Below are 144,179 nucleotides of genomic sequence, written 5' to 3'. Positions count from 1 at the left end.
CTCCGTGAAGTCCTGCCTGAAATACTCCTTGATGTAAAGACACCCCCTTTGTTGATTTTAGCTCCCTGAAGCCAACCCTGTAAGCCGTGTCCTCAGTCGCCCCTCCCTGCGTCAGAGCAACGGCAAACAATCATGCATCTGAGTTGAGAGTGCTGTCCAGAGCAGTCACAATGGAGCACTCTGATGGGGCTAAAACATTGTCGCGGGTGGTTCTGGGTACGTATCGTCAGGCCCCCGTTCCCTCCCTCCCTCCGTGAAAGCAAGGGCAGACAATCGTTTCGCGCCTTTTTTCCTGAGTTACCTGTGCAGACGCCATACCACGGCAAGCATGGAGCCCGCTCAGGTAACCGTCACCCTATGTCTCCTGGGTGCTGGCAGACGCGGTATGGCTTTGCTACACAGTAGCAGCAACCCATTGCCTTCTGGCAGCAGACGGTGCAATACGAGTGGTAGTCGTCCTCGTCATGTCCGAGGTGCTCCTGGCCACGTCGGCTGGGAGCGCCTGGGCAGACATGGGCACAGGGATTAAATTTGGAGTGACTTGACCAGGTCATTCTCTTTAGTCCTTCAGTCAGTCCTATTGAACCGTCTTATGGTGAGCAGGCAGGTGATACGGATTGCTAGCAGTCGTACTGTACCATCTTCTGCCAGGCAGGCAAGAGATGAGGATTGCTAGCAGTCGTATTGTACCATCTTCTGCCAGGCAGGCAAGAGATGAGGATGGCTAGCAGTCACACTGTACCATCTTCTGCCGAGCAGCCATGAGATGTGGATGGCATGCAGTCCTTCTGCACCGTCTGCTGCCAGCCAAAGATGTAAAAGATAGATGGAGTGGATCAAAACAAGAAATAGACCAGATTTGTTTTGTACTCATTTGCCTCCTCCCCTGTCTAGGGGACTCATTCCTCTAGGTCACACTGCAGTCACTCACAGAGAAGGTGCAGCGAGGTAAATCTAGCCATGTATCAATCAGAGGCCAGGCTAACCTCCTTGTTCCAATAAGAATGATAACTTAGGTGCACCATTTGTTATTGGAACCCTCCGTGAAGTCCTGCCTGAAATACTCCTTGATGTAAAGCCACCCCCTTTGTTGATTTTAGCTCCCTGAAGCCAACCCTGTAAGCTGTGTCCTCAGTCGCCCCTCCCTCCGTCAGAGCAACGGCAGACAATCGTTCCGTGCCTTTTTTCTGTGCGGACGCCATACCAAGGCAAGCATGGAGGCCGCTCAGCTCACTTTGGCAATTAGGAGCACATTAAACACCACACGCATTATCCAGCAGTATATGCAGCACCAGAACCTGGCAAAGCGATACCGGGCGAGGAGGCGACGTCAGCGCGGTCACATGAGTGATCAGGACATGGACACAGATTTCTCTGAAAGCATGGGCCCTGCCAATGCATGCATCATGGTGCTAATGGGGCAGGTTCATGCTGTGGAACGCCGATTCTGAGCTCGGGAAACAAGCACAGACTGGTGGGACCGCATAGTGTTGCAGGTCTGGGACGATTCCCAGTGGCTGCGAAACTTTTGCATGCGTAAGGGCACTTTCATGGAACTTTGTGACTTGCTTTCCCCTGCCCTGAGGTGCATGAATACCAAGATGAGAGCAGCCCTCACAGTTGAGAAGCGAGTGGCGATAGCCCTGTGGAAGCTTGCAACGCCAGACAGCTACCGGTCAGTTGGGAATCAATTTGGAGTGGGCAAATCTACTGTGGGGGCTGCTGTGATGCAAGTAGCCCACGCAATCAAAGATCTGCTGATATCAAGGGTAGTGACCCTGGGAAATGTGCAGGTCATAGTGGATGGCTTTGCTGCAATGGGATTCCCTAACTGTGGTGGGGCCATAGACGGAACCCATATCCCTATCTTGGCACCGGAGCACCAAGCCGCCGAGTACATAAACCGCAAGGGGTATTTTTCAATAGTGCTGCAAGCTCTGGTGGATCACAAGGGACGTTTCACCAACTTCAACGTGGGATGGCCGGGAAAGGTGCATGACGCTCGCATCTTCAGGAACTCTGGTCTGTTTCAAAAGCTGCAGGAAGGGACTTTATTCCCAGACCAGAAAATAACTGTTGGGGATGTTGAAATGCCTATATGTATCCTTGGGGACCCAGCCTACCCCTTAATGCCATGGCTCATGAAGCCGTACACAGGCAGCCTGGACAGTAGTCAGGAGCTGTTCAACTACAGGCTGAGCAAGTGCAGAATGGTGGTAGAATGTGCATTTGGACGTTTAAAGGCGCGCTGGCGCAGTTTACTCACTCGCTTAGACCTCAGCGAAACCAATATTCCCACTGTTATTGCTGCTTGCTGTGTGCTCCACAATATCTGTGAGAGTAAGGGGGAGACGTTTATGGCGGGGTGGGAGGTTGAGGCAAATCGCCTGGCTGCTGGTTACGCGCAGCCAGACACCAGGGCAGTTAGAAGAGCACAGGAGGGCGCGGTACGCATCAGAGAAGCTTTGAAAACCAGTTTCATGACTGGCCAGGCTACGGTGTGAAAGTTCTGTTTGTTTCTCTTTGATGAAACCCCCCGCCCCTTGGTTCACTCTACTTCCCTGTAAGCTAACCACCCTCCCCTCCTCCCTTCAATCACCGCTTGCAGAGGCAATAAAGTCATTGTTGCTTCACATTCATGCATTCTTTATTCATTCATCACACAAATAGGGGGACGACTACCAAGGTAGCCCAGGAGGGGTGGTGGAGCAGGGAAGGAAAATGCCGCACAGCACTTTAAGCACAGCACTTTAAAAGTTTACAACTTTAAAATTTATTGAATGACAGCCTTCTTTTTTTTGGGCAATCCTCTGTGGTGGAATGGCTGGTTGGCCAGAGGCCCCCCCACCGCGTTCTTGGGCGTCTGGGTGTGGAGGCTATGGAACTTGGGGAGGAGGGCGGTTGGTTACAGAGGGGCTGCAGTGGCAGTCTGTGCTCCAGCTGCCTTTGCTGCAGCTCAACCATACACTGGAGCATACTGGTTTGGTCCTGCAGCAGCCTCAGCATTGAATCCTGCCTCCTCTCATCACGCTGCCGCCACATTTGAGCTTCAGCCCTGTCTTCAGCCCACCACTTACTCTCTTCAGCCCGCCACCTCTCCTCCCGGTCATTTTGTGCTTTCCTGCACTCTGACATTATTTGCCTCCACGCATTCGTCAGTGTGGGAGGGCAGCATGAGCTCGGAGAACATTTCATCGCGATTGCGTTTTTTTTTCTTTCTAAGCTTCACTAGCCTCTGGGAAGGAGAAGATCCTGTGATCATTGAAACACATGCAGCTGGTGGAGAAAAAAAAAGGGACAGCGGTATTTAAAAAGACACATTTTTATAAAACAGTGGCTACACTCTTTCAGGGTAAACCTTGCTGTTAACATTACATACAGAGCACATGTGCTTTCGTTACAAGGTTGCATTTTGCCTCCCCCCACCGCGTGACTACCCCCTCAACCTTCCCCCCTCCCTGTGGCTAACAGCGGGGAACATTTCTGTTTAACCACAGACAAACAGCCCAGCAGGAATGGGCTCCTCTGACTGTCCCCTGAAGAAAAGCACTGTGTTTCAACCAGGTGACCATGAATTATATCTCACTCTCCTGAGGATAACACAGAGAGATAAAGAACGGATGTTGTTTGAATGCCAGCAAACATACACTGCAATGCTTTGTTGTACAATGATTCCCGAGTACGTGTTACTGGCCTGGAGTGGTAAAGTGTCCTACCATGAAGGACGCAATAAGGCTGCCCTCCCCAGAAACCTTTTGCAAAGGCTTTAGGACTACATCTAGGAGAACCGCGAATGCCAGGGCAAAGTAATCCTTTCACATGCTTGCTTTTAAACCATGTATAGTATTTTAAAAGGTACACTCACCAGAGGTCCCTTCTCCGCCTGCTGGGTCCAGGAGGCAGCCTTGGGTGGGTTTGGGGGGTACTGGCTCCAGGTCCAGGGTGAGAAACAGTTCCTGGCTGTCGGGAAAACCGGTTTCTCCGCTTGCTTGCTGTGAGCTATCTACAACCTCATCATCATCATCATCATCTTCGTCCCCAAAACCTGCTTCCGTATTGCCTCCATCGCCATTGAAGGAGTCAAACAACACGGCTGGGGTAGTGGTGGCTGAACCCCCTAAAATGGCATGCAGCTCATCATAGAAGCGGCATGTTTGGGGCTCTGACCCAGAGCGGCCGTTCGCCTCTCTGGTTTTCTGGTAGGCTTGCCTCAGCTCCTTCAGTTTCACGCGGCACTGCTTCGGGTCCCTGTTATGGCCTCTGTCCTTCATGCCCTGGGAGATTTTGACAAAGGTTTTGGCATTTCGAAAACTGGAACGGAGTTCTGATAGCACGGATTCCTCTCCCCAAACAGCGATCAGATCCCGTACCTCCCGTTCGGTCCATGCTGGAGCTCTTTTGCGATTCTGGGACTCCATCATGGTCACCTGTGCTGATGAGCTGTGCATGGTCACCTGCAGCTTGCCACGCTGGCCAAACAGGAAATGAGATTCAAAAGTTCGCGGTTCTTTTCCTGTCTACCTGGCCAGTGCATCTGAGTTGAGAGTGCTGTCCAGAGCGGTCACAATGGAGCACTCTGGGATAGCTCCTGGAGGCCAATACCATCGAATTGTGTCCACAGTACCCCAAATTCGAGCCAGCAAGGTCGATTTAAGCGCTAATCCACTTGTCAGGGGTGGAGTCAGGAAATCGATTTTAAGAGCCCTTTAAGTTGAAATAAAGGGCTTCATTGTGTGGACGGGTGCAGGTTTACATCGATTTAACGCTGCTAAATTTGACCTAAAGGCCTAGTGTAGACCAGGGCTAAGAGAGAGCAATGAATGAGTGAAAAGGCATATTCAAAAGCTGCTGCATTCTCCTCAACCCCATCGCCTCCCCTGTTAAATCTGACTCATGAACCTGCTATATTTGCTCAAGGTTTATGTTAAAATACACTTGATGTAGTGGAGGAGGAGGAGCAATGCTCAGAGGTTAAATGTATTTGTGTCCTCTTATGGTGTGTTAGCTAATGAAAGGAAGCAGTTGTGGCCAGATAATGTTGCTGCACTAATATGCTTTCCACTGTGCTTAATATGATGGCAAGACAGTTCCTTTCATAAGTAGGACAACACAGTACCAGGAGTTACCAGAACAAACGTAGGAGGACAAATAAGAGAATAAGCGTCAGTGTGTAGCTGACAAGCTCAGACAAAAGAAGTTTCAAAAATCATCAGCAGTGGCAAAGCAGAGAAAGCCATCCTAATCACTGTATAATCACTAAGAAAATTGCTTAGACAGTTGACAGCCCCCAGTGTTGCGTGATGACTATGGACAGAAAAATAATATACTACAAAATGGGACATTGCAGAAGAAATGCTGTCGATCCTGCCTGTTGTGAACTGAACTGTGGAATAATGTCAACAAACCCCATGGTTAGTGATAAGCGACAAGGCTGCGATGCACAGTTTATACAGAAACAGACTTTCCCCAAGGCTGAATTGTTTGGATCTGGGATTTGTTTTGATCCCATTTGTATAAGGAAAATATCTGTAGGAGCAGAGAGGCAAATAGTATAAAAGTCAAGATGTTTTGGAAGTAATTGACTGATCACTGAAATGTTCTTGCTGCTTTTGTTTGGGAGAAAAACATGACTCCTGCAGTTGCTTGGAACTAACTGCAGAAAGCAATTTGGAATGCCAAGGGCATTTAACCTAAGACTAGCTCCGGGGGCAATATAGTTGGGATGTTATATAAAAATCCTTATTAGCAGAAAATAATGATTGCATGGTATTAGGGCACTTGGCTGTGCTGCCAAGTTCCTGATCAAATGAGGTCATTAAAATCCCCTGGTGGTTTTTTACAAGAAGAAAACTGTTATCCCCTGGAATTCTGGCCAAATTCCAATTTGTCTACTAAATTATTGTTGCCAAATATTGTGATTTTTATCTTAAATCTTATGATATTTGGTGCTTTTCTTAAACCCCTAGCTTCTGGAGTCATGTGATTGTATGAGACTCTCAGCTTACATTTTTTTTTTAAAAAAATGTAAGTTTCCAGCCCTCATAGTTGTGGAGAAAAGCATGAAATCGTGACTTCTAAAGGTTCCAAAACAAGAAGGCAAATAAAATAATCCAAATTTTAAAAAAAATCTCATTATTATGCCAAATATTATGATTTTTTAGGTTCTGACTTATGATTTTTGAGTGCTTTGGGGTTGGCAATACTGAAATTATCTCTGCAATTTTAGCTGCATGTAACAAATATAATTCTCTGTTTAATAGCTGTAGTGTTCCACCCCAAAGGCAGCTGCATTCCTGTAGCATTCAGCATTCTTTTTGTACCTATTATATATAAAATTACAAACAGACTGCTGAAAATGCGTGTGTGTGTATATACACACACCCACCCCAACAGTGCATTTAGACTAAGGGCCAGATCTGTAAAGGTATATAGGTGCCAAAAGATATAGAAAAGGAGGACTTGTGGCACATTAGGGACTAACAAATTTATTTGAACATAAGCTTTCGTGAGCTGTAGCTATAGCTCACGAAAGCTTATGCTCAAATAAATGTGTTGGTCTCTAAGGTGCCACAAGTCCTCCTTTTCTTTTAGCGGATACAGACTAACACGGCTGCTACTCTGAAACCTAAAGATATAGAGACACCTAGTGGGATTTTCAAAAATGCCCCTGCTTCTAACTGTCTTTGGGCACCCAGGTACTTTGGAAGATCCCCCTAGGTGCTTCTTTGTATCTTTAGGTGCCTAAACACCTTCTCAAGGCTGCTAGGGACAGATATTCAGATATTTAGTCCCATTCACCTAAACAGGCATGTCCACTGAAGTCAGAACATAGGTAATAATTTTAGGTGGTTGGTGAAATGTTTCTCATGTATGTTATGCAGCTAAAATAGCACTGCCCCTTTGGCCCAAGGAGATAGCGAATATTTGGTGCCTTACAGAGTTGTTTCCACTAGGATGAGAAATTAATGATCCAAGTCATATATCTTCTTGGTGTAATCTTGTTTATTTACAAAGCAGCAGCAGACAGTTTCCTTGCTCGGGAATCCCCAGATCTGCCCCCTCAGCACTTGCCGCTGTCTCTGCCCCCTCACAGACACAACTGCTTCTCGGGACTTTCTGGTGGATTTTTCCTGGCTTTAAGCCACAGGCTGCATCAAATGCAGTGCCTGTGTTTGCAATCAGGAAAACCCCTCAGCCCAAGTGTTCCAGCTCTGATCTGCCATTTGCCTTGGAAAGTCCCTCCAAGCTTTCTCTACTGCAGAAAAGGGCTGAACTGCACTTTCCATTGTGGCTGAAAGAGAGCTTGCACATCAATTGATTTGACCTATGTCTACAATTTTCTTTGGATCAGAGACTCACCTCATAGCAGCCATCAGCATAACAGTTTAGTTACTGTTCTGTTAGCTTGTCAGGAGATATCAGTTAAAAAAACCCATTAACCAACTAGCTATTGGCCAAACCAGAAATCCAAGAGACTCTCAGCAACTCCTTGTATCTGTGAGCTACAGTAGAAACCTGGCTTCTGACTGGCTGTCTCAGTATTCCTCCAGTACCACTCACCATCGTATTATATGTAGGCACATGAAAGCCACTGCCTATAGGCTAAGACATACACTAACATCGTCTCTGCCAATGGCTATTGCTGTTGCTGCCAACAAAGAGAATGCTGGGAAACACTGCAGTATCAAATAGTATTCACCGTGCCTGCTTTCAAATGTTGTGTGAACTAGAAACGAGAACACTGAGGGATATCTTTGCCATGGAGGTGTCAATAGAGGGGTACTCATTTGAATATTTACACAAATGCTAGCGCACAGTAAAGTCCTGATGATGCAGTGGCTATCAACTTGGCCGAAAAATTACCTCCTGCTGCAATTGACACACGACAGGGCGAGTGACAATATGTCAGACCCTTAAAAAACCAGATTGGCATGGAAAGAAGAGAGTAAACAATTGCTAAGAGAAGGATATTGCTCATCTCCTTTCACCATTGTTTCTGAAAGAGCATGCAGCAATATGTTTTCAATTACTTCTTTAGATTTATATTAAAAATGTCTGTCCCCTGAAAAAGTGAAAAATATTGCGCTCAATCTAACCCTGAGCATCCTATTCTAGTGTCAGTCATTTTTTCCACCTGAAGAGCAATGATTTTGCACAATAACCTTGAACTTGAGTCAGTATATTATCTGAGTTAAACAAGATAGCATTTGATCCATACCGCTTCTTGAACTACTGTAATATATTTAGTACACAGGTGAACCATTTGTGCTTGTATTCCCCTGGCTTTCCAGGGAAATATGGCATAGCAACACCAAACATCATACCAAGCTCTTTGTGTGCCTGTCTGCCTGCTGCTTGTTTACAACTTTTTTATTGAACCAAATAATGCCCTGACTTTCCTTTGTCAATATAACAATGACTGTTAATATTTGAGTTACTTCCATTCTTACATAATTTGTCTTCATAACTTCATGTACTTTCTGCATATCTATGTGCATCATTTGTCTGTATATTCTTAGCCATACCTTGCAACTATTCATTTGAATTAAAATTGAATGGGTTTAAGAAAAGACATGTGGACATTAAATTGGTGAATGAACCCATTGATTCTAAGTATGGGTATTTGCTGATACACACTGTGAGTGCTGGCACGTGTGACACTGGGATGTGCGTACAAACCCTCAAAATACAGTGAAACATGGAGACCAATGAAATTCAGTTGTTTAAGGGAAATTTCTAATACGGGGGTAGCAGAGTTGCACTCCCTGTCCCTAGAAACCCTTTCAGGTCTTAAGACAGGACTTTGCATAATACAAATGCTTGTACAGGCTTCATTGGTCAACAGCTACAATAACAATGCAAACTTAAAATATAAAAAAGAACATTTAAAACGGAGATTGAAACCCCATATTGAAGTACTACAGTGTTTGGTCTATAGCTTGTACAGTATACCGTGGTTCACACGCCATTTCAGAGTGTGGCGGGGAATGGACTGGCAACGTTATTATCTATCAGTAAGGCTACGATTTTGGCACAGATATTTTTATTAAAAGGCATGGACTAGGATGCAGGCAATAAAAAGTATCTCCTGGATTTATTGAAGCCAGAGCCGGAGCCCCTGAAGCTGTGCTGCTGGAGCCCTTCAGTGTAGACACTGAAGCCTGAGCCCCACCACCCGGGACTGACTTATTGGAATTTTCAAGCCGTCACGGAGGTCTTGTAAAATCACAGACTCTGTGACCTCCATGACAGAGTCATAGCCTGAGCTATTCGTTGCCTTCCAACACGCCTCTATGAGCAATGGGTCTCATCCAAACGCCAGTGAAGTCAATTGAAAGAGTTTCCATTGGGACAATCTGCATTGGCTTCAATAGACTTTAGCTCAGACCCAATACCATTCTCAAGCTTTCACCAGCTACAGGTGCTATGTCACCAGGACCTGCACAGAGGGTGGATTTAGATAAACACAGGCCCTGATCCAAAATCCAGTGATTTCAGTGAGCTTTGGGTCAGGTCCATAATTGGAGAAATTAATTCCCGGTAGTCTATTGAAATCAATGGAGTTACCCCAGGAATTAGTTTGGTCCATCGACTAATATAATTTTTTTTTCTTCAGTAATCAAGCGGCATCAAGTCAATTACTTAGGCTCCAGAGGGCATTCCATGCCAAACTTTTTTTTTTACGGTATGGCAACTTTTTACGGTTTTACGGTATGGCAACTTTTGTCTTTTCCACAATTTCCCTTTAAAATAATAAAGCTATAGATCAGCTGGTGTAAAACCGTTTGGTTGCATCTGATTTTACACCAAAGGAGGATCTGTCTTTACCTGTAAAAAAATGACAGAGTATACCAGGGTTTATCTTTTATTATATCTCATATAACAAGATTTCTAATTCTGTATGAATTGCTGACACACAATAGTGAGTTATATCTGTGAAAATAAAAAAAAAACAGGCTACAATGTGTCCAGAAAATATGCCCAAATACCGAAGCCACAATTGTACATCCAGTGTTGACTGGTTGTAAATGGAAAAGATGATACAAAATCACAAAGGAGCAAACTAACACATAACAGCTGCTAAGTACAGTACAGAAGAGAGACTGTTGCATACAGAAAGAATTCCCTTATTGAATAATTAAGTAGGTTTTGATCAGAGCCTTGAAAACTTGACAAGCAAATGCATATTAAATGCTGTTATACTGAGAAAATCTCTGGTTATGAACTCACTTTAAAAAAGGGTAGTGCACAGCATACTGATGAACCAAATATTTCTTTTGCTATTAACATATCTAAATTCATTTTTGTTTGATTTCAGATATGATTCTAATATAAATTGAATGTATCATTTGATTATAACAACATTTCTTCACCTTGTTTTAGATTCTGTATATTATACATTGGAATTTCCTACTCAGACTTGAGTATTTTCTTCCAGACATCTTTATCTAGTCATTTTTCCATAAAGTTAGTGTTCTGGCATTATTGTGCAGACTGACATGCCTGTTTTACATTATAATGATTGTAAAGAAATACCTGGTGTGATTTGGAGCAGCAGGTAGTAGTACGACACGTTTCAAATTGCTTACATCCCTCTGCTTTTGGAATTAAGATTTCAAATTTAAATGCGTTATTACTGCATAATACGAATGGAGTGCATGACACTTTGCATATATATATATAATGACAGGTTTCAGAGTAGCAGCCATGTTAATCTGTATCCACAAAAAGAGCAGAATTTGTAGTAATAATCAAGATGGCCTATTTAGACAGTTGACAAGAAGGTGTGAGTCTATTGAATCTATTTCCCTAAGTTACGTATTCTCACACCTTCTTGTCAGCTGTCTAAATGGGCCATCTTGATTATCACTACAAAAGTTTTTTTCTCCTGCTGATAATAGCTCATCTTAACTAATTAGCCTCTCACAGTTTGTATGGCAACTTCCACCTTCTCTGTAGGTATATATGTATATCATCTTACTATTTGTTCCATTCTATGCATCCCATGAAGTGAGCTGTAGCCCACAAAAGCTTATGCTTTAATACATTTGTTAGTCTCTGAGGTGCCCCAAGTACTCCTGTTCTTTTTGCATACATATAGGGTGACAAAGTCCCTGTTCTGAGGAGTTTGTAATCGAAGGAAATAGTTTTCAATGGGACTCCTCACTGAGTAACTTTATTCATACAGGTAATTGTTAACGGCTCAAGTCTGCTATCTTTTAGCCTGTTTTGAAGTGTCCTAACACCTGGTACGCAGCCTTTTTATAAGCCTGGTTATTTAAACAAATCTACCACTGCTATGTGGGAGGCTGTGTTGAATTAATTTGCACTTAACTAGAAATGTCTATAGCAATTCTCAAAGGTCTATAGAAATAATTAAATCACAATGTTTAGATGCCACAGCTAGAGAACCCAGCGCTATCATTAGATTCCAGGATTGTCACCGTTCTGTGTGTGCCACTCTGAAGCCTGGAATGTCTGTTGAGTCACATGAAGTGATGGAAACTGCTACAAGCGTGGCTGAGAGCTCATTTTGGTCTGAATGTCACCCAGTTGACTCTTCACTGGGTTTCGCTGGGTGTTATGAGCCAATTTTAAAGTGCGTAAATCATTTTTGGCTTTTTCTTACACACCCGTGAGAGCATGGGCACAACTACAAGTATTAGCTGCTGAGCTAGACGTTTAGCTCCCTGGCTAATGTGCCCCCTGAGCATGGAAGGATTTCTTTCTTGTGTATTACCAATGGCAATTATTAATCCTTATGATAGGCCACAGCTGGTTTTGAGGTGCTCATTGCTGCTGCACATACACAATGTGTAGGGGACTGTCCCCTGCAGGGCTCTGTATGAATCTAAAGCTTCTTTGGCCCCTGGGTGCAATGTGTGGGGTGAAGCGATATGGCTGTTTCTATGGGGTGCAGGGCCATTGCCCCTCTGCCCTGTGTGGTGGTGGGGAGGGAGAAGGGGAGTCAGGTGGCTCAGGGCCATTGCCCTCTACATGGTGTGAGATGTTTGGGGTGCAGGGCCATTACCACTCTGTGGTGTGTGAGGACAGGTGGGGTATAGGGCCATCGCGGCTGGGTGTGGGATGAGGGGGTGAAGGGCCAGTGCCATCCAGCATGATGTGGGGAGGGGGAAGTGCAGTGTGATGGGTATGGGGCACAGCATCTATGCCTCAGGGTCAGGGTAAGCAGTTGGGGCCATTGCCCCAAGTGTGGTGTGAGGAGTCAGGGCCATGGCCCCTGGCAGGGTGAGGGGATGCTTGGAGCAGGGCCATTGCCTCAGGGGTGCTGTGCTGCGCATATCCCAGCTGACTGGTGACCCGGGGGCACTGTGTTGGGGAGAGGCGCTGACTGAACTGCTGCAGGGGCATATGGCCTGGGGTCCAGGCCAGCCCTGTCCATGTCGTGCTGTCTCCTGAGCCCCCCCTCTTGTCCATTCCCTGCAGGTGGAAAAGCTGCACTGCGTCCACCCCTCTCCAGCTGCCACCTGCCAACATGGTGCTGTCGGCCTGCCGGAGGGTGCTGCCCCTGGCCGCCCTAGCACTGCTCCTGCTCGTCTGCCTGGCTCCCGGTGAGTACGCGGCGTATCTGGTGCAGCAAGCAACACGCAGTGCCATGCAGGTGGGAACCAAGGGGAGAGGGAGGTGAGTGGGGATGTTGGGAAGATCCCCGGACACTCAGCAATGGGCGCCCATGCCCAGAGAACGGCTGCTCAGTGGGGAAGGGAGCTAGAGGGAGACCCAGTAACCCCACTCCTTTGAATTTTCCTGTAATTAAAGCCTCTCTCTGGGGCTAAAGGATTCCCTTTGTATATTGCAGTGTCACACACAGGGGTCTGCCCTGAATCCTGACCTCAAACTGTGGGGGAGTTCATGATTCAGCGAGCATGGACCAAGCCCACTTCTCAGTTACCATCTCAGTGGGAAAGAATAACTGACAACTCTCGTTCCAGTTGCTCAGGGCCCACAGGGAAGCAAATGGTTTTATAGATAATGCACACTTTATAGACTCAGAGACTTTAAGACCAGAAGCGACCATCATGATCATCATGTCTGACCTCCTGCACATGGCAGGCCACAGAATCTCACCTACCCACTCCTGTAATAGACTGCTAACCACTGACTGAGTTACTGAAGTCCTCAAATCATGGTTTAAAGACTTCAAGTTACAGACAATCCACCATTTACACTAGTTTAAACCTCCAAGTGACCCGTGCCCCATGCTGCAGAGGAAGGCAAAAAAACCCCAGGGTCTCTGACAATCTGACCCAGGGGAAAATGCCTCTCATTTTGCAATATTCAGCATTAAAAAATTATGAAATCTAGAAGAGCTCTGCTGTAATTGAAACTAAAAGGAGAATTAAAAATGGGAGGGTATTTTTTTTCTCTTTCACTTTTCTAGTTCCACCCACACTTGTTCATGGGCATAACCATTTGCTCCAAGCCTTTCATTTTCTTTAAAAAATTGTCCTTATGTTCAGTGAGATATGTTAGATGACAAGCACATTATTCATTTTAGCAAAATTGTACAGTAAAAGCTTTGTTATCTGGCATGTTGGGGGAATGGGGGGTGCCGGTTAGTCAAAAATTCCGGTTAACTAAGAGTTATACTTACCAATGGAGGGAGGGAGTTTGGGTGTGGGAGGGGATGCAGAACACAGGCTCTGGGAGGGAGTTTGGGTGCAGGAGGGGGCTTGGAGCAGGGGGTTGGGGCATAGGAGGGCTTTTGGGGTGCCGGATCCGGGCGGCGCTCAACTTGGGTGACTCCTCACAAGCGGCGACATGTCCCTGCTTCTCCAAGGCGGAGGTGTGGCCAGGTGGTTCTGCATGTTGCCTCCACTCGCAGGTGCCACCCCCATAGCTCCCATTGGCCGTGGTTCCTGGCCAATAGGAGCTGCGGAGCCAGCGCTTGGGGCAGGGGCAGCGAACAGAGCCCCCGTGGCCATTCCTCCACCTAGAAGCAAGAGGGATATGTCACCGCTTCTGGGGAGCCACATGGAGCCAGGTAGGGAGCCTGCCGGCTCATGCCAACTGGACTTTTAATTTGTATTGGGAGATATGAGAAAGGCCATTTTCTAGAGCTTTGGTAAAGTGCCGGATAACACAGCTTTTGCTGCGCTAAAGGAGTCTAAAGTTCCAAGGATCAAGACTGGGTCTGTTTGTAGATTTTTTCCTATCATCTTATTTAAAATTAACAAGTTTGGGAGCTGGGCATTCCAGTTATGCAAGCTGAGAATCAGATATGCTAAAGGAAACATGTAAAATTACTCAGACCCATAAGCTTGCTAAATGTTCTCTTTGTTCTGCCAAGCTAGTTAATAAAAAAAATGAATAGTGCAGCTGCTTGATGAGTTTTGCTGTGCTGAATTGCCACTGGATTATGGAGAGTTCAAAAGTCTTAGTTAAAATGTGGACAAAAATAGACTAGTCAATGGATTTTGTTGTCATATTTACATACTGCCTGCCAACTCTCCTAAATATTAGGGCCAATTCTGAGCTTTTACCCAGCCTGTTGCAGTCAATGGGAACTCTGATTGAGTGGGGACTGCAGGATCAAGTCCGTAAGATATAATTAAAAAAAATGCTTAGAAAAAATGACCCAATAAGTACATGGACTAACATTTTCCAATATTACAACTGTATTTGCATAAAGTAAATACTGCAGCCTGTTTCATTTTTGCTTTTAAACAGAGAAGGTGTTTCCAGAACAATTACCCCATTATGGGCAGGCTTTAAAACAGTGGTGAATGCCACTGGGTATTAAAAGGCAGGATATTAAAATACGCTGGTGTGTAAATGTAAACACCTGATATTTTTGACTAAGATGTTTACAATTCCTACAGAGAAATTGTTTTAGCGAGATTAAGTTCTGAAATGTTTAAAGACTTGCTAAGAGGAAAATTGTACCAAGTCTGCTTGCTAATATGCTTTTTATTCTGTGACAGAATTTTTCATGATTATGACAGCAACATGGACGTTACGTCCTGGTTCTGAAACCATGAAGAAGTCTTGATCTGCTAAAAAATAGAGCAGTTGCATGAAATAAGGTGATATCAGGTTTCAGTGTCGAGCACCCTTGTGAAAAGACGTTAGAATCATAAAGGCCTTCTCATAGCGTGTGTTCTACTTGAGTGTCAGTCCTGGAGCTAGGACAGATACTAATGGGACCTTGCTTTGTTAGCACACTATCCAGGAGTTATGCCTTTCATATTTTTTTTCAAGTTACTATTTTTTGTCCAAGGTGCATAGTTAAAGAGTGTACTTAATCTTTATTTTTATTCTTCTAGATGGTTCAAGAGGGAATATACTTAAGCTGATGCTTCAAAAACGTGAAGGTAAAACCTCCTTAACAAACTGCAAAATTGTTATCTCAGCTTTTTAAGCAGGTTTAAATGCAGTTGCAACAGATGAAAATGCTAACGGATAAAAAATATTAGCTCACTCACCCATCTTTCCAATGAAAGCTAAGGCGCATGGGCAGAAACACCTGTCAGAGACACTTCTATGTACTAAAGTACAACACATGTATTATTGATTTTAGGGTTGTTAGGTGTTGTTAGGAAAGCCCGGTCGAAAAGTGACCCTGGTGGCTAAGGTCATCACCACTGATCGGGCCATTAAAAGTCTGGTCAGCAGCAAAACGGCGCAGGCAGGCAGGCTCCCTACCCAGCTCTGTGCATCTCCCGGAAGCAGTGACATGTACCTCCTGCTGCTAGATGTAGGGGCGGGCAGGGAGGCTCCATGAGCGCCGGCTCTGCAGCTCCCATTGGCCAGGAACCCTAGCCAATGGGAGCAGCATGGGCAGCTCTGGGCGGGGGCAACACACAGAGCTGCCTGACTGTGCTTCCGCCTAGGAGCCAGAGGGCCATGTTGCCGCTTCCTGGGAGCCGCCTGAGGTAAGTGCTACCCGGAGCCTTCACCCCGCATACTTTCCCACACCCCAACCCCCTGCCCCAGCCCAGAGCCCCCTCCCACACCCAAACTCCTTCCTGGTGCTCACACCCCTCCTCCACCCCAACCTCCTATCCCAGCTCAGAGCCCCTTCCTGCATCCCAAACCCCACATCCTCAGCCCCCACCTCAGAGCCCACTGTGATGGGTTCGGTCACAGAGTCCCCTCCTCCCCCTTGGCACTGCCAGCTGATGTGCTGAAACTACCTCTGAGCCTATTTTCCCTGATGGCTTGGGACTCCAGAGCCCTAACTTGTTGAGCCAGACACTCCATTCTGCTGCAACACAGATCCAGTCTGAACCATGCCCCCAAAGCTGCAGGCTTTAACTGAAAACCACTCAGCAGGTTACCTATCTCCGACACCCAGCTCCCAGCGGGATCCAAACTCCAAATAAATTTGTTTTACTCTGTATAAAGTTTATACAGGGTAAACTCATGAATTGTCCACCCTCTATAACACTGATAGAGAGGTATGCACAGCTGTTTGCTCCCCCAGGTATTAATCACTTACTCTGGGTTTACTAATAAACAAAAGTATAAAAAGTAGGATTTAAGTGGTTTCAAGTAATAACAGACAGAACAAAGTAAGTTACCCAGCAAAATAAAACAAAACACGCAAGTCTAAGCCTAATACTTTAAGAAACTGAATACAGATAAATCTCACCCACAGAGATGTCCAATAAGCTTTTTTCACAGACTAGACTTCTTCCTAGTCTGGGCCCAATCCTTTTCCCTGGTGCAGTCCTTGTTAGCTCCAGCTCAGGTCATAACTAGGGGATTTCTCATGACTGGCAGCCCCCTTTGTTCTGTCCCCCCCCGCCTTTTATAACTTTGGCACAAGGCAGGAATCGTGTGTCTCTCTGGATCCACACCTATCCTTCTAAATGGGAAAAGTACCAGGTTTAAGATGGATTCCAGTTCAGGTGACATGATCACATGTCACTGTAAGACCTCCTTCTTCATTACCTAGGAGCTGGAAGACACCAACACAGGAAGGCTTGCAGATAAACAAACCCATTCACCGGTCATTGATTCTGAAGCACCCTTAATGGCTTCCATTTAACATGTTTACAGCAGTAATACAAATTTTATATCTAACTCCAGACATAGAAATAATACATGCAAACAAATAGGATGAAAAAAGAAAAGGAGTACTTGTGGCACCTTAGAGACTAACCAATTTATTTGAGCATGAGCTTTCGTGAGCTAACTAAATTGGTTAGTCTCTAAGGTGCCACAAGTACTCCTTTTCTTTTTGCGAATACAGACTAACAGGGCTGTTACTCTGAAATAGGATGAACACACTCAGTAGATCATAAGCGTTGTAATGATACCTTACAAGAGACCTTTTGCATGAAGCATATTTTAGTTACATCATATTCACACTTATAAACATATTTCCATAAAACATATGGAGTGCAACGTCGCACCCAACCCCCCTGCCCTGCCTGGAGCCCCCTCTCATGACCTGAACCCCTCATTTCTTGCCCCACTCCGGAGCCTGCACTCCCAGCCCAGAGCCTGTACACCCTCCCACCCGCAGAACCCCTTGGCAGCACCCCCCAGCACAGAGCCCCCTTCTGCACCCCAAAGACCACACCCCCAGGTGGAGCCTCACTCCCCTCCTGTACCCCAACCTGCTCCCTCAGCCCAGAGCCCGCATCCGCACCCTGTACCCCTCATTTCTGGTCCCACCCAAGCCGGAGCCCCCACCCGCTCTTGCACTCCAACCCCCCCTGCCCAATCCCGGTGAAAATGAGTTAGTGAACAAGGGTGGGGGAGGATGAGTGGGATGACGTGAGTGTGGGGCAGGGCCTCGTCAAAGCAGTGGGGCAGGGCCTCAAGGAGTAGGACAAGGGTGTTCAGTTTTCTGCTATTAGACCTTTGGCAACCCTAGTTGTGCCTACACATGCCTGTCAGCTCTGAAACTGATATACATCTTGTTAATACAACGTATGGATTACAGTCATCACACTGAAGCAAGAAGGGATCATCTCCGTAACAGATAGATAGTAAACCAACAGAGAAAAAAGATCTTGGGCCCAACGTACCTACATTCTGTTCTACACACCTGAACGTCAAAGTGCCATGCATGCAGGCACTGAGAGATGCATCCATATCACAGAGCAGTCACAAGTTACATTAATTCCAGCCTGTAGGTACAGATGTAACCCATACACCTCCTGGGTGTGCTGTTCTGTCCCATCTAGCGGCATGGAGACCACTTAGAGAGAGAGAAATTAACGAGTCTGCTCGACAGCCTTCGCTAACAGCCAGTTGGCTTTTAGCTCATGCAGTAGAAGCTCATGCATTTAGCTCCAGCAGTCCCAGGTTTGCTCCTGCCCGCCAATGACCGGGGTCTGTCAGTGGCACACTGAGATTCCCCAAGGAGCAGTGATTCAGCACCAATCTCTGCTGTGATGGCAAGTGCAGAGCAGAAAAGGAACAAGTTAAAGCTGCTTGGGACACTTTTTTCTCCTTTGTCTCCACTCCTGGTAAAGGTGAACACACTGATTTGGCCCTGACTGTGCCTCCTTCCCGCCCCCGCCAAGGCACATTTTTTAAAAAAGGGCCTAATGTGCAAATGACCTGAAGTGGGCCAACATTAGGAGCCAAGGTGATGGCTGGGGGAGCTGGAGTGGGGAGAAGCAGGGCTGTACCAGATGGAGAGGCCAGTTGAAACACATGCAAAGCTGCAGCCCCTGCCCCTTACCAGCTGCCAACCTGCTCTGTGATTGAACCATAGACCGCCCCCACCTCCCCCCATTCAGATAGGACTCTGATGCCTGCTACTCCCAGATTCTGGGGAATCTTCCTATCTTCTTCTGGGTTTCTCAGTATCTTTGTACACTACTCCTGCTAGCAGCGGTGATGCCTCCCCGCCCCACTGCCCTGCACTAAGGGTCTGAGATCCTCTTTCCAGGTGCTCTCTAGCTCCGGTCTCAGCACTGGCTGCAAGCTAGGACAGTGCAGAAGAGGCAGTTTCTGGCCTTCCTTGCCACAGCATCCCCTGTAGCAGATGAAGCAGTGCAGCAACAGCTGTGCTTGCTTGGCCGGTCACTGTGCAGTAGGAGGGATTTGGAGTGGCGTGGCTGTGGGAGGAGCTTTAGTAGCCAGCCCAAGGGGAGTGGTGTGGAGAATAAGAAGGTGTTGCAGAGACCATGAAGACATGTATGGCCAGTTATAGTTCTCACCAGCAAGGGGACCCCCACTGACTATGTCCCTGGTTCCAAAACATTTGAGTACTGCAGCCTCCCTACAGATATTTTAAAACTTGGTAGGTCCCCACAGCCAAATACCATTTTCTGTTTTTTTTTTAACCAACTCAGGACACTAGAGTTTTGATGGTTTTGTGACTTTATTAAACTACATACAAGTTAATTGTATAATATGGTCTAATCCAGGATTTTAAAAATTGTAATTTGAAAATATGGATTTCTTGGCATGTTCGGCCACAGCCTCAGATTTTAATGAGAAGAATGGGCCTGTTTCAGACGCAGCATTTGGTTGTATCTCTGATAGCATCATACATAAATTGTTTTCCAAATGTAAACGATTTCTGTATTTAGTTTACACAGAAATCACTGCTGAAAACACAGACTCATGGAGATAACTTGAAGTGAATGGAAGTAGCCATTTCATAGCTTTATCTCTGAGTTCTCTGTACTCTCCTTTAAAAGAAATCCAGAGTTCCTGATTGGTTAGATTTGAAAACATGGCCTTCAGAATGTGATCACTTAATAATTTGAAAAAAGTTTGAGCCAAGCTACTTAAAATTGGAGTGGAGTCAACTGTTACCAGGTTTCAAATCCAAGTGGTGTCTGGAGACTTATGGGGCTGAGGGAGAGAGATGGGCAAAATCCAGAATGAAGTAAACTGACAATGTCTATTCTATTTGATTGATTGTGTGGGTTATTGTTACTACTCTGTTACTATTGCGTGCATAGTACAGCCAAGCACGAAGGTGGTGACTTATTGCTAAAGGCATTATTAGGCTCATACATTTTGGGCTGATTAAAAAAATTACTGGCATGTCATTTGGGGACTTCATTTCAGCTCCTGCGCCTGCTAAAACAGAGGTGTTAGTGAAAGAACACACGGCCAAGGAGTTCTTAGGCAGCCTGAAACGCCAGAGGCGCCAGCTGTGGGACAGGACTCAACCTGACGTACAGCAGTGGTATCAGCAATTCCTCTACCTGGGATTTGATGAAGCGGTGAGTACTAGTCTTACCCGTAGCAATGGGGACTTTGTGTATGTGCAAACATAGTGATACTAAGAATACATATCAATGAAAAAGTGGCTTATTCCTTTTTTTTCCCCACACATTTGACACTCTCGCACCTTTTGAAAATAGAGAATAATAAATTGTGACGGATAAATGCAAACCCAGTAGTTACTTTTGATAGCTTGATTTAAAACCCTGTTCATAAAAAATTATCAAGAAAACATGTTCCAAAATTTTGAATCACGTTGGGCTTCAATTTAATGAAATTGTCATCTGGTTTATATGGAAGAGTGTGTATGCAAGAGAGACATACACCAAACAAAGTTACAAGTGTTGAAATGAGCATTGTGGTCTCAGTATATTACTTTTGGGTGTTTGGACAAATCACAAATCCACTCATAGTTTGGCATGATTGGCATTCTTCTGAGAAGAGGCAAGGAATTTGAATACCGGCTAGAGCATTGGCAGTTGTGGGTAGAGGCTTTTAAATCACGTAACTTTGATCAGTGCTGTAACTTTCTAATTTGCATGAGCACTAAAGGTACCTAGGCACCTCACTTCTGTAGAACTCAAGGGAAGTTAGACCGCTAAATAGCTACATTTTAAGTTAATTAGAACGTTTAAAGTGTATACTATTTGAAGGCATTTGACAAGCCTCCTTTCAAATGACAGTATCCAGAAAAATAGTTAATTTGTAGGAATGTTGGGGTGAAACAGAGTTCCAGTTCCTATGCATATTGCACAAAGCTGTAACTGAGAGATCACTGAAAGTGCAGAATAGACATATTTATAGCCACACAGTCCCAGCTCTAATATAAAGAAGAGGTAAAAAATAAAAAGAAAAGGAGGACTTGTGGCACCTTAGAGACTAACCAATTTATTTGAGCATAAGCTTTCGTGAGCTACAGCTCACTTCATCGGATGCCTACTGTGGAAAGTGTAGAAGATCTTTTTATACACACAAAGCATGAAAAAATACCTCCTCCCACCCCACTCTCCTGCTGGTAATAGCTTATCTAAAGTGATCACTCTCCTTACAATGTGTATGATAATCAAGGTGGGCCATTTCCAGCACAAATCCAGGGTTTAACAAGAACATCTGAGGAGGGGGGGGAGGAAAAACCAAGGGGAAATAGGATACCTTGCATAATGACTTAGCCACTCCCAGTCTCTATTCAAGCCTAAGTTAATTGTATCCAATTTGCAAATGAATTCCAATTCAGCAGTCTCTCGCTGGAGTCCGGATCCTGGATTTGTGCTGGAATCTGTTTACTGCAATCATTTTGGAAGGCCCAATGATTTTTTTAAAAAAACCTACCTTTTTTCAAAGCAGCAAAGGCTTAACATTCCTAAAACAAACCAGAAGAACCCATTACTTTATTTTCCCTTGTTTTTTGCAAAAATGATTGTGGCTTTAGAATACAAATGCATTCTCTCTCACCTTTTGTCTGCAGAAATTTGAAGACGACATCTCCTACTGGACAAACTTGGGACGTGGTGGCAATGAATATTATGGCGGCTACTACCAGCACCATTACGATGAAGATGCACCTATTGGGCCCCGAAACCCACACACCTTCAGGCATGGAGCAAGTGTCAACTACGACGATTATTAACCTAATTTATTCTACTGTAACTAAGAATTGTAGGTCTGTATCGGATTGAGTGGAGCCCTAGCCTCACTCACTCGCATCCTCTCTCTCCCCCTTCCCCCCCTCTTTTTTTTTTTTTTTTTTTAATAGTAGCTTTTTCTTATAAACAAAGAGAAGAAAGAAACTGCCTAGCACAGAAGCCTATTTGGAATGGGCTTCTATAATTACTTAATAGTACACTATGTAGAAGTGTTAGAATTAAAGTCTTTTGGTAAAATAAGCATTTTTCTATTGCTTGGGTAGACAAAGATTGCAATAGCTGAGTTCATTTCAAAGCACTGCATTATTAGAGATTACATTTTCAAGGGCTTTTTACTCATTCTTAAAAACTGATTGCCTGATTTCACCCAGTTTTGGTGGATTTTATAAGACAATGCGTTTCAATGTGCTCAGTTATTTTGGTCTGTTGTCAGTACAGTAAATAAACCCCACACTCTTAGAGAAAGATATGTTTCCTCAAATTTAAACATCTTCCAGGGTCCTTTCCCTACATTTCCATTTTCAGCACCCTCTAATGCATAATATATGTTAAATACTATAGCACTTTTATAGTTCATGTTGCGTCCTTTACAGCTTGGCTGTAGAAGTTTAACCTGGGCTGAAACTTGGCATAAAATTATCAAAGGAGCTATTTTAAAGTTGTGAGTGTAAAAATAACAGATGTTTAAAGTGTCTCTCCATCGCTATATAATCAGGTATAAAAATATATTGTCCCATGAAATTAATAGTGATGAAATAGCACCAGACAGTGCCCTCTGCCGTGGTCATGGGAAGTACACCTTGGATACGATCACATTATGCTCTTAAAAGGGAACAGAAAGCTATGATCAAAAAATTGTGTCTGAATGAAAATGGTAGCAAATTAATGAAGAAAAACATCCAGGATAGGAACTTATGGCACACTGGGGCTTGAAGTAAATAAGAATTTCCAACACCGTGCATAAGTATAATGTCTTTATGCCAGCCATCAAGTCGCCTAAGCCTTACCCATTACTGATCTTCTGTCTACAGCCCACCTCAGCAGATGTAGTGTGATGGAGAACCACCCAGCAGCCCAAGCAGTACACTAGTGCAGGGATGCGCTCCAGAGGCAGATGCTTGGAGATTAAAACAGATTTTTAAAAATACTAGTTAGTTTTCCTTTGCACCTGGCCCCACCTATCAAGTGTTTTTATGCAGATGAAAACTGGCTAAATTTATACACAGAAAATATTTCCTTTTATGTTTTTGGATCATTTGCACATAGGCTCCCAGTCAGTTAAACTAAATTTAGTTAAATTGGTGTAACTTTCTCATGTAGACAAGGCCTCAGCTACCTTTTTACACTGCATTAAGTAAGCTTCTCTTGACACCATGTCTTACATGAGTGAAAAATGCTAGTTTTGGAAGCTTTTCTCACCCTTCTGTGTCCCTGCTAAAAATCAGCAGGGTTTTAGAACACTCAACTGAAGTTGGTGATTCCCCCCGCAAAATTTCAGACCTCAACATCCCGTGAAAGGAAACATCATGAACAATTACAAGAATATTACATGGTCTTTCTGAACGTCCTTTGACACAAATTTAAACCAAAAAGGAACTATACTGCCCCATTTTTGGTCCTGAGATAAAGCTTTGGTTTTTAGAACAGATTTTAAACTACATATAGTATTAAAATAAGTTATTATACAAGTCTATGGAAATCCTCAACGTTACTTATTTAAACTTCTCCAAAATGGTTCTGGCCAGAAAAAACAGCTAACAGGAGGCCACGTTTTCCTCTTCTCATATGCAGACAATATAGATAGCCCATTGGTGAATCATAGAAATGTAGGCCTGAAAGTGACCGTGATAGGTCAACTACTCCAGCCGCCTGCACTGAGGCGGGACTAAGTGTGATGGGTTTGTTCACAGAGACCCCCTTGGGACTGTCACTTGGTGTGCTGGAATTACCTTTGAGCCCGTTTTCCACTGCCAGCCTGGGACTCCAGAACCCTGCCTTGTTGAGCCAGACACGCTAGCCTGCTGCAACACAGACCCAGGTCTGGCCCATGCCCCCAAAGCTGCAGACTTTAACCAAAAACTGCTCAGCAAGTCACCTATCTCCAGCACCCAGACACCCAGTTCCCAATGGGATCCAAACCCCAAATAAATCCATTTTACTCGGTATAAAGTTTATACAGGGTAAACTCATGAATTGTCCACTCTCTATAACACTGATAGAGAGATATGCACAGCTGTTTGCTCCCCCAGGTATTAATCACTTACTCTGGGTTTACTAATAAACAAAAGTGATTTTTTTAAGTATAAAATGTAGGATTTAAGTGGTTTCAAGTAATAAGAGACAGAACAAAGTAAGTTACCCAGCAAAATAAAACAAAACACACAAGTCTAAGCCTAATACATTAAGAAACCGAATACAGGTAAATCTCACCCACAGAGATGTTCCGATAAGCCTTTTTTCACAGACTAGACTTCTTCCTAGTCTGGGCCCAATCTTTTCCCTGGTGCAGTCCTTGTTAGTTCCAGCTCAGGTCGTAACTAGGGGATTTCTCATGACTGGCAGCCCCCTTTGTTCTGTTCCCCCCCTTTAATAGCTTTGGCACAAGGCAGGAATCTTGTGTCTCTCTGGATCCACACCTCTCCTTCTAAATGGGAAAAGCACCAGGTTTAAGATGGATTCCAGTTCAGGTGACATGATCACATGTCACTGTAAGACCTCCTTCTTCATTACCTAGGAGCTGGAAGACACCCAACACAGGAAGGCTTGCAGGTAAACAAACCCATTCACAGGTCATTGATTCTGAAGCACCCTTAATGGCTTGCATTTAACATGTTTACAGCAGTAATACACATTTTATATCTTATTCTCCTAACTCCAGACATAGAAATAATACATGCAAACAAATAGGATGAACACACTCAGTAGATCATAAACTTTGTAATGATACCTTACAAGAGACCTTTTGCATGAAGCATATTTTAGTTACATCATATTCACACTTATAAACATATTTCCACAAAACCTATGGAGTGCAACGTCACACTAAGTACCTAGCTCAGCCTTGACAGGTGTTTGGCTAACCTGTTCTTAAAAACCTCTAGTGATGGAGCTTCCACAACCTCCCTAGGTAATTTGTTCCAGTGCTTAGCTAACTTAATAGTTAGGAAGTTTTTCATAATGTCTCACCTAAATCGCCCTTGCTGCAATTTAAGCCCATTACTTCTTGTGCTGTCCTCAGCAGTTAAGGAGAAAACTTTATCAATCACCCTACAGAAGAAAATAAAACAGCCATATTGGTCCAGGCCAATGGCCCATCTAGCCCTGTATCCTGTCTTTCAACAGTGGCCAATGCCAGGTGCTTCAGAGGTAATGAACAGAACATGCAATCATCGAATGATCCTGTTGTCCACTCAAGCTTCTGACAACAGAGGCTAGCGATACTCAGAGCAAGGTGTTCCATCTCTGACCATTTGGCTAGTATCCATTGATGGACCTATCCTCCATGATCTTTTCTAGTTCTTTTTTGAATCCTGTTACAGGTTTGGCCTTCACAACATCCCCAGCAACAAGTTCCACAGGTTGACTGGGCATTGTATGAAGAAGTACTTCCTTTTGTTTTAAACCTGCTTCCTATTAATTTCATTGGGTGACTCCTGGTTCTTGTATTATGCGAAGGAGTAAATAACGTTTCCTTATTCACTTTCTCCACGCCATCATGATTTTTATAGATCTCTATCATATCCCCCCTTAGTCGTCTCTTTTCCAAGCTGAAATGTCCCAGTCTTTTTAATCTCTCCTCCTATGGAAGCTGTTCTATGCCCCAATCCTTTTTGTTGCCCTTCTCTGTAATCCTGTCCTCGAAAGCGCTTGCAACTCCTCCCATCTTGGTATAACGGGCAAACTTTGTGTATGTATTCACTATGCTATTATCTAAATCATTTATGAAGAAATTGATTAGAACTAGACCCAGGATAAATTCCTGCCAGAGCATAATTCATATACCTTTCCAGCTTGATTGTGAACCATTGATGATTACTCTCAGTGTATGCTTTTCTAACCAGTTGTGCACCCATTTCCTAGTAGGTTCATCTAGGCTTTATTTCACTAGTTTCCTTATCAGAAGGTCAAGTGAGGCAGTATCGACTGCCTCACTAAGATATATCACATCATCTGCTTCCCCACAATGCTTGTTACCCTGTCAAAGGATATTAGATTATTTGACATAATTTGTTCTTGACAAATCCATGTTGACTGCTCTTTATCGCCTTCTTTTCTTCGAGTTGCTTTGCTCCATTATCTTTCTAACTAGCAGAGTTAAGCTGATTGGTCTATAATTCTCCGAGTTGTACTTGTTCCCCTTTTGACAGAGAGGTACTATGTTTTCTCTTTGCCAGTCTTCTGGGATTGCTCCCATCCTCCATGAGGTCGCAAAGATAATTGCTAAAGGCTCAGAGATCTCTTCAGGCAGTTCCTTAAGTGTTCTAGAAAACAACATGCCTGGTCATCATGGTTGTTGAAATCATGTAGCTATCCTTATAAAATGGAAAAGCGGTCAATGTTCAGAGAGAGCTCCTAAAGAATATGAACAGTTTGGCTCTGAGCCAGCTTTTAATGTTTCAAGACCTGACAAGGTCACATTCCTCCTGCATGCTGAATCAGTAATTCAGACCAAGCGGTGGTCCTACCAATTTTCTGAGAAAGTGTACAAAATGCCTGCGGGATCTCACTTCTTTTTCAAAGGACACCGCTAATAATGGACATGCCTACAGTGACAGAGAAACATTTTCAACAACTGTCTGTCCACTTCTCCCTCACACAAGAGGCAGGCTCCCAGCTACAGCTGGGCAACATTATTTAAAAAAAAAACAAAATGTAATTTTGGGTCAACTAAAACTGTTTGCAAATTCAGGATAAGACATTTTGGCCAAAAGTAAAAAGGGGTGAGGGTAGAGGAGAATGAAAATAAAACAAAACAGAATGAAACACTGATATTTTTGTTTTGAATTTAGCTAGAATTAGCTTTAAAATTTTTTTTTTTTAAAAAACCCAACTCAACTAAAGCCATTTTTTGTTGTTTTGGCAAGAACCAACACCAAATTGTCATTTCAGGGTGACCCAGCTCAAAATGTGTTTCAGATGTTTCTGTTTTGCCACTGACCTGAAGAGGGGGAAAAAAAACAAACAGTTATTCCCCTAGCTCTACTCCTAACCTCCTCTTCACACACACCTGGGTTAGCCCATGCCGCTCAGCTTCCTTTCCTCTCTGTGGCTCTCTGGGCCTCCCAGGTGCAGAAAGATGTTACAGAGAGCCCCCCCTGCACCCACAGATCCCAGTGGCCAAGGACAAGGGGACTCCTGAGCAGCAGCAACTGCCAGCAGATCAAACCATTCCACCTGGGCTCATGCTCCCCTCTTCCAGGCTAGGTACCCTTCTCAGACCCAATACACCTTCCCCTTTTCCCCAGGAAAGTCCCAGTTTCAGACACTTTCTCATGGGCTCCTGAGCAGCAACGTGAATTTCCAGGGAAAGACAGAGACCCCAGCAAATGGGAGGTTAGACACTCAACAGTCCTAGCCTCTATGGTGTTGCTGAAGTTGCACAATGTGTGGTCCTGCACGAACTCATTTATACCTTCGCGATCTTCCCACGTAGGTGCAGTGCGCCCCTCCCCCATCCCTGTCCACGCCCCGCAGTGCTGGGGCCAGGAGCAGGGCGGTGGCTCCAGGAGGGCGGTGGATGCAGACAGGGCTAAGGGGGCTGAGGCTGGGACCGGAGCCTGCAACATAACCCGGGACCCCGCATAAAACCATGATTTTAATCCCATCACATTTATTACCTTTCTTCTATCTGTTCACCTTTGGGAGGAATTGTTCCACTCCCAATTTGTGTGCAATCATTTTGGATTCAAAATTCAGCTGTAAAATTAGGCTTTAAAAAAAGAACAAAAAAACATGTTAATGAAATGCTCATGCAGCCTTCCTGAATGAATTCCTGTTTATCTACAGCACACATAGTAGGCGGTAAGACTCCCCCCACCCCGACCAGCCAGCACTTCTGAGCCCTGAGAAGAAGGGAGGGAGAAGAGACCCCACACACTTTCTGTAGGGATAAGAGAGGTAGTTTAGTTTCTGGGGCTAATGCCAGTTTTGGTCTCCTTGCGGAGTCTGCCAATTAAAGCAAAGCGTGGTGGTGTTTTTAAGATGTGCAAACCGAAATGGAGACATGAAGTCCCCTAGTAATTGCTCATATTTACACCTTCACGAGTGAAGTTTTCTGTGAAGATGTGTTTATTTAATAAAGTTCCAACCTTTTTGGAACTCATTGTGGCAGGACCTTCCACCCTGCACACACAAGTATCCTCTCTTCCACCCTACTTAATCATGTTCAAACAAACCTCATCCTAAATGCTGCATCCTATTCGTAAAGGGACAGTTCCCACTAATCAAAATGTAACAAATATTAATACATTGTACAAATATAGTTCACATTAAAGTATATTTAAATTATCCCAGGTTCCTCACACTAATTCCTCCCCGCCCATGGGTCATGCACGAATAATGTTTGATCTACAACATTGAGACGCAGCACAGAGCTCTTCCTGTTTTGCTATAGTAGCAGCTGGTGAAGAAACACGTTATCCTCCCTGAGGAAAGGTCGGTCCATAGATGTAAAGTATTAACAGGGAATGTACTCAGATCTCTGGCTCTAAAAGCATGAACCTCTCCTATGTGAGCTAGAAGGTGCAGAAAGTAGACTCAAGTCTCTATGTGATCTAGCCACTACAGAGTTCTACTTCTGACTGTGCCCGCAGTGACCATATCCAGCCTCTCTGTTATCTTAGCTGTACATCATTACACCTTCCCTCGGGTAGGGTATATGGAAGCTTTGGGTAAGAATAGTTGTGAAGCACACAAATAGTCATAGCAGTCATTGGAAGAGCTGGGTTTAGAACTCATGGGCTGATGGCTTATATCTCAGTGCACCTTCCCCTAGATTGCAGGAGTCTCTTTCTGAAAATGCATGATATTTTACCAGGTATATGGGAATGACACTTGACAGGTCTGAATTTATTGTCCTGTTTCCGAACATCCATCCTTTTCTGCTGCCCCTTCCCAAATTCATGCCCTGCATCATCACATTCCTCTATACCCAGTCAGGTTCTCATGTGATGAATATAGGACCATCATTTTTACTGAGAGCAGCCTATCTTCAGCCCCATTGCAAATAGTGTGAGAAACTAGCCATCTTTGCTGGGGGCAGCCCCACTTTCACTAGCAAAGCCTGTCGGGAAATGACTGCCATCTTGTTGAAGGTAGCCTGTGACTTAGTCCCATTAACAGTGTTGGGAAATGGTGGCCATTTTAGAAAAGGGCAAAATGCTTCAAGACTGAAGGCAGAAATCAGAAAGCTGTGAGAACCCTTAAAAAGCTCAAATATGACATTCACACTAAAAATCATGAGTTCTCAATAACCCCGTTGGTGAGTGCTGGGACAGAGTGGCTCACACTCAGTGTGTGCTGCGGGGGAGTTTCAAAATGGGAGCCACAGCTGTGAGGAAAGGAGGAGCAGAGTAGACAGCAGTGGCAGAGCAAGGCCTCAGGACAGCCCCTCTGATCCTAGTTATTGGAGAGCTGAGCAGCTGGATCTGAAATAACCCTGTAAAGATTCTCTCCTGGAAGGAAGCAGGAGCAGCTGGGCTCCTTCTGCCTGGAGCCTTCTGGAAAAGCAACATGGAATTTTTCTTGGTTTGGCTGAGGGCATGCTCATTTCTCACCCTCACTGTGGTGTCTGGGCTCCTCACTCCTTTCCTTAGTGGCTATGGGAGTCTGACACCAGAAATCCCATCAGACTGTCAGCGAATGATACTTGAAAATAACCAACCGTTTTATTTCAGTTTGGAGGTTTCAGTTTCACTTAGGACTTAAAGGCACCTCAAGCCTGGCAACATGGACCTTTATGGCATGCCTCTGCTTGGTGCACCTGACACTGTAGTGAGAGCTGGGAGTAGGAATAGAAAACAAAGAACTTCAGCAAATAACACAACATGAGGTCATCCATATTGAGATATGCAAAGTAGGGCATGCCTTCATTTACCTATAATGTCCAGATTTCCCAACCTCCAATCTGATTAGGTCTGGCATCTTCCTTCCACTGGTGACGCTTCGGGGCAGCAGCAGCAGCTAGCTCAGGCTTCTCTCTGACAGCTCCCCCCATTCCACCTACTGAGGATGTGTATAACGTTACATAAGTAATGGGGATCACATGCAGCCCCATGTCCTCTATCTCACAGGCGCCAGCTCTGTCAAGTCCTAAGTAGACAGCCTGAAGTTACACCTGAATTTCAGTATTAACCATAAGCTACGCTGAACACTACAATGCTGATTTGAAACCACCATAAAGCCACTAACGGTTTTCAAATCTATGCTACTGCTACAATCTCAGATTTTGTTTTCGAGCAAGTTGAAGGATGTCATTTTGGCAGAGACAGGGGATTGAACCAGGGACCTCCAGAGCTAAAAGCAAGAGTTTACAGCTTGAGCTAGAGTTTGGCTCTGAAACTCAGAGCTGTAATACACTTATCTTCTCTGCAGATCAAGCACTGAGGACAATACATAACACACATGAACCACTGAGTTACAAAAGCACAAGACAGACCTCCTCTAATTCTCATCCCCTTATGAAGACAGACCAGGTAGTGAGCAAACCTAAACAGCATCTTTAATAGCAAACCATTGAGACGTCCATTGGACTTTTATCATTATTTCTTCTTTTATTCTAGACCATCAAGAAGCATGCGTGGTGGTTCACAGTACCGATAGAATGTTAGCTCTTGAGGGTCGGACCATAGCCCTGATTTTTAAAGGTTTTCGGGCATTCCCCTGTTCAGTGTTGCAAAGCCCACGGGATTTAGACGGCTAAATCCCATTTTCAAAATGGATTTAGGCACTTATGCACTTAAGTCCCACTGACTTTCAATGAGACCTAGGTTTTGCAACTCTGAGCAGAGGAATGCCTCAATATCTCTAAAAAAATCTATCCTCATGCTTCCCAGTACCAGACAGTTGCAGTAAGTGCAGATATCCAACAAGTGGGAGATGATGGGATTTAGGTTCCTGTGATGAGATCACAGTTAGTCAGTACAGCGGTGTGTATTTCCTGATAAAATCAATAGTAAGTTTTGTTTTCAAGTAAAATACATGATTTCTCTCATGTTGGGGATGCTAAAGTTCTATTTTGTGTTTTAAAGGCATCGTATACTTTTGCACTGTGACAATCTAGGCCTAATGCAAACAATGACAAACTTTAATTATACTAACCTGAGGGTTTTTTGTTTTTTTTGACATGAACATCTTTGAGCCCAAGAATCAGTTAAGAAATAAATATCATTTGAAAAGTGAAAAAAATATTATTGACCTTCAAACAGGATGACTTGTTTTTATAACAGATTATGGATTTTTTTAAAAAATTAACATTTGAGATATGTACAGATAAAACACAAACTATAGAACTATTTTAACTGAAAAACTGAAACCCGTAAGGAGAACTTTTCATATTTTATTAAAATAGCATATTCAACCACTGGTAACCAATAATACATTAACTTTTTTTCCCAGAGTACGCACAACACAGTAGTGATTTAAAATATTCTTATCCATGATATTCAATGAAAACAGTCCAAATTCAAGTGTGCAACTAAAACTAAACCTCTGAAAAAACTCTGATTTAAAGAATACATAAAGCTCTCATACAGAATTCTTTTATACCCCTATATACTAAATGCCAGTGTTTCACTCACCTGACAATACTGCTAGCTTTTTCTCGTATGCATAGTATAACTTCTCATTTATAGTACCCATTTTATAAATAAATTGGTATATCCCATCCCGTTTATATTCATCTTCAGCTTCACAAAGAAACCAGTAAATAAAACTGTCAAAGACAGTCACAACAAATGATCTCACAGCAAGATATAAAACTTGAAGATACTCAAAAGATTTTTCTACTCTATTTTACATAAAAAGATAGATTTAAAAAGTGCAAGGCAAGATTTGCAGTATTTTTAAATTTTTAGGCACATCCACTTCTTTAAAGCAAGCTTCCGAATGAAATTCCAGTTTGTTCTTCATGATACCTGTTAAGTCTTTCTTTTTAAAAAAAGAAAAAAAATTACATCCTGTCAAACGTAAAGTAGGGAATCTCCTGTCCAATGTAACAGTTTTCAATTATGTCTTGTTCTTCCTTTTTTTATCCTTGCAGGTTTCGGTTTGGGGATATATTGATTGTTTGCCTGATATTCGAGTTCTTTACGAAAGTAGTGAATTGCTTTATTTAAACCTTCTTCCAAGGGGACCTGTTTAAAGAAAGAAGAGATGGTCATATCAGCCTAAAATTCCGGCTACTCTCATAACAGTGTATTATTATGGCTATCTTCTAAGTTATGAAAACACTGCTCTGAAATTCTTTATCAATAAAAACACAGAGCACCACCCACTGGTTACAGTATGTCTATGCACTTCTAATGCACCCATCACTGTTATATCTAACGATCATTTACTAAATTAGAAACCATCAATTCAGTCGGTAAATACCACATTTAGTACCAGACAGTAACACTTAACCCAGTTTATGCCCAAATACAAACTTGGAGAATCCCTTATATGCTTGTAAGAAACAAAAGAGGAAAAAGAATGTTTTTTGGCTTGTTTTGAATTATATTAAGAGAACATCCTCTAGATAAGCTGTGTAAATGGTGAGGCCTAATGAGGTTTAAATTAAAATACTTCTTTAAATTGGTCCACTAAGAAATAGCAATGGGGATATCAACCACGACGCAAAACTGACAGTTATAACAGTATCCCATTAGGAACTGATCATCTTGCTTTCTTTAAAAGAGTTAATTAGATTCTAATAATTTTGTGTGTAGTTAAGAGGAAGAATATTTTCCTCTTCTGTTTCCAGTTTTAAACAGTGTATTTTATACTCATGGGCACACAAAACCAGAAATATTTAACTCCTTTTCCAAGTATTGTAATCTCTGTTCTTGCTTATGTCACCAACATGAATTGATACAGTGATGGCACTTTAGAAATGCATACATTAACTACCAATGCACTTCTCCAATTCACTACCAATCCTCGTTCACCATTGGATAAGAGTACAAATTCTGGCATCCCATTAAAGTTGATAGAACATGATCTACTGCCACTGTGCCACTTTTTAAAAACGAATTAGGTTCTGAATGCCCCAGGCACACTGGGGAAGAGGAATCTCATTACATCAACAGGTTTTTTTTTTTTTTCTTTTTAAAAGGACAGGCTTCCGACCTGCTCATGCCCCACATGAACCATTTCACACTGATGGAGGGGAAGCTGGCCTAAAAGCAATAAACTAAACCCCTTACCCCAGTTTTAGATGGGGAAGAGTTCTCTTTGTAATAGTCAAGCTCTTGCTTTCAGCTATGCTCAATGGCACCTGTGTGAGTGAAACATAACCAGGAAGGTTTGGGTGTTTCATCATTAGGATCATTATCAATCACAGACATACTTTATGCTGGTATCACCCGAGTATTGGCCAATTTCCAGGGTTTATTGGAATTCCATGTGGGGGTGAGGGGAGGAAGGCTGGGTCATGAAAGGTTGAAGGGTTTGTAGTCATTAATGGTGCACCCACCCTAGAACCAGTATCTGTTTTCCAGCAGCACGATTGTTTTTAAAACAGTTATCCAGCAAAGTTCTCTAGTAAAATCAAGGCTTAAGAATCAAGGCCAGGTGGCAACACTTGTGCTGGCTATTTGAGTGGCTCTGTGTAGTGTGGCCAGTTAGCCTCAAGGTAATGTAGTGAGAAAAGACGTTGTAATGCCAGCTTGGAAGGCCTTTCTTAAGAAAGGGCGATGAGTCGGTGTGTGTAGAAGGAGGTATTCAGGAAAGAGTACACATCACTGAGTGATACAATGGTATTACCATACTATCTGTGTTATTCCTGGCCTCTTAATGCAGCCCAGGTATTTAATAGCTTTTTTGGACAGCGACTGTATATTAAGCAAATTTCACTGCTGCCTACAATAAATCCCAGATCTCCCCTACCTTTACGAAAGAGCATATATAACTAATTCTGAACCACAGTGAACAAGTAGCTTAATTAATTAGTCCAATATGTATTAACTTAGTTTTGTCTATGGCAAAGTCAGGGTGGAATTTCAAAAGCTTTAAATCTGTTCTCGCTGAAGTCAATGATAAAACTCCCATTAACTTAAGTGGGAGCAGAGGTAGGCCAACCTGAGTGGGTTCTCAAAATCCCACTGTTAGTATACTACCGCTTTGTCCAACTACCTAATTTTTATTGGGTTCTTCTGCTACTCCTCTCAAGCCTCCCTTGTGACTAGATTAAGCCTGATGAGTGCAGTAACATTTGCATATCTTTAAAAGGATCTTAAAAACCTCAACCCTTAAATATTTTTTATTTCATTTTGTATTGATCATCATCCACATCATAAAAGCAAATTTCTCTTTTAATAACAGGATAAGTGGAGGGCTAATTCATTATGTACCACACATTCCAAGGTATACAACAGGCATATGAGGGACTATTGCCTTAGTCAGAGCTGTTATACAAATTAGGTTAATTTTTATTACAATACTTTGTCACGTATTTCATAGGTTGATAGATTTTAAGGCCAGGGACCTGTGATCATCTAGTCTAACCTCCTGCACAACACAGGTCGTAGAACTTCCCCTGTACACATTTATTGAGTGTCCATGTAAGACTCAAGGCACTTTATAACCTTTACAATAATTGCCCTTGGAATACTTTCCTCCACTTCCCCCAATTCTTTAAGATGCTCTAATAACTGCAGAATATCTTCTTTTATAAAGGCAAGACAATCATCAAAAAAACAACAGGTTTATACACATGACACTATTAATCTAGCTTTACATACCACAGGTTCCCAACCAAGCAATAACTTGGCTTTCTTGATGTCAGGCCTTCTTTTCTGGGGGTCATCTTGAGCTTCTGAGAGAAACTGGATTTCACTGCCACTACCTGTTGAATGAAATATTGCATTTTATTATCCTTTCTTTGCTATGCTTTCAACTTACACATTTCCCCAGGGGTGGCATGATGTCCCTCTCAAGCCTATTTAGATTATTCCCAATTCTCCCCATCCTCCAAAACGCCTTACACTGACATGACTGTCCTTCTAGCAAAGGTAGGATGAACCATCCAGGACTGGTACTGCAAAGTGACTCAAACACTTCCTCCTCCCCAGTACTATCCTTTCCTTATTGTCTGTGGAGCGAAGAACCATGTGTGAGTCTTGTACTCAGATCCTTCATGGTAGAACATTAAGAACTTACTACGCAAGCCCAAAACATTCTGCATTATTGCATATAAATGTTTATTTGAGTTTAAAAATTTGTGGCCAGAGCAAAACAGAGCTAGTTAGTTAGTGAGCAGCAAATGGAGAGAGAACTTATTTTGTCTACCAGGTAGTCAGGTGGCACCATAGTGTTCTACCACAGAAGCAAGCTATGTCCAAGACTGGAGCGTTAAGGGGCTGAGCAAAATCTCAGAGGATTAAGAACATAAGAACGACCATACTGGATCAGACCAAAGGTCCATCTAGCCCAGTATCCTGTCTTCCGACAGTGGCCAATGCCAGGTGCTCCAGAGGGAATGAACAGAACAGGTGATCATCAAGTGATCCATCCCATTGCCCATTCCCAGCTTCTGGCAAACAAGAGGCTAGGGACACCATCCCTGACCATCCTGGCTAATAGCCATTGATGGACCTATCCTCCATGAATTTATCAGTTCTTTTTTGATCCCTGTTATAGTCTTGGCCTTCACAACATCTTCTGGCAAGGAGTTTCACAGGCTGACTGTGCATTGTGTGAAAAAATACTTCTTTTTGATTGTTTTAAACCTGCTGCCTAATCATTTCATTTGGTGACGCTGAGTTCTTGTGTTATGAGAAGGAGTAAATAACACTTCCTTATTTACTTTCTCCACACCAGTCATGATTTTATAGACCTCAATCATATCCCTCCTTAGTCATCTCTTTTCCAAGCTGAAAAGTCCCAGTTTTATTAATCTCTCCTCATATTAATCTCTCCGTTTCATAACCCTAATAATTTTTGTTGCCCTTTTCTGAACCTTTTCCAATTCCAATATATCTTTTTTGAGATGCAGCGACCACATCTGCATGCAGTATTCAAGATGTGGGTGTACCATGGATTTAGAGGCAATATGATATTTTCCGTCTTATTATCTATCCCTTTCTTAATGATTCCCAACATTCTGTTCGCTCTTTTGACTGCCGCTGCACACTGAGTAGATCTTTTCAGAGAACTATCCACAATGACACCAAGATCTATTTCTTGAGTGGTAACAGCTAATTTAGACCCCATCATTTTATATGTATAGTTGGGATTATATTTTCCAATGTGCATTACTTTGCATTTATCAACATTGAATTTCATCTGCCATTTTGTTGTCCAGTCACTCAGTTCTGAAAGATCCTCTTGTACCTCTTTGCAGTCTGCCTGGGACTTAACTATCCTGAGTAGTTTTGTATTATCTGCAAATTTTGCCACCTTGCTGTTTACCCCTTTTTCCAGATCATTTATTGATATATTGAATAGGACTGGGCCCAGTACAGACCACTGGGGGACACCACTATTTACCTCTCTCCATTCTGAAAACTGACCATTTATTCCTACCCTTTGTTTCCTATCTTTTAACCAGTTACCAATCCATGAGAGGACCTTCCCTCTTATCCCATGACAGCTTATGAGCCTTTGGTGAGGGACCTTGTCAAAGGCTTTCTGAAAATCTAAATACACTGGATCCCCCTGGTCCACAAGCTTGTTGACCCCCTTACAGAATTCTAGTAGATTGGTGAGGCATGATTTCCCTTTACAAAAACCATGTTGACTCTTCCAACAAATCTGTGTGTCTGACAATTTTGTTCTTTAGTATAGTTTCAACCAGTTTGCCCGGTACTGAAATCAGGCTTACCAGCCTGTAATTGCAGGGTTACCTCTGGAGACCTTTTTAAAAATTGGCATCACATTAGCTATCCTCCAGTCATTTGGTACAGAAGCGGATTTAAATGATAGGTTACGGACTACACTTAGTAGTCCTGCAATTTCACATTTGAGTTCTTTCAGAACTCTTGGGTGAATTCCATCTGGTCCTGGTGACTTATTACTGTGTACATTCTCAATTTGTTCCAAAACCTCCTCTAATGACACCTCAGTCTGGGACAGTTCCTCAGATTTGTCACCTAAAAAGAATGGCTCAGGTTTGGGAATCTCCCTCACATCCTCAACCGTGAAGACTGATGCAAAGAATTCATTTAGTTTCTCTGCAATGGCCTTATCGTCCTTGAATGCTCCTTTAGCAACTGATCATCCAAGGTGGCCCCACTAGTTGTTTAGCAGGTTTCCTGCTTCTGATTTACTTAAACATTTTTTTTTTGCTATTACTTTTTGAGTCTGGCTAGCTGTTCTTCATATTCTTTTTGGCCTTCCTAATTATATTTTTATACTTCATCTGTCAGAGTTTACGCTCCTTTCTATTTTCCTCACTAAGATTTAACTTCCACTTTTTAAAGAATGTCTTTTTGCCTCTCACTGCTTCTCTTACTTTGTTGTTTAACAATGGTAGCACTTTTTTGGTTCTCTTACTATGTTTTTTAATTTGGGATATACATTTAAGTTGAACCTCTATTATGGTGTCTTTAAAAAGTTTCCATGCAGCTTGTCAGGATTTTACTTATGGTGCTGTATCTTTTAATTTCTGTTTAACTACTATCCTCATTTTTGTGTAGTTCCCCTTTCTGAAATTAAATGTTGGGCTGCTGTGGTGTTTTCCCCGCCACAGGGATGTTAAATTTTATTATACTATGGTCACTATTACCAAGCGGTCCAGCTATATTCATCTCTTGGACCTGATCCTGTGCTCCATTTAGGAATAAATCAAGAATTCCCCCTCCTCTTGTTGGTTCCAGGACTAGCTGCTCCAAGAAACAGTCATTTAAGGTGTAAAGAAACTTTATCTCTGCATCCTGTCCTGAGGTGATATATACTCAGTCAATATGGGAGTAGTTGAAATCAACCATTATTATTGAGTTTTTTATCTTAATAGCCCCTCTAAGCTCCCTGAGCATTTCACAGTCATCCTGGTCAGGTGGTCGATAATATATTCCTACTGCTATATCCTTATTAATCGAGCATGGAATTACTATCCATAGAGATTCTATGGTACAGTTTGGTTCATTTAAGATTTTTACTTCATTCGATTCTACGCTTTCTTTCACATATAGTGCCATTCCCCCACCAGCACCACCTGTGCTGTCCTTCCGATATATTTTGCACCCTGGTATTACTGTGTCCCATTGATTAGCCTCATTCCACCAACTTTCTGTGATGCCTCTTATATCAATATCCTCATTTAATACGAGGCACTCTAGTTCACCCATCTTATTATTTAGACTTCTAGCATTGATATATAAGCACTTTAAAAACTTGTCACTTTTTAGCTTCTCCCATTACATGATGTAATTGAATAAGACTTTTTTTTTCATTTGACTGTTTCTCATCAGATCCTATTTGTATTTTATGATCTTCCATACTCTCCTGCTTACTAGGACATAGAGAATCTCCATTAGCAGATCCTCCTATAAGGGATGTCTTTGTCTGAACCACATGCTCCTCCGCACCTGTCAGCTTTCCCCCAGCCCTTAGTTTAAAAACTGCTCTACGACCTTTTTAATGTTAAGTGCCAGCAATCTGGTTTCATTTTGGTTTAGGTGGAGCCCACCCATCCTGTATAGGATCCCCCTTTCCCAAAAGGTTTCCCAGGTCCTAATAAATCTAAACCCCGCCTCCCTACACCATCATCTCATCCACGCATTGAGACCCCGCAGTTCTGCCTAACTGGCCCTGTGCATGGAGCTGGAAGCATTTCAGAGAATGCTACCATGGAGGTCCTGGATCTCTTACCTAACAGCCTAAATTTGGGAAAATTTGGGATTCAATAATGCTCTAAAGGCAGCACACTCAACAGCAGGAACACAGGGTGAGAGGTAGGGACTGCCAAATATTCTCCAGCATCCCCTCCAGCCAAGTGAAAGGGAGACTTTGATGGGCGCTGGAATGAATCACTTCTAGCCTCCAGTGGCCAGGTCAGTATAGGGGGGAAAAATGGTCATCACAGCATGAGGCTTTTGAGGGTGGTAGAGATAGAAAAACTCAGAAAATCTGAGGAGGATTCCTGGACAAATCTACCCAAACAGTATTTGTATTTTAGTTCAGGATATGATATATTTCATTCACATTCAGCTCAGTTTCTCAGTGATTGCATTTACAGCAGGAGTTGATGTGTGGGTCTTGTACTGAACTTTTAGCTAAAATAGTCAGAGCATCTCTCCTTTCTATTGCTGCCAGCATTTAGTGTCGTACACCTGAAAGGGATCATCTTACATTTTCTTTTCTTTCTTGAAAGAAGAAAACCCATGCATAGAGAAGTCTACCTGGGGTCAGACCAGAATGGAGAGCAATATTCAGAAACAGCTGGTAGTCCCTCTGAGAATGGGCACGAATTGCCCTTCCTATCCCTATTTCTTAGTGCTCTTTGTTAAGTTCGCTGTTGGGAGGAAAAGATATACATTCGCCTCTCCCTTGAAGAAAATGCAACATGTAATGAGGAAGAATAGAAAAGGCTCTTCATTCGTCCACAACGAACCCATTAACTTGCATAAACTATATATAAGTAAACAGTACATGACAAACTGCCACATGAAAATAAATATTCATTCTTTTCTTCATATAGTATTTTATGTATAATTGAAAATCTGAACTAAATTCTAAATTTTTAATCTAATATTTAATTATAGAATCAGTAGACAATTAAATGTCCTTGGTACAACTGCTGTTTTGAATCTGTTTCTTTTCATTTCTATTAGCCTTATGTATTATACATACTTTAATGAAGTAATCATCATCTGATAATATAAGCCCTCTATGAATTTCACCCAAGATTTACTTGTCATACTTACCAACAAGTTTTTTAATTAACTGGGCAAATTCTAGGATACTGTGCTCTTCTGGGTTCCCCTAAGAAGGAAGTGGATACAGGTTACAAGAGAAATTACAAAGCAACTCTAAAAATGCGTATTTTGTGATTTGCCAAGAGTCACTATGAGGATAGTAACCAAATACGTGAATGAACTAAAATTCATAGATTACAAGGCCAGAAGGGTCTGATCTCCTGTATAAGAGGCCAGAAAACTGCCCCAATAAAATTCCTGCTTGAACGAGAGCAGCTCTTTGAAGAGACATCCAGACTTGATTTAAAAATTGCGAGTGATGGAAAATGCACCACCAAATTTGGTAAATTGTTCCGATGGTTAATTATCCTCAAAGGGTCACTACATCTCAATTCTACTTTGAAAAGTGACCAGAACCATTTATAAACAAAAATTTTCTGGTCCCCCACATCTTTTAAAACAACATGGTATGTAATGTGTCTTCAAAGACACCCTAGAAAATGCATTTTGTTATGTGAGATTTTGAAAAGCATTCATTGGTGGCCTAACTCTGGCTCCCAATGAAGTCAATGGAAATTTTACCATTTCAATAGCAGCAGAGTTAAGCTAAGAGAGTGCTTTTGAAAACCCGGCTCCCAAGTTTAATCTATTTAGTCATCCAAAAAAGAAACTGCAGGTTTTCAAAGGTTTTCAGGTGTTTAATTGTGCATGTCCCCCTTTTTTCCATACGCTTAGCCTCATGAGATGCACATTTTGCTTTCCATGAGAATCCCAAAGAAAAATCATCACACTTTTTCAAGAGCTGACCTCAGCAGTATGCCATATGTTCCTAAATATTGTAATTTCAAGCTGTGACTACATAAACCACGGATCTGTTATAATTGCTTTGGAAATAGCCATCCATATTTAATCTCTATTACCGATGATACCTCAGAACAATTGCCATAAAAGGGGGGCATGGGGCACGTATCACAACAACAATAAAAAATGAAGCTTCTGGAGCAGAAACAGGTTAATAAATTACAATAGTGTCACCAATGGTTTCAGATCGCACTTTTGATGTATAGAAACGAGGGTGGTCTTCAACTGCATTTCTGAAGTGTCTTAAAATAATTTACTCCATCCCCCCCCTTTCTAATACAGTAGAACCCTATTTATTTGACTCTCCATTATCCAGCTCTCTGTGTTAACTGGACAACCAGCACACCCAGATCTAGAGGGAAGTGACCTCTCCTGTGGCCACTAGATGGTGCTGCAGCATTGGACTTTCCCATTCTCTGTTTTTTCTGGATTTTTGATTATCTAATCTGCCCCCAGTCCCAATTAGATCAGATAAACTGGTTCTGCTGCATTGCATATTGAGCAAAAAGTTTAAATCAATTAAAACTCAAAACGTATTGCAAAATTCTCTTATTCTTGAGACAGTGATCAGATCTAAGGTCTAGGAGCCTGGCAAGTACTATGCCAAATCTCTCATTTGTAGAGTGAGCATCGGGTTTTTTGTGCATGATGGAAAGTATTTTTGCTGCATTTAATTCTTGTAAAAGTTAACACCAATGATAAGTAAGAAAGCAAAAACCAGACTGTGAAGTAAATGTAGCAGAACAACAAAACTGTATGCTCACCAAGTTGACAGGACTGCTGACGTTGCTGTTCATTAAGGCCACCAACCCATTCACAAGATCACTGCAAAAGGGAAAGCAGGGATTGAGTAGATATCCATTTCTCTTTAAACAGTCATACTTTATTCAAAGAGATCCATATTGCTAGAACCCCACTGAAGCAAAAGAATTCGATGATGAATGCAGAAATCAAATCCTGCAATTAAAATGGATTTTATGCATTTTGTACATTTCAAGTGGAAGTCCACATTTCATACCCACTGGTAATTTGCTGGCTGGTTAGCTCCATAGTTATTAATTTCAATAAATCAAAAACAGTGGAGGACTTGCTGTTCGTTTTAGAGGATAATTTGCTGTAGTGAGAGCCTTTACATTGGGGAGGCACAAGCTGCAGTTCCTCCACAGTTATATGAAAAAACAACCAAGAAACATTAACGGATTACTGCTAAACAATTAATACTTTATTATTTCCTCTGGCCTCTAAGCCTTCCACTCATTTAAAATGAGGCAATTGCCAATTTTTCAGATGGATTGTAATAGATTGGCTCAAGATAGTGAAAAGAAGCAAGGACACTGCTGCTTACCAAGTTTTGTCCTTATTTTCAGAAGCTTTAAAAAGACTCTGTTAAAATAAGTTTACGTTGGAAAAAATGATATCTCGGTGTTACGCACTAAATCCTCCTTCTCGGTCCTAGGTCCAGAGTATCAATATGAACAAAAACATCAGCTCTTCTCTTTATTACATGTTCAAACTAGGTGTGCCAAATCAAAATGCTACAAATTTCTATACCATTTACTACTAATATTACTGCAGAAGGCAGGGGGAGAAGAGATTTTTTAAAGGAGTTTGTCAACCTCCCCCCCGCAAAAAACCCAACCAAACAAAAAAACCCAACAACCCTGGCACTCTGGTTTATCTGGCGAGTAAGTCAGGAGATATGGACATGCTGTTCAATAAATATAGGTCACAACCTTGAATCTGATCTGCACAGACAGACTCCTGTGTCTGTACAAGTCGCAGCAATTTTGCATGGGTGTAAGGGTCTGGCCATCAGGACCAGAGTGTGGGACCTCTGATGTAAGCTCTCTGAAGCCAAGGAAGAGCCTACTACTTTCTTAAGTGCCATGCATTTTTATGGCACTATATAAATAATTATAATGTGGATTTGTGTCGATTAGACAGTAATGTTTCATCAACTGTAATAAACTGAATAAAAGCTCATTTTGAAGTGTATTGTTAACAGTAATTTTGAGGATTTTGGATAATTAACTCATACTGGAGTAAAGGTACAAAGTCCCTTCCACTCCATAGTAGGCTGCATTGCATCACAGCAATGACAACACAACCATGTGCTTTGCTATAAATGCACTGTAATACTACCACGGTCAGTCCCGACCGTCAATTGCAAACAATAAGTTATCATGCTGCACTATCTGTTAGGTAATTACATATAGCAAACAGTGTTGTGCAACGTGCTCTCAACCATAAACTCGCATTGTTTATATTAAACCTGTATGTGAAATATATTTATACTGTATCTCGTGCATGAAGTGTTTTTAAAGTGATTTAAAAATGAATGACAGCAGTAAAGATTATTCAAGGGGGCTACTCCTACAGCCTTTACTCATGTGAATGCTCCAATTGAGGACAATAGGATTTTACATTTAAATGAGAGCTATAGGATCAGACCCTACGTTATTAGAGCCCTCAGCTTTAGAAGAGGTGGTCTGTATTTTTGGATTGTTGAGGCCATTTATATAGTGAAGCAGACTTCAAGATGTGTGCGAGGGAATGGGGGGATAAAAGGGGAATTGTCCTAGATATAAAAAATAGTATGATACAGATAAAATAAATAATACATGAAAACCAGACATGCTGTGCCCTTTAAAATTAGTAGTTTTAAATGACTGCTTAAGGTGTATTTTTAGTAAACTGAAGATTTGCCTTATTAGACACGATCCAGTTCTGATCACACTGGTTTTCAATACCAAAGAAGTCTAATCTTAACATGCAATGAGTAATTATAATACATGAAATAAAGCACTTTTGTCACTTTAAAATAAGGGAGGATTTTGTCTCAGCACTAAATGAGATAAAAAAATAGTTCTCCTCTAATATTATGGGACAGCACTTTGAATTGTACAAGCCATGGGAAATGCTGATGGACAAGATTATAGCATGAATGTCATAATATAAATACACATTAAATCATTACTTGCCATGTCTGATATTACCCTAAACTGTTCAGAGGAAAGCATGAAGGTGTGAAGTCAAATTTTGGCAGGCAGCTTTAGAGAGAAGCTGCCAAGATAATAACCAACAGAATTCCTTGTATTACTAACACAGGCTATCAAAACCAAAGGCTTTCAAAAGTGTTAACTCTATTTGCATCCCTTATGCTTTATTTAGGGCACATCACTCCATTTGTGAAATTAAACTAGACTGGACGGTGGTTCTCAATGCTGTTTAGAACAAATATGCAGGAGAATTGTATTTTCTATTGAAATATGACATTTTAAAATTTGAAGGAAGGAAGGAAGGCATATTACTGTATTTCCAATAACTTTAAAATTCTAACTGTAAAACTGTATTTTAAAAATTATTTTCAAAGGTTAGGAGTAATTTTTAAGAGATTCTTTAAGTCTTGCGAAAAGGCAGTCTTAATATAGATCTGTTTGTTTGGACCGAAGGGGGATCAAGTCAGTGCATTGCAAATCAGGTTTACACAAAATAGCCAGACTTTTGGAGTCTACAGTTTTACAATAGTATCGTGTTTTTGATTTTAGATGCTTTCTATACTTTTTACAAAGAGGTGTTATTCTTGTAAAAAACAAAAAACAACCATATTTCCCTGTTTACTTGCAACAAAGATGTTTCAGGAGTCTGTGCAATTAAACTGGGCACTAGGAAGTAAGAGTCACAACTAGATCAGAATTCAAAGTCTGATGTATAAGTGTATGAGGACAGAGTAGGGATTAACCTGCCACTATCTGGAGGTTACTGGAAATTCCCTTAGCCATCAGTCCTGATCAGACTTCTGCATGTGCTTAACTTGAAGCCCATGAGTAGTCTCATTGATTTCAGTGGGACTACTCAATGTTGAGCTTCAGGCCTTAGTCACTAAAATATTCAAGTGATGCCTGAAGGGGGAAAAAAAAAGTCACCACAAATTCCCAAGGGAATTCTAATCTGTGCTGCAAGAAAACCCTACCATAGTGTTATATGAACAGTTAATAAAGAGTTGCAAATTTCAAATGAAGATGAAATATGGTTAGACTCTATTCATGGTTACATGCAACTAAAAACATTTTCTTTTACTGAGTTCTGAAATACAATCAATGTCTGAAATGAGATTTAAATTGGAAACACAGACGACATGCCTGAGCTGAAGTTATGATTTTATTTCTGCTAGACACAAAACATAGAAATCAAAATTAAAAGCCCCTGAATCTTACTGCTCTGATATGAATGTTTCCTAATAAAGATGGTGAAGGACAAACTTAGATCTTGTCTACAAGGGAGATCTTAACCAGTGAAAACTCCTTAGTGTAGCCACAGCACACTGTGGCTTGCAAGGTGCTACTTCCACACTAAGCAACACACTGCACTAAATTTAATCTAAACTTGGGCTTTACCACAAAGCAGCTCCATGTTGTAGTTTCATCAGTGGCTAAAACCTCATTGTATAAGCCTATTTCTAGAAATCAAATTAAAAGCTACATAGCCCCCTATGAACACAAGGTGGCAGCAGTGCATTCAGATACAAAGACATGAAACTTGAGTTTTCATGAAGCAGAAAAACAACAGAACCACTTGCGTCCACTGATGGGGATAACCACAAATTTCTAGCTATGTCTGAATTTAAAGTTCTCACCTGGCTAGGGACTATTTATATATTCAACTTCTCTGTGAAAGTAGAATTTGTGTTCTAGAACACCACTTCTTTTTTGCTTTACATTTTACTGGCTTGATCCTGTCTGTAGAATGTCTCAGACTATCATAATATGATGACAGGTATCAGACTCCGTAGAAAAGTGCTAGAGAGAACAAGCAAGCCTTACCTGACATACTGGAATGCTCTCGTTTGAGTTCCAGGCCCATATACCTAAAAAACAATGAAAATCAAAGTTACAAGAACATGAAAACATATGGCATGTGTCAACACCACCATAAATAGGCTGTCAGGACCACCTGAGGCATGGATTTGGGACACAACATCAAGTTACAGACTGAGCTGGCTGCCAGACTGTGCGTCATGAGTGCCAGGCCAAATCCTAATCTTGGCAATTCTTCACACACTACTCTTCTAAGATTCAACCCCTTTTCACTGTCTACAGGTAGAACTCTCCTTATCTTTTGTCTTGAGGATTATAGCCTACTTCTCTCTGGTCTTCCCAGGACCCACCAGTGTCCCTCCTCTGTACTCCATAGAAAATGCAGCTGCTAATATCACCTTCCGGGCCTGGCCATGACACTCGGCTGCCTGACTCTCTACACCGACTGTGCGGTGAATATCTGAGATAGATCTATTTTTCATGCAACCACTACCAAAACCAAAAAACCCCTCTCACATTAAGTGGAAATAACTAAGGCATTGCAATGGCTCCACCACAGTACAGATACCTTCAGTTTTTACACAAGTTGGCTGTGATGTTAAGGCAATAAATCAGCATACTTTTGAAAGTTCCAGTATAAATCAATAAACATATTTGAAAGCTATAAATAGGCATGTTTAAGGATAAAAATGTGGATACTCCTCTTGACACGGGCACACACTGAATTAGAAAAACTTTTCGGAAGAAGTAGATATAATATTTGTTTTGCTCAGAAAATAGGGACACAACTGATGTACATGCTAACATCTGTCTCTGGTTAAGCCTGCTTTAAGGGTCTGACCCAAACTCCACTAATCTCAAAGGGAGTCTTCAGTTCAATGGGCTTTGGATGAAGCCCTAAACATTTAGAGGTCTAATAGAGTTTACTTAATATCTTACTCTGAAAGAAATGTGGGAGAGTGCACTGGTGCCTCAACAGTATGCCCCACACAGCTTTCCAGCCTCTGTTTTAATATAAAAACAAAAGGAGGACTTATGTCACCTTAGAGACTAACAAATTTATTTGAGCATAAGCTTTCGTGAGCTACAGCTCACTTCATCGGATTCATTCCCACTGAATGCATCCGATGAAGTGGGCTGTAGCTCAGGAAAGCTTATGCTCAAATAAATTTATTAGTCTCTAAGGTGCCACAAGTCCTCCTTTTCTTTTTGTGAATACAGACTAATACGGCTGCTACTCCGAAACCTGTTTTAATATATTTAATTTTATCTATATGTGGAAAGAAAGAGAAATACTCACTTTGTGCATGTTTTCTACACAGTGATCTTCATTGCCACATGTTTTAAAGGCAGTCTGAGAATACACTGTGTTCCCTCCCTCTCCCCCCACAACTTCTCATATAAATACTTTAACAATAAAAACAAGCTGACTGTTTGCATGGGACAAAAACATTTGACTCTAATGAGGAATAATTAAGAGAGATGTTCCATTTTGTATAATTAATTCCCACATTTGAACTTCTCTTTTAAACGAGTGCTTTTATCCATTTATTTGTGGGGGGTTTTTTGGATAAAAAATGAACACACTTATGTTTTAAAATAGTTAATGATTTTAATTTTAAGATTTTAATTTTAACAGCAAAAGTTGTAAAAAAATTAAGTTTTTGATTTCTGATTCACTTTCCAGTCTTTTTCTGCTGGCTGTTGATTTATTTTACTGAGGTTGGCCAATTCAATAAAACTTCAGTCTCACTCTTATGCCTAATCAATTTTGCTTTTTGATACTCATGCACCAGTAGTACAGTGACCTTGGGTCAAATTTTTATTTATTATTATTTTATCTATGGTAAGAGACTTTTACAAATTATACCTAAGAAGTCTACCACAAGGCCTTCTTCAAAGTTTTCCTTGTAATGCTCCTCTGCTGTGATGGCTGCAAAACATCCAGCAATGATTACATAACTGATGGGTGCAGTGATTGCTACTTGTTACACTGAACTGTTCCACTGTTACCATGTGCTCCCTTTGCCTGCTGCATCCACCTGTTGTCTCATTTTATACTTGGATAGTGAACACTTTTGGGTAGGGGCTGTCTTTTTGACATGTCCGTGCTTAGCACAATGGAGACCTGATCCTTGGTTGGGCCTCTAGGTGTCACTGTAATATAAACAATAGCAATAACTTGTGACATACTTTAAAAATCTGACCGCCTATTCATCCAAATGGAGAGCTGCATTTCTTGTGCTTCAGTTAACCAATGTCCACCACCTAGTCAGGATGCTGAAGCATCACTAGTACCCTCATCCTCTTCCCTAGTGACTTTTCAGACTCCAAAGAATTAAAGGGAGTCATTATTCGACTGGCTGTGCTCACACCAACTTATTTGCTTAAAATTTCCCCGTTGCTCCACAGGTGCAGCTGCAACAGCAGGAGTTCAACTGTAGATTGGCTGTTGGGAGTTAAAAAAAATTGAACATAGACAAGCCTTCAACTCTCCTCCCAGAGGACAGTACTACTCCAAGCTTTTCTTGATGACACTTCGAAATATCCTGAACTATGAATTGTTTTAAATCTAGATAAATAGTCCGCATAAACAACTTTTAGGAATTTCGTGTCTCTGCAATGATTACATTCTCACAGTTTGTAGTTATAAAAAAAAGTCAAGGCTCTGCTGGATAAGTCTGAGAAGCTCAGAACTACTACGTATTCAGATGCCAAGCTGGCATATCAACCACTTGACCAGCATGGTATAAGCAACAGGAGAATGGTCAGATAAAACACACAGCAACATCTGACCTCTGATGCTCTATGCAAAACTTCTAAATGCCACCTAGAGAGAGATACTTTGTGCCCCTTGAATATCACCCCAGGAGCATAGAGTACACAGGGCGTAATCAGAAAGTACTGGCAAGTCATTGCTTTATTGTGTTTGTATATTCTGATGCAATCAAAAACCCCACTAGGATCAAAACTCTCCATCTGAAATAAGAACTCCACCCACCCTGTTTTGGCCACATATTCTCTTCTATGCAGCCAGTCCCAGCTAACCAACTGCAGCTTTTAGGGGTGAAGGACGGGGTGGATAGGAGGGTGAAGGCCCTTTCAAAAGAATTTACAGAAGTCCTTTGAAAACCCATATGTTAAATTAATTCTTGGGTGGAGGTCGCTGTCTTTTGTGCTACTTTTTCTTTGGTTTAACCCCATGTGATAGATGTACTGCCCCATGAGCATGCCCACAACAGGAATGACTCACCACAGCCATGTAAAATCAGAAGGATTGTACCAAGGAACGACTGGTTTTGGAACATGCCATTGCATAGATTTCTTCTATCCCCAGCCCCAAAACACCGCAACCCTTTCCCAGCGCAACTGTATGAAGAACTGAAAGAATAAGCAGTGCTTGGACACTTAGCAACCTTGCCCTAGGCCAGTCTAGTCATTTTTGAAGGTTTTCTCACAAGGGCAACTCATCCCTCTATCATTATAAATTGGTATTTTTGTTTGTTTTAGTGGAAGAGGGGAAAAAGAGGAACTAATAATATTGTGTTAAAGTATGAGAAAGAATGCTGGCCCCCAGCATCTTTCCTGACTGTTAGATACCCTGAAAAAATTGACTTCAGCTCCCCTCTCCTTACTGACTAGGCACATTTATTGCCTGAGCAACACTTCTTTCCAAACAAACAGGAGCTCTGCTAGCATGCAGACCACACATAAATTATTACTGTCCATAAACAACGCACTTCAATCTTGGGGTTGTCTACCCAGTGCAGCAAAGCCCTCTACAAGTGTGTGCTTTGTAGAGTACTCAAACATGTTGCGCTCTAACTGTCCCATATACACCCTGTGGCACACTTTAAAAAGATACCTAATTCAAACAATAAAATCCTAGAAAGCACTTGAGTGATTTCCTAGTACCATTTCTCCTCATTCTTTGCTCCAGACATTGTCTCCAAATTTTATATGTGAAATCTAAAAAGTTGCCATGTGTATGAAATTATATATCTCATGATCTCATCCTTTACCTCAAATACCCCTCCACCACCCATTTTGTGGAGATATATGATTAATTTAGGATGTATGCTTCTATCTATATCTTTGGCACTTATAAGGCCCCTATTATCTTATCGCCTCACAATCCTCAACGTATTTCTCCTCACAACACCCGTGCAAGGCAAGGCAGTGCTATTATCCCCATTTTACAGATGGGGAACTGAGGCAGAGACACCTTGCTCAAGGTCACCAAAAAAGGCTGTGGTACAGTACCGTAATGTGCACACCCATAAAGTTTTTTAAATACAGGCCAACATTTTCAAGAATGACTAGTTATTTTTTGACACACAGGTTGAGACGTCTAGAGGCCTGATTTTCAGAGAGTGGAAGCTCAGCACTTTCTAAAAATCTAACCTCTTTCAAGTGTTTCAGGTTGTGCACCCAAAAGCTAGGGAATTGAAAAAAATCATCAGTCACTTTTGAAAATCTTGGCCATAGCATTCGTTAAGTGGTTTTGTTCTAAGCCCAGGACCACGTGCCAACTACTTACCGTTAGAGGTTCTCCCTGAAGAGCCTGTAAGATAAAGTTACTGACAACTCTGCCATCGTTCATGTGCATCCGAGGACCAAAGGTATTGAATATTCTAGCAACTCGCACCTCAACCCCTTCCTGTAAGCAAAAGAAAACAGCAAAACTTGTACTTAATGAAGATTCCACAACCCTGCCTCCCCCAACGCCAATCCCTTCAAAGTGCAGACTTCCACATTTAGTAGGTGTTTTTTTCAAAAAGGGAGATATTTCCGTAAGTATAAGAATGCTAACATACACTTTTTAAACACATGCTGCTTTCTCATCTTGAGACTCCTGTAACTTCACATAAACCACAGAGCATATGGTAGGAGAATTTACCCTAATTATCTACATTCATAATGCAATATGAACCACTGATGGACCATCTGAAGACTGTTCTTTACCCTAATGAATTTTTCTTTTAAGAAATACTTTAACATAATAATACTTTGCAATTCAATAGGGTCTTCCATCAGAGGCTCTAAGAATTTAGCAATGAGACACCAGAAAAGTATTTTCACAGATTGGAGAACATCAGTCAAGCGACTTTGCCAAGGCCACAGAATAATCCGTGACTAAGCACAGTGAGAAATTTTTATAAACTGATTAGAGATTTTTGGGTGCCCATTGTGAGCTCTCTTAAAGGAGCCTGATTTTCAGGGTGCTGAACTGATGCTTATAATAAAGTGATCGCTTAACCATAGCCATAACATTACTGTTTCACATTAGCCTACATGAAGTTTACGGGCTAGTTTATTTCTCAGATCCCCATTGTTTATTTACACAACTTTAATACTACAGAAATTTTATTTGAATCTGAGAAATGTTTCCATTATACCCAGTAATGCTTTGTGTGGATGCTATGTAAATCCATCTTCAGATAATCAGTGCAGTCAACTGAGTTTCAGCAAGCAAAACCAAATGTGGTCTATAGAGGGAACTGTGACCTTGTGAAATTGCAGGACTGGAACCCGTCAGTGAGAACAAACTGTGTTTCACCTAAATTCTGCGAGAGCCAAATCCTCAGCCTTCATGGCAAGGAGAACACTCAGCCATGGTGAACTAATGCACAAGGTTGGCTTTTGATGCACGCGACAGTTCATTGTGACAACATGTAGAAACTTCACCTCTAAAAGTAAACTTCTTACCACTAATTCAAAGGCAGCAGAAGTCACAAGCACATACTCCTAGGGTTACACAAATCATGTAATCTGTTACAATATTCTTGAGTCTTTCAATGAAAACATGGAACTTTAAGTTTTCAAACAGTTTGCCAACAGACTGTGGCTGGTTGCCACTTCCTGGAAAAAGGGACTTGAAGACATGGAGAAACTATGCTTGTGGATTTTCCCATTATAAGGGGATACACAGTGTGCTGCACACATTTTCAACTTCTCTTCAGAAAACTGCAGCCTGTGCTCACACATCCCTCACTTGAGAGACATCCAAAGACAATGATTTTCTTGGAAACAGGTTAGCCTGAAAGTAGCTTCAGTTATAACAATATTTAACGGCCTGCCCCAGGAACCCAGAATCATTTATAAATAAACAAATTCATCCTTACAGCAGCCTTGTGAAAAAGGCGGGTATTTATTTCACAGACAGGATAAAAGGATTAGAGAGGCTAACAACTTGGCAACATTATAAAAACATTATAAAAATTATCCATTGCTGACAGTACGTGTCACCAAGGGATGCAGGTGCCCATGGTTCAACTGCAAGAACAAATAAGAACAAACAGTGTTCTGCACCATTTCAGAAACCGTGGGTAAGGTTTAAACAGTGCTGAGCACAGTTTGCCCTTGTTTAAACTTGCAGATAACCTGTGTTGAGCTGGCACTCGCTATCAATAATGGGAAATTTTTGTAACACAGAAAAGATTGCTGTCTCTTGCCCAAGCTTGTAACAGCAAGTTAGTGTCAGGACTATAAACACAACACAGCTCTCCTGACTTCCAATCCTGTGCTTTACCCCGAAGACCATACTGACACTATCTGCTAGCATGTCCCCTATCCACACCAAGGGTGTGGCAATCAGCCAAGTGTGCTTTATTGGAAGCACAGTTGTCAACTTTCACGTGGCAAATAAGCACCTCGACTTTCACAATAAGCCAAAAATCAAGCTAATCCATTTCAAAACAAGGCCAAAACAAGCCAACCCCTAAGAACACCAACACTCTATGTGACTAGATCCCCTTGGTGTGCAGTCTGGGACTGTGGTGGACTTCGTAATGCAACGTGTTAAGCTTTATACTTCTAACAGTAGCTTACAGAGTACATTACACCATGTTTACGAATGCCTCCACTGCATTTGCAAACAGCCCTATGTGGTTTCTCGTCCCTTCATGGTCCCCACTCCCATTATTCGTAATAGACAAGAGTCTCCAACTGTGGACTATATTTCACGCAGTACTGCACACGCTGGGTCAACTGGCTTCTGTTATCCAATATAGGTTGCAAAATGGCAGTGTGTGCATGACAGAGAAATACACACAGGAGATAGTGCCTGTCAGCAAGAGCTCATACTACAAGTGGGAGAGGGTACCTAATGGTCAAGATTCAAGACATATTAGGGAAAACCACCATCCCCCTCTCTGCTGGGAGGTTTTTCAAGCTACACAACTGATTCAAGTAGCTAGCACAGAAGCCAGAGATAGAATAGATCATCTAGTTCCACCCACATCCCAATGGAGTACTATTCCTAAAGTTTATTTTATAGTGTTTTATGCAGCCTCATTTTGAAGTCTCACAAGAAAATCAGGCCTCCGCCCATTCCCTTGGGAAACTATTCCACAAACTAGTAGATCTCAGTGTTGGGAATCTTATCCCAAATATTCAGCCTAAATTTCCCCTCTCATTTTCAGCCCATTACTTTTAGTAACCCCCCTCCATATTCTTCTGGAATAATTTATCTGAGGCTTCAAATATTTATAGAATGTTATACTCCTAGCCATGCCCCATCATTAGTTTGAACACCTCCAAGCCCATTTTACATTGCTGTGACCTCCCTCCTCCTCCCAGGACAGCACACCAACATCTAGGGACTGGACAGTTATTTCATGTGTGCTGCTAACTCATAATACGAAACTCATAATACTAAATGTATTTATTTGCTGAAGCGGGAAGGGGAGAAGGAAGATTCAATCCAGATAGATCCAGCTGTGAGTTGTAAGTTTCCCAGAGCAAAGAAGGTGGTGGGATGAGTCAATAAGGAGGCTATAAGTTCACTGTTCAAACCAAACACTTAAGTTGAAGGCATCTTGATCTGGGCGGCATCCAGAGCCACCTGCAGTGTTGGACAGTTAATGACAGGAGCTGCCTGCTGTCCTTTATTTAAACGGAACAGTGAATGTCACTGCAATTTCCCTGTCTCTTTTAGGGTATGTCTACACTGTGTTATAGAACTAGTGGCAGCGAATCTCAGAGCCCAGGTCCACAGATTCAAGTTCATGGGGCCCACACTACAGCGCTAAACACTGCAGCGTAAACATTGCGTCTCAGGCTGGAGCTTGGGCTCTGAAGCCCACCCCAGTCCCCAGGTTCCCAGCCTGAGCTCCAGCTCAGCACCCACACTGCTGTTTTTAGCATCCTAGTGCATGCCCAAGTCTGCAGACCTGGGATCTGAGACTCGCTGCTGTGGGTTTACAGCCCAATGTAGACGCACCCTTCGACTAACTCTCACTCTTTACCAGGTGAGCCACACCCCATAGCTGTACAAAGCAGACAACTTGCGCTAATCTTTCAGTTTTAAATCATGTCTCTGATCTCATTCCTGCCTCCTACAAATCTTAAACCTTTCCCGTTGTCTGTATATTTAGACCTGTTTTTCAAATCCTTTAAAATGCCTTCGGTGCTTTTACAAAACTTGAAAAGCACATTGTATATACACTTTTACATATGTATAAAACAGAACAATAGGTAAGTGAACAGATTCCAGCTTCAGATTTCCAAGGGATGTGTACACAAAGGCATTTATTTTAGGTCAGTTCTACACTGGAAACTTTTGCTGGTACAGCAATATTGGTTAGGGCTGTGACTTTTTTTTTTTTTTTAAACACTATTTCAAATCACAAATGTGTTATACTGACACAGAAATGCTTTTGCTGGTATAGTTTATTTTGCTCATGTGACTGAACCAGTGTAAGTTGTCCAGCAAAAGCACTTTGTTGATGGCATAAAAACTGCATCTACATTATGGAGTGTTTTCCAGTATAGCTATATTGGTATATCTATATCAGAAAACCTTTTCTACTGTAGACTAGACCTAAGTTATGAAAAATTATACTAACATCTAAAATTTTTGGTGATTTTTTTATTCTTTTTATTTGTCTGTCTTTTTTTTTTTTTAAAACAAAAATCTGTTTAAGGGGAAAATTAATGACAGACAAAGCGTAGCATGTACTATCCAACAGATATTGTCAGGGCTCCTATGAAATTATTACCCTGAGCCAAAATTTTCAAAACTACGTGACTAAGGTTAGGCTAATAAATCAGTGGCTTCATTTTCCAAGGCGAGGGTACTCACCTCACCTCACCGAGAGATACAGGGTACACAGCACCTTTGAAAGTTAGGCCACTAATTTAGGCACCTAAATATGGAGTGAGGAACTCTAGCTGTAGGTACTTATTTTTGAACGTCTTGGCTCCAATAACGTCTACAACAAGACATGGCAGGATGAAATCAATGTATATTTTTCTTAAAAGAATAAACATGCCATATTTTACATTAATAAATCTACTTTTGGTGAAAGATGCTTTGGTCTGCAAGTTTCAGAAAACAGATCAACACAGAATGCAACCTAGGAGTGTAAAGGTTTCCAATGATGGTTTTAACTGAAACAGCTTCACCATACACTAAGGCTGCAATGCAGAAGCAGGATAACAGGTGAATTAGTCTTATTAATTAACTTTAATGCTCACAATTTGCAAATTCATCTACTATGAATCACCAGCCAGTAAGCAAAGGATTAGTAAGGAAGAGGAAGAACTACTTGCATGAAACCAGGACATAAGGAGCTTCAAAGTGACTCTGGCATGTGGGGACTCTCTGGCATCAGAAATCCTTACAACAAAATGCGTAAATAACCTGCAGAGAAACCCCAGAAACCTGCAGAGCTATCAAAGTGAGCAAAACTAGGCTAATTACTCTCTTTCAAATAAAGTTACTAAAATTGCTGCCTGCATCCCTTGAAATTCTTTTGACTAGCGTGTGTTATGTGTGAAAATCTTGACTAGCAGTCAACTACAAAGGATATAATTGTTGATGTCTAAAATACACACATTTTAAAAATTATACCACCTACAATTTTGAACAGTAATAACAGTGCAATTATTTGCAGGCAGTTCATTTTAGAAAATGTCACCAATGGGTCCTACAAATACAAAATCCAATCCTGAGTATACAAATATACACACAGACTTGACTTAATGGCCATGACATTAGCAAACTGGATTCACCCTTGCATGTTACTAACATTTAAGATTGTTTTACACTATGATTTACACTGCCTGGAACGAAGAGTTCAGAGATTTTAAGGCTAGCAGGGATCATTACAATCATCTAGTCTGAACTCCTATATAATACAGGCCTCAGAATTTCACTTGGTGAAACCTGCATTTATCCCAACTTGTGGTTGAACTAGATTATATCTTTTATAGACACCTACTCTTGATTTAGAACAAGGGGTGTAAAATTTCATCTCATCATTTGAAGGACCCTTCCAATGGCTAATTCCCCACACCTAAAATTTTGCCTCAGTGTCTACTTTAAACTTTGCTGACTTCAACTTCAAGCCATTAAAACCTTGTTATGCCTTTATATGATACATTAAGGGAACCTTTAGTATTATATCTTCTTTTTTGCATTGGTAATTATAGATTGTGATCAAGTAGCCTCTTACCCTTCTCTTCAATAAAATAAACTGATTGAATTTTTAGTTTCTTATCATAAGGTTGGTTGGTTTCCAAACCAAAAATCATTCTCTGAACTCTCTTCACTTTTTTAACATCCTTTAAAAAATTTGGACACCAGAACTGCACACAATATTCCAGCAGTGGTTCACTCATGTCATATTCCAAAGTAATATCACCTCTCTAATTCTGCTCAACATTCCCTTGTTAACACAACCAAGAATTAGCTCTTTTATGACACAGTATCACACTGGGAGCTCATGCTCTGGCTACCTTGTTTGTTGATTACAGAACTAAAATGAAAACGGTCATCAATAATTACAAGGTTTCTATGGATGGACTGAACTGCATATACACAGACACAAAGTGGGAGCTTTGGAGATGAGTAATGAAGATGCACACGTGAGTGGATAAAGCCACAATTACAGGAGAGAGTTTGCTTAATAATTTCCTTTTACAGATTCCTCTGATATGGACTATTTCTTCCCATTATCACCACTCTCCTCCTTTCCTTACCTTTTGAAAAGCATCTCCTGAAATACCTCCTTCTGAGAGAATAAGAAAAAACCCTCAGTCATCCCTGAGTCTGGTGACATGATGGTGATTTGTAATATACATCACGCCATTACTGGAACTCAATCTAAATTTTACTCCCCACATCACTGCCTTGATAATCAGTAGTAATTTTACAGCACCCAAGCCTGCTATGCACTTTACAGAACAAAAAACTAGGGGGGGAGGGGGAATCCTGGCTCTACTGAAGTCTGAGAGAGTTTGCCATTGACTTCAGTGGGGCCAGGATTTGATCTAAGGTTCTTGTCCTAAATAGCTTAATCGAATTTTTGACGTGAGTGAGAGTTCTAGACAGTATTATACTTACTCATTAACTGATGTGGTTAGAGCAATTATGGATACATGATTAGGCCCTGCCTGTGGTAATGTAAGGAGAGATTTTAACAGCCTAGCAAAGTGCCAAAGCCATGGCCAGTAACTGGAATAATAGACTGCAACGCTTATTGCCAAAAGCAGTTAAACTAGTAGGCCTTTGCAGCAACCTTAGCATAACTAGGCAGGCCAGGTGGGGAGCAGAAGTTACCATGAGAATTGAGCATGACCCTGCACCATCCTGCTGGGCTTTCTTTTAAACTGCTGAAGTATGCAGTTTTGAAAGACAGGAAGTCTATCTATATTTGACTTCTGGTGTGCGTTTGTGTTGGGGCCCATGAGACTGCAAACTCTGCAGAAACAGCTGTACAACTAATGGCTTCAAAATTCTTACTTCAGCTGCTTGCTCAGCAGTTATTGGTGACTGACAAGCAGTGAGACACTTAAAAACATAAAAAGGGGAAAAGGTCTGTGGCATTAAGCTGCATGGCCAGAGATTTGTTATGTGAGCTGCCTGCCCAGACTGGTGAGCAGTATCCAGTGATCAAGCATACCAACGCTAGAGTCAATGTGCACCTTCATAGATCATAAAGCCTCAAAGGATCTGTGATGGGGTACCTGCCTCACACTAGGCTCTAAGGGGTTAATAGAGCCCTAGGGAGGCTGTGCAGGAGGCAGCCAATGAGAGAAAGGCTGAAGGGAGCAGCCAATCAGGGGCCAGCAGGCCCATAATAAAAGGGAGCTGCAGGACAGAGGAGGGCAGCTCTCTGCTGGGAGTCCAGGGAGGAAGGACAGTATCTGGAGGGCTGAGAGAACTGCCAGCACCCTGGACAGAGTAGTGCTGCGAGCAGGAACCAGGGGAGCGAGAGACAGCTCCTGGCTGCTGGGGTTTGCAGGCTGAGGCTCCAAGGCAAAGGCAAAGAGGAAGTAGCCAGACAATTCGCTGAAGCAGCCACTAAGGGGAGTGGCTGGACAGAAGGGAGGAGCACAGAGTGCAGCACAGCCAGAGGGCTATGTCGCTGAAGAGGACGCTGCGGTCCTTAGAGAGACGTGGGTCCTAGAGCAGGAGTGATGGAAGTGAGGCACCACCCAAAGAAGGCGCACTATCATGCAGAGCTAATTCCCAGAACAGCCAGCAGGAGGCGCCAGAGTGCTGAGCGAACCCTGTTACAGGACCACTCTGATCTTCTAGTCTGATTTCCTCCATATCACTGGGCTGATGTAGGACTTCCCTGAATTAATTCCTTTTTGATTTACAGTATATTTGTTAGGGAAACACCCAGTCTTGATTTAAAAATTGCTCATGAAGAATGCACCACAACTCTTGGTAAGTAGTTCCAGCAGATAGACAGTAATGCACCCAACATTGGGCTCTTACAACCCAGAGATTAAGAGACTCATGCACTACTGACTGAGCCAGCTGGGCACCTTCAGGTCCAGTGTTGAGTATGGCAGAGCCGTACAAAGGCTTTCAGAAAAACTTTTGATCTGAGCCAATGCATCACCACCTTCTCTCCTGTATCAGGATCAATAATTAGGATGGCTAACTGCCTGCTCTAAGGCGAAGGCATGTTTCCTGTAGCACAGCCATCTCACTTGGCCTGTGACCCACCTAGCCCGCCCTTGGAAATTAAACTCATTTTCACTGCTAATATGAATTAAATGTGATCCTTCGCATTACTTTGACAATTTTCAGCATTTGTTAGTACTTACTTTTGACCTGATCCATAATCCACAATAATTCTTCTCTGGAATCCTAACAAAGTGTAATTTTACGGCAATGAAACTTGCTGAGCTCAGGGGGGTGTTTTTTCACACCCCCTGAGCAAGAAAGTTGCAGCGCTGTGCAGTGTCAGTGTAGACAAGCCCTAATTTTGATAATTACTGAGCAATTATACTTAGTGTTACTAATTACAATGTAGTTCTGTTAGCAATTTAATCAACAATTTTTGTTCTCAAATTTTATATCTCGGCTGCCTATGAATACTGAAACCAACTCAATTTGTGCATTAACAAACAAGGATTACAGAAACAAGTGCAATGAATAAAAACAAAACAGGAAGCGCATTACAAAAAAGCTGTGTTCACAATATAATTATTCAACGTTTGCTTTTCTGTTTAAAACCCATGCTCTTTAATCTTTATTTTGTAAACCTCATCTTTTCCATTTAGTTGTCTCTATCTTTCCACCCACTATTTAGTTTTTGCACATTGAGTAGGTCTGATAAAACTTAAGCAATATGCAATTATTCTTTGGGGCTAGACACAAACCTTCTAGATATATTTAAGGATGACAAAATTCTGTAATAATAAATATCTTGATACGATAATCATTACGTCCAATCTCTTCCAATATATTTGTAGGGAAGTTAGGAATACAAAAATTGTAGATTTTTAATTAGAGAATGGAGGTATCCTGAGGCAATTTGGAAGCTATCGCTTCACAAAAAATAAGGGAAGACTGGATGATTACTTATTAGCACTGCACTTGTGAAACTCTGCAGAGTTTTAATCTGGCACCCACAAGTAATACTGCTCTGCCAATTAAACAGAACCACAAGTAGAAAGGACAATTTAATTGGTATGAAAATGTGGGTTTAAAAAGGAAGATTAATGATCTAGAAATTCACAAGGTCTGGAACAAGACTTCAGGTCACCAAGCAGTACAGTTTATTTTTTAATTGTAAAAAGAAGAAATCAGACGCTAACCACACTACATCTTTCAAACAGTGTCAAGGAAAGTGCAAAACTAAGTATTTAACCTAGTTTACATTAACAAAACAATCATTTAGTATAGTTTCACAACTGTACAGAAGAATATATTTGGTTCATGTTATGTGGGATAATGGAAAACGAATTCCGAACAGTTGTCAGCTTAAACTGGTGTAGTTGGGATGTGCATAATCATATTAGTGTGAGAGATGGCAGGGCTCAAACCCTGGCCCATAGGTCTGCAGGCAGTGCTCAGGCTGTGCTTGCCACACAGCAGCTCACCCAAACCAGAGAAGAAGGGGGCTAGCGAAGCTCTAGCTCACATGAAGCTCCTGACTGGGGGACACATCCAGTTCCACTGATTGGCTGGGACCCAGTTCTTAAACCAGAAAGAGGCACAGAAAGTTGGTCCAAGCAACTAGGTGAATCCCGAGCTAGCTGCTACTGCAGACCCTGCCTATATGGCCTGACTCCTGCCTTCCTTATTCCCGACACCTGTCTGTGCCCAGTTCCTGCTTTGCTCCAAGTTCCTGCTCCTATGACCTACCTCTGATGCGGATTCAGGCTGTGACCCCTGGCTTGACTTGTGACTCTACCTCCAGCTCTGACCTTTGGCTTGGCACCTGACCCTATCTCTGAGCCCTGGCTTGATTCCTGACTTCAGCTCTAGCACCTGACTAACCATTAGGCATGACTGCCCACACCTCGCTTCCTATAATTAGTGGGGTGTCCTACACAACCTCACAGTTTCCCATCATAATTCAAGAGACTGAGCACAGGCCGAGTGGCAATTTCCAAACAAACCAGGCAGTGAACAATGCATTCCAGTGTACATGTAGCGGAAAAAAGTCAGAAAGGATATTTTCCACCTGTCCTGAGAAGTGGATAAAAAACATGCTTGCTGAGATTCTGGGAAGTGCAGATGTCACTGAACCTCATAAATTAGAGTCTCAGATTACTGCTGTAAATAGGGATACCAAGTAGTTGTGAACACATGTTAAAAAACTGATTGGACACATTACAAAAGTGCCATTTTTATTAGAATGGCACATTTGAACATATGATTTTAAACAGTAAGACATACCTATATGCATGTAACTGTGCTTAAGAATTTGACTCTGCATGGTTTGAATATCTGCAGATACTCCAGTGCAGTTACAAACATTTGTAACACACCAGCAGCGTGTCTGTTTATATTTCTGAGTTTCTTAACCAATAAGTGTTTCTCCTGCCCCATTACAAAAAGAGCAGAAAACATTAAAAAATTACTACAAAAGTGAATCACCTCTGTGCAAGAATAATAGTCACAGCAGTAGGCAGTCATTGCAGGGCCGAGAGCTCATTCTTATCACATTGTGAACTTTATCTAACATGCTCTAAAACAAAAGTCGCCTTCACACAATCCTAAGTCATATAAAATGCTCAGAAAAACTTCCAGTGAGTAAGGTGCAACAGTAAAAAAGCCATCTGTACAGAGTAGCATCTGTTTTTCCTCTGAGAGCATATCATGCAAGATTTCATGTGCTCAGTTACCAAATTCTTGCTTTTGTGCAATATCAAATGGCATCAAAGCTTTCTGCTTTTAAAGTGAGGATGCTTGGGCAGTGATAAGGCAGGGAGAAATCAGTGCCTTTTTACAGATTCCTTTGCGCTACCAGAAGATAAGTGTTAGCTGCCACTGTCCGTTACCCAGAAACGGATCACCAAATTGGTATTTAATATTAATGTTATATTAACTCCAAGGGGCCTAGACAGCAACCAAGACCCCCTTGTGCAAACAGAGAAAGACAGTATATGTCCTAAAGAGTTTACAGTTTAAAAAAACATATGAAGGATAGGGAGAATTAAACTAACACTTGAATATGTATTAGAAACAAAAGATGACATTTAGTGACAGTTGATCTGTGAAGGTCAGACCACATCCAACCCAAACCCTAAAAATATGGAAACAAACGAAACATGGAAGCTAAAAGGAAAAAGCTTGTGTGTTCTTTCCACCTTCACATTGCCTATAACACTTTCAATAACCAACTCCATTACAATACCTAGCTGTTATATAACACTTTTCATCTGTGGCTCCATAATGCTTTCACTTCTAGCTCCAACAGATACCCAAAAGCAGTGTGTACCCCAACTTCACCAAACTGGCTCTAAGACAAAACCTTAATATTGACTTCTTATGCTTCTATATCAATAGCAGACCGATACATCTAATTGTGATACATTCCATGCATTTGAAGAGTTATTCTGCCCTTGCACTGCTAAGGTCACTTAAGACTGTGCTGCCTCTTTCCTAGCTAACCATCTTTCTCCTGGGCCCCAGAGGTATTTGGTAATCTCTCTTGTTGCCCCAAAAGTGATTGATAGCTCTCACACTGCACCAGATTTGTCATCAAATGGAAATCTGATGGGTTTAAGGATTCAATATTTTCCACTGTGACCAAGAAATTATAAAAAGATCTAGAAAGAAACACTGATGCTTTATTAATACTTGAGCAATCAACACATGACCAGCATCAATGTCCCCTGAGTGTTTTACATTCTTGCAAAAGGAATGCAAGAAAAAAGACAATCCAGTGGGAAAATGGCCAAAAGAAGCAATTTCTGACCTTACTGTTCTCTTTCTATCAATCCACTTTTCATTAAACCACCACAAAAAATTCAAATAATGCTCAAAATTTATATTTTACGTATTGCTTTTTGCTATTTCAATGAAATTACTACTAAACAAAGGTTTAAAGCTCCTGCTAAAACTACACTCTCTAACACAACCTTAGCTAGGGAGCAGCTACCACTGCACCATAGTATTAGCTTTCTTTTAATTTTATAGTTACAGACTTTCTCCAACCACCCAATCACTAAACATTGCCTGGTTTCTTATAGATGCCCCCATCAGAGATGATTCAGTGATTTTAGGTAGAGAAGCTAGTAGCGTTACTATTAGGCCAGGGAACCTGTTCTATGCATAAAGCACAAGATGTTTGCTTAAGAAGCAGATAAACAGAAGGTTGAGACCATTGCCATCGACAGAGTGGAGGGGGAGGTGTGATAAAGAGTGCGGACCAGACCTCAGTAGTTCAGGAGTCAAATTAGCAATCAACCTTAACCAAAAGAGCCACTGTAGTGTGAATTCATTGTTTCATTTATTATAGTACTATATACACATACATACATACACACACACACACACTTTAACAGCAAAATGACCAAGTATTATTATTTTATCAACTACAATTATCGACATAGTAAAAGCCTCCTGACTGGTTAAGAATTAAACCACAGTGTTTTAATATCATGTGTTGCAAAGAGCTGCAGGAGACGTATTAAAGAGCCACTTGCAGCTCATGAGCCTAAGTCTGTGTATTGCTGATATATACTGACCGGAGGGATTCCCCCAAGAGGTGGTAGCTAGGTTGATGGAAGTATTCTTCTGACAATCTAGCACTGTCTACACAGGGATTTAGCTCATCTTAACTACAGTGCTTGGGGTGTGGATTTTTCACACCCCTGACTGACGTCGTTAAAATGACCTAATTTTCTAGCATACATCAGACCTTGGTAAGTAGGGAGAAGAGAGAATTGTGAAGGGCCCTATGGATAAGAAAATGGAGCTTAAGCTTTAGATGGAGGAAGAGTCAGCAGAGAGATTCAAAGGAAGGTATGATATAGTCAGATGATCTTTCGTTGAGTTGCAATTCTAAAGGAACAAAGGAAAAGGATGCAATAGCTTTAAAAGAATATCTACAATAAGCAATGAGAATTTCCTCAACACCACACACACGATGGAAAATGAAATATCAAAGCAGAGAAAAAATAAAAGAGTTTTTTGAAAAGTGAGGCTGACACCACTCTGGAGAGATTACAGTCTAGGTGTAACCAATTAAATCTCACATTTGTACCTGCTGCACAAGAGAGACATCTCAAGGCTAGCCACGTCGAGTGAGCATCCTCAAAGGCACAATACCTTTATTTAAGGGGAAATGTCAGACTTGTCCACACCAGCAAAAAGTAAACCTGTTTTTTACAGTACTAGTAAAACATCCACACTGGTCCTCAGGAAGCCAGTCCAATTAGGCTTCAGAAAGCATGAAATCATGGGACAAGGCTAGGCAGTATTCCTTGAGCCTTCACTGACCAGGAATAGGCTACAGTAAGGATCTAATATACCAACTCCAAAGACAGATTGCGGATTAGGAGTTTTCATTTAATGCATGTGTACACAGCACAGAGTCCTGCAAACCTTTACTACCAAACGTAGTGCTTACTACCATGTATAGTCCTATTATGTTAAAAAAACAGTAATAGCTTGCAGATTCGGTCATAGGTAGGGCCCTACCAAATTCACAGTCCATTTTGGTCAATTTCACGGTCAGAGGATTTAAAAAAAAAAATCTTAAATGTCATGATTTCAGCTATTTAAATCTGAAATTTCATTGTGTTGTAACAGTATGGGTCCTGAGCCAAAAGGGAATGGGGGGGGGGGGTGGTTTGCAAGTTTATTGTAGAGGGGTTGCGGTACTGAAGGCAGAGCCACCGCCAGCAGCACGGCAGAAGTAAGGATGGCCTGGTATGGCATTGCCACCCTTACTTCTGCCCTGCTGCTGGCGGGGCGCTGCTTTCAGAGATGGGCACCTGGCTAACAGCTTCCGCTCTCTGGCTGCCCAGCTCTGAAGTCAGCGCAGAAGTAAGGGTGGCAATTCCACGACCCCCCTAAATAACCTAGTGACCGCCCCCTTTGGGTCAGGACCCCCAATTTGAGAAATGCTGGTCTCCCCCATAAAAATCCGTATAGTATAGGGTAAAAGCGCACAAAAGACCAAATTTCAATGAGGGGTTAGACGGAGAAGACCAGATTTCACAGTCTGAGACATGTTTTTCATGGCCATGAATTAGGTAGGGCCCTAGTCATAGGACTGCAGCGCTACAAGTATATTACTGTATGTACCATTTAATTGCGGAGGATTCAACATGTTACATGTGCAAGACCTCATAGCAGGATAAAACCTGTTCACAGGTAGATATAACAGTTTGCAAGCCATCATGGAAAGAGCTGCTGTGCTAAAGATAATTATAAAACACACTCATCACCTCAATTGCTACTGCTATCTTCATTTTATAGCTTACAACAGAGATTGGCAACCTTTGGCCCATGAGGGAAAGCCGCTGCTGGGCTGAGATGGTTTATCTGCAGTGTCCACAGGTTCGGCCAATCGCAGCTCCCACTGGCTGCGGTTTGCCGCTCCAGTCCAATGGGGTCTGCGGGAAACAGCATGGGCTGGACCACCTCTTCCCGCAGCCCTGATTGGCATAGAACAGTGAACCGCAGCTACTGGGAGCTGCAATTGGCCAAACCTGCGGAAGCTGCAGGTAAACAAACCGTCCCGGCCCGCCAGCAGCTTTCCCTGATGGGCCACATGCTAAAGGTTGCCAATCCCTGGCTTACAAGATAAACTTGTGGAGCAAATCAGACAAGATCCTTTAGATTTATTCTCTTTCTGATCCATAACATGACTGGCTTATGCTATACCATATTGGATCACAGAGGTAAGTTAAAATGTCATTAATGTTTTTACTATTTTTAAGTCACAGCTATATGTTTTAAAATAATGTTAAGAATTTACTCATTGCAAGGGTTTGAAATATTTTGTATAATGCATTAACACTGGTTTCCTCTGCCACTTTAATATAAAAATGCCAAACAAAACAAAAACAAAATAATAATAAAAAATCAGACATTAGAGAGCTCCATGCACTACAAATTAAAGGACATTATATAGCTTTTCAGCTTCAAACACTATTTGAACTAAATAAGAAAAGATTAATGCATATAAAAGTTAATACTGATTCATGAAGAAAAACGCACCCTTAACCATCATCTTTTTCCTTTATAAAAAGGTAAGCTAATAAATTATGTTACAAATACCTCATAAAATTCATCTTTATTCTAGTGCTAAGTTACTGATTTAATTTGTTTGAAATAAATGATCAACCATGCAAATCTTTCATAGAGGCTATAATTATAGCAGCATATTTTCAGTTTTGTTCTGCATTTGTACTCAGCCTGTACGGCAAGCCCACTGAATTTGACAACCAAATACCTGCTTCATATAGGCATAGCACATTGTTTCTGCAACTCTCTTTCCTTCATCGTAGCAGGCCCTAGGTCCTATGGGGTTCACGTGGCCCCAGTAATCTTCATTTTGAGGGTGAACCTCAGGATCTATGGAGAGAAACAACACTTGAATGACTTTCTCTTTCTAGTAACAGGAAGAGGGAATATAACTCATTTTATATAGGGCTCTTTTGATAGAGCTTGTTTTAGTATGTACAGTGTTAAACAATTCTTCTTGAAATTATTTATCTAATTTTTAAATATTAAACTCCAACATCTTTCACTCCAATAGATTCATCGAATAGAATCCCGAAGGTGTAACTATTAAGGACAATCTGAGAATCTATAAAATCCCCAAATTGAGCATATTAAACAGAGCAGCCTCCTCGCTGGATGTGTCTCCTCATAAGAGCCATTACTCACAGCAGTCTGAGTTGAACGTTTGTCTGGAAATGAACCTTAAAGATGGAATAACTCTAGACGCAAAAACAAGGTTCTGATCTAAGATCATTTAATAAAGAGGTTATTACAGGTTATTTAGAGTTCTTTGCTAATTTCTACTTAGTTTGTAAAAGGAGCTAAGACATCTTGGAATTTAAAAAAGAGCTGGGGGGAAAAGGAGGCAGAAGGTGGAAATCTAGACATGCCATAAATAATCTGGTTTGGTGAAGGTGCAGGACAGCCCCGCAAACAAAAATGGTGTGTGCGTGCCTTGTTCTTCTCTCAGCTGGATACTCTGGGACCAGCAAGTATCTCTTTTTACAACACTTTGACTAGCATTCCAGCCTGGACGAAAGGTATGCCCGCTCTGGAAGCATCTTTTTCTTTTTTACTGTTACTATTTGTATTGAGTATTAAACACACACTTTAGATTGCCTTCCCCTAGTTTCTTTGGTGACCTGTGAAAAGATACCTATAAATCCCAGAATGTTTAGCACTGCTCAGCAGTGAGAGGTATAACCAAGGAAGAAAAACAGGAATGTTACAGATCACAATTCTTATTCTGATCTTCAAGTACAAATAGATCACAACATCATCATCAGTTGTGCCCAGTTCTCTCCAGATTCTTATTACCCCTATCGAGCAGCATGACTGAAAGTGGAAACAATTCCATTTGGATAGGTAATATGCTTGTTTATGTATGCAGAGACTGAAAATTACAGTTCTGTCCAAGACTTATTGCTTTCTGGACGCCACTGTTGAGGATAAAAAAGGAAAAAAGAGAGAGACCTGCTAGAGCACAGACCTGCACAGACCCTGAGGCTTTTACTGTCTAATATAAAAGGTCCTAAGAGTTTTACAGACCAATATCCAATTCATTCATTTTAAATAACCAGGAGGTGGAGATCTAGACATGCCATAAAGAATCTGGTTTGGTGAAGGTGGGGAAAAGCCCCACAAACAAAAATGGTGTGTGTGTGCCTTGCTCTTCTCTGAGCCAGATACTCTGAGGTCAGCAAGTGGCACAGAGAGGTTACTTTTTCAGCCAAGATTAATTCAATTTAAAAATGAATGTTAGTAATATTTGAAAGTTAGTGTTCAAATGGCATTAATCATTACTCTCTAGAGCTGGCTGGCAGACAGTGAGATTGAACTGTAGCTCCTCGGAAGAAATCTGGTCAGTTCCAGATTTGCTGTAAGCATTCAAGAAAACCATGCTCTGGGACATCACATACACCAAAAACAAATAGTTCCACTGACAGAGGAGTATCATTTTCTCCCCCCTCCCCCATTTGTGGCCTGGATTTCAAGCTTTCCTTTTTTTAAAAATGTTAAGACACTACCAAATAATGGCTTATAATTAGAATGCCTCCTCTGCCAGGAGCTACAGCTTTGTCTTTGTCATGCTACAACTTTTCGATGCTTTTTTATAAAGGACACTGTATAAAAAGAAATTTTGCATTTCATTTATAGTTCCAGACTAAGGTTCTAACTGATTAAAACTGTCCTCTATGGCCCAATCTCATGGGAAATTTAATTTTTTTTCATAACCTCACTGAAGGCAGATACTGATGTCAAATATACTCAGCCATAATTCATAGAGCACATCAAAAGACAATGGTTCACGAATCTTTGTATATTATAGACTAAGGCAGGATTTTCAAAAGTTTCAAAGTGACTTAGGAGAAAATGCCCCATTGAAAGTCAATGAAACTTGTGGTCCTAAGTCATTTCATTACTTTTAAAATTGAGCCCACAGCATGGATTACTTTCTCCTCTCCTCCCTTCTCAAGGTCCAAGCCCAGTTCCACACCATCCCTGCTTCAACAATAGAGCTCGATTTCATAAAGAAAAATAATTAGGACAGGATAAAATAGACATGATACAGTTGTTTTTATTACAACACCCATTTTATCTGTGCTGTGTTTTTCTCCTCTCTGGGTTTAAAGTTGCATATATTACCACATTCTTATTGTTATCCTGCTGCCCCACTGCTCTACTTTTTCTAGGCCACTGAGTTTTAGTTCTGTATGTTTCCTGCCACTCTAATTTTTAAGCTGTTGTCAGATTTTATCATGGTTAAATTCATGCCAAATGAAACATGTGACAGTGAAAAGATATCAGATATTTTAATTGATCAGAAAAGCCTGTGGAAACCCTAAGGTTGTCCTGGACTGTGTTCAAGTTACAGTGCAGCTTTAATTCATGCAGATGCTTCAATACTCTGACAGAAGCAACTCTGCCAATCACCTGGAAGCACCCTGGAGAACAGTTTGAGAACCACTGTAGGAAGTGGAAACAGCTAAAGGGCATTTTCAAGGGGTTTATCCTGCCAAGAACTCAAAAATAATAACTTTTCCATTTAGTTAAACCTACTATATGAAGGCGGTAAAGCCCTTTGCCTGACTGGATTTTATACATAACGAAGTCTGACAATCTGTGTTTCTTTAAGTTGTCCCCTGCAGCAATCAGGTTGCTGGGGAGAGATGCTGCTCCAGAACTGGTATGCTTGGTCTGCCTGTAGCAATGTTCCATCTTCCGGAAGAGATAATATGGTTTCCTGTTCAGTTAGGAAGTGTCTCCTGGCCCAGTGCTTTCCCGCTGTAGGAACTGACCCTGGCATAACAGAAATAGGGAGGCAGGAATGTGGGATGAGACACAGTCATGCCATTTGCAGTGACTGCCTCGTCGTTGGAGGAGTTCTGGCTTGTTATATTTGTGGTGCAGCTGCTGCCTAAAGTTATTTCATCCAAAAAGTAAACATGAGGGGAATAAAAAGAGCACATCTCATTCTTTTTGTCTAGAGGAAGAGGGGAGAAGTTAAGAACTTTTTAATGAAAAGGTCTTTAGAGCGCTCAGCTATTAGCAACATCCTGCTGCTTGCTGTGTTAGTTAGATCAGCTCAGTGTTGAAAATGCCTGTACTAACTGGTAACCCAGCTACACTAATGTTCCATTAATGCTAGTACTCGTGGAGTAGAAGTGGTGTTCACAACACATGGAAATTTTTATAAAGGTTATCTAGCACCAACAAGGCCAATCATGGTCCCTGATGTTACCAAAGAGCATTTTGCTGCATCTGCACTCGTTAAATAATTCTCAGCAAGATTTAAAGAGGGGAAGGCAGGAAGTAGCCAGGGGCTCATTGCTGATAGTGATGTTGTCAGTAGGTCATTCTCCAAGGTAGACAGACCTTTGTATGCCCTTTTAGAGCAGGGCCTGTGGCTTGTTCAGCACTGGACACACCACTGTTGCTGCTTAATCATCATAATAATCCAGATTCCAAACAGTCTGGGGAACAAGAATCAAACCTGCTGCCTGTTTTCCTCCAATTTATTCCCACTATGGCCTCTGGAGTCAAAGAGTTCAACATTTAGAAACTGCCACTAAGACCCCTTTATTACAAAGAATGCTGACATTCTTATAGGTCAACTCTTACACACAGCACTTAGGGCCTGATTTTCATTTACACTTGGGCTGCTGTATTCCACTCTGGCAGCGTAAAAGGGCCTTAAAGTAAAGATTACCAGCTACATTTTAAACATTAAGATGAAAGCTCTAACAAGTCCAAGTATGACAACTACACAAATACTTGATGCTGCCATGCCCCATCCACAGAAGTTATTATAAATCTTTCTTGATTAGTCACACTATAGATACTCCATCTATGCTCATGTCTTACCTCCATAGACTTCGGAGGTGGAGGCCAGCAGAAGCCGTGCTCCAACACGTTTTGCTAATCCTAAACATTGAGAAAAAGTAAACAGTGAATTTTAGTAAATACAAAAGACTTTCAGTTAAGTTTATTGCTTTATTTAGACCCGACTTTGTCTAAGAAAGACGAGAATTCAGGGCTTCCCTAATCAGTTTCTTTCAGATCTAGCCTCTCTTCTTCCAAGTCTCCAGTACCCACCTTCAAGCTGGAAGGAACACGACTGAGCTTTTCTGCAGCTACTCACATCGCGCACCTGGCTAATTGTCAAATCTTACGTACACTTATTTCATGGATTGAAAGTTACATTGAACTAAAGTGCAGGACTTTTTTCCATAGATCACAAGGTCAGAAGGGACAATCGTGATCATCTAGTCTGACCTCCTGCATAACACAAGGCCATTAATTAATTAATTCCTGTTTGAACTAAAGAATATCTTTTAGGACAACAACCAGTCTTGATTTAAAAACGGTCAGCGATGGAGAATCCACCACAGCCCTCGGTACATTGTTCTAATGGGTAACCACTCTCCTATTAAAAATTTGCTATATTAAGTCTGGGATTGGGGCCAAAAAAATACTGCTAGACTGAAGGAATAGCTACTGTTTTACGGTCTGATATCCTGTAAACCAAAAGGGCTAGAAACATCAATAGGAACCTGGGTGGGAGCTAAGTGGAGCTATGTGGTTTAGGAGAAAAGTGTGTTACATTCCCCATGCAAGTTCATTAGACCTTTGTAGCTCCTCCTGAAACTTAATGCAGTGGGCCTGATTCTGCCCAGCATAAGGGAGGCGGGAGGCTTTGCACTGCTCTGCTGGCACCCTGACCCTCAAGATGGCCGAGCTAGTGATAGAAATTTCTCCCCTGGCTAGGGGGACAATTTGATGGCACAGAACTGCGACAATAGCTTTTAAGTCATCGACTTCCCTGAACTGTGCCCAGTGCAGCATTTCCTGGTTGGGGAAAAGAAGTGGGGCCAGAGGATCCCCATGTCTCAGCAAACACCCACTACTTCAAAAATCCCAGGGGTCACTGGCAACCAGTGCAAGCTAAAGCAGTGACAACTGGATCGAGACTAGAATGTAAAGGGATAACAAAAGAGGCTTGAAGCCACTTTGCTGCCTGACTCTTAACTGCACTAAATACAAATTAATATAGCTGAGAATTTGTCCTTGACACTGTATTGAACCTCAGCAGCAGCATAGGACTCTCAGAATTGGCTGGGGGAGAGACCACCACAATGGGAAGTACCAATACTATGGAGCTATTGCAATTCTACACACAAACACTCATTATACTGAAATGGAGTCAGCTGTCACTCTGAACACAGGGATGCTCCACAGTCATTGAGACACGACAGCAGACTTTCCCCCCAAGTTGCACTCTGGTTGTGTGCCTGATTTGCATAATTGCTTCATAGATATTACTCAATAACTGGGACATGAATATGGAAATCCTTGTACTCTGGTTGGCTCCTATGCTCAAGATGGCTCCTATGCTGTTTGTAGCTGGCCTCAGCTGAAATACTGAAATGTTCACATGAAGAGGTAAACATCCTAGAAGAAAATGGGGCTTTCAAGGAAAATGAATATTTTTCTTCGATTTTTGACTCATTCCCCCTGCCTCCCGTCCATCGCTGAACTCTTCCTTCTCTTGTGCCGGACAAGCAAGACTCTTTCTTGGTCCTAGAATAGCTGTCAGTATGTGTGTTTACGTTAGGAAAATATTAGCTCTTCCTTTCCAATTCTGTTTTTAATCCAACATGAACAAAGACATATAGGAGTTATTCTGAGACAGAGAATGAAGGGCAGAAAAGCATACCTTTTTTACCCTAAAACCACTTTCTTTCAATACTAACAAGAGTTCGGTTTGCAGATTTAACACTCATTAAATACTGAATTTAAAATTTTAGCGTAACAGCAATTTGAACCTTCTTGCTAGCTTGCTAGTAAACAAACTGGGCTAATGAATTCAGTCTCACATGGCACAATAGACACAATGACCTCAGTACAGATGGCTGTGCTCCAGATTCAGCCAGGTACTTAAACATGTGCGTCACTATAAAAATGCAAATAGTCCCTCTGATTTTTCATAATCCACTTTAATGGAACTACTCATGTGCTTATCATTAAGCCTCTGCTTAAGTACCTTGATGGGCCTTAAAGTTTAAGTGGAACACAATTGTGAGCCCAACAGTTGTTAGCAGTTCTGTGTATTTCAAGCAAAATGAATGAAGTTAGGGGGGAAAAAAAAAGTTTTCAACTCACCCAACATGTTTAATGTCCCAATAGTGTTGGTCTTTAATGTCTTGATAGGATTATACATGTAATTTGGAGGGGAAGCAGGAGATGCTAGATGATAGATCTGGTCCACTGTGAGATAATGGAGAAAAAAAATCCCAGTATAATAAACTAAATGAAAAAGCAGCAGGGCTGCAGGAAGCTACCACTGCAACAAATGCCTTATGATCAAACTCTTCACCTTCCGTATCTGTCTCCTAACTTCAAACCCTAGTTCTTAATACATTGTTCTCTCCAGAGATCATACATGCAAATCCATAGTAAAAACACAGCAAAATAAATTTAGAATTAAACAAATTAAGATTTTGAATCATAGCAACACTGTTAGCACTTGTTAACACAGATATATAGATGCTCCCAGTGTGTTTGCAGAATGCATAGCCTACAAGTAAAACATTTTACTTCTGCCAGCACAGTACAGCCAATGCACAACAGCTGCAGAAGAGCAAGCTGTTCTTTATTCTGCCTCTTATGCCATCAAGTTTTCAAGATAACTTACAGTTTCAGACTGTTTTTGATGATATAACAAGCAAAAATAGTAGCTCAACTTTCAGATACTAGGAGGAGCCTTTGGTTTTACTGGTTAGAACAGAAGAAAAATACCTGTTTTGACTTGTAAACAGTTTAAATTTCATAGTGGTGCATCAATAGTCATTAACATCATGTTTCTATTCTGATAACCACACTGTGAGAAAACTGTCAATGTTTGCCTTTGCTTCATTAGGGTCAAAATTACATTAAGCTTCCTTATTGTACCTAGGAAGTCCACTTCACCTGGGACAGTACAATCCTTTATAAACTCCATTTCCAAAACATGTAGCGTTAGTTGTTTCTGGTAAGGTGGGTCAAGAGACTTACACAGATTAGATAAAAGATGCAATCATGCATGCTTCTGCTCATCTTAGGTTTCCTGTTAGTGCCCTGATAGGCTATATGACCAAGGTACTGAATAGTGAAGAGTGAAAGTGATGCAGCTGGATTCCACACAGCCTGTACATATTCATATTTTTTTGGGATGGGTATTGGAATCCTTCTGTATCAGAGAAGTCGGTACCTGTTCATTTCAGAAATTGTAAGAGACTAGCCAGCTCAGCAGAGGAAGTATAATAGAAGCACAAGTCAAAGGAATTGAAGGAAACCTATAACTAGTTGTGCAATACAGCAAAATCTGTCATACGTGACCATTCAAGGGACCAACACAGACTGCTTTTTAATAAAGGTAAGTGATTTTCCTACTGAAATGGAACAAGGATACTTTGGGTGATTTCTTAAGACAAGATGTTGCCTAGTAAGGTTACAGGTTTCACTGAGTGAAACAGGAGTTTGAAGACTGGAGCTGATGGAAAAAATGGTTTGTTAGCAATAAAACAAAGAATGTTGAGCCTTAACTGAAGATGCCTATGAAACCCAACGAGAATGATTCAACGAAATCACGTGCACAAGCTATTCATAATGTAGCACAGTAACGAAGGGTACGTAGAGAGCAGAAAGAGAGTTTTCTCTTGTCTCTCACCACAGTATGTCCAGAGCACCCTGTATCCTTTTCTCGTTTAAAAAGAGAGACTGTGTGTACCAGAAGATGCCAAAAATTAAACGGGAAGAGTTCAATTTGGATGAAAAAACAGATCTCTTACACAGATACCTAAGAAAACACTTAAAAGTTATTTATGGAGGGATAAAACAAAGGGTGCCATGTCTTTTTTGCTTCTTCATGATGTGTAAAGCAAAGCTTAATTTTTTAAAAGCCTGCTTGTTTTTAAACCTTAAAATATCAGAAGGATCCAGTCCGGTCCCTGTTTTGCTGATGATCTAGTGGTGTGATGCTATGATGTAAAACTCTCAATCTTTACCTGAAGGTTAAGGATGTTAAAGCTCTAACTACAGGGCTCTTCTTTAAACTGTTTGTTCAGGTGTCTATACTAGACAGGTGATAGCAAAAAATACCACTTCAAAACAAAATGTACTCTTTGCACAGTGAATAAATCTCACTCCCTGCTCATTCAGGTTTAACCTGTAGCTCACGAAAGCTTATGCTCAAATAAATTTGTTAGTCTCTAAGGTGCCTCAAGTACTCCTTTTCTTTTTGTGAATACAGACCAACAAGGCTGCTACTCTGAAACCTGACATCACTGACTTAGTTCTCCATTGAATCTTCAAGCAAAAATAGGGAAGACAAACACTGATTCTCAATTAAATTAATAAAAAAAGCAGAACACACCTTTCTGGGCATTCTTCATACGTCATAAACAACAAAAGATGGCGCACACCCATTTCATTACCCCTTCCCTTCAAAAAGACAAAGATGCAAACTTTGAGCCAGTTCACAACCCCTTTTCAATCCATAGTACTGCTGTGTCTCACAGGCACCTCACATTGGAAGTCTGACCATAGGCAATGTTTCACAAGAACCAGGGTTCACTCAGTGAAATTAATAGGCAGCAGTTTTGAAACAAACATAAGAAAGTACTTCTTCACACAACACAGTCAACCTGCGGAACACATTGCCAGGGGATGTTGTGAAGGCCAAAAGTAGAACTGTGTTAAAAAAAATTAGGTACGTTCATGGAAGATAGGTCCATCAATGGCTATTAGCCAAGATGGTCGGGAATGCAATCCTATGCTTTGCATGTCCCTAAACCTCTGATTGCCAAAATCTGGTGCTGAACAACAAGGGATGGATCAGTCAATAATTGTCTTGCTCTGTTCATTCCCTCTGAAGCATCAGGCACTGGCCACTGCTGGAAGACAGGCTACTAGACTAGGTGGACCATTGGTATGACTTGGTATGGCAGTTATGTCAAATAACCAACTCAAGCCCAACAATTCTAGTATAGAATTAGCCATTTTACTGCCATATGAATGGATAAAAGGTCTCATTTAAATATAGCTACCAGTTTAAAGAGTATAAGTTGCATAGCTAATCTTGTTCTACCACTGCATGACTGATGTCAAACAAGCTTACAAACTAAACGGTCAGCATATAAAATCTGCTAGCTGAGGTTGAGAGAGACAATGTCAAAATGGGGGACAAGGTGAGTGAGGCAGTATCTTTTATTAGACCAACTTCTGTTGGTGAGAGAGACCTGCTTTCGAACTACACAGAGCTCTTCTTAAGACCACAAGCCCTCTAGAAATGGGATACTTTTATTTTTTCCATGACAGCAGCACAAAAGGATGTTCTGATAAGTTCCTCTGGGAGCTACTGTACTATAAATTGTTTATTAATCACATATACAAAATATTAAGGGAAATGTACATTCTTTTATTTCTAACACACAAATCAATTCCAAAAACAACCCTGCAACAAGTTAGTGCATTTCCATGGTGCAGGAAAAAATTCAGAGGGAAAACAGGTATAAGGTTTAAGTTTCACTTACTACTTTAAAACACTGTTAAAAATGATGCATAATTATTTTAAGCCAAATTTAACTAAATCACAATGATTTTGCTGATTTTTTTTTTTTGTGGCAGACAGGACACAAATTTTAAGAGGATTTGCAAGACCCCTATTATCAGGACTTTAGACACATAAACTCCCCTCATTCCTTACAACCCAGAGGCTGGTTTTGTCATTTCATTCTAAGAATATTTTGTGATATTTTAGTGAATTATCTGCCACAATGACATTTTTGAAGGCATTTTTGTCATCCAGATAAATGTTGCTACTACTTAATGATATTCTGTTGGATGACCAATATGTATGTTTCTGAAAAGACCTCGCTGGAATTTCCTATATGTAACAGCTAGTACAAGTTTAACATTATAATGGCACACTGATGTTCAGAACAGTGGACCACTAAGAGTGAACATTCCTTCCTTGGCATGAGTGAATGAAGATATATTTGAGCAGATACTTATCCATAACTGTGATATAAATGCTAACAAGAAAAGTAACCATATGCAAGAATCAAAAAAACTCCTTTCAATTACTCAATCTCATTCCAGATAGAAAACAAGTGCAACAGACGCACACACGGAGATGGATCTGTGAAAGCTACATCTCCTCCATTTTTTAATCCCTTCTTCTCGGATTCTTTTTCTCCAGTTGTTAGCTGCTGCAGCACCACAGGAAAATGTGCACTGGAAGAAGAAACTCAGCCCTGAATGGTTTGTCCTATCAACTGCTTAACTTGCCAGAGAAGAGGAAATGTTTCAGCACCTGGGTACAACGTACAGTACTGCTTCTTTGGCAGATGGACACTGACAATATTATGCAAAAGACTTAGCAGGGCCACGGCTAGCAGGTAGGAGGGTGATGGGGTATTTGCCATGAGACAGATGGATGGGAAAGCAGCTAGCTTATCAGGCTCTCTCCCCCCGCTCCAAAACACTTAAAGATGAAGACAACTGAACCATTTTGGAAGGGAAAGGGCAAAAGCAATTTGTGGATGCCACCCACATATTGTAATGCAAGAGACCCAACAGGCCTGCAATCTCAGCATCGTAGGACAAGTAAGGCTGCCTCTCTAGCTCCACTTTCCTTCTTTCAAGCACTTCTGTTTTTAAACATGTTTCTATCCTTTCCCTCAGATGCTCGTTTTCCATGACTTCAAGCTGGACCTAGACTACAGTCACAGGAGTACATATTACAAATGCAGCAAACACTCTGCATTTGTCATGCTCTTATATGACAAGCTCGACACTGCAGGTCAATGACGCAATATACCAATCGAAGCTGGTAATTGTGGTACCATAAGCAGATGCAACATTAAAGCGTGTATGCTCATGTATATGCAATCACAGAAGTATCCAAGTAAGAGCGATAAAAGAACAACAGTGAAAGAGCTATCCAAATGAATGGCAGGTGTTTGACACTGACTCACTCTTAGCAGGTGTGGGAACCTGGCTGGGTACCCTGAACATGAAAGATGGAAGTGGACCACCAGCCAGAAGAAACTAGGGACAGATTGGTCATAAGGCAGGAAATCTAGGCAGTCAACTCTGGGAAAAGGGCTTAGGCTAGAGTTTACATGTTTACTATCTATGGATTACTTTGGGAAATTAATTTTGGTAATTTATGGTGATTATTAAACAAACATTATGAAAACTGAAAGGGCATGTCATTTCAGATGTCCAAGGTTTCTTCACATGCATACAGGAGAGTCTTTTGAAGAATGAAATAAGGATAAATGATCAAAAGTTATAAACCTGTCAAGCTGATTTTAAAAATAGCAGCTAAATTTAATGCAAACTTAAACTTCACACAAAAGTTACACCTGATTAACCAAAATCATTTTTCAAATCAATACAAGCCAGGTATAATCAATTTAAGTAAGTTTTTTTGTTTGGTTGGTTTTTTTAAACAGCTGTAGTTGAAACGGTGCAACTTGTGTGTTTAGACAACACCTTTGTTTAAGAACAGCCAAAATACCCCCAAAGCCCAACAGGCCACAAAAAGTGTGAAGTTCTGTAACATCTTTGAAAACAAAAAGGAAATAGTAGTTCAAATCTGATTCTTAAAAGGCCACCTTCTCAACCTGGAAGTTGGTCAATTTAAAAAGTAAGTCAGAAGAAGTTTGAGGTAGCTACAGGTGCCTATATGCCCTTGTCAAGTTAGTAGTTTTAATGATTAAATACTTTCATTTGCCTCTCCTCCTGCTGCAGTGTTAAAGACCCACACAAAGAACAGTGGAACTGATTAAACAGAGCAAACAGTGAAACTGACTACACAAAGTGCTGTCAAAGGCACAATGTGAACAAACAAATCTTTTTCAGTCATTGTGATCTTAAGTGTCATTTGCAACAATAGCAGGTAAAAAAATTCCAGAAGAAAGTTTGTCAACTTAAAAAAAAAAATCAATGTCCCTTTAAAACAAGTGCCCAGCATCAGCAATAGCTTTTGTCTTTGATCTTCACAGAACAACAATAACTAGAGTGAAACTTCAGTTGTGCCAATTTTTAAGAATTACGTATTGAAAAGCCTAGTATTCTAGATTTTAATTAAAACATGAACAAGTGAGGAACATTAAAACCAAATGCCCATTATTTAGTCTTCAGTTATGTCTTTAATGCTGAATGAACATAATCAACCTCTCTACTTGGGATGTAGGTCAACTAGATGTTGCGACTTAGAAAAACCTTCCTTGGATGATGGAAGTCTTTGGTAATTAAATGCTATCCACTTTTCCCGCACTTATCACTATGGTATCCGAGTGCCTTCCAAAAAAAGGCAGAGTTGGGAGAGTCTAACAATTTATCTGCAATAACCAATGGCTTGTGTCTTCTGGTCCTGCCTTCAACACATCTCAACATTACAAATACAATAAACATTTTTATATAAATTACAGCCAACAAATATTAAGCAAAAACACAGAAACTCCTTGCATCTTAGGTAGATGGGATTCCCCATAAGGCAGCATCTATACTGAGAATTTTAGCAGTTCTCCCACTGCTGGTCTACTACAGAAATCGCTCAGACAGGGGAAGCCCCAGGTTAGATTGGGTGCAGGTGCAGTTTGTATAGCGTGAGGTGGTAAAACCGCAAGCTACAGGTTATTTTTTCATTCAAGTTTAATACTATACTGAAATCAAAACCTTTTACGTTTCAGCAGAATCACTTATACAGTTGGTAAAGCCCTACCAATACCAACCCATAAAATGAAAATTTTTTCACTTTAGTGCTTTTTTGTGTGTGTGTTTAATAAAATGAGACTGACATCACCAATTAGAGCCATGCATCATCTGAACACAAAGTGTGACGTTATCCACACTGGTCTCATCTTGATGCCTGGCTTGCACCAATCACTATTCCACTACTAGATTCTCCAGAGCAGAAGATTGCTACCTGCCCTGAATCTGACCTGGGCCAAAACTCACTAGGAATGAGGCTATCCCCATAACATTTTCACAGCAAGATCCTTAGAGTTGATCCACAGTGCCTCAGGAGCAAGAACTTCTCAAAACACAGAATTTATTGTACCTGTGACCTATAAAGCAAGACGGAATGACAGTTCCTAGAACTGAGAGATTAAGAAATATTTCTACTGCAGTAGTACCGAGGAGCCCATCACGCTAGGCAATGTACAAACAGAACAAAGACTGCTTTTGTCCTATTGTACTGCCTGCTCCCTATTAAGCAGAATAAAATAATTATTTGGAAGATGGGGGGAAAACAATGGGATAAAACTGAATAAGGATGCAACTACTGAAGCATTGATAACTCTGCTGTATTTGACAAACTGGCCTGAGAAATTCCAGAGCATTCAACAGATCTTATACCAGCACAATGGCATGTCAGTTGTATTTGGTACAGCCTGTTCTAGGAAAATATCTAAGGAAAGGAATAAACATGCACTACGAATTTATCTGGTATTTCTCATTCATGAAGTTAACTGCTCAAACTTCTGCAAAAAGATAACAATTCTCAGCTACTGAAGACACCAGCTTAAAGAATTAACATCCTTATGTAAAAGGGTCAGCCAACCTAAGCCTTGATCGTGCAAAGCACTTAAGAACATTATTAACTTTAAGAACATGTTTAAATTCCATTTGAGTCAATATTTTAAAAGTACATTGCAAATAAATGCATTTACCTATGCTATTAACAATTTTTATAGTAAAGTGAAAAAACTGAAAAGCCATGTACTTGTTACTATACCCTATTTATGCTGTTTATTTTTGGCATTTCCCCTAGCGTTCTCCACTTTCAGGTTCTTAGTGCTACAATAACCCCACCTACCTAAATTCTTATGCCATCATTCAAGCACTTCTATGGTACACTTCAGCGAGGGATACATATTTATTGATTATTTTTAAAAAGCTTGTTTTAATTTTGAGCCAAATTTAAGCTGATAATGTCTTTTAAATGAAAAAAAACCTACCCTTCATATATGCCTACAGAAAATAGATGTGAAATTAATAATTGACCTGCCATGAGTTATATTCCCATTCTGAAATCATGAAAAATGGCTAGACTGAAAGACTTGTACAGATTTGTAATTAACTCAGAGCACGCCTTCCAATAACTCTGGGAATACAAATGATTAATTAGTCAGGGTATAAGGTTTCAAACCAACTTCGATGGGATCTTCTCCATGCAGGAACTCTGCCTCCGTCAGCTACTTCATGTTATGTAGTGCAGGCAGACACGGACTAGATTTTGAAGAGAGTCTCCTTATCTTTGAGAGTCATTCTGGAATTGCCTTTCATCACATGCTGCAAATAGACCGTATTTCACATCCAGCCAAGACACAATATTCACACTAAAACAGATTACAACTTTAACTATGTCCCACTGGTATTGTTTTACTGAAAGCACCTAACTGTACAGCGAAATGCTGGAGGCCATTAGCAAAATTCCTACTGTGCAACCATGCTCCCATAGTATTATGTGCTTGTTGTAATGACAAAGCGTTCACTGAGTACTCTGCACTTGTGATTGTGGTAATGAAAACTGTATAATCCACTCATTGTTTGGAAAGTGCTGAAGAGGATTGTAATGGATGCTTTTTGTATGGTAGCCCTTGACTATATACAGAAGGGTCACATTTCACATGTGTTAATGGACTGCCGATTCATGCTGAACTCCCTGATGTAGTACTGGGATAATATTTATCTGCCTCACAAGAATTCTGTGGGGCTTAATAAATATTGCAAATCCACTGAAATCCTTGGATGCTCAAAGATTTACTAGTATTAAACACCATACTGTATCTAAATACTGCAGAGCACCATTTATTTCAGTTTCTATTGCTTTATGGTAGTTTTCCTCATGGCCATCACGTGCACCACAAAAAAACCAACACAACCCACCTTGGGGGGTTTTATACTTCAAGGTCACTTTTTTGTCATCCTTACCCACAGCCATCTTGCTCGAGAGGCTGTATTTGCTGGGCATGGAATAGAGAGAAAGGAGGGGGAGAAAACATGTGCACATCGTCCTGCTCAGGAGCACATCTGAAGCCTTCCCAGGATACTATTTAGGGAAGATGGAAGAGTGATGGGGCTGTTCTCACAGCTGCCCTCAAAGCAATCCATTTCTTCCAATGGGGTAGACAAGCCAAATGCAGCAACTACCTGAGAAAACATTTACCTCCCTGTGTGCACACATGCGACAGGAGGAGCAGTCTGAAAGCAGCAGCCCTGAACATTGACAGAGGCTAACCAGTTTTTAAGAATCCAAATTAGAGTATGATGGTCATCTCCTGACCCTACCCTGCAATTTACAAAGTTTGGCTGTGACTCAGCGTCATTATTCCACAAATTAAACCTACTGTTGTAATAATGTTGCATCATATAAGCAAAATTTGTATAGGTCAAACTTATTTAAAAAAATAAGTTGAAGTGCCTTCTATAGTTACATTGGAATCTGATATATAATCATTACTAATTAGTCTGGGGTCTTGACAAAGACAGTACTAGATCTTAATGCAATTATGAAAAAGTCACGTTATTTTCTCCCCACATAGGTTTATACTGGAATTCCACTCAATCACTTCCTATACAATTTAGATCTATTAGTATGGTTTTGTTTAGATCCCAAGGACACAGGTGCTAACCCACCCTCTCACAAGTAATATATGGGGTCTTTATTAGCCATGCAGAGCAGGCAGGATTGCCATTTTTTCTTCCTAAATACCAGCCGTATTAGGATCTTGACAGCAGCATTCTGAAGAGAGTAAACATCTATAAAATTTTAAAGCGGTGACTCAATTACCATAAAATCAGGTTTGCCCTCCCAGTTTTGTAAGAGTACTGTGCATTTCCAGACATCATTCTCTGGACTGTTTCAATAATTTGCAAAATTATTTGTTCTAATTTAATTAAAGAAGTAACTGGCCTTAGTTTCCACTTAGACAGAAAACCTTAAATGAAAGCTTTACAATTCTGTAAATCTTCTGTTGGTGTTATAGTCAATGAATTTGAAAGTGAAGGCAATTCCTGTCTGAAATGATAACCCTGAGCCAAGAAGTTCACAGAACAGAGAACAAAACTAGTGCTTTTAGGCCATCTGCTAGTATCTCTGCATCAGTCAAGGACAGATGCATCCCGAAAAGCTGGGTGTTGCTTCATACTTATGAGAAAATGCTGGTTACCTCTTGGGAATCAAAGAGCTGGACTTCAACACAGCCTTCCCCTAGAAGCTTCTGCAAAGCTAATTCCCACTGAGACTCATTTAAACATACATGGAGGATATATATCTGGGAACGAAATTCAAAATCAAATGCAATCAAGAACATATCCTTCTTTCTAGATAAGGAATTAAGTCTCCTGATTAAATAATCACTATACCACAGAAAAGCTATCATGTTAAACATTCTAGAAATGGTCTAGTGTCTTGGAAGGCAGCAAATAAATGACTGCTGCTCCCTATGCATGGATCATCCTCCCATACTTCTCTTCACCAAACCTGCACTCAAATTCCTTCTTAAAAACCCAACGTTATGCAAAATTATCCTAATTTTTAGGGTTCCACCCGGAGATGAAATGTGCCCAAGACAAAAAACCAGGAGACCTTACTACAGTAACTTCTCTTTCCGGGCTTCACCACACCACCTAGTTTATTACTTACACTTACTGTGGCACATCTGATGTTGACTGTAAGCTCTTCATGGCAGGGATTATTTTTAATGTATCCTCTAAACACATCCTAGGTGTATCATAAATAATATCAAAGCAAAATAGTGGAATCTTTTCTTAAAAACTTTACTTTGCCTGTCTGAATTGATAGGATTGGAACGCAGAAGAGATCTGGTAAACTGCTCACTGAATACCACACTAAAATGCATGAAACCGCTGGCTGATGTCGTAATTATTCGCAGCATAGGAGAGTCAGTAGAAACTTTTCAGTATTCCCATTCATTAGTGCTTAGTAATTTGTCCACAGTATTAGCAAAACTGCTAAGCCTCTGTAAATATACCAAGTATAATCAGTAAAATGAAGGTAATACTGGGGGAAGAGATAAGGAAAGCTGACAAGAGTGAACTGGCTGAGGTATAAGCTACTAGTACCTGCAGTAAACACATCCAGTTAATCAGATCCTAGTCCCATTAGCCTTCAGTGGAAGCACAGGCTGAAGTAAAACAAGTAACTGAACCAATGCATTGTCAGAACAGAGAAAGAGTGTGCATCTGCAAAACTATTTTAGCATAACATGCTTTGATATAGTCAGTCGCCCATCACAAGACTTCTACGGAGATGGATTTACAAGAAATTTTTCTGCAAAGTTCCATCCATTAGAAATACAGCAAAAGGAGAGCAAACAAGGCTTCCACTACCATTCTTCTTTTAAATATATAACTATTATATAGCTGCACAGTTTCAAATTACAAAAGAAATGAAAAAAACGCCACTGTAACTAAAATAAAGTTCTCATCACCACACCACATGCTGCTTTATTCCAAAGGAAGTCTGTAATAACACATACATCTTGAGCAATGTCCAGTAATTAACTAAAACATCAGTTTGTTTACAATACAGAACAATGTTCTGCTGCTTATGGTAATTTAGGTGTAGGATTGCTTACACTTTTTATAACAAGAGTGGGTTTTTTTGGATAGGTGGGGAATTCAGTGACATCATGTCCCTACCTCACAGGGGGCTTGCAACAAAATGATTAGGAAATGTGCATATATCAGAACCGGGGATTTCCATAACATGAACTCATGGTACAACAAAATATAACTGGGTTCAAAAAAGAAATAGGTAAGTTCATAGAGGGTATGTCTATCAATGGCTACAAGAAAAGATGGTCAGGGATGCAACCCCATGCTCTGAGTGAACCTAAACCTGTGACTGCCAGAGCTGGGACTGGATTACAGGGTCACTTAATAATTGCTCTGTTTTGTTCATTCCCTCTGAAGCATCTGGCACTAGCCACCGTTGGAAGACAGTCTACTGGACTACATGGACCCTTCGTCTGACTCAGTATGGTCATTCTCATGTTATGTGATAATAAATGTTTTTGGAATCCACCTCCCATCTAGTCAGGAAGAGAGAGGGCATTCACAACATGACAACCTCTTTGAACCTCTCTGCGACCCCTTAGAGGTCATGACAACTAGGTTGACAGAGCAGGGTGGACCACACCAACATAGATCAAGCCACAAAACTGCATATAAATCCAATTTCTAAATGCATTTCTGCTGGGAAAGTGTGATTACGTGCAGAAAACAAAGCATATCAATGTTTAAGCAGGCTACTCACCTTCAACGTACAGGGGTTCAACGACATCATGATTAATCAGTTCAAAGTTCTCGTGACCAATCCAGTGTTCCACATTTCTTTTCCTGCCCGTAAAGAAGTTGTCCACAACTGTAACCTCATGGCCATCCATCATTAGTTTGTCAGTAAGATGAGAACCCACAAACCCTGCTCCTCCAGTTATCTGCATTAGGACAGTGGGTATGAATTTTTTTTTCTTTTTACAGAAACACCAGACAAAGTCCACAAACATGAAGACAGAAGAACATTCAGCAGCTTTCAAAACTTTGCTTACCACTTGGAGGGGGTGGGGGGAGGGGGAGGAGAACCACTCGGGGTGGGGAGAGGAGAACACAACTCCATTTCCATTTTAATTTTTTTTTTTTTTTAATTTCAGGCCCAATATTAGGTAGCACAACATTTCAAGAGAAATACTTCACCTGGTCTGAAAATGTTAAACAAAGACCATTGTGGAGAATATTAAATGATTCAATTTTTTTCTTTCCTGTCTGACACCCCCACTGCCCCTTTAAATTGGGCTTGTGCCCTTCATGCACAAGAAAAAACACACAACATTCCTGATATTACTACAATTAAGCCTGGTCTTCTCCTGGTTTTGATGGAGGATATGGTGGGGAGGGGTGGGCTTAAAGAAATATTCTAAGTGCTCTCATCTTATTCAAAGGAGTTGAATCTCTTTTCTTCCATATGGCTGTTAAGTGTGAGTGTGAAAAAAAATCCTCCAAACTGTCTTCTATCTCTTTCCCACTGTATTGCTCAGTTTTCAGCTTATATTTCAATCTAGCTAGTAACTCTATGGATGACAGAAGAATAGTATAGACAAGCTCTGAAACACTATTGTAAAGAAACAAGAAAAAACCTTTGGAAGTTAACTTTCACACCCTTTCCATAAAGTGCTTAAAAGTACAAAAAGCCTTAGCTTTTGCAGCTCACCCTTAAAGACCAGTGAATCACTGAACACAGTAACTGTATGACTGCTTCAACAAAGAGGTTCAAGTCCCACGTTGTGCGAAGTGTTCGAAGGGACATGTCTATGGAAGCAGTTATTTTCTCTAGGCTTCACAAGCAGTTTTAATGAATGTATAAGGAAACAGAAGTTGGCCACTGCCAAAGACAGTTAACCAAAATAAATTGACCTGATTCAGTATGACATCTCATATGAAATGTACTATTATGTGACTTTATGATCAAGACCAGGTTTAACAAGGTGATCTAACTATACAGTCACTGTATCATCAGCGCACTTCAACGATTACCAGTGCCCTGCAAACTACACAGTGAAAGGATTTCCTGTAATTGTCAAGAAATGAATCCAACTACTGGATAATGTGACAATTTGATAAAATGTCATCAGAAGGATCATACAGATTACTGAAATCCTTTTACTTCTGTTAATAAAAGCCAAAATATTCATTTCCCCCCCAAACACTGAATAAAAAAAGACTGTCATGCAAATTTAAAAGAAAAAAAGATAGGGAAAATAATTTTCTATTTGCCTGTGTTATTTGCCTGACAGGTGACCTACAAAGGGAAAATTGTTTCTACTCCTATTTTCTTCCATAAAAGGCCTGAAAGTTCCCCTCCCATTCTCTCACACTTGTTTTACTTCACATTAGAAATTCAGAATTACTGATATAATGGCACAGTAAATAAAAACAACAACAGTGAAATCTGAACAAGTGAGGAGGAAATTTTAGTTATTTAAATTTCTTTTTTCTTCTGTTGCTGGCAACTACTGGGGGCAGGTAATCATTCAATAAGGGAGCCAGTTCCCAGATAAGCTGGAACTGAAAGCAGATTAGGAAAAGGTATCTGTACAAGAAGGTGGGGAATGGGGTTAGGGCTTCTCATGTCTGGTACAGCAAGGAGAGGGTGGTGGGGTCCCAGCAATGGTACTGGGACTGACAGCAAACCTCCACCAGGTAGAATGAACAACAAAAGGAGGATGAAGTCTAGTTAAACCACATACCAGGTGTCTTGCCTTTCTGCACTGTGTGTGACAAAAATCTGTTTCTGTAGAAGAAGCCACAACTCACCTCCTTTGACTAAGCTGCAAGAAACCCCTGGTACCACTTCTATGCAACAATCCAGAGAAGGCTTGACCCAAAATTGCTGATATTTCTTAGGTACAGTGAGAAAACAAAATTTTGAAAAAACAGGCAAGTGTTTAGGCTCTCTTAACGTCGTAAGCAAGCAAAATAGGGCACAAACCCAATTTTTTTTTTAAACTTTGCAGTCATCTTGAAATGTTACCAAGGGCTGTTATGATAAATCTAGATTATCTTGATTAATGTATGGCTTCTATAAAGATTAGATGAAGATTATTTGGAAAAGGAGCTGAATATTTCCCCAGAAAAGTAAACAGTTGTTGAATTAATTTAACATAATTTTAATTCACTTCAGGCTTCATCAAAAGGAAGGAAAGGATGATTTTAGCACCCAAATTGTCTATATATAATCTTCCAGCAATCACAGTAGTTCAGAAAGACAGGGTGGACACACTTCATTTCAAAACACAGCTGCTTACAAATCACAACAGACCACAAATTCATTATGTTGCAGATCAACAACTGTCACTTCAAACCTGCAGACCCAATACCTAGTGCTTGAGGAGGATACACTAGCACCATCTGGGTAGAATAAATTTACTTTAATAGTATTATAAAATGGTTGATGACTTCAACATTTACTAAAATGCATTAAAAATAGCATATAATTCATCTCTATCTGGAACACTTATAAGTTTGTATATTTGCCATGCAGGTTCATTTCCTTCTCGTTGCAGTCATATCTGGTGCTTTCAGTCAGATTCAGGCATCTAATATCCCTTTCAGACATTTAATATCCCATGTCGAAATTACACTATATTTTCATTTTATAATTTCATAGGTACATCACGTAAGATTTAGAGAGCACATGGTACTGATCCTAAATTGACATCAACCATATTAAGAAATTTTCCAAAAAAGAAAGCAGCCTACTACCTACCCATCTTCTCAGGAAAAGCATGGGTAAACAAACAGGCCCAGCAGCAAGGAATAGAGTTTAACAGACTTGGGCTCTATTGGACCAGTGTGGTAGTGGAAATGAACTCAGTGAGGAACCCTCTACTGAGACTAAATCGAGTTCTAAATGGACACATCTAGGAGTTGTCAGCTTGAGTATGCTCAACTGATGGGCAAGAGTATGAGCAGAAAGGCGGTCTCTAAAGCACCCAGGACCCAAACCATAAAGAACTTCTTAGGTTTAACACACCTTCAATTGCCTCTGGAGTCAAACTGTGAACATGAGCAGACTCCAGAGTACAGTGGGCATATACAGTCACTGTAAACACCTCACCTCCTTGCTTTTCTTTCTGCACTTGCTCCCCAAAGAATTCAATGCCTAGTTGAAGATTTGGGCTCGGATACCCAAAGCAATCCCTATATTGACCTCAGCTGCCTGAAAATACACTTTTTCCTCTGTGACCATGTCCCTTCTTGACCGCTACATTCTACCAACACAATGAAACTGTCAGACAACAGATAGCCTGGTGAGCACAGAAGACCCGACTTTCACAGGAGCTGGACTTACATAATGGAGTTCACTTCCACAAATGCTCAAAACTGACTGGAGCTCAGGTTTTTCACTTGGCTTTCCCTTTCAGTGATTTCTTCTGCCATGCACAATCAAGCTATTCAGCTATTTCTCCTACAGGCGAGAGAGAAAGACACTATTCTGCCTACTTTAATTCAGAATTGAACGAAACATCCAACCATTTTTCTTAGTTATTCCGTTATCCAATTTTTAAAGACTGCATCTAAAAAGCCCAAGCACAACAACTTGAACTGTCTTGACATAGCAACACACACAAAAACTACATAAAAATTAAGGTTGCAAAATCCCACAAATTGGGAAATGCCTGTGCAGTCTCATGTCAGTCTCACTGTGCAAATGGATTATGAGACAATCTAATTTTTTCAAAGGACCCCATCTCATTCAGTGCGCAGAGTGCATTGCACTCACTTGTTCAGCTATTCAGTATATTATTTCTCCTCAATGTGTGGCTCCATGCCTTATTTACTGTAGACTCTTCAAACTCTGCCCTGAAGACAGAATTACTACTTTCTTCACAGGCTTTTCTAAGGTGCTCATAGCTATCCGAGGGTTGCGCAAACGTTCTTGATCACCAATTTTCACTTCAAAGAAGTGAATTAATTTTCATAGCACCTCTGTGAGATAAGACACTGGTATTATCCCCATTTTGCGGATGGGAAACCAAGGCACAGAGATTAAGGTCAAAAGTATCCATTAATTGTGTGTGTCCAGTCTGTGCACTAAATGAGGAAGAGGCCCTGAGGGAAAAATAGTATGTGGTCATTTAATTAAGGCCGGCATCACAATTACATATGCCCCAGGGAGCAAAACTGTTTGTACAGACTTTGCAACCTTAATGTTCTTTTAATGTAGAACTCCTCGTGTGGTTTCCTAAGTTTTTCAAAAAGCAAAATGGAAAAACAAATTCCATCCTATGGTATCATATAGACAACCTTCATCAACAGGGTTGAAACCTGGAGATCCACGGCACAGCTCTCTGCCACCTGAGCTAATGGAGTACCTGATATAGTTGTAGGCGGTTATCCTGTATGTGAAGCAGAACCACAGGGGGATGAGACACTTTGTCAGTGGGTTCCACAGATACTTGCTGACAGCAGAGGAATGGTGACACTCAGGACTTCGAGTGCCATTCCAGGCTCTAGAGGGCAGATTCTTCTCTGCCCATTCTCTCCCAACAATGACCCTTCTGCCCAATCCCCTCCAACCTGTCTCTGTCCTATTCTCCTCCCCAACCCCTACAAGCTCCTTGCCCCAGTCCTATTCTCTTCACCTAGAGTCTCCAAGTCTCCACTTCTCAGGCTTCCCATCCCAGTCTCCTTGCCCAAACCCTCCAGATTCCAAGTTCTCTTCTATTAACAGACAGCAGATTTAAAACAAACAAAATTGGGTATTTCTTCACTCAACGCACAGTCAACCTGTGGAACTCTTTGCCAGAGGATGTTGTGAAGGCCAAGCCTATAACAGGCTTTAAAAAAAACTAGATAAATTCATGGAGGATAGGATCCACCAATGGCTATTATCCAGGATGGGCAGTGATGCTGTTCCTAGTCTGTTTGCCAGAAGCTGGAAAGGGCGACGGGATGGATCACTAGATGGTTGCCCCGTTCTGTTCATTCCCTCTGGGACACCTGGCATTGGCCACTGTTGGAAGATGGCTAGATGGACTTTCATTTTACTCAGTATGGCCGTTTTTATGTTCTGTCCCTCACAGCCTCCTTGGCCAGTCTCCTTACCCAGCCAGTCCCAGTTTCCTCCCCTTCCCATCTTCTCAATTGATCATTCTCTTCCCTTCCATGCCCTCTAGTCACCTCCACATCCATGCTCCCAGTCCCAATCTGCCTTCTTGGGCTCCTCATCTAATCTCAGCGTCCCCACCGCCTTGCCCCAGTTTCTTCGTTCAGCCAGTCCCAGTTCTCTCCCCCAACCCCTGCACCCTGACTCCTTGTCGGATCAGTCTTTCTTCCCTCTTCACTTTCTTTCTCCAGCCCCCACTGGTTCTCAACTCCAGTCTGTTTGCCCATCCAGCACCACCTGTCTCTCCAGGCTCCTTCTCCCGAGCTACTCCATCCTCCTGCACCTCGGCAGGTCTGGATTTTGCCCCCACTGCATTCAAATCAGACACTTTCTCCTCCATGCTGCCTGTGCCCAGCAGGACAGCATAAAGAGGACAGAAGAGACAGGTTCCCTGCTCTCAGTTCAAGTGTCTGGACCTGGATCCAGCACAGCCCACAGCAGCGCAGATCTGCAATTTCAGGAAAAGTCCTGCTTATTTACAGGTTGGAGCATGGCCACCACGGACAGAATCTTCAAGAAATGTAGCTGTTAAAGTCTACTAAATCTGTACATGCAAACTGATTTTTCAAAGGCTTATAACTCGGCCAGATTTGAGTAGATTTTCACAGGGATGGCCAAAGGCACATCCCTGACATAGAGGCCAAATTTCAGTCTCTATCACAAAGTTACGTTATAACTTCTCAAATAAAAGGTTGCCAGACTTTTTTAAAACTTTTTTCCTAGCCTTGTTCTCAGAAAAGGCAACCATTTTGGTGAAAATTTTCTTTAAAAAAAAAAAAAAAAATCAGCTTCAGTCAGAAAGCATGGAGAAGTTTGCCAAATGTTAACCATTTGGGCGAACGTTATAAGTAACTGAAAACAGGATTTTCCAACAGGAACTGTTGGGAAACCTTAATAAGTGGCATTACCAGTCCCACCTATAAGTGACAAACATACTACATGACTGCTTACATTCCAAGATTCTGAGCCCACTCCCACTGAAGCTAATGAGAGTTTTGCCATGACCAGACAATTTGCAAGAGGACCAGACAGTATCAGGCCCTGTGCTTTTTTTTTTCTTCAATGTTACTGGTTTTAATGAGTGCTGCTTATATACTGTGAAGATTTAGAATACATATAATGTATTCTGCAGCCTCAGAATGTGCTGTGGAATTTACCCCTTGCCAAAGAACTATTCTCTAGAAATTAAAATTTTGCTTTAAAGTAAAAGTTACATTTCTAGCCCTTGCTATTGTGAAGATGCAAACCACACAAACTAGTGCACTGATATCTGAGTTTGCAGTCACCTGAAACAACAGCTCTGAGAGCTGCTAACTTTCCCCTTCCTTGTCTATGGGGCATGGACACAAACTTGATGAAATTTTGACCATTATTGTTAGCTATTATACTACTGATTATTTAGCAGAACCATCCTGCTAGGGTGCTATCCACAATTTCAAACTGCCTCTAGTGCTTTCTGCAGGGGCCAAAAGCCTCAAGTGACATCTACATCCGAGTCACTGATGATTTCCATGGTGCAGCTATGCATTATCCGAAAACTCGAGAATTGAAAATGCAGAGACAGTACAGCATAAAGGTAATTTATTGTCAAAATAAACGGATGCTACTTTACTGGCTGTATTTGTTTTTATATCTAATTCTTTAGAACTTCCTATAAAAAACTGAAATGAAGCAGCTACAGAATTTCCTGCATTATGCACAAGAATCCAAGGATCTTGATGCAAAGCTGAAATCTAGTTTCATGCAGAGTACACTGGGCTTGCAATATAATACTGACAACGTTTGGAAGAGATGTTTGCAATAAGGCTGCAGTATCAGCAATGCACTCTTGTTAGCAGACTTGATTACAAAGATCTAAAGACAAGTACTGCAGGCCTTGGCCATTCTGTCCAAAGTCAAGTCAGTTTCTATCAGCCTGATCCAAAGCTGATTAAAGTCAACTGTAGCCATTCCATTTACTGTCACTGAGCTTTAGAGTGGGCCTTGATAATACAGCCCTCAAACCTTTCTCAACTACAGACAGATAACTATCAAAAGGTATTGGTTTCAGATCACTGGCCTTTTTCTTTGCACAGGCTTTTCTTAACTATTGTTCACTTCTTTATTAAACTTCGCATATACTGAAAAAAGAATACAGAAGAATTTCTGTTCATATGTAAGCTATTACCCATGCTCGGGGAACTTCATTTTTAATAGCGAAAACAAGCCTCTTGTTTTCATTCCACTGAATTTTCTAAAAGGCAAGGAGTTGAGATCAAAATGAACATTAGACAAGTTAAGCATAAGAGCACTACACAGAGATCTGTACTACTCTCCGCTCCCTACCAGGGAGGCAAAAACTTGGACCACGTACTTGCACACGATACAGAATCCGTTTGTTCTATAACTTCTTAGAATCCACAGGCAAGTTCATCCCTGCCCCGCAGCAAGGGCCACCACAGGGAACCGAAGAATCTAAGGACGGAGCTCACCTCCACCTTGTTTCAATGGCATCTATGGGCCATGACAGCAGCAGAGATGCCCTGGAGCATCAGAATGCCCTGTCATAACATGGCCTCTTCTTCCTGTGATGCACCCTGGAATGTCTTCTATGCTCTCTAGGATTTCCCAGGTTCTTTGGGTCTGGCGTATTCCTCTATCTTTATGTTTGTCTGTCTCATGTCTGCTCTATGGCAGTGCAAAAGGGACCACAGGGCATCAAGGAATCTGACCCCACGTTAGACTCTCTCTCCAAGCCTTGGTCGGACAGGTTTTTCCAACACTTTGCACTTTCTAAACCATTGCCCCTCTTCAGAAGAATCCCAATGTCAGAAAATTTCCAGCAGCTGGGAACATGGACAAGCACCCTTCTGAAAAACACACCTTAGAGCCCAGCCAATGTAGTTCCAAGACAGCAGAAACCCTATTAATGAGTCACACCGCCAATCCAGAGCCCAAGGCTATTATCCACATGCTGTCACTGAGCACCTCACCACCACAGGGTGAAAGGAATTAGAGTAGTTGCTCCTGAACCTATGTAGGAGGTATCAAGCTGCACAACAAAATTATAAAAATCTTCTTTTAATTAATCCTGTGACCCTAATTGAGTTTTACACAATTCTAAACCAATGCCTCGTATTTCCACAACATGAGCCCTGACGAAATACTGACTTACCAAAATTCTTTTACGGTCCTTTTCTGATAGAAATTTCACTGGTGGATACTTCTGGGTGAAACTACAGAACATTTCAAAACAGGAAGAAGAAAAACTAAATTAAGATTTATTTAGGTGACTGATGACAACTTTTCCTTCGTGTATCTACTTTGTGAAATCTGTCACAAAAATTAACATTTCATCTCATAGGAGAGAACATAAGGCACTGAAAATTCTCAAAAAGTGTGTTTACTTAGATTTTTAACTTTGTGGCAACATTGCTTTCAAATTGCTATCACCCTCCTAAAGAAAAAAAACTGAGCCGCCACAAGAAACTGTTCTGCATTTAGTAAAAATAAGGTAAAGAGGACTGAATTATCAAATAATAAAATAAATAAATAAAGTTGCAAATAAAAAAATCTGTGGCCCCTTATTTTCTGCTTTATGGTGCACAGATTCTTTTTTAAAAAGTGTTTCTTTTCTTGCTTGATTTTGCACTAAAACCTTCAGGGTTTGGGCCTATGGACAGCTGGAGAACTGGTGCTGATGATGACATCACAGGAGTCTGAAACCAGAACTGCTGCTGAGTGGCAAGTATTTTCAGATGGTTGGTTTTGAATTTGTTTTTAAATCAAAACTCCTGAAAACCACTTGAGACGAAAAAAAGAGTTTTGTTAACTACTCAGCACCCTCAACCTCTCACTCTTTTCTTTTACATTTCATTTATGTAAAATTTAAAACCAGAAAGTCAAGGAAATTGTTTTTAAATTAGGATAGCCTTCACAGAGCTACATAATGTGAGAGTTAAGGATGACTCAGAAGACTACCACTGCTTTGGAGGGGTGTGTGTTACCATTTCACATACCATTTTTTGCACCCTTAATCCATATACACAAAAGGTAGATGTTCCTGGGGTGGGGATGTGAGAACTAAAATAAAACACATTAGCCAGCAATTCTCATTTTCTGCAAAACTACTAGGCCTGAAAATAGTAAGCGTACAATTGATGCTCAAGAGCATAAAGAATTACGGACACTGAACTATCACCCCTCAATGATTTTTTTCACTTGTTTGTGTGCTGTATTATGGGAATAACAAGTAAGGCTGTGCTGAGATTCAGTAAAGCAGCATTTTAGTCTTGCCAGTATTTCAGTAACTCAGGTCATTCTTAAGTAAGTGTCATAAAAAGTAACTCAAATATTCATCACCCCTCCTCTCCAGTTAGTTTGCATGCTGCAACACCTCTAGCTCTTGTGAAAACTGCCTTTAAAAAGATTAAAAGTCTAGTGGATGAGATGAATCAGTAGAGCGAATGGAACTGCATATATGCCAAGAATTCTCCTTGAGAGATTACTTTTTCATCCATACACAAACAGAATCCCACTGGATTGCCTCCATGCCCCTGGGTCTGAAGCACCATGCCTCAACTATCTCTCATCCACAACCTTGTCTCAATGGGGATCTCCAAGAGGGAGAGCACAGATGCTGTGTACTTGAATGGCATCATCAACCCTTCACCCTGAGAGTGCTTGTGATACTATCTTCAGCTTCCTGTGTGTGGAAACCAGGCAGCAGCAGAAACCTCAAATGTTCCCATGCCTGGAGGTTGGTTGCAGACTCTCCTCCACACACACATACCACTGGAGAACACCTTGATGGTGAGGTAACAGAACTTCTTTGATCCAAACAGGGGGATCAAATAAGGTGGGGAAAAAAATGGAATCCATTCCTTCCTTGACCACAAGGATGTCTCCATATGTTTGTCCTCAGGTCCTCACTACAGGGAACACAGTTCCGGTTGTCTGGATCCTTTAACTGGACATTTTTATGCTTTGAATTAATTGGTTCTTTTTAGGTTTAACTCTGATTTTCCTGATTTCTAGCGATTGTTTATGATAACTATGCCACTCTGATAATGCTTTAAGTTACTTATATGAACTCTGAAAGTTCACTCCAGATAAATTAATAAAAGTTTCTCAAGGGCTAAGTATTAAAGAATGCCTTCATTTCCTCCTCTGCAGAACCATGAGGATGGGTTACCTTTGGACTGTACAAGATAAGCGCTTTTCACCCACCACAACACCCATAAAACCAGTAGCGAAGAATAAGCTTTAAAGGCTCGCTATTCATCAGCCTCAATTCTCTAACAACTACAGACTCAGAGGGCCCTTGTGTGGCTCTTTACGTCCTTGCAAAGTGCATGTAAAATGCTACCTGATCAAAATTCACCAGGGGATAGCATTTTACACTCGCTTTGACCGAGTGTGAGTAACTACAGAGTCACAAGAATGGCAAGTCAGGCTCATCTCTTGTGATTTCATAATGCCAAAATCGGGTGTGTGGAGAGGGGTACATGTACGTATTTTCCCCCTCAGTGGCAGGCACACAATGTCATCTGAAATATAACCCATTAACAATATACTGCACACATACTCCAAATGCAAAGTCATTCATGTGTGTCTTCACCAAAGGCTAAATAACCTACTGCCTCTGATGCAAAAAGAAATAGATCTCAATTTGACATATTGCACCAAAATGTAACACTATTAAAAAATTAATACTGATCAAGCCATCACATAACACAGGCCATCCACGAAGGACAGAACAGACAGCAGCTCAAGTCAGGTAGAAAAAAAAACCCACTAAAGAAACACTTCTGCTACTGTTAAAAATTAAACAAATACAGTGGAACCCCATTTATCCAATTTAACTGGGACCGAGACTGGATCAGATCATGAGAAATTTGGATAATTAGAAGAATGGGCAAAGAGCTTCAGCCTGAGGCCGACAGCCCGAGTCGTGCCATCCGGGGCCAAAGCGTCAATTACTTATATTCCTTCATGTACACTGATGGTTTGGTTAATACACCGAGCCGGATAATGGAGGCTCAGATAAACAGGGTTCTACTGTACTTAGTTTCATAACAATCAATTGAAGACAAGAGAATGTATAGGACTTTTTTTAAGCCATTAATTCATGACTACAGTTTAATAAAAATAGCAGTAGCAGGTGCAGTACCTACTGGTAGCCATGTGTAATCAATGTCTGCATGTTGCCAACAAGGTCACCCTGTTTGATCTGTCAAGTCAGTGCTCATATTAGGATTTAGTAAATGAGGGTCACACATTCTCAACAAAAATTGTAAGTGGCTGGTCAGTAAATCTGGAAGTCAGCTGTAAAATAAAACCGGACATCTGTATTTGAGCACGATATCGTCTGCACCCAAGACAAAGCGTGCAGCATCCTGGAAACTGTGCAGGCATTATGTACACTCAGTTTCAGGAGTGGAACACAGTTTCACTCTTCATCCATGGGAGAGGCACAGTGACAGCCAGCATGTCAGGTGCACTCACATGCTTACTGACACCGTACAGCCTGTGGGATATGGCATGGGTTCAAAATATGGAATAGGGACAGAATTATCAGCCCTGAGTTCTCTTAAACGAGAAGAGCAGTTCATCCAAACTGATGAATGCTGAAAACGTTCCTAAATTCAATTCATCTTTTAGTTCTTCATATTTTTACTTAACTGAACCCTTCTTGAGTTAATAGCAGAGATCTGAACAGATTTTATTTTTGTGTTGTTTTTTAATGAAGGCAAAAAACACACGGTCACCTTAGGGCTTTTCATACAGGCTGTTAATCAGTGCTCAGAGTGCTGCTGACATTTACTATTATAGGCCTTAGTCCTACAAATCCCTATGCAAGAGCTTAACTTCACAAACAATGAGTAGTCCCATTAACTTCAAAGAGACCACTCCCAATGCACACAGTTATAATGCTGCAGTGTCTACACGGACACTGCGGCGCCCTAACTACAGCTACATACGCGCTACGCTTCTTGTGGAGGAGAAAATTATTATGTTGGTGCAGTTATAAATGCACTTACATCAGCAGGAGACAGGCTGCAGTGGGTACACTAACATAATTTAGGTCGACATAACCTGCCTTATGTCAACCTACCTGCGTAGTACTGATCAGGCCACAGTGCTTACTAACAAACAGGAGACGTACAACATTACTGAGCACATAATATTCATGTGAGTTCACTGAAGACCTTGAGACTCATTCAGGACAAAACAAACAGCTCTGCTGACTGAACCCCAACCCCACAAGAACAGACGTACCTTTTTTCCAGGTCTCTGATTTTCTCTCTTAGTGGTGCAACAGCCTAAAGAAGGAATAAAAGTAATTCTTTAAAGGAAGTTGTAAGAATTTACATCTCAGAAAAAAGAAAAACAATGCCTACGCAGACTATTATAAGAGTAACAGTAGGGGTGGCAATCTTACACCTCGTCTAAATAAATTCATTTAAGAAACCAAGATCAGAACAACTTATATTTAGAGAGTTTTGTGCCAATGGATCCCAAAGCATATTACAAAAAAAGGAAGAATCTGCTATAAATACAGGAAATTACTTCACCTACCACTGACATGCAGCACATGCAGAGTAGCTGTTTAAAAAGTATGTAGCAACAGTAAACAACAGTTTAGGACAACACAAGAAATATTCAACTTAAGTTGTTGGGGAAGTTTAGGCAGCCAGAATATAGTTAAACGTACTAGAATATAGCCATCACACCGAGACTAACACCTCTAGCTCTTGTGAAAACTGCCTTTAAAGACTAAAAGTTGTCAGGGCCTCTGTTTTAAAGAGACAATGACACATTACAAAAAATCGAGTTCTAAACACATTTCTTCAACAGGCTTGTTACAACCACCCTGGATTATTAAAGGGAAAGAAATTTAAAAATGCAGTTTATCTACTAATATCTATGCTCTTTGTTTAACTCTCTTCGTTTCTCTGAACTTGGACAGTGATAAATAAATGAAATTAGTTTCACTTCCAGATTCTTTATCATGTAATGCCAGGCTTGAGTTTTAAACAAGGAAGATGAAGTCTGAACATACTTTTTGGTTTTAGGCTTTATAAATGCTTTTTACAAAATTTAAATTTAGGGCCAAATATAAGTTGACAGCATCTCTTTAGGATCACCTGCATTGTGTCACTAGCACCACAGTGCCCTTTAACAAACTCTGGATTTACTTTAAAAAATACTGACAGATTCAATTTTGACAACTGAAAGCCTCCAGGAATGGAAATGAACTGTGCTTTGTGTTATTCCCCCCTATGTACTGTAATTTGGGCTTATTAATTCAGTAACTCATGCTGAGTAGTACTTCAACAAGCAGTCCCATTGATTCCAATGGAGAAAGGAATTACACAATGTGAATTAAGGCAGCATAATTAGGGGCTAGGTACTTTCAGCAAGCTCCAGAGAATTTTTATTTCTCAGGAATTTTACAGTAACTTTTGCATGTTGGGTATTCACAGATTTGTACATCTTAACTTTTTTTTTAAAAGAAGTTAAAAACAGCATTTCCAAATCCATAAAACCTATTGCAGTTGTACCCAAAATGAAAAAACACATGTAAGACATTAAGAGCCTGTTCCAATGCCTACTGAAGTCAATGAAAAGACCAAGTGAATTTAATAGGCTTCAAATCACGTCTAAAGTAACAGTGGATATATAAAAAGAAAAGGAGTACTTGTGGCACCTTAGAGACTAACCAATTTATTTATTTAGTCTCTAAGGTGCCACAAGTACTCCTTTTTTTTTTGCGAATACAGACTAACACGGCTGTTACTCTGAAACCAGTGGATATATAGTTCTCTTGAGATATGAGAAATCTGGTAAATCAAACACACTATTGATTGCCTCACCGAAAAATGAATAGTCAGTCATAGAACAGCGTCTATATATGCTACTAAACTTTCATTTTTCGGAATTATGAATTGGAAACCTAGTACAAATCTATTAGGTTTTTCAGATGTGCTCATCAGCATAGTATTTCATCGCTAAAATATAACTGATTAATCTGCATAAGAGTTAAGAACAAAGCAATGCACATAGGTGGAAATTTTCAAATAGTAAATGCTTGTTAAAAGTTAAATACACTTAACTTTTTGGAGGGGTGACAGAGAAAGGAGTTAGTACAGCAGTCCTAAAACTTGGTAACAAAGGCTCAATTCCCAGCATGACTGGGATAGTTAGGAAGATACTGTGGCAAACAGGATTGGATCTTTGGAATTATAATCTTCTGAGAGAGGTTTAGGGAAAACAGAGGGAAGCCACTGATTAGCTGTTTGGGTCCGCTGTTTGGGTCCACTCTAATGAAGAATGAGACCTAATGCTGAGGATTACATTAGTGGGAGAATAATAAAGTAAAATATTCTAGTTAGAAAGAAAATTAATTTAAAAGAAGTCGAAATAAAGAGGATATTAACCACTTAATAAACTAACCTCCTCTATCTTACTTTCAACCTTCTGATCCCCATTGTCTTGGATAGACCTGTTGAAGAAAAAGAGCCATTAAACAGATCAACTAAGTGCCATTTCCAATGTGTTCTTAATTTTTTAAAAATTTCCTTTAAAAAGTTTATTACTCCAGAATATGTTCTCTAGAGCTACACAAACAGAGCAAATGACCACCATGGCCAGATCCAATGCTTACTGAAGTCAACTGGAACCTTTCCATTAACTCTAATGGCCTTTAAATCAGGTCCAAAGTTAGCAATCTTGATCAACATGGTAGATTCAACATTGTATTCAAAATTCAATACAATATAAGAAGATAACCTAGTCACTCATCACAGGGTCACCTTCCCCAAAAGTATTTTTGTAGTGCAGTTCTACTAGGAAACGTGACTAAAATGGCTTGGAAGGGGTCTGTATTTATTGTCTCAATGACTCCATATCAAGTGTACAAATATAATATATTTTTCCAACTGCTAAATTTGCGAACTCAATCTAGGATCAGAGAGTTAAGATAGGTTCTTCATTTCCCACCTGTAATAAAGATTTTACAGACCAAATAATGTCTTTAGCAGAACCTGTGAAATTCCAGTGCAGTTAGTGGGGTGATACAAAAGTGTAACTGACTGGAAAATGGTAAACAGTTCTGCAGTTTAAGGCAGCTTTGAATTTTTTTAAAAGCAAAATCAGCACACTGAAGACTGTTTTAAGTAACCACTCTATGGACAAAAACATACTTAAGCAAAGGTTGCTTAGTAAAGGTGGAGCCATGCTAATATATTTGGGGATACTTCAGGGTAGCCTCTTAAGACAAGAAGGTGCAGAATAAAGCTGGTCTCTTGTACAGATTTAATTGTAATCTAATTTAGTGTTTAAATGTATATAACATCTCAAGTGATTAGAGATGTTTTTCCTCTGAGCAAGCCACTTAGCATACGCATTCTTGTGACTAAGGGCTTGCCTACTCTTAAAAGACTGCAGCTGCACCACTGTAGCGCTTCGGTGAAGATGGTACCTAAGCCAACAGAAGGGCTTCCCCTGTCAGCATAGCCACTCTACCTACCCAAGAGGCGGTACCTATGCTGATGGGAGAAGTCCTCCCATCAACATAAAGCTATGTATACCAGGAGTAAGGTCGGTATAACTGCGTCGCTCAGGTGTATGGATTTTCCATATCCTGAGCAACACAGTTATACCAACATAATTTGCTAGTGTAGCCCAAGCCTACGTGATTTCACTTAAGTTTGCATGAGTTCTTGTTTCAACTTAATTTTCGTTTCAGACAGCTTATGGAACTATTCAACATGATTTACAGTGGTAAGTTTTTGCATACTAGAGGTTTCAGGGGCAGCCAATGCAAAATCGAGTTCTTTCAAGTAAAACAGAGCTCCTTTACTTGAGACCTGCCGTCATTACACCTCGAGAAACAGAAGGCCGTTTGTTAAGTAGACACACACACATACTACCACAGTGTTAGAAATCAGAACAACAATTCTCCTCACATCATTCTGTAAAAAATCTTACTAAGTCAGTCAGTCCAGCATGCCTCACTCAGGCAAAACTCCTACTGACTTCAGTAGTTTTGCCTCAGGAAGGAGTGCAGTATTGAGTAGAACCATTCAGGTTCTAGAGACTCTTTTCACAAAAGACAGCCACTTACTGTACCAGCAGCAGCAAAAACTGACTTATAGGTTAACATGCAGCATTAGAATATTATTCAGGAGTAACACTAACTCACAATAGTTACTGTATTAGATATTTTCCTGAAAATAGATAATGCACACAACTTTGAACGTGCATCTGTGGAACAGAGAATCTTCTCCTTTGTGGTAAGTGATTAAGGAAAAACTTAACAGAAAACACAACATATGAAAACGTTCTTAAAGTAATCTCAAAAGTCAGATCTGTTGTAGTGTGTTCACATGCTGTAGTTTTGAGCACTGGCCAATTGCAGCTTTATGTTAAGTGAGTTTTCCCCTCCTTAACTTACCAATTTAGTTACAGAGGGCTGGTCTGAGCACTCTACTTCTGTGGAGTGAAGCTACACGGATGGTCTCTCCCCTAAAGGTTCATCTCCTTTCCCTTACAACTCTATGGGGATATTCCCACATAAGATCATGCTTTCTCAATTAAAATTAGTTTCCTTCATAGATATTTAGATTCAAGGCAGGCTTTGAGGGAGTGGCGGCAGGAATTTTCTACACATCTCAGGGTATGCCTTCACCACAGAATTAGCCCGAATAGAGTGTCCCCACCATAAAGCCCTACCTGTGTCAGACCCGTGTGGCTGGGTCCCCAATGGTGCTGTAGTAGCCTATGAGCTGGGATGGGTTTCTGGTGGGTTATCCCATTATTCTTAATAGTCCACTAAACTGGGCCACTCTGTGAATTCATTCACAGGATGCATCTCCCCTACCCCTAACATGGAGCTACTGTCTGTGGTAGTGACATGAGAATAATACTTCATGTAAATAACTTCTAAGAGAAGCTACTCATTATTAATGCAAATAGCTCTGAAGGCATAAGCAAACAGCGTTTGAGAGCAAGAACTTTTAATGGGAAGGTCATTAAGCAATTCAGCTAGCAAACCACAAAGTGATCTGTACTGCATTTACTCAGATAGCGCCTCTGTTCAAATGCTGTGGAAAATGCAGCAGAAATGAAGCAGGCACATGCAGGGTTAAAATGCTGATCCAATGTATTTGACTTACAGATGAAGCAGGCACATGCAGGGTTAAAATGCTGAGCCAATATACTTAACTTACAGTTCAGTAAAAGGGAGCACACAGACAAGGAAGCACAGGTCAGGTGAAACTGTGGGAAAGCACTGGAGGACTAACAGCAACTGGGCTTGCTTAGCCTGCAGTCTCATTGCAAAATAGGTAGGTTGCCAGCCTGGCTGAAAAAAACCTAAGCTAAAGCCTAAACCCTCAGATGTGTCTGCTAGCCTAGTCTTAAAGCACCCTCAAGCCTTGGATAGAGGTTTTTCCTTGTGTGAACAGAAGATGCATTACAGCCAAAAGTTCATCTAACTCTGCAGTTAAGGCAAAGCTTAAGGGTTAAGGAGGTACAAATCCTTTACTGGTTATCTTGGAATGTCCTTCCACTCCAGTGGAATGAGGAGGAGGAAACTCAGCGTGTCTTGTCCCCTGCCAGTGAGGATGTTCACAGCCCTATAGTACTTCTCTGATGCTGAAGGCGTTTTTATTACACGAATGGTGGATTCTACATCTACCATTGTTAAGAGCTGACATTTCAACAACTTTGTGAGCAGCTTTTTCTGATTTCTTCCTATTGTTGCATGATGGGATGGTAGCGGAAATAACCTCGTTTCAAATAAAGATACTCGGACAAAATAAAGTATTACCTCATGTTGATAAAGTTGCCCCATACAGCTAAAAAAAAAAGAAAAAAAAACATTATAGTGCCATTTAACAAACTATTACTTATTTCTCAATTTTTATGTCATCCTAATAAGAAGAAATTTAAAACTAACTTATCTATTCTAAAAACAAGTCACTTTATATATGCCAAGTGATCAGAACTCTTTGTACAAGTCAAACAAAACCAATGAAGTTAGATGAGGCTTTTTCCTGTGCTACAAAAGGGAAAAATTTTGAATCATGCATGTCAAATAAACAAAGAGCATGCAGTATATCAGATTGAGAGATACTCCAAATAGATATATCTGTGGTTATCTGAAAAGATGATCAGCTAATATACTCCCCTTCTATATATCAATCCCACACACATCACAGAATAGAGTAAACCATATCAGCAGTAACTGAATTACGATTTGCCAAAGTGGATATTATATAATGCTTTATTCATTAAAGAAACTGGACAACGTGCTGTGAGCAAGAAAGGGGTCCTATGGACCCCAGCCTGAAGGGTTGGGTGATGTGCAGTGAATGCAGCCGTTGGCCATTGCTGAACATCAAAGACAAAGATTGAACAGCTAGCTTCCTTATTTACAGCAGTATTCAACCAGGGCACTGGATGAGGAAAGGATCCTGCATTAAAACCAGCACATGATCACTTAAAGACTATTGTGGGGAGAAGACTGATTCATCACAAGTGGCATTTCTTAATTCCGAATGCTTTCCTTGGCAACTTTAACCCTCTTTTTATTCATATACATATACATATATACACACATATATAAATGAGAGAGAGTGTTGTAAAGCAATCTCTTTTTGGATATAAGTCACAATACAATGCAGAATAGTGAACAAACAGATGTCAGCTTTTCCATTTCTATAGTGAGATACAGAGATATGGAATATCAGTCTGGTGAAACTATTCACTATTGAAATTGGTTTTTTGAACCTGTTCAGTGCTTATGTGATTATATTAAGAGTGTCAGGTCCCTTGTATTTTCTTAATTCTTCTGCCTAGGAAAGGGAGTGTGAGATGAACTGAGAGAAGAGAAATCCCCCAATTATTAAGAAGATTGCACTAGCAATTTTAGTTTTTTTTGGGACCACTGAACATGAAGGGCAAGTTCCCTAATAAGCAACACACAGAATCTAATAAAGTCTAAATCTCTCCAGAAGTCCTTGCACAACAAGCCTCAGGGTGAGCACACAAATTCCTTCATTCTTGGGGTTGGGGAGGGGGGAGAGAAAAGTCTTGTTCAGTTATGGTATTAGCATATGCCTCTCAGTACAAAAAGTTTCTGCAGTGACCTCAATTGCCTGTAGGCTGCTTTAGTCCTGGAGTGGTGGTTAATGAATTAGTCTGCCAAATAAAGGACAGTCAAGTAGAACAGCCTAGCCTCAGGCTTGTATGTAATTCCTTAGGACTCTTATTTGTTTCTTTACAGCACCCAAGTGTGCGAAGGGTGTTTTACAGAGATGTATAGAAGACAAAGCTTACAACATTCACAATGCTTTAAGCACAGCGTTTCCCGCATGCGGACACCAGGGGCTTTTCTTGTGGCCACAGCCCCCTCAGCAGTGGTGTGGGAAGTGGCTAAGCAGTGGTTCCTTCCCCAGGGCCACCAGCAGGGGTTGAACAATAACGCCCTCTGGAGAGACAAATGCTGGAGGAGCAGGCAGTTAGTGAGTTCCCCACCTTCCTAGGGATGTAGGGTCTGGCTCCAGCCCTGAGGTTGCAGGCAGCAGGCTCTGGCCACAGGGCTACAAACCCCAGCTGCGGGGCTCAACCCCACATCGCCCCGGCCCCTGCTGCCTTTGCCGGCCCGTTATGCATTCCTCCCCAGACCTCACATCCCCTCCCACTGACCTCCCCATGCAACACTTAATTTGTCCCTGGGCTCACTTTTCACAGCAGCAGACTTACTAGCTAGCAAGTCTTTTTAAAAAAGCAACCAAAAAAACAAAAGAAAACAACAACAAAAAAGACAAGAACCTGCAGAGCACCTTATTTGTGTTTCTATTCTGCTACTGTCCAGTAAACAATAGAGACAACTGTACATTATTTTTATTGAGTCTGCAAAAAGATTCAATAAATTACAATGATTTGCAAATATGTGCATATTTATATGTATGTGCATATTTATTTTTTTTCCTAAAGTTAATTAAGTATTTGAGTAAAAATTGTCAACGCAGCCACCAGCAAGAGTTGGTGGCCACGCTCTGAGGCCACCAAAAATTTTGTTATGAGAACTCCCGATTTAAGGCCTTCCACAGTGATCCACAAGTGGAGACAAAATAAAAAAGGCTGTGGAGAAGGGGAAGAAGGGTGAGGGCAATACTATAATGCAGTTGAGTGCGCACCATTGAAGCTCTGATAGGGAAAAATCAAGTGAATCCTTTTTGCATGAAATACTGCATAAGTGAGTTTTTAATAGGAGAGATTTTACATTAGGACAATGTGATGGACTATGAAATAAGCTCCAGGATAGCATTTTGGGCACAATGTCAGCATAGATAACTGCACAGGAGCAGGTGTGGGAAAGGAAATGAAGGGGCTATAAAGGCTGGTATTATCTACAGGGTGATGGGATTGGGGGAAAGCAAAAGTAAGAGAAAGGGTCAGAGGAAAGGCTGGCAAAGCTTCACAAATGATGTTGAAGGAGAGAACAAAGAGGTTTTGGACTACCTCCAAAATCTCAGGACTTTCTGTGGTGCCACAACCAAAGGCATTACAAAACTATAAATAGAATAAGGAAGGAAGGAAGGCTATGTCTTCACTGAAAGAATAGGTGCACTTTTACATTGTGATCACTAGAAGTCCACATTGAGTTAGCTGAGAAAAGGTACTCTAGTTTTTACCTTGACTAGCTATATCAAGGTAGACCCCAGGTGAGAGGAGGGGGGGCTTAGGGTTGACTGACTAAAACTACTTGGGGTCTTATCTTCAATGGAATTTTATAGATAGCCATCTCAATATAAAATATATATATATATTTTTTCAGTGAAGACTACAGCCAGAGCCAGGCAGGCTACAGAGAGAAATTTCATGAATTCTTGAGGCACACATTGTCAAAATTCACTTATAATAGAACTCTGTAGATCAGGAAAATGCCCTATATAATTTATCAATTTGTTTTCAAGTGGCAGAGAGAAACTGAGGTGGCTTGATGAGGAAGGTAGTCAGCTGCAAGGGAAATGTCAAGCTTTTCACTTCCGCTGTAGAGAGGTATTCACTGGAGCTACAGTAAGAAACCAACTTTTTAAATGAGGCCACGTAAAAATATTGCATGACAACTGACCTAGAAGTAGGATTGTGAATGGAGGGTACATCTACACAGCAATTAAACCACCATGGTTGGCCCAGATCAGTTGACTCAGGCTCACAGAGCTTGGGCTGTAAAATTGCCATGTAAACGTTTGGGCTTAAGCCTTGCAGCCTGAGCCCAGTGAGCCCAAGTCGATTGGCCTGGGCCTGGTGCGGCCATGCCACAGGTCTTTTATTCCAATGTAGATGTACCCTTAGTGCCCAGCACAAACAGGAAGAGGAAGAACTTCAAATAACTCCACTTTTCTCTCCGCAAAATGCACCATGCTGTGATGTCACAGCTACCAACAAATCCACAGCTATGCAGGTAAATGGCTTTTTTATTACGTTTATGGGAAAGGTTTCAAAAGCTCTTGTATTAGAAAAAAAATTAAAGGCCTCAATTATGGATACACAGTAGCAACTCCATACTTAAGGTTGCACTAAGTTACTCCACAACTATCTCCCTTGCACGCAGAGAAACAATACACAAAATTCCTTGAACTGGACCGAACACAAAAACTTAACTATGACCTTGTGTTTTCCCACTTATTAAATATTCTCTTTAGCCAATGTACATCTGCACATAGTACATGCCTCAATGCTGCTGAGGTGAGAGTTGAGGTTTTGCATTATGGCGCAGATTAGAGTGGATTTTGTCCGTATTGTATTTCTTTGTATGTACAAAGGAGCTTCTGGTGGAGGTGCAGAGAACTACCTGTGAAATGGATTAGTGTAATGTGCAGCAGTTAAACTGGGTTAGTGACAGTTCCCTTAACTGGACATTGTTTTGCTATTAAGGGTTTGCAAGGCAGGTTTTGCATTTAAGCAAACTGTTGATCAGGGTTTGCTGGTGGGGACTGTATTACGGTTATATTAAGGCATCTGGTTCTGTGAGAAGGTGGGGACTGGAAAGTTTTGGCAATTGGAAGGTTTGGGGGCAGAGGTGTCTAATGATAGTACAACCAAACAAATAAACTCTTGTTTAATTCAAATGTGGCCTTTGATGCAGGGCCCAGAAAAGAGAACCACAAGACTTCACAACAGCTGAACCAGTTGGCTCATGTTTTGGAAATAGGGTGAGGCAAGAGAGAAGGACAGCCAAATATCCAACAGACCTAATAGACTCATCCCAATACCTTAGAAGGTACGCAGAGATCATATTGCCTTCTAAAACTAGCGTAACTAAAGCCCACAAAATGTGAACTGAATGAAAGATCTAACGATTACCTCCACACACCCTCCCAAGGAGGAGTGACAGAAGAAGGCAAGAGGTTAAAAACATCTGGTTGGCATGTAGGATTCAGGGTTAGAGGAATCAGTCTGACAAAGCCTCTTACACCTGTCCCTGAAGGGCAGTTAACCACCCCTATGAAACGGCTTGTTCTGCTTTCAACTGAGCAGAACAAGAGTTGTAAATGACTTCTTGATCACTGCCAGGAAAGGTCCACAGCTAAGCCCAGAAGAGATCCCCATCTAAATTTACCAGACTTGAGCTTCCATTAGTGAGCTCCCCCCACCCTCCCAGATGAACAATTAAATATTTACACAAACACCTTTCACAGTGTGAAGTAGTGTACTAATGCCAGTGGAATAGTACATTATGGTAAACTAAGTCTATTGGTCTCCTTACTCTCTGAAAGTGTGAGCTCTGGGCTATTATTTTTATAGACAGATTATCCGTTAATCCCATAGGCTTGAAACAAATTCACAGTTTGGCATCTTATTCATGCCATTATTCTAACCAACTGATTTCGGAGAAAGAAAAAAAAAAAATCAGATCTCCAGACTACACAATGAGCAAAATGAATTCACTCTGCACATTCCTTCCCAATCCCACATGCTTTTCATAAGGAAAAAAATGAGGCACATATACCCCTTTGGTATGGAGTCTGCATAACACTAAATAAGTGAATCCTACATCCACACAAATGGCTGAATCCTGTTTATCTTTGTAAGTTGTGAGGACAGTTCACCTTCCTAAAGGCAAGTTTATTTGTTACCAGAAATGGGAAAGAAACAGCACGCTCACATTCTCAGTAAGGACTCTGTTGGGTGTATGCACTTTTTCAGGTGCTGTACCCAACACGCAGCAAGAGATACAGTTTTCATTTTGAGAATCAAAGTCCATCTCAGGTCCAAAAAAAAAAAAAAAATCTCTTCATTTGCGGTTAATGGTAAATGTTACATATTACATCAAAATCACTTCTCTCTCTCCAGGTTGCCAAGTGTCATGCCAGCTCACAGGAGACATACTAGAGCTGGTCAAAAAGCAATACATTTTTGTAAAAGTTGATGTGGTGGTTTTGTTTTTGTTTTTTGGCTGCTGCTGGCCAAAATTTCACAGTCTTGAAAAATTTCAGACAATTCTACCGGTCACACACTCACGAATTAGATTCCCTCACCCACCAGTGCTGCAGACAGACAACAGGAATTCCCTAGCAGTTCCTCCTTCCAGATGCTTTTTTATTTTCTTTTTGACAAGGGGAGAAGTGGGGAGGGGGCTGCTGAAGTGCATTAATCAAAGGCAGCCAGGCTGTGTCTCTTCATATTCAATGCTTCCCCTTTTGGACTCCAGGAGGACACAATATAGCAGGTGGTGGAAGCCAGATGTGCAGAGAACACTGCAGAGGTAGGAGGGAGGGCGTGGCAGGATAGAAGGTACAGGCTACTGGGAGATGACAGGGGCTGACAGGCAGATGACAGAAGGGTCAGAGGCAGACTGAAGTGAGAAGCTGCCTTAGGCTCACCTAGCTTCTCTCATAACTTCTCTCCAGTCTCCTTCCACCAACCCCTAAGCTCCAACCAGGTTTCTGGACATGCCTGCTCCTCAGTCCTTCTTCCTTATGGTCAACCTGGCCCCTCTCAGCTGATCCTATGTCCTCCACCATCCTCACCTGCATGTGAGATCAGGTTCATCTCTCTCACCACTGTCCCCCCTATTCACTGATTTGTTCTCACCATCAAGAAGTGTCTCACACTGAGCAGTATAGAACTTGGCAGCCAAAAACATGAATTGCTCCCCATTCAGCTGCAGAACAGGAAACATGCAGGAGAGAAAGGCACTGGCAGCTGCGAAAAGAACTGAAGCTAGTAAAATTTCTTATATTATATATGACCCAAGATCAGCAGTAGATAGGAAGGAGGCTGAGTACAGCAACATGGGTAAGAGCAGGGATCTCAAACTCAAATCACCACGAGGGCCATGTGAGGACTAGTACATTGGCCCGTGGGCCACATCAGACACCCCTCTGCCTGCTGCTCCCAGCCCTGCCCCCACTCCACCCCTTCCCTGGGAGTGGCTGGGTCATTTCACATATTGAATCTATTTTCCTATGTTAAGTATCCTCACACCTTCTTGTCAACTGTCTAAATGGGCCATCTTAATTATCACTACAAAAGTTTTTTTCTCCTGCAGATAATAGCTCACCTTATTAATTAGCCTCTTACAGTTTGCATGGCAACTTCCACCTTCTCTGTATGTGTATATATCTTCTTACTATATGTTCCATTCTATGCATCCAATGAAGTGGGCTGTAGCCCACGAAAGCTTATGCTCTAATAAATTTGTTAGTCTCTAAGGTGCCACAAGTCCTCCTCGTTCTTTTTGCAGTACCTCTGTGACCTATGATGGTATAGCTACACTGCAGTAGACCACTGTGATTCCCAGCACAGGTAGACGGACTTGCACTAGCTCAGCTCAAGCTAGGACATTAAAAATAGGACACTGCAGCACTGGCAGTGGCTTGAGTTAGTCACCTGAGCTATAGGCACCGGCTTCCTCAGGGTCCGGGGGGTGCTCAATCCCCTGCTTCGCCCCAGGCCCAGCCCCCACCCAACCGCTTCCCCCAAGCCTTCACTCCCCCCAGCCCCTTCCCGCCCAGTTTCACCCCCTCCCCTGAGCATGACCCCTCCCCGCTCCTCCCCATTCCTCCCAGAGCCTCCTGCATGCCAAGAAACAGCTGACTGCGGTGGGCAGGAGGTGCTGGGAGGGAGGAAATGATCGGCGGGCAGGAGGCCCTGGAGGGGAGGGGGGGAGCTGGCTGCCAGTGGGTGCTAAGCACCTGCTTATATTTTTTCTGTTGGTGCTCCAGCCCAGAATATTTCTGTGGTAGTCACACCAGTGCCAAATAGAGAGGTAATATAATCTCCTTACTCTTAATCGATATTCCCCTATTTATACATCCTTTTGGGCCACAACGTTGCATTTGGAGCTCAAGTTCAGCTGATCATACGTCCTTACCTCCCAATTACAGTATAAACTTTAAAATGGGAAACCACATGCTTCCAATTGTTTGTGCCAAAGCATATGCAAACCACTTATACCAGATGGGTTAGAGAATTTACATTCCTCCACCCTATATTGCAGGGGCAGGCAAACTTTTTGGCCTGAGGGTCACATCAGGGTTCCAAAACTGTATGGAGGGTCGGGTAGGGAAGGCTGTGCCTCCCCAAACAGCCTGGCCCTCGCCCCCTATCTGCCCCCTTCAGAACCATCGACCCATCCAACCCCCCAGCTCCTTGTCCCCCGATTGCCCCGACCCTTATCCACACCCCCACTCCTAACTGTCTCCCGGGACCCCCTGCCCCTTATCCAACCCCCTCATCCCCCCTACTCCCTTACCATGCCGCTCAGAGCAGCAGGAGCTCATAGCCACACCGCCTAGCCAGAACCAGCCATGCAGCCCGGCAGGAGCAGCGGACCAGAGCACTGGTGGCGCGGCAAGCTGAGACTGCAGGGGAGGGGTGACAGCAGGGCAGGGGCCGGAGGCTAGCCTCCCAGGCTGGGAGCTCAAGAGCCAGGCAGGATGGTCCCGCGGGACATAGTTTGCCCACCTCTGCTATATTGTCACACAACACAATTATCCCAGAGCTAGTCATCACATAGCAAAAAGGAGGTAGCGCTAATTCCCAATCTCCAAGTTACACCAGGAAGACACCTTTGCACGTCTTTTCTCTGCTGTATTACATATTCCTCTGCCTTCAGCCCTTATTGTTTTTTTACAAACATCACAAGGAAAAGTTAGCAACCATGTATACTTCTACATGCTCCCATGCAACTGTATTTGGGAGATCAACTTTGGAATTAAAGAGAAGGTTGATATACTGAAAAATGTAAGGTAACTTGTATAAGAAGGGATGCTTATGTATAAATGCTTATTATTTTGTCTTGTGATATTATAGTTAGCAATATCATTTAAGGACTGATGTGATCGGACTCTCATCACTAGATGTATCTCTCTCCAACTCTCCCTGACAATCTTTCTCCTCCCCCATCAATTCTTTCACTTCTTTCCTCGCTTATGTTTTCCTTTTTGCATGTTCATCCCCCCTTTTTTGGTACCATTTCTTTCCATTTAACCCCTTTTTGCTATGTACTATAACCTACTGCAAGCAGGTTATAGTACCTTATCAGCTACCAACAATTACAGCCCTGAGCTTTAAATACTCATGTTCTTGTTTACAGACCTTCACACTTTCCAAGTTGAAAAAACATTTACTTTCATCCCAAAAAATACAGTACATTTCACAATCATGAAGCCACCCCCTGGAACATTTCAAACATACACACTTTCAGACACTTAGGTTCTCTTAACTATGATATTTTAATTTGGATTTTTTGTTGTTGTTTTCAGTACTGTAGGCATTGCATGCACACTGGCACCATTTTGACTATCTAGAAGTTATTTGCTGTGCCTAATCTGCCTGCAACAAGTTCTCTAACTTTCTCGGTCCCAATTCCTCAGGTAGGCAGTGAAGGTATGTCTACAGTGTCACTGCAAACAGACACCCGTGGCTGCACCATGCCAGCTGAGGTGTAGACGTTTGAGTCCAAGATCTGGGACCCTCCCACCTCACAAGGTCATAGAGCTCAGGCTCCAGCCTGAGCCCAAAGTCTACACTGCAATTAAACAGCCCCTTTGCCAGAGCCCTGCAAACCTAAGTCGCCCAGCATGGACCAGCCATGTGTTTTTCACTACAGCACGGACATACCCTGTGAGTACTTTTAAGCATGGGTAATTGAAACACCATGTAAACAATTACATGCTGAACCATGGTAAACTGATAATGACATCTTGCAATCTAGTCAATTACAGAAGTCACTTAAAGCAATTTCTGATCATTCACTTGCTTCCAAGTCACCCTTTCAATTTTTAGAGGGGTAGCCATGTTAGTCTGTATCCACGAAAACAACGAGGAGTCCGATGGCACCTGAAAGAGTAAGATTTATTTGGGCATAAGCTTTTGTGGGTAAAAGCTTCAGATGCATAGAGTGAAAATACAGATACAAGCATAAATATACTGGCACATGAAGAGAAGGGAGTTACCTTACAAGTGGAGAACCAGTGATGACAAATCAGTCAGGGTGGATGTGGTCCACTCCCAATAATTGATGAGGTGTCAATACCAAGAGAGGAAAAATTGCTTTTGTACTGAGCCAGCCACTCCCAGTCCCTATTCATGCCCAAATTAATGGTGTTAAATTTGCAAATGAATTGTAGCTCTGCAGTTTCTCTTTTAAACCTGTTTTTAAAGTTTTTTTGTTGAAGGTTGCCTACTCTGTCCCCATATCTACCCTAGCGACTCTGTCATAGGACCCAACCACAACAGCCACACCATCAGGGGCTTGTTCACCTGCACATCTACCAATGTGATATATGCCATCACGTCCCAGCAATGCCCCTCTGCCATGTACACTGGCCAAACCAGACAGTCTCTACATAAAAGAATATATGGACACAAATCAGACATCAGGAATGGTAACATACAAAAGCCAGTAGGAGAACACTTCAATCTCCCTGGACATTCAACAACTGGTTTAAAAGTAGCCATCCTTCAACAAAAAAAAATCTGTGCACACAAGTGCTTATGCTGGCAAAACTTCTGTTTCTCGGGGAGGGTTTTTTCACACCTCTCAGTGACAAAAGTTTTGCTGACATAAGTGCTAGTGTAGCCATGACCTTATTGTGTTGTGTTCTTGTGTAGTTTCCACCAACAAGAGAAGCTGTATAGAGTGTTTTCCCCCCCTCTTCTCTCTCACATGTTCAATCCTAGTATTTTGGATTTTCTTCCAGGTCAGAGAAGAAATATATGCAAGGCAATTAAAGCCATCACTTTTTCTTGTTGGTGTCTACGTTGATATAAAATAGTATTACAATTAAGGTATTTGTTAAGGCCACTTAAAATTTTAAAGTTTGTTGTTCAAGAGTTAACAGTTTTTAAAATGAAACATGGAGAGTGCAAGTTCTTGGCCTTAACATGGGATAAAATCAATGCTTAGTTTTTACATTTACAAAGTGCTGTATAGATTTTAATCCTCACAAAACTCCTGTGGTAAGGGTAAAAGCTACAGAAAAAACAAACAGGATAAAACGAAAGGGTCTAATCCACTCAAAATAAGCCTCGTGCACCTATTTGTCCAGCACACCTCCGTAGGCTGCCTGTGCTCTGGGAACACAAAGGCTACTCCATATTCTGTGGGGGTGAAGAGGAAGATGCAGCACTCCATGTCTAGCAGCTGAGACATCAGACTAAGGCCACATCTGCACTACACAGTTTTGCTGACATAAGGCAGCTTACACCTCTACAGTTAGGTTGACGTACACACTGCAATGCTCCTCCTGCTGCTTTAACTCTCCTGTTACGCCGACATAATCAAATCACCTTCACGAGGCGCAGAGCTTAGGGTGACATAGTTATAGCGAAACAGTCTCAGGGCTTGTCTACACTTACTGGGGGATCTACAAGTGGCGATCGATGCATCAGCAGTCGATTTAGCGGGTGTAATGAAGACCCGCTAAATCGATCACAGATCGCTCTCCTGTTGACATCATGTAGCATGGACCCCACGGTTAAGCAGATCTAAGTTACGTCTATTTGAGTTATGCTATTCATGTAACTCAAATTGAGTAGCTTAGATCGAATCTCCCCTGTAGCGTAGACAAGGCCTAAGTGTAAATGCTGCATTGCTTACATTGACTTAAGTGACCTCCAGGAGGTATCTCACAACGACTGCTCTGGTCACTGTTTTGAACTCCACTGCCCTGTAGCCAGGTAAACGGGTGAACTTGCTCTTCCTGTTTGTTCGGTGTGGAGAGCTCCCAGCTGAATATGCCAGCTCCACACAGCAAATGCACTCCCGCCTGGAGTACACGGGAGGTGCTGGATCTCCTGGGTCTGTGGGGAAAGGAGGCTTTGCAGGAACAGCTCTGCTCCAGCTTCAGGAACTTGCTCAGGGCATGGAGGGAAATGGCTATGACAGGGACACACAGCAGTGCTGCGTAAAACTCAAAGAGCTGCGGGCAAGCATAGCAGAAGGCCAGGGAGGCAAACAGTTGCCTCTAGTGCAGTGCCACAGACATGCCACTTGTACAAGGAGAGGTCTGGGGTCAGGGTAGTGGTGAATAGTGCCCCCGTTGAGCTCCTCTTATAGCCTTGTGTTCATAATGCACAGCACAATACTGAAGAGCAGTGTTGGATCCATGCTGTCTGACAAAGATGGCTGGCTCGCAGGTTACCAGTGCAGTTGAAAAGCAGCTGGAACCCTAGTAGGATGCCCATGGAATGATGGGATTGAGAAACCGGCTTCATATGACACTGAACCTGCCTCATAAAGCATTGCAAACCCTTCCCAAAACACCCTGGGGTCAGCTGCACAGTGGGATAGCTACCCACAGCGCACTGCTCTCTGTCAGTGCAAGAGCTACTACTGTACGTGCACTCCGACACAAGGAGCAGAGTGTGAACGTGCAACAGCGATATCATCATATTGGTGGCTGTACGTCGACATAACTTCGGACAACTGAGGCTATGTCTACACTACAAAGTTAAGTATTATATAGCTACTTCTTTCCCAGGCAGCACTGTAGTCTTCATTTTTAAAACTTGTTTTCTGAAAGTGACACTGTCAATTGAAGGTTGCCCAAAACTTCAGTTTTGTTTCCCAGGCAATACTGTAAGGGTACGGGGCACCTCTCTCAGTAGGGACTCTTGATGTTGGGTGGGTATTACCCACACTGCTCAGAGAACCTTGACAGACTAACAAAGAGATTGGTAAACTTCCCTGGCAGAATGATCAGTCAGCTGAGGTGAAATTTGAAGGGGTGAGAGCTCTAACTTTCCAGGTAACAACTTGGCTTCTGTGAAAAGCTTCTGGTGAAGCACTGGAATGGGTTACCTAGGGAGGTGGTGGAATCTCCTTCCTTAGAGGTTTTCAAGGTCAGGTTTGACAAAACCCCGGCTGGGATGATTTAGTTGGGGATTGGTCCTGCTTTGAGCAGGGTGGTGTACTAGATCAGTGCTACTCAAAGTGGTGGTCTGCGGACCGGTGCTGGTCTGCGAGCCATCGTCTGCTGGTCTGCACGCACACTGGAAAAAAAAATTGCCGGTCCCTCACATCAGATAGCTTGAGAAGCACTGGACTAGATGACCTCCTGAGGTCCCTTCCAACCCTGATTTCTATGATTCTATGAAAAGAGAGAGAAAATGCACCCAAAGGGTAAACACTTGTAAGATGAGGGAGGGAAGGATGAGACAACCATTATGCCCTTCATAACTCTGATGGGACACACCTCCCGCACAGAACACAACAGTGACTGAGGTGGGAGAGAGACAGTTCATCATCTTTCCAGGTAAACATGTTCTTAGGGGAAAAAAAAATCTTGGCCTCAAGCCAATCTGTCCCTATTTCTAATGCAGAAGTTACTACAGCCCTAGAATTGTAATACATTTCCATGGGCTGCACAGCCAGGAATTGAGACCAATGGTCTGACAAACGGGGAGCAGTGCAAGACAGGAAGCTTATCTGCATGCACCCACAAATGAAAAGCATCTCCATCAGACCCTCAGCCCACAAGCAGATGTGTTCACAAAACAGCAGGCTGACATGAAAGGTGGCCTAGTGTAATGTCACACAGACCACTATAACCTTGTCTTGTCCAACCTGTACTGGGTCAGTTAGTTGAGGGGGGGGAGGTTGAGGATGACCTATGGTACTCTCAAAGTCATTTACAACTAGCTTGTATTAATTGTTACACTTGTATTAATTGTCAAACACTTAGACGAAGGGTCTGATTCTCCACCACTTTCCACTAATTCCACTTGGGCACTAATTTTCACTTGTGCAAAGCCAGTGTGAAACACTGCTAAATGAGAATGGTGGCATTTTACACTCACTTGGAAAAAAAGTAAATGACTATACAAGGTACAAGGCAGTGGAGAATTAGACCCATAAGGAAAGTGTTTGACTAACTGGAGGTTATTAATAAAATCTAGTTCTAAATGACTGAGTTATAGGTAGGCTGATTTTTATTTTATTTTATTTTTCCCCAGGAATTTATCAGTGTTTATTACTATAACAACAAAATACAGGTGAAAATCAGTGGGGAAAAAACTATTATTAATTTTTCTGGGTAAATATCAGGGTTTATTTTGGTGGACGGAAGGACGGGGGAAAAGTATGCAGTAGGTTCATGTTTTGATTAATAGAATTCAATGTGGTTTGCTGCAGAACTAAAACAGAACTCAAAACACAATGCCACCTTGGAGTTTAAGAAAACAATACATCTCTAATGCCCAAATAAAACTATTCATTTGAATAAACAATTTACTGTTGTAGACTTAGAACTATTAGTCTATAAATATTACATTTAATAATTGTGCCACACCATTTGCAGAGCATACATTCAACTTAATCCTTTTCTCCTGTTTTTGTTTTTTTAACTTTCCAATACTTTCTTGTGTTCTGAAACATAATCTGATGCAGAATTTTGTTTTCTTCCCATTTTAGTGTGACAGTTCTTTAAACTGTTACCTGCTAACAGCTTGTACTTCTGAGGGCATTCTGCACGAAAAACTTAAAAATTTTGTGCACACTATTTTAAAATTCTGCAAATTTTATTTGTCAAATAAATGTGGAGGCTTCAGCATGGCACTGGGGAGCATGGTCCACTGGCTGCACAGAGGTGATAGATGACTGTGCAGCTCTCCCACCCAGGACACTGACTCAGCAGTGAGGCTGCACCCAACCCTGACACAGGGCAAGGACTGGCCTACCCCAGAAATATCCCAGGGCCCTGTCCCTCTGTGTCAGGTGCACCAAGTATGGGAAAGTGAGCTCAGCAAGGCAGGATCCAAGTGTAGATGGGAGAATAGGGCTTGTTGGGAGAACAGGGAGTTCTGGGTGCGAGGGGCGTGATGCTCGGTTGGAGGGCTTGGGTATGAGGGGGTCTGGATGCATGGGGGTTGGGGGAGCAGCTCCCCATACAGGGATCCCTCCCCCTGAAGTGAAGGAGCGATGGGTGGTGCAGGAAGAAAGGGGGGGGAGTTTACAGAGCTTCCTACAGCCAAGGGAGAAATCTAAGGTTCTGTTTGAGAAGTCCCTTCGTCCCCAGCCTTGCTGGGAATAGCTGCTGAGCCCGGTGCAGGGTAAGAGCCACCAGCCGGGCCTTCCCCAGTCATGCCCCCTACCCCACAGTGATTTACCTCTCTGCCAGCTGCCCTGGGCAGCTGAAACATACTGCTTGAGGAGGGTCGCATGACCGCTCTTGGGGCTTCCCTTTGCTTCCCCGTTCGAAAGTCATTTTTCTGCGGGGAAGCAAAGAAATATGCGGAGGACATAAATTATGCGCACGCGCAGTGGCATAAAATTCCCCCAGGAGTAAGCAGCTTGAAATGTGTATGCGGTGGGCATGAGATTCATCAGTACATTCAGATGCTCACGCACTTCAGAGCTTGCACGCACGCCTATTTGCTTATTGTTGGCATCTTCTAGACTAATTCATAGCCTTACTTCAACAGGCAGCTTTGCATATACATACAGACTACTGTATTACAGTAAGACATACACCTCATGCAATGTATTGTATTTTCCTAATAGAATAAGTTATTTTTTATATATTTGAATGATAAAAAAGTAGGGTGAAATTTGGAAAAGAAACTAACACTTTTTGTAAAACCTGGGGGAGGTTTGGTAAAAAAATCTGTTTAAACTGAAAACAAAGGGGTTTAGTTATTTTGTTATATTACTTGCTGTGTTGGAATATACATTAGTCTCTCATTAACACAAATCTGGAGATCACAGCAACTCACCCAATTTTGCAATTTAACAATTAAGTAAGCCAACACTACTAGGAAAAAAATCAAAGTACATTTTTGGAGGGTATTTTGCACATTATTTTGGCATATTTAGTTTTTATAGTAGTAAATGTACTGTGATATATTTTGCAAAAATAATGAAGTCATAGTAATACTAGACCTCACTATGGAATGTTACTAACATTTCTGAGGTGAAATGGAGTGAGACCACTAATATGCATTCTTGGAATTATAAGGTTTGTGAATGATCAAAAAATTATTGAAGTACAGTATACTGGAAGTGGAATTCTTGCATCTTAAAGAAAATAAAGAACATCTGATCACCGTATCATATTAAAACATCACTAAGTGATTTATAAAAAATATTGATATTAAAGCAAATTATGCATATTTATAGAGTCCTGCGCGGATACAAATTTATAGCTGAGGATGTGGATATAAATCAGGACCTGCAGTGCTGGGCCATCACTCCCCGAAGCCAGCACCCCACACCGGCAGCTCCTCCGGTGCGGCTATACTACTCCCAGCCCCGCCCACTAGGGTGAGCACCAGGCTCACCAGCAGCAGCTATCTCTGGTCACACTCTTGTGTTCAAGTGTCGCGCACGCCCCCAGAAGGAGAGACAGACAGCTACGTGGAAGTGACGGGGGGGCAGGGACAGGGCTGCGGGAGGTACAGCCACGCCAAAGGAGCTGCTGGCATAGGGAGCTGGCTGCCCTGTGGCTCCGCAGATACCGATTTATATCCACAGATATAAATTTGTATCCATGCAGGGCTCTACAGATTTAAAGGGCATGGTCAATTTTAAAATCTTAGTCAAGATTTCCAAAAATTAAACTCCGAGTCCAGACTTATAAACCTAGATAAAACACCAATCCTGAAGAGACTTACATACATCAATAAGATTATGCACATGAATGAAGCTGAGCAGCTCCGTAAGCCTTTGCAGGATCACTGATTTATTTACCTGCCTAAGTATGGACTTAAGAGCCTACATTTAGATGGCCATTTTTAAAATCTTAGATTCCATGGTGTAATCAAATACATTTATGTACATTATTAGTGCCACTATATTTTTAAAAAGTGAAAGATTTTTAAAATCTATTTTGTTTGTTATTTATAGTCTGTGTACTATTTGGATTTTTCTGGTCTTGGACAATGAAAATTAAGTCAATTTCATTTTTGTTTATTGTCACTTTCATGTTCTTAGCCCTGCAGAGTTTGGGTTTCAGACTTGCAGGGGAGTTTAAACTAACTGTTTTCAGTGGGTAGTTATTTTTTAAAAATATTATTGTGGAACATTCCTCTTGGACTTCGTTTTTATAAAACATGAATTACAGGCTAGCTCAAGTGCACAGTGTTCCTTTAAGTCAGTTGAAACAAGTTTAATAAAAACGAGGACTACAATGTCTTTAGGGTAAATTTAAGTGGAAGGTAAGGACATCTCTTGTTCCTAATAAATCATTAAGTTCTGTAACGAGTGACTCATGGCTTGATTCTGCAACCAATCTCTACACGATACTGCAATCCAAGTGATTGCTCAGAGAGAAGAGCAATTATAGGATCTGGTCCTTAAAAAAATGAACACCTAAAAGTCGCACAGTTTGCTACTGGAGATGCAAGGAGACTTTTTCAGTTGGCTTCAGTAGGCCCTACATCCAGTTTGCCAACTCTCTAAGAAGTAGATTCCTTTGTGAAGAGGTTGAGGTAAATGCCACCCGGAGCCTGTACCCCTGAGCCACCCCCAGCGCCCCAACCCCCTGCCCCAGCCTTCATCCCCCTCCCCGCCATCCGAACTCCTTGGTCCCAGCCTGGAGCACCCTCCTCCACCCCAAACCCCTCATCCCCAGCCCCACCCCAGAGCGTGCACCCCCAGCTGGAGCCCTCACCCCCCTCCCCTCCACCCCCTGCCCCAGCCCTGATTCCTCTCCCACTCTCCAAACCCCTTGGTCCCAGCCCGGAACACCCTCCTACACCCCAAACCCCTCATCCCCAGCCCCACCCAAAAGCCCACACCCCGCCCCCCCCCGAGTCCCCTCCTATACCCTGAACTCCTCATTTCTCGCCCCACCCCAGAGCCCACACCCCCTCCCGCACCCCAACCCCAATTTCGTGAGCATTCATGGCCCACCATACAATTTCTATACCTGGATGTGGCCCAGAAGTTTGCCCACCCCTGGCTTAACCTGTACCCCACCACCTACACTGCTACGTATACCCACACTGGGGGGAGGGGGGCTAAGTGTGTATGTACAATACATGCTGCCAAAAGAGTCTTCCAGGGTAGAGCCTCCTAGAACAATCTCATTCTCTCGGTATTCTTTGGGGGCTTACAAACACATGCCCACAAGCAATATTCCACCAAAATATCACAACACATACATGTAAAGCACGAAGCATGAACTCTATATAAACAATGTTTGGAATACTTAAACATTTATGTTCAGTCTTAGTATTGTACCGTATTCCAAATAAAATTCATCTTGTAAGAACAGTCAACTCAACATATGGGAATAGGGAAAAAAACAGGAAGCAGGTCCATAGCCTTCAAACACTTAATCACCGCTAAGAGAACTTGAAAAAATTGTGCCAGAACATGTGCCCGCTCAGTAGTTCAGTTTTCTCAATTGCCACACTACTTCAGGCTGGCATTATCTGACCACTCCAATGCACTGTGCTGATGAAAGTATATTTATGGGATATTACTTGAAAGAATGGGGGAAGGGATAGACACCTTCTACAGTAAAGACAAAAAACATTTAGTTTCTCAGGAAACTATCAGATCAGTGCAGTACAGCACCTTGTCATACTATACTGAAGATGCAAGAATCATAACTAACAACGTGGGTTTGGGGGGGGGGGGGGAAGAAAAAACCTGGATTTGTGTTGGCAATGGCCCAACTTGATTATCATACATATTGTAAGGAGAGTGATCACCTTAGATAAGCTCTTACTAGCAGGAGAGTGGGGTGGGGGGAGGTATTTTTTCATGCTTTGTGTGTATAAAAAGATCTTCTACACTTTCCACAGTATGCATCCGATGAAGTGAGCTGTAGCTCACGAAAGCTTATGCTCAAATAAATTGGTTAGTCTCTAAGGTGCCACAAGTACTCCTTTTCTTTTTTTGCGAATACAGACTAACACGGCTGTTACTCTGAAACCTGTCAAAAGATTTAGGAGTATAATAATCAGACATGACAGATTTGCAGAAAGCCTCCTCTTACAACTACCTGCAGGATTACACAGCTAGCTATCTACTTCATTTCAGGCTACTCTTAATCACATGCAAAACTAGTGTCTCTCTTCTCCCTTATTCTTGTGATTCTCAAAGAATGAGCAGACACGATCTCTGACCCTATAGGGCCATGCAGCAAATGTCCTCACACTGTTTCCCCTTCTCCCTTTATTCCATGCACTAGAAGGTAGACATGAACTGCTGGCTAAAAAAACCCAACCCAGCCAATATTTTACCCAGAGCCAGGAGCCCCTCTAGACAATATAATTATGTGGGTACATAAACCAAAATCAGGTGGCAGTTTATTTTTACATTGCCTATTTAACAGTGCTCTAGACATTACATTTTCATTTTAATAAAGTCTCTAGTTCTTATGACTATGAAGAAAACCTTCAAATTGTTAATGGATATAAAGCAATGTACCAATGCCTGCCCAAGTCTGCAGGCAATCTGAAATATCTTTGTGAGATGTTAACTGTCCTATGGAGTCTAATGATCATTATTGTTGGCAACTGAATTATTTTAAATGGTCCCATTTTAGTTGAAACAGTGTGCATCACTGGTGTAGCTGCAGCTACTGAGATGCAGTGGGGCAGCTACTGAGATGCAGTGGGGCAGCTACTGAGATGCAGTGGGGCAGCTACTGAGATGCAGTGGGGCAGCTACTGAGATGCAGTGGGGCAGCTACTGAGATGCAGTGGGGCAGCTACTGAGATGCAGTGGGGCAGCTACTGAGATGCAGTGGGGCAGCTACTGAGATGCAGTGGGGCAGCTACTGAGATGCAGTGGGGCAGCTACTGAGATGCAGTGGGGCAGCTACTGAGATGCAGTGGGGCAGCTACTGAGATGCAGTGGGGCAGCTACTGAGATGCAGTGGGGCAGCTACTGAGATGCAGTGGGGCAGCTACTGAGATGCAGTGGGGCAGCTACTGAGATGCAGTGGGGCAGCTACTGAGATGCAGTGGGGCAGCTAGCTGTTCCAGCAGTTGATGGGGTGGGGAACATGGAAGTCAAACATCTTTTCTCCCAAGATATATATCCTCTGCCTGAGAAGGAAAGAAGAAATGCATACATCCCATCACAAATACAAAAAAAAAAAAGCCTAAAACTACCTCCTGCATACCCAAAACTAAACTAGGGCACATGTCTCTCTGGTGGGTATAAAAAGCTCCCATTGTCCCCAACCCAAATGCTGAAGTCTCCAGCATCATCCCAGCCAACTTCTGTGGTGCAGCTACTTGTTGTCAATAGAAAGATCTGCAGCACACTGAAAATAAAAAATGTGGGCTAGCATAAAATAAATTGAATTTAAATACACACAGATTGCGCACCGAAAACTAACAGACTGAACTGGGCAGCCAGGAGGAGAAGACTTGGGAGGGGTCATGTAATTCTGGGGCCTTGCAGCTTAATTCAGGTCCAGTGAGCCACCTGGGTTCTTTTAAATAATTATCTTAATATTCTCCCATCTATTTTTATGCTTCTATCCAGGATCTTAGAATCCAACATGCTCAGTACTGCACAAAACACAATATAAGATCACTATTTGCACTCAAGAGATATTAGGTGCTATACAGACACGAGAAGAGACATGGCCCCTGTCCTCCTGGAGAACTTCTCCTTAGCTTTCAGAGTAACAGCCGTGTTAGTCTGTATTCGCAAAAAGAAAAGGAGTACTTGTGGCACCTTAGAGACTAACCAATTTATTTGAGCATGACAGACATCATCATGATACAGACAGACATCATCTTCCTTTCTGGTAGCTCACGAAAGCTCATGCTCAAATAAATTGGTTAGTCTCTAAGGTGCCACAAGTACTCCTTTTCTCCTTTCTCCTTAGCTGTACCCCACACCAGAGATTCTCAACCAGAGTCCAGGGCTCCCTGGGGGGCCACGAGCAGGTATCATGGGATCTGCCCAACAGGGCCAGCATTAGACTTGCTAGGGCTCAGGGCAGAAAGCTGAAGCTCCACCACATGGGGCTGAAGCGCCGGGGCTCCAAGCCCTACCACTTGGGGCTGAAGCCAAAGCCTGAGCAACTTAGATTTGCAGGGCCCCCTGTGGCGCAGAGCTCTGGGCAACTGCCCTGTTTGCAACCCCCTAACAAGGGCCCAGAAAAACAGTTGTGGTAGCACAGGTGGGCCATAGAGTTTGTACAGCATGTTGGGGAGACCTCAGAGAGAAAAAGGTTGAGGAATCCCTGCCCCACACCAGTTCTAGACCATGAACACATTCAGTCTTACACTGTATTTTGTACGTCACGGAGTAATACAAGCAGCTCAACACAAAAACAACAGAGAAGAAAACACACAAGATAAACCCTCAACAGTCACGTTATAAAGATCAGTAAGAACCCAGGAGCCATGGACAAGGCAGTCTGAACACTATAATTAGATGGTCAGGCCCATCAGAAGAAATGCTGCGCGCGGGTACATCATGTTCGCTGGGGCCCCATTCCCTCCCTCTTCCTTATTTAGGCAGGAATTAGAAATTTTTTTTTTTTGGTGTGTCGTTGGGGGGGGGGGGGGAGAGAAGGTGGCCCGGAGCTCAGGACCCTGGTACAACTGTCCCCCCGGCTCGTCAGCCCTGATGAGGTGCCCCCCCCCCAATGCCCAGGCCAGCTCTTGTTGGCTTTGAAACGCTGCTCTGCGTCCGTTACAAGTACGGCTGCTAAGCGGCGGAGCCGCACGTTTGCTGTCCTGACCATCAGCTGTTTGTAGGGAGCGGGAGAGGTCCCTCACCACCACCACCACCACCACGGCAGAGCAACTTCAGCTTCAGAAAACAACACACCGGAGGGGGTGGGGGGAGGGGCTCAGCCAGGGACACTGAATTTTTCAAACGCGGAGCAGCCTGGCAAACGCGCCTGGCGCTCTCCTGCCACGGGCACGTCGGCCTGCGCCCTGCCTCTGGGGCTCGGCACCCCCTCCCCCTGCCACGCTAAGGCAGCACATGGGCCGGGGGGGCCCTACCCGCCCCCCCAAAAACTCCTCCCAGGGAGAGTCAAGCGGCTGGGCGGGACCAGCCGGGCTGCAGCGCCGGGCACAGCGGCATGCACCGCAGCCCGCCGCTGCCGGGGGGGGGGCGAGGCGCGGCGGAGCCTCCCGGCCGGGGCCCCACGCAAGGGGCAGCGGAGCGCGCCCCACTCACAGGCCACGTAGGCGGCGAGGGCGAGCGCCATGAGCAGCTTCATCCTCCGGCGGTCGATGGCGGTCAGCAGGCGCAGCAGCGGGGCCGTGCTCACCATCCCCGGCGGGGCGCGCGGCGCGAACTCCGCCCGCCGCAGCCGCCGCCGCCGCCGACAGCCAGTTCCTGCCCCGGCCTGGGCGCATGCGCAGCCCGGCGTCGCTCCCGGCGTGAGAGGTGGTTCGGCGGGGGGGGGGAGGAGGAGGCGGCGGCGCTGCTCGTGCCTCGGGGCGCCTGCGCGAGGCGGGCGCCGCGTGACCGCTGAGTCGGCGCTGCCCGCGTGGGCCCTGGGGTCTCAAATTCCAGTGCCCCCCCCCGCAGCCCCAGCCCCTGCCGCAGCCCCGCCCTACAGTGCCATGAGGACCTGGGGCTGCCCCCTGGAGCCAGCCTGTCTTGTCCCAGCCCCAGTGATTTTACTGGGAGAGAACAAAATAAATACACCCAAATAATCCAGACGCTGCAGCGTCCGGCCGCAGCAGCCCTGCCACTACACTGGGGGCTGGCACCTGCTGCATCCCAACCGCCTGAAATGGAGAAACGCTTTTAGCTGCTGTCCTACTCCAGCAAAACAAAACAAAGGCGCATTCTGCGACTAGCAGCCTTGCAACCTCCTCCATTCTCCTGATTTTGGTCCCCAGACAATGGCGGAATGCTTCTGCCTAACTAAGACATCTCGTTTGCCATTTGTAATACACCTTAAATATCCCGACTCCAAAACATGCTGGGCTAACAGCATGTATCTGATCCAACAGATCCAGTATCTGGCCTGGTGTAGGCTAGTTGCACTTTGCTGGCATAGCTATGCTGTTTATATCAGCAAAACTGTTTTTTTCCTGTATAGTTTATTCCAGCAACACCTCGGTGCAAAATAAGCATTACCGTCAAAAGTGCAATTTTGATGGCATAACTTTCCACCCTATTGTCTCACCTATTTCAATCAGAGACTACATCTCATCAACACCATTAACCAACATAACGAACAGTTTAAACGCTGAACTTGTTGACTTCTTTTAATCTCAAATTTCACTGTCTAAGAACATACCTAGCTGTTCCTACTGCATCAGAACCAACCCAGATCCTGGCGCAAAAGTACCCCAAAAACCATCATTAGTGCAACTAGTCAGCAAAAGTTTGCAGTGCAGACCTGGCCTCTGAATACTGTTAGAGCCTGCTGGATTTTAGAATCATTTTGACCACAAACCCTGAAAATTAACTATTAAAAAAGAGAGAACAAGTGTTACTCCTAACTCGTTCATCAAAATAACCTGCCCCCCCACACCCTCCAACACATCATGGGTCAAAAAGCCCCTCTACCCTTACTTTAGCATGCGTATTCTGTTGGATTCGGCTAATTTATGACCAGACACCTCTATGTTTTATGGTCCAAATTTAGTAGAAGATTGGGAGAACCAGGAAGAGGAACAGACAGGCTAGTGAAGGAAGTATGTGGTGGTCTGGCAGTGTTGTGGTGGTCGTTTGGGGTTTGGTTTGTGTTTCCTAGACTAATAGGATTTAGGTGAGAAGGCTATGACAGATACAGAAGCACCAGTGGTGGTGATCGAAGCGGTGGAAGACACAATGAAGATGACTGGACGTGGAAGCTGCAGCATGTACATGATCCTGGAGGGGATACCTGAAAAGAGTTTCGTCTGCATGAAGTGTCACCTGATCGAGTTGATGGAAGAAAAGATCCGAGGACTGGAGATGCAGGTAGAAACTCTGGTTGAGTTTAGAAGGGGGTTTGAGCAGCTGATGGAGCAAAGACATGAGGAGGCTGAAGGGAAAACCTCAGACTTGCAGATGGAAGCAGGACCAAAGAACTCTGAGGGGAGACTGCTGGGTGAGGAAAGTGGACAGTGGAATCATGTGTCTAAGAGAACCAGGCAGAGGAAAAGATGGAAGTGAAGGAGAAGGAGAAGTGAGAAGAAGGAGAAATATAGCTCAGGAACAGGTTTGTAGAGTTGGAAAATGAAGAAGGGGCACAGCAGGTGATCACTGAAGGTGGGAGGGCAAGGAAGAAGAGAAGAGTAGCTAGTTCTGTAGGAAGAGGGGAAGAATTAATGGAGATAACACCAAATATGAGCCCCAGGAGGATACGGGATGGGTTGCAGAGGATTGCAAGGGAGAATAGGAATTGAGAGGACTTGCAGTCATAGGGAACAGGGGATAGACCGGAGAATCGCACTGTCACCAGGAAAAGGCAGATCTACATGATTGGGGACTCCTCACTGAGAAAAATAAACAGGCCTGTAACCAGAGTTGATCCAGAGAACAGAAGGGCATGCTGTCTGCCAGGTGCTAAGATACTGGATGTGGACCTGAGGCTGAAAAGGATCCTAACGGGAGTGGGAAAGAATCTACTGATTATCCTTCATGTGGGAACAAATGATACCGATAGATTCTCGCTGGAATGAATCAAGGGAGACTATGCCAGGCTGGGGAAGATGCTTAAGGAAATCGAGGCTCAGGTGATCTTCAGTGGGATTCAGCCTGTTCCTAGAGAAGGGCAACAAAGGTGTGACAAGATTATGATGATCAACAGATGGCTCAGGCAGTGGTGCTATAAGGAGGGCTTTGGGATATATGACCGCTAGGAGGCATTCATGGACAGAGGACTGTTCTCTCGGAATGGACTTGACCTGAGTAGGGAGGGAAATAGACTTCTAGGATGGAGGCTGGCACAATTGATTAAGAGAGCTTTAAACTAGGAATTTGGGGGAGATGGTTGGGAGATGTCCAGGTAATCTTCACACCAGATTTTAACATTGAGAGGGAAGAAAATGAAGTAAGAAAGGATACAGCCATGGGTAGGAGAATGGACATAAGGAGGAAGGGTACTGTAGATACCAGTCTAATAGGTGATAGTAGCGGCAGAAAGTCTGTGCCTAATTGGGTAAAGAATGTGAATGAAGCCAAACAGCAAAAATTAAGATGTTTGTACACCAGTGCGAGAAGCCTAGGTAACAAAATGGAGGAACTAGAGTTACTGGTTCAGGAAGTGAAACCAGATATTATAAGGATAACAGAAACATTGTGGAATAGTAGTCATGACTGGAGTACAGGTATTGAAGGGTATGTGCTGTTTAGGAAAGACAGAAATAAAGGCAAAGGTGGTGGGGTAGCATTGTATATCGATGAGGTATACTGTAAAGAAATAAAAGTAATGGAATGGATAAGACAGAGTGTCTGGGCAAAAATCACATTGGGGAAGAAAGCTACTAGAGCCTCCCCTGGGATAGTGTTTGGGGTGTGCTATAGACCACTAGGATCTGATTTGGATACGGATAGAGACCTCTTTAAAGTTTTTAATGAAGTAAATACTAATGGGAATTGTGTGATCATGGGAGACTTTAACTTCCCAGATATAGACTGGAGGCCAAGTGCTAGTAATAATAATAGGGCTTAGATTTTCCTGGATGCAATAGCTGATGTATTCCTTCACCAAGTAGTTGCTGAACCAACAAGGGGGGATTCCATTTTAGATTTGGTTTTGGTGAGTAGTGAAGACCTCATAGAAGAAATGGTTGTAAGGGACAACCTTGGTTCGAGCGATCATGAGATAATTCAGTTCAAACTAAATGGAAGGATAAACAAAAATAGATCTGTGACTAGAGTTTTTTATTTCAAAAGGGCTAATTTAAAAAAATTAAGGAAATTAGTTAGGGAAGTGGATTGGACTGAAGAACTTGTGGATCTGAAGGCGGAGGAGGCCTGGAATTACTTCAAGTCAAAGTTGCAGAAACTACCAGAAGCCTGCATCCCAAGAAAGGGGAAAAAATTCATAGGCAGGAGTTGTAGACCAAGCTGGATGAGCAAGCATCTTAGAAAGGTGATTAAAAGCCTACAAGAAGTAGAAGATGGGAGGGATCAGCAAGGAAAGCTACCTTATTGAGGTCAGAACATGTAGGGAGAAGTGAGAAAGGCCAAAAGCCATGTAGAGTTGACCTTGCAAAGGGAATTAAAACCAATAGTAAAAGGTTCTATAGCCATATAAATAAGAAGAAGACAAAGAGAGAAGAAGTGGGACCGCTAAACACTGAGGATGAAGTGGAGGTTAAGGATAATCTAGGCGTGGCTCAATATCTAAACAAATACTTTGCCTCAGTCTTTAATGAGGCTAATGAGGATCTTAGGGATTATGGCAAGATAACAAATGGGAATGAGGATATGGAGGTAGATATTACCACATCCGAGGTAGAAGCCAAACTCGAACAGCTTAATGGGGCTAAATCAGGTAATCTTCATCCAAGAATATTAAAGGAATTGGCACATGAAATTGCAAGCCCATTAGCAAGAATTTTTAATGAATCTGTAAACTCAGGGGTTGTACCGTATGATTGGAGAATTGCTAACATAGTTCCTATTTTTAAGAAAGGGAAAAAAAAGTGATCCGGGTAATTATAGGCCTTTTAGTTTGACATCTGTAGTATGCAAGGTCTTGGAAAAAATTTTCAAAGAGAAGGTAGTTAAGGACATTGAAGTCAATGGTAAATGGGACAAAATACAACATGGTTTTACAAAAAGGAAGATCGTGCCAAACCAACCTGATCTCCTTCTTTGAGAAGGTAACTGATTTTTTTAGACAAAGGAAATGCAGTCGATCTAATTTACCTCCATTTCAGAAATGCATTTGATACGGTTCCACATGGGGAATTATTAGTTAAATTGGAAAAGATGGGGATCAATATGAAAATTGAAAGGTGTATACGGAACTGGTTAAAGGGGAGACTACAACGGGTCCTACTGAAAGGTGAACTGTCAGGCTGGAGGAAGGTTACCAGTGGAGTTCCTCTGGGATCGGTTTTGGGACCAATACTATTTAATCTTTATATTACTGACCTTGGCACAAAAAGTGGGAGTGTGCTAATAAAGTTTGTGGATGACACAAAGTTGGGAGGTATTGCCAATACAAAGAGGATATCATACAGGAAGATCCGGATGACCTTGTAAACTGGGGTAATAGTAATAGGATGAAATTTAATAGTGAAAAGTGCAAGGTCATGCATTTAGGGATTAATAACAAGATTTTTTGTTATAAACTGGGGACTCATCAGTTGGAAGCAACCCTAGGGGCACCCTTCCCCCCCCGAGGCCCCACCCCGCAGCCAGGCCAGTTTAGAGCCCAGCCGGGGAGGAGAGCCCAGGCAGTTGTGGGAGCCGTGCATGCAGATTCTCTGCCCACGGTGACGGGGGCTGAGAGCAGCCCCTGGCCCATGTCCCGCGCCCAGGGCAGGTGGAGGTGGAGGGGTCCGCGACTCTGTTCTGGCTCACCACAGCTGCCCACGCAGCTCTACCCAACCCACCTCTGGCTGGGAGGAGTCGTGGAGGGGGGGGCGGGGTGGAGCCTTGGAGCCACAGCTTAGCCATGGTAAGAAATGTGCGAGCAGCTGTGTGGAGCCTTGGTCCCGCCACCTGTCCTGGGTGGGGGACAAGGGCAGTGGCGGGGCTTTGGGGGAGGCCAATTTTTGGGAAAGTTCTGGCGCCCCTGGCAGAGGAAGTTGTGGAAGGCATAAGCAGAACATTACAGGAAAAGTGCAAGCAAACCAAGACTGCTGGGAAAGCAGAAGAAATAAAAGCATTGCCCAAAGCGGTGAACAAATCACAAACAAAGACTGGAAAAGCAAAAGTTCCAGAAAAAGAGGCTCAACAACTAGAAGAAGTGTCAAGAAAACAATATATGGAAACTATATGAAATAAGGTTAAGTTGTATGGAAACACAATCAGGCCAATGATGCAAGCAGTAAGAAAGGCTACCAGTGAACAAATAACAAATGCCAAAGCAGTGCTGGAAGTATGGAAAGAGCTTTTTGACAAAGAACTGAAAGCTACAGTTCATCCATATGCAAGCATTCTATACCTACTAGATGAATGGGGCAGCTTGCAAGGCAGACTGGAGAAATAGAAGGAGCAGTAAAGCAGTTAAAAATGGGAAAGTTGCCAGAACAAGCAATATAACAGCTGAGCTGCTAAAGCCTGGGGGACTATCAAGGCATCAGGAAAAATATATAAGAAGGTGTGGGCGCAAGAGGTACTGGATAACTGGCTAAAAGAAACAGTTGTATCAGTACTGAAGAAAGGAGATCCTGCTGATCCAAATACTTATAGAAGTATAAAATTATGATCAATACCAGGAAGAATCTTGATGAAAGTTATTGTCAACAGATTAAGGACAGTTGAAAAGGAAGTAGTAGGCAAAGGAACAGTGTAGCTTTGGACCAGGCCAAAGTTGTATTGATCAGATATTCATGCTCCCACAGTTGATGGGGGGAAAAAGGTGAGAATGAGGATGTTTGCTGTTTTCATCCACTTCACAAAGGCATTTGATTCAATTTGGTCAGAAGCATTATAGAAATAATAAAGTCATATGGTGTTCCAGATAGGATAACTGCAATTATAAAAGTCATGTACAGAGACTTCTGTAGTGCTGTAAAAACTGGTGGAAAAATTAAGCAACTGATTCAAGTCAAAGTTTGGTGTAAGATAAAGGGGCATAGAATCACCATTGCTTTCCATCATGTTTTTAAATTGGACATTAAGAATGGTAGACAAGTCGGAGGGCATGACATTGGGTGACCAAAAGTTAAGCTCTTTAAATTATGCAGATGACTTCATACAACTGGCAGACATGTTTGAATTAATGATACTCTTCACTACCTTGGAAAATTAGTGTAGTAGGCTTGGACTTACAATAAATGCCAACATGATAAAGTGGTTGTATCTTGGAAAATAGATAGTGTTGGACTGAAGCAATAGTGAAGTCGTAAAACAACTAAAATCTTATCTGTACCTAGGAAGCTTGATTAGTGCCAAAGGTTCCATCTAGGATGATGTTACAAGGAGATGCGATTTAGCTAGAAGTGCTGCACAGAAGCTGATGAAATTACGGATTGATAAAAATATTATGTTTGCTACCAAGTGAAAATTTATTTATCAAATTTATCAAACCAGAATGATTTTAAGACAAATTTTAAAAAGTTAGAAGAAGGATGGGATCTAAAGTCAGGGTCCAGGATTGGCTGCAGTTGAAAAGATAACGATGGTGGGCACACGGTAGAAAGCAAACAGATGTTAGGATGCCAAAGAAAATAATCCAGACAAAGTCAAGGTTATCAATCCTAGACACTGACCACGGACTAGACAATGGGACATGATAGGCAGAGGCATGACCAGGGTAGGTTTAATAGAGGAACAAGCCGTGGACAGGAATGAATAGTGACATTGCACTGCTCTCTGTGTCTGTAAAGGTGCTCTGGAATGAGGAGGAGAATATTTTTAAAAGATTCTTCCGACACAACTGAACCTTCCTAACCAGCAATATGACCTTCACTACAATCTCTGGGAGCATAACTGTCCCCACGTGCACAACTCACTCAACTCCCCCAGGAACAGCCTAGACGAATACACAGTCTTTCATTAATGGAGTAGTACTTAGGTTTAATTATTTAATTATTATAACTCTAAGGCAGAGAGTGATTATTGCCATTTTAGTAATGAGGATTCTAAGGCCCCAGTTCTGCAAACACTTACTCATATGCTCTGTCAGTACAGCTGTGTGAATAACTGATTTTTTGGTTCACTGGCAGTTAAAAAAAAGTTCAGATCAAACAGAAATTGAAAGTTGAAAAATTTAATGTGGGTCAAATGAAAAGTTTCTTATGTTTTGGGGCATTTTTAACCATTTTTAAATAAAAGCAAAAGAAATGAAGGGCTAGATTCACAAAATCAAGGCGGAGAAAGGGTGCCCCCCATACCCTAGCGCTTAGGGTACTTACTAGGGATATGAGAGACCCAGATTTGTATCCCACTTCTGAAACAGGAACTTGAACCCAGATCTCCCCTTCCTAGGGGAAGGGCCTAACTGCCAGACTATTGGCTAGTCTCCGGGGTGGGGGGGGAAACTCTCTCAATCTCTCCTGCTGAAACTGTTCCACTTCACGTAAAATACTTGAAAAGTTATTGGGCCAGAGGGAGAAAGTAAGCATGAATCTACAGCCCAGTGGTTACAATCCTGAGCTGGGAGTGGGGACTCCCTGCTTCAATAATTTGTGTCTCCAGTTCTTTTGTTTTGTTTTGACTGCAACAATTTGCCACAATGGACCCACATTTGCAAAATGTTTCAGGCAACCTGAATCTGCATTTTTTGGTGAAAATTTTTTTTGGCCAAAACATTCCACTCAGCTCTACTTGTGAGTAATGCAATGTGTGTAAAGTTAGCTATTTAGCATGAATGAGCATATCAGAATCTGCTCCAGAGAGATTAGGGGTACATCTACACAGCAAATAAACAAAAACAAAGCAAAACAAAACCACAGAAGCAAATCTCAAGGGGGAACTAAAAATAGCAATGTAGACATTTGGGCTTGGGCGAGACTCTCCGCCATTGTTTAGTTTCTGAGCTCAACGTCTACGCTGTTATTTTTGGTGCTGCTGTGTGCTTCAGTTAGTTGATCTGCACTCTGAGACTTGCTGCCATGGGATTTTTTTTGCTGTGTGGACGTACCCTAAAAAGTGACGTACCGGAAGCTGGTGGTCGTGCTGGAAAATTAAAGTTTCCTAACTCCCAGTCCTGTGTTTTAATGATAAGACCATCCTTCTCTCTTAGTTTTTGTTTCCCTTGTTTTGTGTTGTTGATGTACTTATTGTTTCCTATGTAGGGAAAAGGAAGTAGAGATACAATGATATAAAACAAAACCTTGGGCCAAATTTACCTTTGGTGCAAACACAAAGAGCTATAGAGTTTTATACCAGGGATAAATATGACCGTCAGGGATTAAACTGGGAAAATTCACATGAGGAGAAAGTACTTGTTCCTATGGGATAAATCAGTATAATAGACTCAACCTTTTCCTCTTTCCAGGACTTGGTCCTGCATTCCTTACTCGGGCAAAACTGACAATGAAATCAAGGGGAGCACCAATGGCAGGATTTGATTTGCAAAAATGAAGGGGGAAGAATGGGAAGGTCTCACTGAAAGATTTTCAGAGAAATAGTCAAGTAATAATAAAATATTATCTAGCTCTCATATAGTGCTTTTCATCTGTAGATCTCAAAGCTCCTTAATAGATTACTTTTATTTTTCACTAGGCAACTGCCTGTAAAATCATAGTAAGTGGCAATCTTTAGGCTTAACTACTTGAAGACCTCAAGGCATCTTACAATTAACAGCATTTCTGTAACCGTTTTAATTTTCACTGATGCCAGTCAGATTACCACAGTGTATTAGCCAGCTGTCTCTCCAGAATCATGAAGATGACTATCTGCCTCCCTGCCTGGATTCATGAGGCCTCTCCCTGCCTCATGGGAAGGCACCTGTCTGCCCCCATTGGCCTCTCCCTTTCCGTCTCTTGACTCTGCGTAAGGATTCTGGGAATATGAGAGACTGCACTGCTACACTCTCCCATGTGAGCTAGGAAACAGTGGACAATGGGCTCCGAGAACCACATCAGAAAGAACCACCATGTTAGTGCATGAGACAAGGAAGTGATAAACAAAGTACCAACGCTTGTGCTAATAATAACGTAATTAGGAAAAAAGGCATTACAATTTTCCTTTCGTCTCTGCAATTAATTCTGAACAGGCAGAGCTCTGGGCCAGTACAGAAGCCCTCGGAGGGTTCTGCAAAGGCGCAGGGGTCCAATTGCATGGGGTTTATTTTAAAAAACCATTAGGTACTTAGGTACAGGGCATAAGGCATTACCTGCAACTAGAGCTGGTCAAAAAATGGAACCTTTTTTTGTTAAAAATGGCCTTTTTCTTCAACATTTTTTTTGAAGTTTGAGATTTTTTTAGAGCAGTTCTACTTGTATCAATAGGGGGGAAGTGACAAAAATGTGAGTGATGTATCTCATAAGGGAAAATTCTTGGTCTAGTTATTATCATTTTCTGAAGACAAATAAAAATGGAACACTCAATTCTGGGAACTGATTGAATCCTTCAATATTAGACTCTAAAAAGAAAAAAAGTACTGTTAAGTAGGTTAAAGAATTTGTATTTATTATTTGGATTGTGATAGCATGGACTAGCCCCAATCAGGATAGGACCACAAATGTACTAGGTGCTGTACAAATACAGAATAAAAACCCATCCTTGCCCTGAAATCTTACCATCTAATTAAGACAAGAATCCGCAAGTGAATGTAAACAATCAATCAATCAATCAGAATCAACAGTGAAGGTAGGATGTGGGAAGAGTAATAAGAACATGTATTTGCATAGACCAGGCAGGAGCACAGATAAACAGGTTGGAATTAGTTTTTTTAAAAAAAGAATAAATAAGGTATAAAAAAATAACTAAAATACATTCCAGAAGTCCCTATCCCACCTACCTATGAATAGGAATATATCCTATTCAACATATTCATAAATGATCTGGAAAAAGGGGTAAACAGTGAGGTGGCAAAATTTGCAGATGATACAAAATTACTAAAGATAGTTAAGACCCAGGCAGACTGTGAAGAGCTACAAAAGGATCTCTCAAAACTGGGTGACTGGGCAATAAAGTGGCAGATGAAATTCACTGTTGATAAATGCAAAGTAATTCACACTGGAAAGCATAATCCCAACTATACATATAAAATGATGGGGTCTAAATTAGCTGTTACCACTCAAGAAAGAGATCTTGGATGCACTGTGGATAGTTCTCTGAAAACATCCACTCAGTGTGCAGTGGCAGTCAAAAAAGCTAACAGAATGCTGGGAATAATTAAGAAAGGGATAGATAATAGGACAGAAAATATCATGTTGCCTCTATATAAATCCATGGTATGCCCACATCTTGAATACTGTATGTGGAGGTGGTCGCCCCATCTCAAAAAAGATATATTGGAATTGGAAAAGGTTCAGAAAAGGACAACAAAAATAATTAGGGGTATGGAAAGGCTTCCATATGGGGAAAGATTAATAACACTTGGACTTTTCAGGTTGGAAAAGAGACGGCTAACGGGAGATATGATTGAGGTCTATAAAATCATGACTGGTGTAGAAAAGGTAGATAAGGAAGTGTTGTTTTGCCACTTCTCATAACACAAGAACTAGGGGTCACAAAATGAAATTAATAGGCAGCAGGTTTAAAACAAATAAAGGAAAGTATTTCTTCACACAACGCACAGTCAACCTGTGGAACTCCATACCAGAGGATGTTGTGAAGGCCAAGACCATAACAGAGTTCAAAAAAGAACTAGATACATTCATGGAGGATAGGTCCATCAATGGCCATTAGCCAGATGGGCAGGGATGGTGTCCCTAGCCTCTGTTTGCCAGAAGCTGGGAATGAGTGACAGGGGATGGATCACTTGAGGATTACCAGTTAATTCCCTCTGGGGCACCTGGCACTTGCCACTGTTGGAAGACAGGATACTGGGCTAGATGGACCTTTGGTCTGACCCAGTAGGAACATTCTTATGTACCTGGTTTCTATCAGGTTTCAGGGTAGCCGCCGTGTTAGTCTGTATCCGCAAAAAGAACAGGAGTACTTGTGGCACCTTAGAGACTAACAAATTTATTAGAGTATAAACTTTCATGGGCTACAGCCCACTTCATCGGATGCATAGAATGGAACATATAGTAAGAAGGCATATATATACATACAGAGAAGGTGGAAGTTGCCATGCAAACTGTAAGAGGCTAATTAATTAAGATGAGCTATTATCAGCAGGAGAAAAAAAACTTTTGTAGTGATAATCAAAATGGCCCATTTAGACAGTTGATAAGAAGGTAGGAGGATACTTAACATAGGGAAATAGATTCAATATGTGTAATGACCCTGCCACTCCCAGTCTCTATTCAAACCCAAGTTAATGGTATCTAGTTTGCATATTAATTCAAGCTCAGCAGTTTCTCGTTGGAGTCTGTTTTTGAAGCTTTTCTGTTGCAAAATTGCCACCCTTAAGTCTTTTACTGAGTGACCAGAGAGGTTGAAGTGTTCTCCTAGCGGTTTTTGAGTGTTATGATTCCTGATGTCAGATTTGTGTCCATTTATTCTTTTGCATAGAGACTGTCCAGTTTGGCCAATGTACATAGCAGAGGGGCATTGCTGGCACATGATGACATATATCACATTGGTAGATGTGCAGGTGAATGAACCCCTGATGGCGTGGCTAATGTGATTAGGTCCTATGATGGTGTCACTTGAATAAATATGTGGACAGAGTTGGCATCGGGGTTTGTTGCAAGGATAGGTTCCTGGGTTAGTGTTTTTGTTGTGTGGTATGTGGTTGCTGGAGAGTATTTGCTTCAGGTTGGGGGGCTGTCGGTAAGCGAGAACTGGTCTGTCTCCCAAGATCTGTGAGAGTGAGGGATCATTTTTCAGGATAGGTTGTAAATCTTTGATGATGCGCTGGAGAGGTTTTAGTTGGGGGCTGAAAGTGATGGCTAGTGGTGTTCTGTTATTTTCTTTGTTGGGCCTGTCCTGTAGTAGGTGACTTCTGGGTACTCTTCTGGCTCTGTCAATCTGTTTTTTCACTTCAGCAGGTGGGTATTGTGGTTTTAAGAATGCTTGATAGAGATCTTGTAGGTGTTTGTCTCTGTCTGAGGAATTGGAGCAAATGCGGTTGTATCTTAGAGCTTGGCTGTAGACAATGGATCCCCTAGGCATCACAATGTTTGTGGTATTAGGTTAAGTTTACTTCCTTCTATAGACGTTAAAATCCTTTATTTTGAGTGAAAACAGAAATCTATCCCTACCAACCTCAACAGGAAGATTGTTCAAAGCTCCCAGGGGTGTTTTGAAACTTACATGCTGTACTGTCAAATAATACTCAGTGCAATTTCAGACGCCTGGTAGTCTTATATGAACAAAGCACCAATTTCCATAATGCATTTTTCCCCTAAGGTGACAGAAGACAGTCCCATACATTTTCAGAGTTGTCTGAGATTTAGAAATACCATTTCCACTCTGAAAATGTGCAGGGACCAGTACAAGAGTCTTCCATTTTCAGGTTTGAATGAAGTGACAAAGAATTTAAACATGCCATCCTGAACCACTGATTACAGAAACCTTCCAGCTGCGATCCAAAAAAAGTCCTCACTTGATCCAGCAAGGTAACTAGCTTATTTCTGCAGACAAACAAATAAGTGACCATTCACTACTGTTGTACATTTCTTATCTTTTTTGAGTCTTAAAGGGACTTTCGATTGACACAGTTCTTCCCTGAAGCATTCAGGAGGTTTCTATGGTCAGTGAGTTTGGACTGCTTTAATTAGGGTTGGATTCTGCCATCCTTACTCATGCTGGAAGGGAATTAATCTTCATCCTATGATGCCATGCTAGCATAAAGCAGCCATAAAGTAAGCACAACTCTCCCTTTCCCCGTATATATCCCCAGCACAAGAGGCCTTGAACAAGAGGCTGCATATTCTGGGTGTGGAACAAGGTCACGTGTCAGAAACAGAAGGGGGAATGGCTGAAGCATCCTTTTGATAGGAGCCCTATGCTGGAACCTGGAAATGTAATACAGAGAGAAGCATGATTATCTTTCCATGGCCTACCCCTCTGGGCCTTTGTGAAGAAGGTGCTGGGATAGCTGCAGACAGAGGAATCCCTGGTAGCATGGCTCCAGCGGACCTGTACTTGCCAAGGAGTGGGGCTAAATCTGCAGGAGGCCAGAGCTGCTGTGGAGGTAGCAGTTCTCCGCACAGATAGCATCATGCCCTCCTGAGAGGTCCGAGTTCACTTTTTGTGGGCCTGGCCTCATACTTATTTGTGGGCCCCCATTGGGGAAATAGGGCATGTGATGCGGGGCAGTCTGCAGAGCGAGGGGCCGGTTGGGGGCAGTGAGGCGCAGCACAGTGGGAGTGGCCCCACTCAGCCCAGCACAAGGGCACTGTTTACAAACCCACAACTGCTAGACGCACACTGGCCCGCGCAGCCCTTCCACACTGCCCACCTGCCCAGTGCCCTGTCCTTATGTCCAGCACCCCCTCACCTAGAGACTTCCCCCACAGATCTCCATGCCCAATGCCCCTGGACCCGCTATGCCAGGGGTGGGCAAACTTTTTGGCTTGAGGGCCACATCAGGTTTTCAAAATTGTATGGAGGGCCGGTTAGGGGAGGCTGTGTCTCCCCAAACAGCCAGGCGTAGCCCAGCCCCCGCCTCCTATCCGACCCCCCCACTTCTTGCCCTGATGGCTCCCCTGGGACTCCTGCCCCATCCAACCCCCCCGTCCCCTGATGGCCCCTCCTGGACTCCTACCCCATCCACCACCGCCTGCTCCCTGTGCCCTGACAACCCCCGTACCGCCCCCATCCCGACTGCCCCCTGCTGCTCCATCCAACCCCCCCCCCTTCCTGACTGCCCCCTGGGACCCCTGCCCCATCCAACCCCCCTTTTCCCCACCCTCTGACCACCCACCCCCTATCCACACCCCTGCCCCCCCGAACTCTCCTGGCCTCTATCCAACCCCCCCCCCCCCTCGCTCCCTGTCCCTTACCCCCTTACCACTCTGCCTGGAGCACCAGTGGCTGGCAGTGCACAGCCGGGCCGCCCAGAGCGCTGGGTTAGGCCGTGGCTCTGCAACTGCGCTACCTGGCTGCCCAGAGCATGGCGCAGGCAGCGCGGCGAGCTGAGGCTGCAGGGGAAGGGGAACTACAGGGGAGGGGCCGGGGACTAGCCTCCTGGGCCAGGAGCTCAGGGGCTGGGCAGGAGGGTCCCGTGGGCTGTAGTTTGCCAACCTCTGCGCTATGCCAAGCACCCCCTGCCCAGAGACCCCTCCCGCTGACCTCCCACCACAACTGCAAAGCACCCTGCACACCATACCCCCTGCCCAGCTCCCTCACCCACAGATCCCCTACTGTCCAGCACCCCCTTCACAGTCCCACCATCACAGCTATACAGCTCCCTATATTCCTGAGGGAATTCTGCATCAAATTCTGTGCACAATATTTTAAAATTCTGCAATTTTCTTTTTACAAATAAATAAATGTGGAAGCTCCACCATGGCAGAGGGGAGCACAGGCCACTGGCTACATGGAGGTGGGAGATCACCCTGCAGCCTTCCCTGCCCCCCGGGACAGGGACTTGGCAGTGAGGCTGAACCTGACCCTGACACAGCACAAAGGCCATGATTGCCACAGAAACACCCTGGGGGCAGGCACACCAGATGTGTGTCAGGGATCCAGACAGCGGTAAGAGGGTTCTGTGTGGGGCAGTCTGGGTGCAGGCAGCTCAGTGGGGGATCTGGATGCACAGGGAGGTTTCCAGGTGCAGGGGCAATGGGAGTCTGCAGGGGGGACCAAGCAATAGCGGTTGGCACTCAGCATGGGGGAGGGGATCTGGGTGCAGGGGAGGTGGGGTTCATTTGGATGGGGGTCCAGGTGCAGGTGTTTGGTGCTCAGTGGGGAGGGTGTCTGGGGGGGGGGGCTCATTGGGGTACTGCAGATGCAGGGGAGGTAGAGCTTGTCAGGGTGAGGGTTTGATGGGCCTGCTTAATAGGGGAGCCCCAGCTGCTGCCAAGGGGATGCTGCATGCTGGGCCCCCGCTTTCCCCATCCCCTTCTCTTCACCATCCCATGCCCCTTCCCCACTGCTCCATCTTCTCCCCAGGCTTGGGGCGCAGTAGGGAAACTGCCCCCAGCATGAGCCGGCAGAGCGGGCTGGGTTGCTCTACTTCCTGCCGCCCAGTGATTGCAGGGCAGGCCTGACCCTGCACTCACGGGGTGGCAGGAAGTCGAGTGACCTGGCCCCAGGCCACTCCACTCTGCTCCCCTGGCTCCCAGCCTTGGGACTTGGGGGGTAGCGGGGAACCACCCCCCAGCACTCACCGGCGGCACGGAGCGGGCTGGAGCCAGGTTGCTCCACTTCCCGGCGCCCGGTGAGTGCAGGTGTAAGGAGACTCTTGCCCCCTTACTAACATTCAGTGGGGGTGTTTTGGTTGGCTAGCTCCCAGTACTAAAAGGGGAAGGGTCTATGGGAAATCAGGACCCTGAGCCTGATAGTCCCCAGGAAGAATGGGGAGAGGCCAATGCTCCAGGTCAGCCTGAATGACAGGGCAGGCAGGCTATTCAGGGAGTCAGGAGGCCAGGGAGGTCCCATCCTCCGTGTGAGCTGGATTTGCCTGGGTCAGACAGAGTGGGGTCGAGCTAAGGAGAAAGCAGGGGCCCGAGCTGAGCTGGGGAGTAGAGCCGCGTCAGATCCAGAGAGAGCAGACCCTGTCCTGGGAGCAGAGCTGCAGCCCCAAAGCCAGAGGCACAGCCCAGAGAGAGCAGACTTGCCCTGGGAGGAGAGCTGCAGCAACCAGAGCCAGAGGGGCCAGATAAGCAGCCCACGAAGCAGGTCAGTGCTGGGAGCAGAGTCACAGAAGCAGCCTGCAGAGCAGACCTGTCCTGGGAGCAGAGCTGCAGCAACCAGAGCCAGAGGGGCCAAAGAAGCAGCCCAGGAAGCTGGAGGCAGAGCAGTCCGGAGACAGAGTGGTGGTGCTGGGGCTGGAGCAGTCCGGAGCTGGGTGCGGTGAGCAGCTGGGGAGACCGAGGGGGACCCTGGGCAGCGGGCCCAGCACAGGGAGACACCTCAGCCAAGAGGCTCTGCAGGCCAGGCATGGATCATAACCCCGACAGGGCTGGGGTGACACTGGGCAGAAGGGTCTTATCACTTAGAGCCTGAGAGCGTGTGGCCACCACCAGAGCAAGTGTCCAACCCACAGCATCCCTGCAGCGCAGCCAGGGTGTGAGAAGGAGGCCTGGGACTTACAAGGAACAGACTGTGAACTGCCCTGACATTTCAGAGACACTGTTTGTGATGTTCCCTGCCACAGAGCGGGTTGATGTGTTTCCTTTCACCTTTCCCATTTTCCCTTATTCTTTTTAAAATTAATTGTTGATTAAAAGTACAATTAAAATGTATATTTAGGCTGGTGATTGCAACAGAAACGTGGTCAAAGAAAGCAGATCAGAGAATGTCAGCATCCCAGGAGAAATTACTAGGATGCCAGAAGAATGAAATCCAAAAGAAAAATGGAAAGTGACAGAAAAAAGGGTGAATAAAAAGTTGTGAAACAAGGAAACAGTCACTGAATACCATAAAGGAAATGCTGTAATTATTAATGTTTTTCACTACAAACACAAGCAAACAGACAAACCCCAAAACAGAACAAAAGGCCTGAGAACAATGTCAGGAAATAAAGGATAAAGATCCAAGGTAGGATATAGAGCCTTATTGAAATCCACATCCAATGCTATTTATAAAAGGAAGAGAATATTTGTACAGACTGAGAAAGAGAGCCAATCACATTCATGTTAATGATATACAGAGTTCAATGGAGTTGCACCCACTTTCAACAATAGTGAAACTGGACATGGGGATTCTATTTATTTTGGGGAGCTGGGTCCTAATTTATAACACTTTTCTACAGGCAGTACAGAAGTTACTTCAAGCGGCTTTGGTGTGATTGTATTTTTAACACTTCACCTCTCAGTCCCAGCCAATGAGGGATGAACAGATAACATTATAAAAGTGTAAGTAAAACCAGTTTTCTATGCTGTCTTTCCCCGTCCAGCCACTTGACCCATGGATAATTTATATCCAGAGGGCATTTTGCACCAAAAAATTAAAAATTCTGCACACAATATTTTAAAATTCTGTAAGTTTTATTTATCACTAAATAAATGCAGAGGCTCCAGCATGGCAGTGAGGAGTACCGGCCAGCGGCTGCACGAAGGTGGGAGATTACTCTGCAACCCCCCTATCACTGGCAGGACACGGACTCAGTGGTGAGGTTGCATGTGACCCTGACACAGCACAAGGCCTGGGCCTGCCCCAGAAATATCCTGGGGCCCTGCTCCTCTGCGCCAGGTGCAGCAAGCGTGGGACAGGCAGGCTCAATTAGGTAGGATCCAAGTGTGGAGAGGCTCAGTGTGGGGGCATCCAGGTGTGGGGTAGGAGGATTCTGTGTGGGACAATCTGGGTAAAGGCAGCTCAGCAGGGGGTCTAGATGTTGGGGGATCTGGCTGAACAGAGGCTCGTTGGGAGAGTTCAGGGCAATGGGACTCTGTGGGGGCTTCCAGGTGAAGATGGTTGGGGCTCAGCGGAGGGGTCTGGGCATGGGAGGGTCTCAGCGGGGGGGGGCTGGGTGCTGCAGGAGTGGGGCTTGGTGGGGTGGGGGTCTGGGTGCAGCTAGTTAGAGGTCAGTGGCATGGGGGATCTGGATGTGGGGGCTCAAGGTGGTGCAGGGGGGTGGGCTTGTCAGTGTGCAGGTTTGAGTGCAGGGAGCTCAGTGGGTGGTGGTCTGGATGCAGGGGTGGGGGTCTAGAGGCAGGGCATCTGGGTGCAGAGGACTCCAGATGCAGGGCTTGAGATTCAGTTTCAAAGGGTCAGATAGCAGCTCCTATCCCATGGGGCTGGCTGGGCTCACCTCCCTCCTCCAGGCACTGCAACCTCTGGGGTCCCAGCGCCACTTAGGTTTGGCCCAGTCGTCATGATGACGGGAGCCTAGGTAGGCCAAATGTGACTGAGTAGCACTTCAACCCCATGGGCCAGGTCACAACTCCACTCACACAAACTTGGTCCACTCAGAGCGGCAGGGCCAAACCTGAGAGGTGCTGCAAACCTGGAGGTCACAACTCAGAGCCAAACCCAGCCAGCCCGACAGCACAGGAGGTGCAGAAGCTGCTGCTACTCTGGGGTGAGTGCCAGGCAGGACCCAAGCCCACTGGGGGCAGGACCAGACCAAAACCACTCCAGGGCCTCTACTCCCAGACTATTTACTGGGTCATGACGGGGCATAAACATTTACAAATGGTTCCTGAGTCCACAAAAGTTGAGAACCGCTGATCTAGAGTGCCCCTACAGTAACAAAGGGTGGCCATAGTAGTATATTACATTTGAAAAACGCATACACTTTTTAAGACAGTAGGTTTCAGTGAATACATAAGTTAGTAACAAACACACATACAACACCCCTAAAGTAATTTGAGTTGAATGCTGTAGCTAGCCCCTCTGACTCTCATGCCAGATATTTTATTTTATTGAATGAAGAGCTCCAATTCTTCATCACATATGCACTGACCAATGTTATATAACCAACATACATCTATGTTAAGGCTCATCCCTGTATTTTCCCGGAATCCTAGTGGAGTTACTGAGATTTCGAATGGGCACCAGGGTCAATGATAGACCAAGACCTAGGTTTGTACAACAAATAGGGATACTTTGAGATGAAAAGCACTATTGAACATGTACGATATATAATATTTATTAGAGCTTGTGGGGTCTGGTTTTCCCATCCCATGAGAATTTGAGATTGTGAAATTTCCCTCCCCCTCCTTCCTGAGTCAGAATGAAAAGTTGAAATCTCAAAAATTGTCATGAACCGATAATCTGACATTTCATTTGGGTCAGGGAGTGGAAACATTTCATTTCTGACTGTTTCATTTTGATTTTGAACTTTATAGTTATTTTTAAACTTTTTTTAGAATAAATTGTACTAAAATTTCAAAACAAAAAGGAATTTTGATCCAAAACTTCTTGTTTTGTCATTTTTGGAACTTCCCCCCCTTTCCAAATCTGGAGATTCATCTAAGAGGACCCTTTCCTGAAAACAGTTTTGATTTCAACAGATTGGCATTTTCTGATGAAAGCATTTAATTGGAAAATTCCCAACCAGCTCTAATATTTATGTTTTTATAAAAATGTTAAGCTTGTGCATGTCCCCAACCCTTCCATTTATTGGGGGCAAAACAGCAGAAGTGTGTTGTATCAATTATAGTGTCGGAAGGACACTCATAGTAATCTGCACAGAATTATAAATGGTGTCATCTTTCTGCAACTTGACTGGTGTACTATCTGCCCAGACAATGCCAGCTGAGTGTAGGGAT

General features: G+C 42.4%; 2 protein-coding genes across 4 annotated transcripts; one reads left to right on the top strand and one right to left on the bottom strand.

Annotated features, from left to right (window-relative positions):
* Positions 1 to 12,496: 12,496 nt before the first annotated feature.
* Positions 12,497 to 21,793, top strand: ECRG4 (ECRG4 augurin precursor). The gene is made up of 4 exons (XM_077807089.1): positions 12,497 to 12,572; positions 15,288 to 15,335; positions 20,008 to 20,165; positions 21,632 to 21,793. Exons 1-4 carry the CDS (start codon positions 12,497 to 12,499, stop codon positions 21,791 to 21,793), a joined length of 444 nt encoding a protein of 147 aa, XP_077663215.1.
* A 9,559-nt stretch (positions 21,794 to 31,352) lies between these two features.
* On the bottom strand, positions 31,353 to 124,523 carry UXS1 (UDP-glucuronate decarboxylase 1). Of its 3 annotated transcripts, XM_077814274.1 has the most exons (15): positions 124,342 to 124,518; positions 102,544 to 102,571; positions 99,165 to 99,213; positions 96,987 to 97,030; positions 92,881 to 92,941; positions 84,318 to 84,498; positions 72,140 to 72,244; positions 69,842 to 69,901; positions 65,706 to 65,827; positions 50,081 to 50,200; positions 45,547 to 45,590; positions 41,488 to 41,548; positions 39,872 to 39,929; positions 34,748 to 34,851; positions 31,353 to 32,161 (listed from the first exon to the last, which is right to left on the bottom strand). In XM_077814274.1, the coding sequence occupies exons 1-15, from the start codon at positions 124,436 to 124,438 to the stop codon at positions 32,030 to 32,032; spliced, it is 1,266 nt and encodes a 421-aa protein (XP_077670400.1). In that variant the 5' UTR covers positions 124,439 to 124,518; the 3' UTR covers positions 31,353 to 32,029. The 3 variants fall into 3 exon arrangements, with proteins under 3 accessions (XP_077670400.1, XP_077670391.1, XP_077670406.1); XM_077814265.1 differs by lacking the exon at positions 102,544 to 102,571 and having other exon boundaries at positions 124,342 to 124,523; XM_077814280.1 differs by lacking the exon at positions 92,881 to 92,941 and having other exon boundaries at positions 84,318 to 84,400; positions 124,342 to 124,519.
* Positions 124,524 to 144,179: the final 19,656 nt, after the last annotated feature.

The sequence above is a fragment of the Eretmochelys imbricata genome, chromosome 1, assembly GCF_965152235.1.
Source record: "Eretmochelys imbricata isolate rEreImb1 chromosome 1, rEreImb1.hap1, whole genome shotgun sequence".
Lineage (NCBI taxonomy): Eukaryota > Metazoa > Chordata > Testudines > Cheloniidae > Eretmochelys > Eretmochelys imbricata.
Note: the sequence above shows the minus strand (reverse complement) of the source record. Positions and strands in the feature narration are given on the sequence as shown.

Excerpts from the sequence above, each read along its gene's own strand:
- ECRG4 (XM_077807089.1), top strand. The coding sequence starts at position 12,497 with ATGGTGCTGTCGGCCTGCCGGAGGGTGCTGCCCCTGGCCGCCCTAGCA. Across the intron at positions 12,573-15,287 it reads GCTCGTCTGCCTGGCTCCCG|ATGGTTCAAGAGGGAATATA; the intron begins GTGAGTACGCGG and ends TTATTCTTCTAG. Across the intron at positions 15,336-20,007 it reads GATGCTTCAAAAACGTGAAG|CTCCTGCGCCTGCTAAAACA; the intron begins GTAAAACCTCCT and ends ACTTCATTTCAG.
- UXS1 (XM_077814265.1), bottom strand. The coding sequence starts at position 124,523 with ATGCGCCCAGGCCGGGGCAGGAACTGGCTGTCGGCGGCGGCGGCGGCT. Across the intron at positions 97,031-99,164 it reads TTGAAAGTAAGATAGAGGAG|GCTGTTGCACCACTAAGAGA; the intron begins GTTAGTTTATTA and ends TTCCTTCTTTAG. Across the intron at positions 84,499-92,880 it reads AGGACCGTAAAAGAATTTTG|ATAACTGGAGGAGCAGGGTT; the intron begins GTAAGTCAGTAT and ends GTCCTAATGCAG.